The sequence below is a fragment of the Carassius carassius genome, chromosome 42 (genome assembly GCF_963082965.1).
Source record: "Carassius carassius chromosome 42, fCarCar2.1, whole genome shotgun sequence".
Lineage (NCBI taxonomy): Eukaryota > Metazoa > Chordata > Actinopteri > Cypriniformes > Cyprinidae > Carassius > Carassius carassius.
This window is the reverse complement of record NC_081796.1, coordinates 16,315,013-16,459,191: the sequence shown is the minus strand read 5'-3', so window position 1 is coordinate 16,459,191 and position 144,179 is coordinate 16,315,013. Positions and strand designations below refer to the sequence as shown.

General features: G+C 37.7%; 2 protein-coding genes and 2 long non-coding RNA genes across 6 annotated transcripts; 2 read left to right on the top strand and 2 right to left on the bottom strand.

The window, feature by feature from the left end:
• Positions 1 to 39,252: 39,252 nt before the first annotated feature.
• On the top strand, positions 39,253 to 52,799 carry LOC132123831 (cysteine/serine-rich nuclear protein 1-like). 2 transcript variants are annotated; one of them, XM_059534517.1, is made up of 5 exons: positions 39,253 to 39,512; positions 45,485 to 45,687; positions 48,336 to 48,595; positions 48,685 to 48,981; positions 49,629 to 52,799. In XM_059534517.1, the coding sequence occupies exons 2-5, from the start codon at positions 45,504 to 45,506 to the stop codon at positions 50,586 to 50,588; spliced, it is 1,701 nt and encodes a 566-aa protein (XP_059390500.1). In that variant the 5' UTR covers positions 39,253 to 39,512; positions 45,485 to 45,503; the 3' UTR covers positions 50,589 to 52,799. The 2 variants fall into 2 exon arrangements, with proteins under 2 accessions (XP_059390500.1, XP_059390501.1); XM_059534518.1 differs by lacking the exon at positions 39,253 to 39,512 and adding an exon at positions 40,211 to 40,334.
• Positions 52,800 to 55,489: 2,690 nt separating this feature from the next.
• LOC132124176 (solute carrier organic anion transporter family member 5A1-like) lies at positions 55,490 to 142,348 on the bottom strand. 2 transcript variants are annotated; one of them, XM_059535061.1, is made up of 11 exons: positions 142,279 to 142,348; positions 141,687 to 141,822; positions 140,535 to 141,519; positions 77,665 to 77,797; positions 75,534 to 75,736; positions 72,942 to 73,106; positions 63,081 to 63,279; positions 58,488 to 58,647; positions 57,797 to 58,038; positions 57,116 to 57,180; positions 55,490 to 56,807 (listed from the first exon to the last, which is right to left on the bottom strand). In XM_059535061.1, the coding sequence occupies exons 3-11, from the start codon at positions 141,487 to 141,489 to the stop codon at positions 56,365 to 56,367; spliced, it is 2,565 nt and encodes an 854-aa protein (XP_059391044.1). In that variant the 5' UTR covers positions 141,490 to 141,519; positions 141,687 to 141,822; positions 142,279 to 142,348; the 3' UTR covers positions 55,490 to 56,364. The 2 variants fall into 2 exon arrangements, with proteins under 2 accessions (XP_059391044.1, XP_059391045.1); XM_059535062.1 differs by having other exon boundaries at positions 140,535 to 141,494.
• LOC132124151 (uncharacterized) lies at positions 97,475 to 99,032 on the top strand. The gene is made up of 3 exons (XR_009426722.1): positions 97,475 to 97,582; positions 98,788 to 98,820; positions 98,903 to 99,032. It is a non-coding gene; the product is annotated as an uncharacterized LOC132124151 (long non-coding RNA).
• On the bottom strand, positions 110,388 to 111,823 carry LOC132124270 (uncharacterized). The gene is made up of 4 exons (XR_009426740.1): positions 111,485 to 111,823; positions 110,962 to 111,042; positions 110,695 to 110,843; positions 110,388 to 110,430 (listed from the first exon to the last, which is right to left on the bottom strand). It is a non-coding gene; the product is annotated as an uncharacterized LOC132124270 (long non-coding RNA).
• Positions 142,349 to 144,179: the final 1,831 nt, after the last annotated feature.

Genomic DNA, 144,179 nt, shown 5'->3' with positions numbered 1-144,179 from the left:
TAGAATCAGATTTGATCATGTTAATTTTAAGTCGTTCTGCTTATTTCCTGTTCCACATCTCTTCTGTGTCAGTACAAAAGAGTCAAAACCAAAAAAAGGTCAGCCTCAACCTGTGTTCAAATATTTAATATGAAAGAGCAAAGGATTACATGGAGAGAAAATATTGCACATCACTATAGATAAATGGGAAATACATGCACAACAAGATGCTCAATTACAGAACTTTCCCACAAATTACAATATTCTAAATACATAATGCTAATTATCAGTTTGTGAAGAAAGACTTTTTTCCCCCTTCCTTCTTAAATGACTGACAAATGACTGACATGTTCCTGTCATGTTCTCTCCTGGCTGAAGAATGTGTCTGCTTCTTGCTGTTTATTATATCTCTGAAATTCATTTCATTAATCTCTCTGGCAATGTGTGCGGAGGGTTGAATCCCTGAGCTTGTCATCCTCCCTCCCCCATACGGAGAAAAGGACTTTAGGGTTGGGGCTTAACGCTGACCCCATGCCGGGAGTGTGTTGAGTATTAATTGAATGTGTAGCTTGTTTATCCCTATGGAACATCCCTTAGAGTAGTAAAGCACTTGATTAATCCATTAAAGCTTTCATATTATAACAAAGATAGCAGCATAGTTGCCTTTTTTTCCTGCTACTGTAAGTCTGCATGTTGAATAGTTCTCAGCATGTATCCTGGGAGCATCTTTTTCTTGAAGTCTCCCAGCTCTCGTATAATCAAATGCAGTGCAACATTCCTTTGTTTGAAAGCATCTAATTCTGATTGGAGGTTTGCAGCAGCATCTCTTCATTGGTTGCGCCGAGGCCAATCGTGCACTGCAGCCGAACTCTGTTGCTACATCTCTTTGCACAGATTTGAAAAGACTTGCTTGTTACACCGCCTTGCCATTGTTCCAGGAGCACCGCTTTTCTCTTTCTTGAGATGATGCTAAACCTTGTAAATAAGTTTGAATGACTGGGAAGGCAGGACATGGGTGGTCTTGTCATTTGCATAAGCAACACACACTTCTGCCATTTTATCAGCCGTCATGTTTGTCTGTTGTGCCGCGATTCTCACAAAATAGAGCGTGATTTCTTGAATTACTCCAAAGGAATTCTCCTTACACATCATCTTGGAGAAGCTTATCAGGACCAGATCAGTGGTAATTGAGGTGCGACCCAAATAAAAGAATTTAACATGCTCTTGAGTGTGTCTGGAGCTTTGCTGACCTACATATTAAGGGAACATTGGCAAAGCAGCCCATCAATCAATATGCAGACTCAATGCTTTGACCTCTCTCTCTCTCTCTTCCTCCCTTCAGCTAATGGGAAGGCTGAGAAATAAGGCACATGTTCTGTATTTTCAGTAAACCAGCAAGCCAAACATACCACAGTAAATGGCCTTGACCATAAGAGGTTCTGGAAAATGAAATATTTGAGTGCACTTGTTTGCTTACATTTCCAGTGCAAGTGCAGCTGTGCATGCTCTGAAATTTTGTCAGGAATGAAAGAGAGCCTATGAAACACTATTGTATCATTTAAGGATAGATATGTGACTTATGACATACACTTTTCCTTATAAGATTCCAAATATGTGGGGGAAAAATTAGAGATTTCTTGAGTCAAAGCTAAATAAATGGATGTTTTAAAGAGCATGTCATATGGGTTTTTGAAAAAATACATATTTATTTGTAGTTTGTGACGTAGCTATTATTCAGTGTAAACAGTCTGCAAAGTTGTTAATTAAAAAAAGTGCATGATAAATAAAAATATTGTCTTTTAAAGGAAAGAGTTGACTCTTAACCGCCATTTTTGAATCTTCTGCCTGTTACCTATAAACGTCACAAAGTAACACATTTACATAATCCCCGCCTGCCCGCGAAATATGAACACTCTGACCTGCCCACAAACACTTCCGCTAGTTAGTGCATCATGCCGAGAAGATTCTGTGTTTTTAGCTTCACTGGGCATTCTAATACAGTTCCCACACAAATTTTTTTATTATATTTATATTTATAGATTTTACCACAAAATGAAAATGATATTTTTTTATGATATTTTTAAGAATATTTCCTTTTACAAAGAAAAGTATTCTTTTTTTTATTAATTTTTTTATTTTTGCATTGTGAAATAATTTTTACAAGTCAGTTAAGCTAATTTTAACCAACAATTCTCATTATTGTTATATATAGTGTTTACTTTACTTGTCATTTTCTGACCAGTTCAATAAGATTCATAAGACCCAAATATATGACAGCCTGTAGTGGTCGGGTCTCTTTTAGTGTTCTTTCTCTGGCCTGGCAATCTGCCGAGTCAACTGATGAACTGATTTGTCCCTGCATGTGAAGACTGGTGAAGCAAAAAGCGTCCTCACTCAGGGGGAGCTCTGAGAGTTGAACTGAATAACTCTTCTCAGCCACTCTTTGCTTTAAAGCAGCACTCAAGTTGCTCGGGATGGACAGATAACGGCTGTTTATGTGCTTGTCAGTTCATGTGAGGTAATTATTAACACCCCACCATCATCTCCACCACCACCCTAATCACAGGTCCACTGGTGACCAATGTAGGTAACAGTCAGTGATTTGAATCTGATTGAATAGGTCTTTAATGCTGTCGCTGAGGTTCAAACATTGAGTCTTGGAGGAGAAAGAATCCTATTCTATTCTATTCTATTCTATTCTATTCTATTCTATTCTATTCTATTCTATTCTATTCTATAATCTATCCAGTGGCCAAACAAGATACACAAAACAGACACCACTTAACCACCAGGAAAAGTTCATAGCCTGTATCTAATTGATCATGACAGACTCACTTCCTCTTGCTGGCAGATCCGGTTCCTCTTCTAAAAAACCTCTGAACTGGATTGATTTAGAGCTTCCTCCTCCCTGATAATAACAATAAAAAAGCCGACAGACTCCAGCAAGGCCTCATCACTTACTCCTCACTTCCACAGGGAGGGACCCAGCCTCCATGTGAGCTGAGTGTCCTGCAGAGCCTCTGAAGTTTGGGATGGATACTAGGTAATCATGGAATCAATGGAAACCACCAGACTATGTGAGCAGAGTGGAGCAGCTACAATTTCCCCTACACGCTCCAAGCATTCAATAATCACTCCGCTCCGGGTTCACCATTTCCTGCACCTCGCTCCACTGATCAGAAACACCGCTCCGAGGCTAAATTATTTCACTATGCTTAAAAAAATCTAAGTTCTGTTCAGAAATTATATTAAATGAAAATAAATGCATAACACTAGAAGAATAGTTTTAACATGGTTTATTGGAACACTACAATTAGCTCAAGTCCATAATAAATGACTGCTTAACTCGTTTTGCTTACTTGTCTGTGCAACGTCTCTCTCTACTATGGTGAAGCTGAGGGTAGTTACATCAGGAACAGAAAGAATATGCTGTAACTTTTTTGTTTTTCTTCATTACTTAATGTATGCGTGCGATCTGTACGTTATGTGTAAGCTTGTGTGCTCTGTTCGTGTGCAGCAAAGTGGAGATTAACAAATTGTACAACTTGCTTTATCCTCCCGCACTTTTCCATTGCCATTTTAACCTTCGTATGACATCCACATAGGCCTATCTGTCAAGCTAACTAATTATGTTTAATGCGTGAGTGGGCATAATTTGTGCTTATGATGAAGCGGTAGGGGAGCGTTCTCGGATCGAGTGAAAACCTCAATGCTCCGTCTTTTAAAAAATCCGCTCCTCGCTCAAGGCAATATCTTGCCTCACCACTCCTTGCTCCGCTCTCACTCCGCTCACATACTCTGGAGACCACTATCAACAGCATACAAGGGTCATTGTATGCTGGGGATAGGGTGAAAGAAACAGAAAATCTCAAAATAATGTTAATAATTTAATGTCATGATATAATGTGAAATAACAATATTTTATTGTGCATTATTGTTCAAAAGTTTGGTTTCAGTAAATTTCTTTTAAAGAAAATAATACTTTTGTTCAGGAAGGATGTATTAAATTGATCAAAAGTGACAGTAAAGACATTTATAATGTTACAAACAAATAAATGTTATTCTTTGGAACTTTCTATACATCATATATATATATATATATATATATATATATATATATATATATAATATAATATAAGATTAATTTCCAATTGTAAGTTTTAGTGTTTTTGTAATCAAATAATGCAGTCTTGGTGAGCATATGAATGGCAATCAATCAATCAATCAATCAATCTATCAATCAATCCATCAATCCATCAACCAGTCAATAAATATTCCAGTTCAATTCCAATTCTTCTGCTTGTACAGTAAGGAAAAGTTGGAAAACTTGACACTCACTCTGTTTTCGCCACAAGCACTATATTTTAAGTATTCAAACATTTACTTAATAATTATGTAAATATTTAGCGAATGTAATGAAATTTTTAAATTGCTTTCAATATTCCTCCAGGGATAAAGCACAAGTAGCGCTGTTGGGGACACACCACAACTGTCTTAATGAAGCTGTGAAACACCAACAGACTGCTTGGGTGCATTTTTTGGCAGCTCTGTGATCCTGTAAACCTGCAGCAAACACTTTCTTTAATCTATGTTCCCAGTCCCGTTTCAGATTAGCATTTTAGAGCAACATTAGAGAATGGATGCTTTTGTTCTCAAGTCCCTTTTAACACCTGATAAGATCTGTGGTTTGAAAGCATTTGATGGAGTGCTTGAACCTCTTCTAAGTGTGTGCTAGGAACGACGGCAGTTCCACTCATTTGCACAACACTTACTTCATTGTCCTTGTTCACTAAGGTTCATTATATAGCCTTTTCTAAGACTGTTAAGCAGCTTTTTTTAGTCTTAGATTGTTTCGCTGTGGATCATCAACTCTTTTGATAGCATTAAAGGAAAAGATGTCACCCAGCACGCAGATTGCTGGATGTTCACAGCAAATAATGTTACTGATAGTGTTTGCAATGTTGCATAATGCTTTTTCTGTTCAGATGAAGATCACACAGACAGTTACACAAATTTGCCATTGTGTCTATACGAACTGTGTCGCATAGTTTGAGAGTTTGTTTTCTCCGGAGCCATGCAGGAAATAATTATTAGTGTTTTTCTGAATGTGAGGAAATGACCAAACCTCTGACCTGCCGGTTGGGATCAAAGACAGGAAGTGCAGAATAGTGACATAAAGGGCTGGAAGACCGAAAGGAAAAGTATTGAGTTATATGAATATGTTTTATATATGTTTAGATACAGAAAAAGAGAGAGGAAAGATCATGGTTGGTAAGATGTGACAGGAAGAGCTGTCTGAATGAAATGTAAAGCATCTATCCATGCTGTTTAAAGGAGAGTTAGAGAGATAAAATGACAAGAAAGAATAAATCATTTAAAACTCACTAACTAAATAAATAAAAATGAGTTCTGGTTTGTGTGCTTTAATGGGCTCATCCTGCAAACCCGCTTTGTTGCCATTCTTTGTTTTAATATGCTTTATTTCTCTGGCTTAAACTCATAACAAAAGCTCAACCTATTGCTTTGCTAGTGAGATAGGGACTTAAATAGTCCTATTCCAAATGTGATATTACAACCCCACTGAGAGAGAGACCATTTAGAAATTGGCTGTCGCTGCAAACTCAGAAAAAAAGGTTAAAGACTGCAATGACTGTTTCTCATACAATCAGGTAGTTACAATCCAGGTTTATTTTGGATTAAACACACTTTAAATCCAAACTGGATTTAGACAGTATAGGCATCTCTCTCTCTTTTAACTCTGAAGAACAATGTTGGAAGTCTTCTTTGGGTTGTGCTGGTGAGGGATGATGGGGGCTGGGCAGATGTGAAGGAGAGAGCTCTTTTTATCAGAGGAGGCAGACAGCCACACTCAATCAGAGAAGATTTGGCTTGGTGAAGTTTGCTCACAATTTCCAAAATCTGTTTCAAAGGGATGCAACAGATCAGCAGTATGTATCCGACAGCTGCATCGTTGGCATGAACGTCGGAATTTTTAATGGACATAAGGAATTTTGCGGGGCAATTTATTACCAGTCACATGATGTTACGGTGCTTGAACCTTAAGTATTAAAAATCATCTGTGAACTCTTTATTTTAAAATAAAAAATGTAGATGAAATAAAAATATATAGTTAACACTTTGAATGTTTTAAATTGTTCATTTGTGTTGTTGTTATTATAAATAAATATATATAAAGTGTAGTATAAATAGTATATTTATTCATTATGTTGATATTTATTATTTAATACATTGTTTAATTAAATATTACATTAATTATTAATTATAATTAATTATGTACTTGGGATTAAAAAAACATGAAGATGGTACTTGAATCATAAGATTAAATTGCTCTGATGGTAGAAATATTTTTTATTTCATAATTTATGTACAGGTCTGTGCTATGATTATTTGTGTTAAAGTTAAAAATTATTATAAAAGTATCATTAAAAAATATATTTTATAATTTATTATAATTAACCACATTAAATTAAGTAACATATAGTAACATTTTCTTCCAATTCAAACATTTCTGTGTTGACTTTTGTCTTGCAGCAATATTTTATGGATGATTGGCTACTGCGCCAAATGACACATTCACGTTTGCTTTAGCTCCAGGATCAGTGCATTACAGAGAGATTGAAAAAAATCTCCATCGCTCAGATCTAAAGACCCCACAGCGTAAGAGACCAAAGGCAAATCTGTGTGTCATGTTCTCGACTTTCTGTAGCAAGTCTTCCCATCTGCCTGCTGCCTAATGTCCAAATGAACACCACGTACTCAGACTCAAAACCACTGATCAAAGCTGAGGGAAAAGATCAAAAAGGGACACATGCCTTATCTGACAGGAGTACATAACTGTCTTAAACAGCTCCGTGCTCCTCAACACCGATCTAAAGTCTGGGCTGAGGAATGGCCCCTTTCTGACCTGATTACAGCCCTTTTCCTGGCTCTTTGAACATTTGAAGAACTGCTCTAAAATATTGCATCTATTTGAGGCGTGCAATAGGGACAGAAGTTTCACCTATGGCCATAGATGATGGAAAAGGAGCTCCCTTTTTGCATTCTTAACACAGAGAGTTTCTATGTCCTGCTAAGAGATCCTTGTGACGAGTGGGGCGGGGCCGAGGGACATGGGAGCGAGGCCGGGGGAGTGATTGGAGATGAACTACACCTGTTCGTCCCACCGGTCTCGAGGCCCATGGAGGAGATGGAAGGATATAAAACTGGAGCGACGACAGTGAAGGACGAGAGAGGACCAGGCCTGGGCTTTTAGTTGTGTTTTGGTTTTTATTTTATGCGCACCAGTCGTCCGTGAGGGGCTGGTGCGCTGTTTTGTGTTTATTTTGTTATTAAAATGGTTTTGATTGTCCGCCGGTTCCCGCCTCCTTCTTCCGGATGAATATGAAGGTTGATATCGTTACAATCCTCCTACATGACCTTATCTTTATTTTGTTGCAAAGGGAAGATTTTATGAAAACTTCCTTTGAATTTAGATGATCATCTAGTTTCTCTTTAAACAGTGTTGTCATGCTAGATTTCAGTGCATTATCTCTGACATTGTAAATTAAGATTTAATAGATAATAAATATATAATTCAACCTAAAAATAAACGAAAACACTTTGTCATCATTTATTAAAAAAAAAGAAAGAATGTAATGTAATTTTTTAAAGATAGCTTTATGGTTTTTGCAATTTGTGCAAACAGCTAAAACTTACAGCTAAAGCACAACACACTAATTGACCCTTTGCAAAGACACGCCTCCCCTTAGTTACTGTTGCTTTGTCCACTCTCACGCCACACATCATGTTCTCATGCAGTGAAAAATACATCGCGGAGCAAAGAGGACACTGACAATGTGCCATAGACAGAGCAGTTACTTTTGGTATGACACAAAGTCTCAGCTTTCAAATTTATTTTAACAGGAGCGAGGCCGGTGGAGTGATTGGAAATGAGCGACACCTGCTCGACCCACCGGTCTCGAGTCCCACGGAGGAGATGGAAGGATATAACACAGGAGCGACGACAGTGACGGAGGAGAGAGGACCAGGCCTGGGTTTTAGTTTGTGTTTGCTTTTTATTTGTGTGCGTCAGTCGTCCGTGAGGGGCTGACTAGCTGTTTTGTCTTTATTTTGTAATTAAAGTTTATATTTGATTGTCCGCCGGTTCCCGCCTCCTTCTTCCCGTGATCATGGAGTTTTATTGCTACAATACCTTTGCTTAGCTATTTCAAACATCTTTATAGAAGGAAAAAAATAACTTTGCCGTAAATATATTGGTACCTTTAGTGTAAATAGACACTGCATGTTAAAAGATAGTCTAACTTAAAAAGTTTTGTACGTAGTCTAAAATGCCACTCCTCTTAAAATGTTCCAATTTGTTCCATTATGCAGCATTTATTTCTTTTTCCAAGTGTGTCATCCAAGTGTCATCCACATTCCCATAATGCATTGTGCTGGCGAACTTTCACTCTGGCGCTCAACTGTCCTTACATGACTGTTTATGTATATTTCTCTTGGCTCACTGTTGAAGGAAAATATTAGTAATATTTATCTTAGGATCAATGTATGTGAGACATATGGAGCGAAGTGAGCAAATTCCCCATGAGGTAATAAACACCACTATTGGTTTGTGGTCAAAGCAAAATCAAGCAAAGTTTCTCCGGCACATGTAACCAGACCAGCTCCTGGAGAAATCATCTGTGCAGAGGTTTTATGGCATGTGTATTGGTGTAAGCGCAGCAGTGAAGCCATCTGATGCATTGCATTGGGAAAGCTTTGGAGTGCATGAGCGCTCTTCGGATTCCTTATCCTCATCAATGTTGTGTAAAGAAAGGGAGTCTAATACTATCAGGCCCTCAAATCCTTCGCTGGGGCCTTTCTTGCAGGAGCACAGGGCCATGTTTCGCCATATCCTCCGCTACGTATGCACCTGGCAGCTGGCCAGGCACAATCTGTTTCCAGGTGAGAACGGCGGTTCACGGCAAACAAAGGCCACATTTGTCTTTGATGCTAAAAGTTCTTGTGACATCAACACGATACATCATAATAAAGCTTTCCTTTGGGAGCCGTTTGCAACAGATAAGAAACAAAGCTTGATTTTGAATGCATTTATGCAACTAACATTACTGTGAACCAGACTGTAAATGTCACCAATCCCATATGTTGCATGGTGAGGAAGTTCTGCATGTTAAAGCAACTTCAGAGCCGATTGTATGGAAGCCCATTTCCGCCATGGAATATAAAAATACTATTTATTAAATAGTAAACTATTTATGAAGAAGAAGAAGGTTGGAAGGTTGCGATATATAAACTCCGTTATAAGGTAAAAACTCTGAATTCTGGCTTTTTTTTCAATTCTGAGCTTAAATCTCACAATTCTGTTTATTGTTTCTGCCATAAAAAAGAATTAAAATTCTGTAATTTTTCTTATAATTGTGAGTTTATATTTCCCACTTCTGAGTTCATATCTTGCAAATCCAAAATGTGACGGAAAAAGTTAGAATTGTGTGAAAGAAAATCAGAGTTGGGACAATTTGTAAGTCGCAATTAATTACCTTTTGTACTGCCTCTTTAAAACAATTTTATTACCTTTTTTATATTCTTATTCCATGGCGGAAATGGGTTTGCAATAGATTGTCCTTATTTAAACTCTTGCTGTTTAACTCACAAAACACTAATGCTAAAATAACACTGAAGCCAAGTAAATGTGGTGAAATGAAATGGAATGCAGCTTATTCCAGCTCCCTTTCCAAAGAGAAAACCGATGGGGTTGAATGGACCAGAGCATTCATTGTGTGTTTTCGAGCTGGATTCTATCATATACAAACACTGTCCTTAAATTACAGGCTGTGTCTGTGTTATTTTAAGTGATACTGTACTGACTCAGTCAGACTGACTCTAAATAAATAGAACTTGGGCAGACAGTTTGGATCACAAATCATGTTCTAGGAATATTCATGGTGGCAATAAGTGAGTTATGTGGTTATGTGCCGAGACTAATGATCCAGCCTGCTTTATTTCTGGAATACTAAGTGTGAGTATGTGTGTGCAATGCATTCTGCCCCATACCGATGAATCCTCTGCCATCTTAATTCTTAACTTGTACAATTTCAGATGTCTATGTTGTCTGTGAAGGATCACCTTTGGCTGCTGGTAATGGGAGAATGTTTCTATTGAATTCCACAGGTTGTAACATGGGCCAAGTGTGACAAGTTGGTGGAAAGTGAAGGAAATTTTAGCACATTTAATTCTGATCATAGTTTTCTGCTGTTAGGCTGTGTGAGGAATTTATATTTAATATATATTTTCATGATTTTTTTCTAATTTATTTCACTTAAACAGGCATATAAAAGTGTCACCCATTTATGGGTCAATAATGAAAGAAGAAAAAAAAGTCTTATTAAAACGCTGTAGGCTAATGCTTTTAAAAATATTAGTTTGGAATATTGTTTTTATATAAAAAAAGTTCAATTAAGCAAATAAAATATTATTAAAATATGTTTAGAAAATATTAAAATATTATTTGAAAACTTTGAAAACTGAGTGTATTAGATCTTTTTATGAAAAAAAAAACACTTTCATTCAGGTCACATGGTGTAACCCTACAGAAATGCCTTGGTATTCATGATATTCATGAATGTACAAAAAATATATATATATATTATTACAGATTACTTACATATTATTATTTTACCTTAAAAATATGTTTTAAACACTTTCTATGATTACTTTTTACTTAGAATTTTGTCAATAAATCTAAATCATAGAAAATTGTATAAAAGTTTGTATTTTTATTTTTACTGTATAAAACAAACATGAATAAAAAATATTATATTTAATATCTGGTGCATGTATTTTAAAATATAAAGCAGAAAAACGCCATTGGAAATTTTTTTGGGCCCCTCATTTGGAGTATTTGGGGCATTTTTGTCAATTTCAGTGGCATTTCTGCCCATAGCTTTGCTTGGTTTCTGATTCTGCTAGTAGATGTTCTGCTGACTTCTGCCTTTCACCCAGAATTGGAGTTATAAGTCAGTCAAGTTATGATGAAACAGAAAGCAGTTTCACAACACACAAAAAAAAATATTCTCAAGGTGCTCCAATAAATCACAACGTAAAAACAATCAGCTGCTTACAACACACTTGCTGACCTAATTCCCCAGTGAGCATGTATTAAGTAAATGCTTTAATATTTACTTTGTCCTGCTTGTTCTCTGCCTCGGGGCATTCATATAGAAATCATTTCAATATGTTGCAAAATATTCTGGTCTTCATGCCCTTAGAACCTGTTGACTACATCTTGTGGAAGTAGCTGAAAATATCCTGGTATCAAGAATGTTCCATGGTTGACAACTTGTTATTGAATCACCCTAAATGTGTAGTAAGCATGGCCTTCCAGATTTCAATCACATCTCTTTCAATTATTCCCATGTCAGCCTCTCCCTTTGCCTGAGGTATTCAAATTAACAATATGTTTGGGATGAGTGTAACTGCTTGGCACAAACCACCCACACAGGCTGACAAAACTGGATCCATATTTATGATCACTGTGTTTTTCTTTTTAATAGAGTCGAGGGCAAACATGCCATGAATCCTCTTCACTGGAAGCCATTGCATTGTATTTCTATGAATTAGCATTTTTATTAATCCATAATCACTCACTTGTAGTGTTGGGGAGTAACTAGTTACATGTAACGGCGTTACGTAATTTAATTACAAAATTATAGTAACTGTAATTAGTTACAGTTACTAAGAAAAAATGAGTAATTAAATTACAGTTACTTATGAATTTTTTTACGATTACAAAGGGGATTACATTTGAATATTTACACACATCCACATACAGATTTAACTGATTTCTTTCCCAAATTGCACTGACTATTCTGAGACATACCGCCCTAATAATTTCCGGGATGCGGAAATACAGTCTGGTTCGTAAAATCCAGTCATAAAAACATTTTGGATGACTAAATCAAAAGTAGGTCAGTACACTTGAATCAAAACATGACATGGACTAGTGTCTGTGAATATAAAGCCCCAGAAATGCAATATATGACTTGCACATTCTGCGTGTCTGTGGAAATCAGGCGCGGACTGGACACCGGGAGAACCGGGACAATTTCGGTGGCCTGGCAGCCGATTTTGCCCCACTATTTAATATCATTATTGTATAATTGCCTGCCGAATGTACTAAAGCGATCATTTGTGAATCCGCCATTTGATAATTAAATCTCTAATAAGTCATAAGTCATGACTCGCGCGCTCTCCGCGCCTCCGCCAAACGGTTTGGATCAGACTCAGAGTAATCAATGCGAGAGAGAGAGAGAGAGAGAGAGAGAGAGAGAGAGAGAGAGAGAATAGAGTGAATTGCTGGAGCAGAGAAGCAGAACTACTGTTCAGGGTTTCAGGTCAGTTTCATCTGTAAAGATGCTTTTTTATCTTTGTTTTTTTATTTATTTAATCAAGCAGCAGCACGTTGCTCATCAGTCATCACTCAAAAAACTATATAAAGGACATCATTATTATCAGTTGTAATGTTACAGTAGGAATTTATCTGAAAAAAAAATCCGATTTTTTTAATAGGTTTAGGGGGAGCTTGACAGACAACAACACAACCCTTACGAAAATTAACATTTTAATATTTAACTATAAATCCAGAGAAAATGGTTACTATTGTTTAACTGTGATCACCAAAAATGTAAAATTATTTTACAAATGTATTTATTTAAAAATAAATACAAATCCATTTGAAAAAACAAAAAAACAAAACAAGGTTATTTTACTTTTATATAGGCTAATAAAAGCATGGTACTTTTTTGTAAGGGAAAAACATGACTCGTGTACAGTATTAGGATTTTTCTATAAAGATATTGTAGTATTGTAGAGTATTGTATTGTAAAGTATAGTTTTGTTCAATCTTGAGTATTAAAGTCATGAGAGAGATGGATAACAGGGCAAAATAAAGAGACTGAAGAGAAAAATGGAAGTGAAGGTACAGTTCAGGAGAGAACTTATAATTATTTTGCATGTCCCCAAATTAAAGATTTAGACCTTTTTTATGTCAGGTCCATACAAAAAATAGTATTGTCCATGAATTTGTTTGTATGAGTTTGAATTTTCCAGTCTGAATTTTTTTCCCAGTCCGTCCCTCCTGTAAATTAATGGCAAAGACATGGTTTCATTTACTACACATATATAGGCCTACTGAAGCTCGCACTGTTTTCAACCTCTGCTGCCTCAGTATAGGAGTACACGAGCACATAAACACAATTTCTAGAACTGCTCTGTGTCTCTTCTTGTGCATTTTACTTATTTTGAGAAAACTATCATCATATACAAAGAGACAGCAGTTTAAAAAAAACACCAGTGTTTCAGGAGTTTATTACACAGAATACGTCACATGCTTATTAGATAAATGTATTTAAGTTGATGTATATGCTTTTATTTATTATTCTTTAAATTTCACAAATTTAGAAAAGTAATCAAAAAGTACTCAAAAGTAATTAGTTACATTACTTTAATAAAGTAATTGAAAAAGTTACACTACTATTACATTTTAAACATGGTAACTTGTAATCTGTAACCTATTACATTTCCAAAGTAACCTTCCCAACACTGCTCACTTGAATGGGAATAATCACTTGCAGATTAGTGGTGTTTTCTCAGTGGCTTTTTTTTTTGTGGCAGTCTATCTTTACACCACAGAACCCATAAATTCTCACTAAAGAGGGAACACAAACACATGCAAGAGGGGAATATGGCAAGGGAGTCAGGCATTTAATCCTCCATCATTATCTAGCTGCCCTGTGAACAGCCATCTGCCAGAGCGCGTAGCTTCTAGGGAGTGCGCGGGACAACGGTTATCAGGGGCGAGGACGCACCCTGACCACATTGCCTAAATTAGCACATCTTCTATATGCAGTAGAAAACTGCCTGTTGTTCTAATTTACCACCCAACTCTCATATCTCATCATCTCGCGGTCAGGAAAGAGAAAGAGCGGGAGAGAACTAGCAAGAGAGGTCAGCAGAAAAATAAAACTCCCCTCTGTACAGCTGCGAGGTGCCAGTAAAAACACAGAGTCAGGGTTGGGGAAACGACAGTTAAAACGATGAGTCATCTTTGATATCAAACATGTGGTTAAGGGAGATGGAAGATAGCAGGTTCTCGTCTATTGTGGAATGCAGCCAATGTTGGGTTAATCAGTGGGTCTAATTACTGAAATGAAAATACAGAGTTGGCAACCATACTAGGACACCTGTGTTTATGGGGAATGGCACCTAAAGAAATCTATTGTCATGTGAAGTGGCTTGAGGGAATTCTGGGAAGTGTGATACTCTCAGTTCTGTTCGAAAAGAAGGGAATGCCTTTGTAAAACACACCTACTCTCTTAAAAATAAAGTTTGTTTATTGGTTGTTGTGGTTCCATAAAGAACCTTTAACATCCATGGAATAAAGGTTCCTTAGATTTTTAAACTGAGGCAAGGACTTTGCAGGCAGTGTTTTTGCATGAAGGCACCTCATGAAACTGATTTCGGACAGTCTTCTGAGGCAGAGTAACTTTTTAATGATCTACAGCTAAATATAGAGAGCTTTGTGACAACTAAGTGAATATTTAATTACTGCAATATTATATTTAAATTTACATTTAATCATTTAGCAGACGCTTTTATCCAAAGCGACTTACAAATGAGAACAATTAAAGCAGTCAGGTCAACAAGAGAACAACAACACTATACAAGTGCCATGACAAGTCTCAGTCTAGTATAGAACGCATAGCCATATGAAAGACAAGAAAAGGAAAAGTGCTAGTATTAGTTGGTTAAGTGTTGGCGAAAAAGATGAGTCTTTAGATGTTTCTTGAAAATAAGTAAAGACTCAGCTGTACGAATTGAGATTGGGAGGTCATTCCACCAGCTGGGCACAGTCCAGGAAAAGGTCCGTGAGAGGGATTTAGAACTTTTTTGGGATGGCACCACAAGGCGTTGTTCACTTGCTGAGCGCAAACTTTTGGAGGGCACATAAGATTTAACCAATGTGTTTAGGTATGTTGGTGCCGTGCCAGTGGGTGTCTTGTAGGCAAGCATTAGTACCTTGAATTTGATGTGAGCAGCTACTGGTAGCCAGTGTAATCTGATGAGGAGAGGAGTAACGTAAACTTTTTTTTGACTCATTGAAGACAACCCTCGCTGCTGCATTCTGGATCAATTGCAGAGGCTTAATACTATATGCAGGAAGGCCCGCCAGGAGAGCATTACAATAGTCTAGTCTGGAGAGAACAAGAGCTTGGACAAGAAGTTGGTGGCTTGCTCTGACAGGAAGGGTCTAATCTTCCTAATGTTGGATAGAGCAAATCTGCAGGACCAGGTCATTGTAGCAATGTGGTCTGTGAAGCTTAACTGATGATCCATTGCAACTCCTAGGTTTCTGGCTGTCCTGGAAGGAGTTATGGTTGACGAACCCAGCTGTATAGAGAAGTTGTGAAGAAACAATGGGTTAGCTGGAATCACCAGGAGTTCTGTCTTCGTAAGTTTGAGCTGAGAGTGATGGTCATTCATTCAGCAAGAAATGTCACTCAGACAGGCTGAAATGCGAGCAGCTACCGTCGGGTCATCTGGTTGGAATGAGAAGTAGAGTTGGCTGTCATCAACATAGCAGTGATAAGAAAAGCCATGCTTCTGAATGACAGATCCTAATGACGTCATGTAGATGGTGAAGAGAAGTGGTCCAAGTACTGAGCCTTGAGGAACCCCAGTAACAAGTTGTTGTGACTTAGAAACATCACCCCTCCAAGACACGCTGAAGGATCTATCGGAGAGGTAGGACTTCAACCACAGGAGTGTGGTTCCAGAGATGCCCATCTTTCTGAGGGTGGACAGGAGAATCTGGTGATTAACAGTGTCAAAAGCAGCGGACAGGTCCAGTAAGATGAGTACTGAGGATTTTGAAGCTGCTCTTGCCAGTCGCAGGGCTTCAGTAACCGAGAGCAGGGCAGTCTCAGTTGAGTGGCCACTTTTGAAGCCAAATTGGTTGCTGTCCAGGAGTTTATTCTGTACAATGAACATAGAAAGCTTGTTGAACACAGCTCGCTCAAGTGTCTTTGCAATGAATGGCAGTCTGTAGTTTTCTAGAAGCGCTGGATTTAGAGATGGTTTATTAAGCAGTGGGCTTACCCGAGCCTGCTTAAATGCTGAGGGAAATGTTCCAGAGTGAAGAGAGGAGTTAATAATGTGAGTGAAGGTGAAGGTGAATGAAGTGAAGGTATGACTAAAGAAGAGATCGCTTGAAGGAGGTGAGTGGGGATCGGATCAAGTGGAAAAGTAGTAGGATGATTGGAGAGGATAAGTGTGGAAATGTCCCTCTCTGAGAGTGGGGAGAAGGAGGAGAAAGAGTGTGCATCGGTCATTGTGAAGTTATCCTCAGTCTGCGGTGTGGAGAATTGGTTACTGATGGATCTTGTCTTATTTGTGAAGAAAACTGCAAAGTCATCCACTGTAAGAGTCGATGGAGGAGGTGGTGGAGGCGGGTTTAGAAGAGAAGAGAAAGTTTTGAAGAGTGTGCGAGCATCACAACAGCTGTTAATTTTGTTGTGGTAGTAGGATGTTTTAGTAGTGAAGACATTTGCAGAGAACGAAGTAGTGCTGGGCAGTAAACCGGTTCATACCGAAAACCGGTGTATATTTTGGTTACAATGTAAATTTGGAATATAGCGCCATACTGATGTATTTAATTACTCAGCGTTCGGAACGAATGTTATGCTGCGCCGCGGCCGCGAGACACTGTTTCTGACGGACCCTTTACAATGTTGCACTTCTAAGCAGCGACTGCGAGGCGTGGTGAGGGCACACACAGCAGTGCTCTGGTGTTACGTTGTAATGCCTGTTTCACACAATCCGTCTGCTGTATTAACGGATTCCAGCTGCACGAGGTGTCGAGGAGCGGTGCTCTGCAGCAGTACAGCGATTGTTAACGTACTGAGTCTATTTTTGCTGTGCTGCAGGTGCTGAATTAAAGTGAAAGCGCATTGTTCGCTGGAAAAATTAACATGGATTGACATGGAAACGCAGTCACATGGGTTTTTGGCTAGGTTTAAAACAAGAAAAAGAGCACTTAGATAAACAAGGAAAACAATATATATGTTCACTTTTATGGAAGCAGAACTTTTATGAAAGTTCATTAAGACCTGTGGGATTGCTTGTGATAAAGATTTAAATGCAAAATGCACGAGACTGTTTCTGTCTGTGGTGTTTTAATTTTAAATATTTTAACAAGAAAAGTAGGCTAATTATTGTGTTTAAATGTTTTGCCGCTTGCTTGAGCAGCTTATTATACAAACCTAGAAGTAAAATGCATGAATAATGCGTTGTTTATATTTATTGAGTTTAAACTAATGTCTATATGAAAGATTATTACTGTTCTGTGATAAAAGACTTACGATGCTGAAAAAAAAAGTTTTGTTTTTTTTACATGATATGAAATCAAAACAATGAACAAATGTTGTGTTTGTGGACTTAACAGACGCGGATCAGTAGCGGACTGCAAACACGTCCTGTGTGAAAGCACAATGAGTCCGTGCTGCGGACTGCATATGCACTGTAGGCAGATTATGCATGTATAATATCCATTTTATGCAAGTGCTGTCGGGCTAAAATTGTCTCCAAAGGCACAACACGAGCAATTTGCTCCAGCACCTTAACCGCAAGCACGTCTTGGAATATCAACCAGCAGAAAATGCATTGTACACCTGATTATGCACGAAAAAAAAACCGTCATAAACCAGAAAACCGGTATAATTTTGAAAAAAAAAATGGTATTTACATTTTTGGTCAAACCGCCCAGCACTAGAAGGAAGAGAGGAGAGACTGATACACACTGAGGTCAGCAGAGTTTCTTGATTTATGCCATTTCCTCTCTGCAGCCCTGAGTTTAGAGCATTGTTCACGGAGAACCTCGGACAGCCAGGGGGCAGATGGGGTGGTGCGTGCTGGTCTAGACGAAAGTGGTCAAAAGTTGTCCAAGCAAGAGGTTAAAGTGGAGCAAAGAGTGTCAGTAGCACTGTTCGTGTCCAGAGCTGAAAACTTAGAGAGTGCAGGAAGCGAGGATGAAACCAAAGAAGATAGGCGAGATGGAGAGAGTGAGCGCAGGTTCCGTCGAAAGGTGACCTGTGTTGAAACGTGTGCTGCTTCAGAAGTAAGTGCTAGGTTAGTACTAATGAGGAAGTGGTCTGAGGTGTGCAGTGGAGCAACTGAAGAGTTGTCTACGGAGCAACAGTGCGTGTAGATGAGGTCCAGTTGGTTGCCTGATTTGTGAGTCGCTGTAGTAGACACTCGCTTGAGATCAAATGAGGTGAGCTGTCACAGTGTCTGGTTTGTGTTCCCTGGGTATCCAATAGATGTCCTCCTTCCCCACGGTGTCTGTCACTTCATGAACCACATTCCCCACGTTCTCTTTCTAATCATTGCACTCAGCTGTCACTGGTCATTAATCATTGCACTCAGTCAATTCCCCATTAGCGTTTGTTTCTCCCTGTGTATTTATATCCGGTCTGTCTTGGTATGTGGCACGGAGTCCTTGTTTAATTATCACGTCCGTCTCAAGTCTTGCTCTCGCCTTGTGTCCTTGTCTGTTTATGTTTTCTGGATTGGTGTTTGGTTTTGACCCCTGCATGGACTGTTTACTCTTTGGATTACCCTTAATAAATGACATACTCGCACTTGGATCTCTCTCTGTGTTTTCCTGTATCCCGATCGTGACACGAGCAGAGTTTTGTCAGCAGCCTGGGGTTTATCTAGGTGGATGTTGAAGTCACCAAGCAGTACCAGAGGAGTACCATCTTCAGGAACATTTGATAGCAGCAAATTCAACTGCTCCAAGAAGTTTTCCAATTGACCTGGGGGTCGATAAATAACCACAAAGTGGATTTTAACAGGGTGGGTTACAGTAATAGCATGCGATTCAAATGAACCATTACCTGTAGGTGATGGCTGAAGATCAAATTTCCATTCTTTTGATATAAGGAGACCAGTACCTCCACCCCTCCCAGTGGTACAAGGAGTGTGTGACTACAAGTGACCGAAATAGGTATTTGAAAACAAGCTATACAAAAAGTGAAGAAAGGGGAAAAAAGCAATACTCAAGTGCCCTGTCGGTGTCCATGCTCGGTGGAGTCGTGCAGGTAGAGTCGATGGTCTTTACACTTGTCGGTCTTCACACGAGGGCTGCCATGACCGCTGCGGCGGTGAAAACTACCACTTTTATATTTGCCTGATTACCTGTGATTGAAGTCAATTTCTCACTGGAAATGACATCAAAAGTGGAAAATGTTGATCAAAAACATACATTTACACAAATAAAGACTTTCAGACGCCATCGTTATTTTTTTGCTTAAAGGTCCCCTGAAGTGCCTTGAAACATGCATTGTTGTTCTATCGGTTCACGTATTTTCAGTAGAAACAGGCAGACCCCTGCCCCCTTGTTAAATTAGCCAATAGCATTTTGTTTATATCTTCATGGGTCAGAGCCGTTGAAATCCTTTAAGCCGCATTTGACAACCACATTCTAATAGATTACCCCATAGATTCAATATAAAACTCTAAGTAAAACAAAATATTGATCATAATCATGCTAAGTCTGTGTAGTTTTAAAAGTGTTTAATATATGCCTACTCGCCCATATGATCCGCTCCATGCAATCGCGTCTCTGGACCAGAGCCAAAGTCTGGAGCAGACTGTGTGCAATGCTGTAGTTCGCGTGACATTACGTGAAACCAGACCTCATTTGCCCCAATCAAAAGCATATTTACTGAATCGTTCCCTATCTCCTATTAGAGAATATAATCTCCTATACAGAATAATAATAAGTTATTTGCAACTTTTATCTCACAACTAAAAACTTGCGTTGCGAGAAAAAAGTTAGAATTGAATTTTTTTCTTGCAATTCAGGTTATATCAATTACCATTGCGCAATGATCTTTTGCGCAATTCTGTTAAATATCATTGCCTATTTTTATTTCACAATTCTGATTTTTTTTCTCACAGTTGTGAGTTTATATCTCACAATTTGTGCTTTTCTTGTGAGAGATAATAAGTGTGAGATAAAAAGTCGCAGTTAACTTTTCTTTTTTCTTTTCTTTTAATCCAATGTCAGAAACAAGCTTCCACAGAAACCCCCCTTTTGGAACTTCTATTTTTAAGAGTTTAAGGAAACCTTTTGAGTTTTGTTCAGGAAGTTTAAAGAGATAGATTTAGATGCAAACAGCAAAACAGGGCCAGATGAAAGGACTAATCAAGATAATCTGCTCCGCATCTGTTGGGGATACATAAATAAAATGAAAATATTTTTTTTTTATTTGCTTAAGGCTTAAGAGTAGGGATGTAATGATTAACCGCGAGCCAGTCGAAAATTGATTAAAATATGTGACAATTCAGATCGGTTGAGATGCCAAACGAATCGCGATACAATTGGAGTAGGAGTTTATGTGAATGTATCATTGAGGGGAACTGACTATCTTTAGAAAAGTTGAACAATGCATATTAAGGTAGTGTAGTGTTCATAAGCGCAGATCTGCCTTGTTTACTGCGGTAACCCAGGAAACAATGTATCACTGCTGTTTATAAGCACCACCTGCTGTCAGAGAGTTAATCGGCGTTTCATTTAGCTCGTCTGCTGTTTCGTTCAGATAGGTTTTATCTAGTATAGTTTCACAAAACAAAACTCCATTCATAAAGACCATTCTGTTTTTTAAATTATACAGTCTACTTTAGATTAAAAGCTACTCATGCTGCATATATGCTGCATGTTTGTTTAGATTATGATTAAAATCCAGTGGTTGCCTCTAATTTTAAATTCAAAAAGCACAGACAAAGCTTTAGTTTGTTCATATTAAGAGATTTATTTTATTTGTGTAACTTACTTTGTTTTGGGGTTTGTTTTAAAATTTTGTTTGTTATATTTCAATTTCACAAAGAAATGTGCAGCAATAGCCTAATAAAACAATACCTATTTCAATTTACTGTATAATTTCTTCAATCTTATTTTGTTAAAAAAGGTGAGAAAATCAAATTGTGAAATCAAAATTAAGAATCGAATTGTGAGTTGAGTGAATCATTACATCCCTACTTAAAGTGCCCCTATTATGCCTTTTAGAATATTACCTTTCATGCAGTGTGTCATGTAGCTGTATGTGAACATAAATTATCTGCAGTTGTGAAGTTGTGAAAGTTGTGTAGCCGACAGTGCACCATAAATAAAGTTGTTGTCCATCAAAAAAAAAAATAGCCTAAGCGAGTCATCAGGAATTCGAATTGTATTCTGTTAAAGCTGTACGTCACGAAGTAACACATTTGCAGTTTAATTTGATTAATGTCTGCCCACAAACACAATAAAATATCCATGTGGTTAACATCATGTTGAGAAGACGGTGTATCCTATGCTGTTAGAGTAAATTTGTTTTATCACATCTTATAATTAACACAGACTTGTTAAAACACTTAACATTTACGACTGAGAAACGTCCTGCTCCAGTCATGCTTGCGAATCAGTCTCTTGTCGATCATCAGACTCTGGCTTGTCATCTTTTCTATGTATTGACAAGTCTCCAGGGCTGTCATGGCAATGGGAGTTTCATTTCTGACATGTGCTGTATGTGGTAGACCAATCACAAAGGACTGTGCCTTCTGACCAATCACAGCAGTGAGGGGTCACGGAAAGGAGGGGCTTCGCACGAGTCGTTTACGAATCATTTAGAAATTATGTAAAATGTAATTTTTTTTTTTTTTTTGAGAAAACCAACATGATTTTTGACCTTGCATGCATGTTAACCTGTTTCAGGATACTCAAAACAATTTTAGCATAATAGGGGCACTTTAAGAGACATTCGTCACGACTTCTAAGGAGCACAAAGCTTTCTTTTTGTCGAATTCATCTTACATTGCATATGTAGGCATGAAAGCAATCGTTTGGACAACATTTACATGCAAATTACTGTTTGAAATCCATCAGGAGTGAGGTAGTTGTCCTTTTCCATTAAGGAATGAGTGGCTTTTTGTTATAAATGAAGGATTTACACCTCTCAGGTGTCAGATGGTTTCTTAACAGCATTAAAATTCATCTAAGATTGCTAATTTACTGGCAAATGAATACACTTTTTAATCTATTTAAAACAGTGTTATTCTTTAAAACAACAAAAAATGTTTTCCAATTACTAATGTTTGCTAAGTTTTTTCAGAATACTTAAAAGATAGAATTACATTTTGTAAATGTATATTGTCTTAAAGGGGTGGTTGACTGTTTTGTTTTTCTAGGCTTGATTGTGTTTATGGGGTGCAGTCCAACATGTTAATGCGTTGTTTTAAAAAAAAAAACAAAAAAAACTTTATTTACCTTTATTCTACACCGCTCTGTCCCTTCTCTTTGATAAATGCCCCGATGAGTTCCTGGTTTCATGAAGCCCCTCCCTCAGAAATACGCGATGGGCTTAGGAGCCGTTTACCAAAAAAGTTTCAGCAAAAACAGAAAACTTTTTATGCATTTTGCCAGTTCGTTTACATAACAGCATTTTGGGGACTGAAAATGCATATTTTTCAAGTTTTGGAAGACATCACCGTTATCGTTTTCTTGGAAACACCCAATACAGGAATCTTTGAAAACAGTTAAGTCATGCACATGCGTAGTATGTGTTGAGTATGTAGACATGCCCAGTACGTGTTGATTTTAATCGCAAGCACGAACAAACATACATAATAATGGCGGAGTACATGATACTGTTGTAGCTGCTCAGGAGTTTGCTAATGCTTTTTCAGCAAATTGTGTATTTACTTCACCAATATATCTACCAACCTCAGAGATGCATCATATACATCATATAATCGTCACTTCCATACAGATACTGTTTATTAACAAGGTGACAGTGCCAACTACTGGCCATACGTAAAACGGCATTTTTGGCCGTTTTTCACAGATATGTGTAAATGCGAATCGTTTTGAAAATGTAGTTGTGTATACGTGAAATTTTTTAAAAACGTAAGGGAAAAACTTTCTATTTTTGACTATATCGTTTTCGTGTAAACATAGCCTCAGATTGGTTAGCTGATCCAGTGTGTTGTGATTCGTTAAACCGTCAGCCTCAGTAGCATGTGCTCCGGTTGTATGTAAACAATGGCGTTGTCAATATTGCAGATGCAGAGGACATTAGTGAAGAGGATCGTGCATAATCTGTGCAAGCACACAGTTCTTATTGGTATGTTTTTTGTTTTTTTTTGTTGTCTCATACAGCTTTAATACAGCACGGCAAACACATGCGCGTCCATGTTTAACTCTTCTCAAAAATATCTGTCTTTCTATACGCATGAAGTGTATAATTGGAACAGAGCAGGGGATGCGAGGAACAGGAACACTGATTGTGAAACTTGTGAATCCATTGGATTCGTTAGAAGACAGAATCACGATTCATATATGAATATATATTTTTCATGCACACACCCCTAGTTGTAGTTACGGCATGGCAATAACTGTTGAGCCGTTTTTGTAGACATTAAACTGCCATAATATTAAAAGGAGATATCTCTTTTTGCACTGAACATTCAGTGTCATAACTTTGCAAATATTGTTTATGCTCAAACAGCAACATTACACACCAACTAACATTAAAAAAGTGAAATCGCAATCAACCACCTCTTTAGTGAAGTGTAGGTATCTGGAAATTTGGCATAGATATTTGGAATTAGACTGTTTTTACACATTTACAGTATATAAATCTACTTTTCTGTAAAGTGTATTACAAAACAAACATGCAAATTGCCAATCAAGTGTGTTTGATGATTTATTATTGTAAATGAAATACAATCACTGCCTGCCGTCTGATCTCACTGCGTGTGTATGAGCTATTTAGGATGCATGTGTGTGTCTATAATCTGTGTATTGTTTCCATGATTAACAGCCTCTGATGGGTTGATTAATCACCGCAGATGGATGGGAAGCTTCCAGTGCTTCATCAAGCTGACACAGCAATACATCTTCACAACCATTAGTGACCTCACATAGACACCCAGAATGCACACACACAACCCACAGGCCTGCTTACAATGTTATTTTGCCATTCACTCAGTCTCTGCCAATCAAAAGGCCCATTTGTCCTTGTTGAGTGTGTTTTGATCAGACTAAATTATGATCTGTCCACATATTTTAGAATGGTACTTTAAGAAACGGTGTGAAATGTTGATGTTTTTCCAGCATTTAATTTGAAAATATACTGTTCCTGTTCATAATATGATTCCAGTGTTGGGCATGGGAGTGTGGATGGATTATAATCACATAATCTGGGTTCAGTGATAAACATGTTTATCATGCACAGGAACAATAGAAAGACATTGGACTCTTTGTCTTGTTTATGTCTCTGATGGGTTTTATCTGTTGTTTATCTAATGGATTTATCCTAAAGTTACGATACTGCTATCAAATACTGCATAATTTCTATTTTTTATACCAAATGCTGTCACTGCAATGACTGTAATGATATGAAGTTATTGATCACAGCTAATCTATGAATGCTTGATGTGACAACATTTTCTTCCTTAACATTATATTTCATTCATGAATATTATATAAATATATATTTGAAAGAATATGCTATTAATTAGATTATAATTAGAAGTATTAGTATTCTAAATTAATATATAAATAAACATATATGAATATGTATGTATGTGTGTGTGTGTGTGTAATAATAATAATAATAATAATAGTGATTCAATTAATAATAGCTTTCCTTCACATTATATTTCAATGGTTTGATTAATAATATAATATTTATAATTACTGTATTTCAATTTGTTTTATGTCTAATAATATGAATATTGTTTGTACTATTGAATATATATATATATGTTTGTACTATTGAATATATATATATATATATATATATATATATATATATATATATATATATATATATATATATATATATATATATATATATATATATATATTTATATATATATATATATATATATATATATTTTTTTTTTTTTTTTTTTTTTGGATTTTAATAATATTACAAGAAATAAGAAAGTGTGACATTAACTTTTTCTGAATCACAACCCATCAGTTGAGAACCACTGATCGGAAATATTGCCAGTATAAAAGAGTAACATCATCATATGTTTGGCCAGAAGTATTAATTTCCATCCATGGTACCTGACTGCCACACGGAGAGCTTGTGTGCTGTATGGACATGTGACTCAAGACTCTAGAGGCTCTGTCACCTTGCTGCTTCACAAATATTGCTCATTACAGGAGGGTTTATGTGCTGAAGAAGCCATTGACCTGCTGCACCATCCGCCTCTCTCTTTCTCTGCTCTCCACTGCTCTATAAATTAGCATTAGAGAGCTGGGGGAGATGAGAGAGTGAGGGTGTGAGTGACAGGAAGTTCAGGTGAAATGTGTTTCAGTTCCCATCTGCATGGTTCTGGAAATGAAAATTGTGACAAATATATCATATAATATCATATCATATCATGCGTCCTTAGCCATCTTCAAGAATCAGCTTAAAACCCATCTCTTCCATCTTTATTTGACTCTCTAATCTTTTTGTATTCTATTTTCTTTTCATTTATTATGCAATGCAATTATGTGTGTGTGTGTGTTTATGTATATATTAGTGGTGGGCCGATATCGGCGTTAACGTGCTGCGTTAACGTGAGACTCTCATCGGCCAATAAAAAAAATATCGCCGTTAATCTATTCTCAAAGTTGGATTGAGAGCTGGGTCTATACTAGGCGAGCTATGATGACTTTCACCTTGATATTTTAGTGCGGATGTACACCTAGCCGAATCACTAGGGGGCGAGAACGAGTCTTTAAACCTTTGTGTATGCCTACTGTGAAATTGCCACATCAAACGTGACGTGCTAACATGGATGCAGCTGAAGCCGCCGGGTTTGCTTCAGGGAATTATTATTATTTTTTTTTTAAAGAAGCTTCCCAATGGAAACCTCGACAAGACGCACGCCTGTTTCACACATACTCCGTCTGCAGTGCGTATGCAGTGCGTGTGCATTTCGTATGTGGTGCAGAAGCAGTTGTCTTGCCCACCATATTCCAATAATAAGTTTTATTTAAAGATTAAGCTAAACAATTAATAAGCTGTGAGTTCTGTTTTCATCTTAAAGGATATTGCAAGATTCCATGAGATATAATAGATATGTAGGAGTAAGGTTTATATGATATAGAAGGTATGTAAATTGGTGAGCATTTGCTAAAATTCAGAGCAGCGCTGACAGGGTGTGTTCAACTTGAGCAGTTTAGGTAAACAATCCTCATGAGAATAAGCCAACAATTCCAGTGCTCTCATCAGGTTGGATTGCCAGCTATTTGACATTCTCCACCTCAGTGCAAGATGATTAAAAGAACTTTGCAGCTTTTCCAAATAGTGGTATTTACAGAACGTTTGGGTTATATTGCATTCAAGAAATGCTTCTACATGCAGTTCACCCACAAGAGTTCAGTAGATAAATTATTGTGGGGGGGAGGGGGGGGGTTGTTCAGAGAATCTAGGGCCCGATTGGAATGTGTGTGTTTGTGCGTGTGTGTGTGACTGAATGATATTCTCTTTATATTCTTGTGCTTTTGTGTGTTTAAGTAGAGTATGTGTGTATGCACAGTGTTGGGAAGGTTACTTTGGAAATGTAATAGGTTACAGATTACAAGTTACCCTGTTTAAAATGTAATAGTAGTGTAACTTTTTCAATTACTTTATTAAAGTAATGTAACTTATTACTTTTGAGTACTTTTTGATTACTTTTCTAAATTTGTGAAATTAAAGAATAATAAATAAAAGCATATACATCAACTTAAATACAGTTATCTAATAAGCATGTGACGTATTCTGTGTAATAAACTCCTGAAACACTGGTGTTTTTTTGAAACTGCTGTCTCGATATATGATGATAGTTTTCTCAAAATAAGTAAAATGCACATGAAGCTCGTGTACTCCTATATTGAGGCAGCAGAGGTTAAAAACACTGCGAGCTTCAGTAGGCCTATGTGTAGTAAATGAAACAATGTCTTTGCCATTAATTTACAGGAGGGGCGGACTGGGAAAAAAATTCAGACTGGAAACTTCAAACTCATACAAACAAATTCATGGACAAAACTATTTTTTGTATGGACCTGACATAAAAAAGGTTTAAATCTTTAATTTGGGGACATGCAAAATAATTATAAGTTCTCTCCTGAACAGCACCTTCACTTCCATTTTTCTCTTCAGTCTCTTTATTTTGCCCTGTTATGCATCTCTCTCATGACTTTAATACTCAAGATTGAACAAAACTATACTTTACAATACAATACTCTACAATACTACAATATCTTTATAGAAAAATCCTAATACTGTACACGAGTCATGTTTTTCCCTTACAAAAAATTACCATGCTTTTATTAGCCTATATAAAAGTAAAATAACCTTGTTTTTTTTGCAAATGGATTTGTATTTATTTTTAAATAAATACATTTATAAAATAATTTTACATTTTGGGTTATCACATTTAAACAATAGTAACCAGTAACCTGGATTTATAGTTAAATATTAAAATGTTAATTTTCGTAAGGGTTGTGTTGTTGTCTGTAGCTCCCCCTAAACCTATAAAAAAAATCTGAATTTTTTTTCAGCTAAATTACTACTGTAACATTACAACAGATAATAATGATGTCCTTTATATAGTATTTTGAGTGATGACTGATAAGCAAAGTGCTGCTGCTTGATTAAATAAATAAAAAAACAAAGACAAAAAAGCATCTTTACAGATGAAACTGACCTGAAACCCTGAACAGTAGTTCTGCTTCTCTGCTCCAGCAATTCACTCTATTCTCTCTCTCTCTCTCGCATTGATTACTCTGAGTCTGATCCAAACCGTTTGGCGGAGGCGCGGAGAGCGCGCGAGTCATGACTAACAATTCATGACTTATTAGAGATTTAATTATCAAATGGCGGATTCGCAAATGATCGCTTTAGTACATTCGGCAGGCAATTATACAATAATGATATTAAATAGTGGGGCAAAATCGGCTGCCAGGCCACCGGGAATTGTCCTGGTTCTCCCGGTGTCCAGTCCGCGCCTGATTTCCACAGACACGCAGAATGTGCAAGTCATATATTGCATTTTTGGGGCTTTATATTCACAGACACTAGTCCATGTCATGTTTTGATTCAAGTGTACTGACCTACTTTTGATTTAGTCATCCAAAATGTGGCATATTCCGTCCGCGTTTCCGTTTTTATGACTGGATTTTACGAACCAGACTGTGTTTCCGCATCCCGGAAACTATTAGGGCGGTATGTCTTAGAATAGTCAGTGCAATTTGGGAGAGAAATCAGTTAAATCTGTATGTGGATGTGTGTAAATATTCAAATGTAATCCCCTTTGTAATCGTTAAAAATTTCATAAGTAACTGTAATTTAATTACTCATTTTTTCTTAGTAACTGTAACTGATTACAGTTACAATAATTTTGTAATTAAATTACGTAACGCCGTTACATGTAACTAGTTACTCCCCAACACTGCTGTATGCATGAGAGGTGGTACTTTCTATAAATACAACAAAGTCTTATGACTTTGACCCTTTCTTTCTTTTTCTTTGTTTCTCTTTTTCTTTCTTTCTTTCTTTCTTTCTTTCTTTCTTTCTTTTATAAAGCATGTTCTTGTTGTGAGACCCATTAGTCGTGTTACATAAATTATTATCTAACATATAACTAAGTTGGCATGAAAAGTGACTAACTAGAGGAAGTCTCTCCCATCGTTCAAATGATGATTTTGGCCTGTTCAACCTCAGAAGTCTTGACCTTCTAAACTGTATTTAACAGTTAAATTTACATATATTTGACATGATATTATGAGCTGACATTCAATTCATTGTATTGCATTACATTCAAAAATGATTTTAAATTAATTATTAAACTGAATCATTAAATACTCAATATTTAGTAGTTTACTATTTAACTGTTTTAAAAGTCTATTTAAATTGATTATAATAAATTAAATTATACTGGTTGCATTATAATATAAGATGTATTAATAAAATAATTCATTGTGAATATTTTGCAATGGCAACTAACAACATATGGCTAAAATAACACTTCCAAAATGCAGACATGCAGAATAAAAATAAATAAATAAATAATGACAACTTTTTTTTCTTTTTCTTTTTTTTTGTGTACTTCCCTTTGAAGAACATGACCATTTGTTGAAATAGAAAAAAGTCATCTTTTAAGACTTTGGAGCCTTATTTCTTAGCCTATTTGTGGAAGGTGCAGTGTAGCCTATTCGGCATGTATGCATTTTAGAAGTGCTAAATGTGTGCACACATGCCTCTTCTGTGTGTGGGGTCCTGGATGTAGGTGGTGCTTTGCATAAAAGGGCAGAAAAAGAGAAAGAGCGAGAAACCTGCTCCAGTGATTAATGGGGGTCTTCTGTGAGACGCAGCCAGGCGCCGAACACAATCACGGCCCCAGACTGACGCTTCAACAGACTAGTCCTTCACATGGGAAAGAGAGGGGCCCACTCCTCCCTCCCGCTCACCACCCAGCCTGGCTACTTCCTCTCCTGCTCCTCCCTTCATATTGTTCACCAGGAAGGGAGAGGGAGACAGAAAAAGTAAGTGTCAGCACAACAGCCAGTATGTGTGTTAAGGCGGGCAGTAAAGAAGGCAGTGTGAGTCCTGCTGGTTCTGCTCTCAGTCAGGGTTGTGCCTCCTTTTCTGTGCTGTTAAACATGGTTTTCAAACGCACTTTAACCTGGGCGCACTTTCAATGGAGCCTTTGTGGAAGTGGATGTGTGGACACTAGCCCTCAGCAAACAGGACGATTCGGTTCCTTTCTCAGGCTCTGAGGGCAAAGCTGGTCTGAGTGTGTGTGAGCATTTCTGTGTGAGCTTTGGCTGCGAGAATGGGATTAGTTGTTTAAGTTTCTTCACTTCTGTACTTTTGTCGCTTACATTTTTATGGGATCTGAAATAAAGCACATCCTTCACCATGCAATATAAATGAGAGCGGGACACAGAGAAGGGGGTGGGCATTCAAATGCCTCCCGAGTCAGCCTTTTGTTAACTTTAAACGACTGTGGATCCATTTAGTTAACCCAGCGCAGCCTGGGGGTACATTTCAGGATCGGGCCTCTCTCAGGGTCCTAATTGGGAAACGCTGTTGTTGCAGCGGCACCTGCGGTCGGCCCGCATGTTGTTGTAGCCTTGGTAACAACATAGTGCTGAGGTCCTGCCAGACTCACCCCTTCCTCTCTCTTTTACACACACACTTGTGTGTCATAAACATTCCCCAAAGTCTCATGTAAAGAGAGATTTTAAGGCACACCGAAACCAGCATGTGGTTGAGTCGCTGAGCTGGGTGTTTTTGGTCAAGTATGTAAGTTCAGTTAAAAACGCTAGTAGAATGAGAAACTGGGGCAACATGTCACACTGGTACTCTAGTGAATATTTCAAAATCTAGGTTTATTTTTCAAGGTCAGTTTCTGCATAGGCAAATGCCTTGGTTTTTAAAACGATGGTCGTTCCCGTTATTACATGTATTCTTCTGCCAAGTTGTGCCAATGCAAACGTGATACTGTACTGTTTTACTCAGCCTAAAAACAAATGATGCAACTAGTGTAGATTACAGCATGACTTTTATGAGTCCACTCTTTTTAGTGAAACACGGCATTACCAATGTTTTCCTATTCCAAAGTGAATGACTCTTATGAACTGAATTGTTTTAGTGAATCAAACACATGCAGCACAACCAGTGTTGTTTGATACCCAGATGAATGACTCTTATAAACTAAATCATCTGAATCAAATACATATAGTACAATAAGTGTAGTCTGATTCCCAACTCAATTACTCTTATGAACCAGTTCTAGTGAACCAAAATATACAGTGTGACCAGTGTTGTCTGATTGCTGAAACAAATGACTCTTATGAACCAGTTTGCATTACTGAATCAAATACATACCGGCACAGTAATTGTTGTCTAAGTCCTAAACAATGAAGCAGTTCTAGTGAATCAAAAACATACAGCACAGCCGGTGTGGCATGATAGCTAAACAAATTAATTAATAAGAGGAAATCTTCATCAACATGTTACGTATTAATAATAATAATAATAAAAAAAAACCCTGCCTTAGCTCATTTCTGTTATGGGTGTGATTCATGTCATTTGTGTTGTTAGTCACACCAGTAGTACTAAATATACTTCTCAGTACACATGAAAGGAAATCCAACTAATATTCCTGTTGAACAACTTCTGTGTGTGGATAGATTGGAGGCAGCGTTTCCCAGCTATAGTATGGGTCGTTCAATCATAGCTTGTTATTTCAGAGTCTATTTAAATGGAGCAAGCAAACTTTGCAAGCGTGTCAGATCAGTAATAAGGAAGTACCCTGCTTTAACGGGAAACTTCACAGTGTGTTTGGTTTCCCTTTCTCAGAGGCAGTGTGTGACGTCTTATAGGGGTTTCCGTCACTGTCTGTTATCTCCGCCTATTTAGGTGGAAACTGATATTTAGCTTCGGGAAAGTTATTTGGAAAAAAAACCTTATGTGTGTTGTGAGGAACACAAAGACTTGCTTATGAGAAAGAGGAAAAGAAAAGCTAATAAACAGAACTTGAAAGCAAAGTTACATAAACTTTCCATACAGTGTATACAGGTGAGAAAAATACATGACTGTTTCATCTAATAGATCATAAACAATATTTGGTTTAAGAAGCTTCAAAATGCCCCACTATGTTTCTGCTGGTGAAATCTGAGTACATGCAAAACAATCTCTCATCAACATTCTCCCTTTGTTATTTTGGGAGTTTTCATGCACAAATATGCACACGGAGGGGTAGTCGTACTGTTATCAGCCTTGTAAAAACTCGCTGTTCAACTGACAACTGACTTCTTTGCATTGAAGCCGCAGCAGCGCTCAAGGAAAGCGAGTCTGAAAGCATGTGTGCTGCATGTAAACACTTCAGTAAGGAAGTGCTGCAGTCCCGCTGACATGACCTGACATACACTCAACGCTGTATTGACTTCTGCTGGCTTATCTGTATTGCTCTAAAAGATATGCCCATTGCACAGGAGCATCAGCAAGGTGTTTTGGAAATGCTACAGTATATCTACACAGTAAATATGCAATATGTCAATATATATATATATTCTGTTTTATGAAAATAGTAACACGCTCATATTATTATTTGAAATAAATATAAAAATTTCTACACACACTACTCTAGAAAAGGTTCGTCGGTTAGATTTCTTAAAGTCTGTCCGTGTGTTACAAGAACAGAGATCACCTGACAACACACTAAGAGTATAGGCCTCTGTTCTATTGTTTCTACTGAGATGTTGAGCATAGATGAATGATCAGCGAGGAGATCAGACTCCCATCGTGAAACTACAAAGATCTTTAACGCTGGTAGGGGGTTGGTCAGAGTCAGCCACTGTCTGGGATCTACAGCCATTTTAATCCTCTTGTCACTCATCATTAACCTTTGCAGCTCTAAATTCATGACCCTTCGTTCACTTTCTACTGTGTAGAGACGGGGGCTGTGGCGTAAAAGCATTTGTTTAAAGCATTAAGCTTTGAGAAATTAACTTGTTATTTGGGCCCCTAATCATTAAAATGAACTTGCTCTCTGTTGTTTGCATGCTCAAATCCACAACTTGTTACATCAAGTAGCCTGGATTCTTTCACAAGTAAAGTCACTACTAAATATTACAAATAATTACAAAGAAACAGTAAGTAAAACAGTGAATTTAACATGAAATTTATCCCAGCTTCCGTATTTTTTTATAGTGTAATAGTTTCTTAATATAAACTCCTGACATATTTCAAGCTCCAATAAGCAAAACAGTATTGATATATACTTAGTCTATAACTGTGAATCAATGTGAGCAATGTTAAATAAAAGACTCATGAAGGCATTACTTTACAGCCTTGCAATGTTGCTAAGTAAACAAAACCAGTTGAGTCTTTTCTCTTTCTCTCTCTATCTGCCCCCCCCCCTTTAGCTGCAAAAGTCATGCACAGAGAGTCTGTGCAGGAGAAAAACACACATTCACATTGAGGGCAGGGGCAGTATAATGAGTGGTTGTTGAAACTGAAAGGAACTATTGGAAACAGTGAGTGTCTAGTCATGGTGCAGATGCAACCAAGAAAGTACGAGCTCAAGTACTGTTAAACACCTATATACTGTTAAACACCTATAAGTGTTCAATATTTAATATTTAAAAGCTTTACACATATACAAAGTTTAAAGTTCTCACATTTTAATAACCCAATTTAATATAATAATCCAATTATTTAACTCTTTCCATACCTGAGTTTTAAAGGAATTTCTGATTTAAACAAACAGTTCTTTGTCTTTGCACCCTGTGGCAGAGTTCTGGAGGGAGAATAGGCTTCACGTTTCTGAGCTCATCTTTAAAGAGAGACAGAGCAAGAGAGAGGGGGTGAAAACAAGTAAACTCTCCTTTAATGGGCATCTGATGATGTCATGTCACTGGCTACATCCGTCTGTCTCTGAGTGAACCAGAAGCTCGTGTAGTAATTGGTTGGCGGTGAGTTGGGGGAAGGGTGTCTCTGCTCTCTTCCTCCTGCACATTAAAGGAGTAATTCACTTCCAGAGCAAAAATTTACAGATAATGTACTCACCCACTTGTCATCCAAGATGTTCATGTCTTTCTTTCTTCAGTCGTAAAGAAATTATGAAAACATTTCCTCAAAAGTGATCGTTTAGAGTCCTTTGAAGCTGCATTGAAACTGCATTTTGGAAGTTCAAACTAATGGGCTCCATAGAAGTCCATTATGTGGAGATAATTCCTGAAATGTTTTCCTCAAAAAACATAATTTATTTACAACTTAAGATAGAAAGACGTGAACATCCTGGATGACAAGGGGGCGAGTACATTAGGGCCTTTTGGAACGCGGGAACCTTTTCATAGTACGAGAACTAATTGTGGAACTACCCATTTTTCATGGTGGTGCGTTTTCGCACCCCCGGAACTGGGTGCGATTTTAATACCAGACTGCTTTTTTCGAGAACCAAATTAGCTCCTACTCCAGAGCAGGTTCTAACTAGCACAACCGGTACTAACCGTGACGTAAGTAGACATTGATTGGCCAGACGTGTTTGAAAACTCCTTGTAACATACTGTAAACATTGTTTCAAATTATTTCTGTTGCTCAACTCAGTGCACAAATGACGTCGCTGTCGACTAGCTTATGTCACTTCCTAGTACACATAGTTCATGTAAAATCGAAAATTTTGTTCTGGAACTAAAGCGGTGCGAAAGACCCTACTCTCTGTACATTTTTGTTCTGGAAGTGAAGTACTCCTTTAACCCCTCTGTCTAACTCAGCTTTGACTTCTCTGTCTTTTTAATCTCCAGTTTGTATTCTTAATTACTCAAAAGGGGTACATGTTAGTCTGCACTGTTCTGTAAAGCTTATTTAATGTGCTTTGTGTTCTTTAGATCAAACATCAATGTATGTGCTATTGTGATCCATCCAATGGTGTGCAATGTTCAGATTCCAGAAGTAAAAACAATTAATTTTCTCCATGGTGAAATAGATTTTTAACAATAACTTGTAAACCTTTAAAAACAGACCTATTGTGAGCTCTGAGATTGTCAGTTGATGGTAAATACTTGTGCTGGAACTGTCTGTTTGGATTATTATAAACTGATGAATTTATAATTGTGTTTAACAGTGGAATGTGTGGTGAAAAAATAAAATAAAAACTACATTCTGTCTCCCTGTGCTCTCTAAATACTTAAATCATTGTGTGCATATATGCATATTTAGAATTATACGGTACCTAAAATGTATGGTTTCTATAGATATAAACATCTTTAAATGAATAGCTTTATATTTCTTCATCATTCTGAATTCAGTTATCTCATTTACTTGGAATTGTAATTCATTCCCTCACTAAAGCCATTGTACCTTTGCCTTTTTGTTTGATTTTTAAATACTTTTTTGCTTCAAATAAAAGTTGTAATTCACATCGTAGCTGGTTGGCTTGGTTCATACAATGCTTTAACAAATATTTTTTAATAATCACTATGGGAGAAATTAATGGAAAGGGAGAGAGAGAGAGAAACAACTTCTGTAACCAAAGCAGCTGAAAATGTGGGCAGGCATTAATGCACTCTATTGCCAGTCAGAATTGGAATTTTCTGAACATTCTGCAAAAGTTACCTTAAACTTTCTGTGTGTATATATATATATATATATATATATATATATATATATATATATATATATATATATATATATATATAGTTTTTTAAACTGCTGTCAGCACAAATCATTCTGTATTACTCAAAAGTTGTTGCTACTTTATAATCAGGAGCAGTGAGAATGTAGGAAGACTGTAAGGCAATAATTGAGCTCCTGAATAGCAGATCCAGAAGTGCAGTATTAGGTGACCAGCTGCCCAGCTTTGTCTCGCCTCCCTCCTTAGGGACAGCTGGGGCCATCAATCTGTTCCCAAAAAACCTGCACTTCACCCTGACTCCTGTAAGCCCCCCTCTCTTTCTCAACACTCACTGGAAGGCTTTGTCCTGAGGACCTATCACTGTTTCTCCCTTTAATTTTCAAACTCATGTGAGGTTGTTTATTCTTCATCTTTACTAAAGGCATTTTTTTCTGAGATATTAAACAAACTAAAATTAATAGTTCACCCCAAAAAAATTTGAGAAAAGGTATCTTTCTTTATTTTATAAACACCGAAGGTGATTTTTAAGGCATATCCCGGCCACCTTCGTCAATAAAAACAACTGAAATACAGGGTTGTCAAGTTTTTAAATAGACAAAAAAGACAAAAAAAGTTATCCATATGTGTCATGTGACTAGATACAGTATTGTGTGGTTTTATTTTATATTTAGAGTTTTCAGAAAAAAAAAAAACTAGTTTAATATAAAATTTGATTATAATTTTTTATTTTATTCTTTTTCATTTTGGGCCTGGATATATTTTTTTTTAATCTACTTGTGAGATTTGGAATAACATCAGAATGACTATGTATTTCCAGAATTGTAATTTTTGGGTGATTTTTCCCTTCTAAACCTGAATGTGAAACTTCAGTGTGCACTTGTTTTCTAATGTATTCAGTGAGGTATTTGAGCACTCAGTAATGTGAGTCATTTCATGTGAGGTGCTGCTAAGAACACGTGCAGCAATGGCTTTTTTTCTCTCTGCAGATGGTAAGCATTGAGGGCCATTATTGTTCTCGATGTGGGACGTCCTCTGCGGTAAAGTCTCTGGCACACTTTTAAAGACATAGTGGGTAATATATGCAGGCCTGAGCCAGTGGCTCTGGCAAAATCATTCCCCTCCCCCTCCCGGGGCTTCTTTTCTTGGAAGAGAAGACAAACATTTGTGAGTATCAGTGTTCATCCCTTGAACTTTTTCCACTTTAGGAATTTGTGATGAGTTCTTTCATGTCCTGAGCAATCTTTTATTAATATTATTGCGTGTAACAGTAGTACCTTCACTTTGTAAGCACACTGCATTTGTGTTTCTCTCTTTAACAAGTTGTTCAACTGAAGACCACAGTGACACAGCAAGAGTCAACCAATCTCTTTAATGTTAACAGATATTAGTTGCTTTGCTGGCAGGAGTTGAGTATAGAGAAGTGACAAAGTATCAAAAGGCAGACTATCTAGATATGCTTGAAAGGTGTCTAAAAGCATGTAGGCAACAGACAAATTTATCAAGAAGAGAGACTACAGTACATTCCAGTTTTGTTGTCTCAACACATGCACTAATAGGTAAACCAACACTGATGAATCATGGCAAAAATTAGAAGTAAACACCTATTAGCATGAACACCAAAGTACTCATGTAAACAGCAACATTAACTATAAAAGTGCTTAAGAGTAGTGATTTGAGCTCAGCTTAGTCTAACAGTTTGATTTGTGTATTGCAACAACAGCAGACGTGTGATTCTCAGCATGCCATCAGACCTGCCTATTTGTTTTGTGCTGGTGAATGATAATGCTCTTTACGGGACCCTGAGGTCCGAAGCCCTCTAAAATGAGGTCTGTGATCCTATGTTCGATTAATACACTCTGTACACAAACACTAGCTCTATTATGATGGCTCCACCTAAAAGTTTTACACCTGTGTTGATACTGGCAGTGCTCCCTTTTTCTCTAGAAATTAAAAGTTTGCTCCTCATAAACATGTCTGTGCTGCACAAAATTCTGAGAAATACCGCATTAGTGGAATTCTGTCTCATGCAGATGTGCTCAGTTAATAATGACACAACTGTAACCAGGGTTCGAAATGAGGGGGGTCTGGGGGGTCCCGGACCCTCCATAAGTCATTAGGGACCCCCCATAAGAATTCATTTTTGGATTTTGGGGGGTCCCCAACAAATATATTTTAACATTCAAAATTATTGTGAAAATTATAGGTTTTAGTGACGTTTTATATTTATAACAGTAATTAATTTATTTCCTAGCGCGAGGCAGCAATCAGGGCAGCTATTAGCTAAATGTGAGTTCAGCATCACAGATTGTTGTTGTGGTGCTCCCAGACACGTACTAGATGAACACGGCAAAACGAAACATCACAAAGAGTGAAATCCTGAATGAAAATCCTGTAAGTGCTTCGATTTGTGTTTATATCTCCATAATTGCTTATAGTAAAATATTAGGAGTTCGAGTTCCTATATCAAAAGTTGCATTAACTATATACCCAGTGTAATGATTAGAAGAGTACGTTTGTCAACGTTTCTTGCTAGCTGTGTAACTTATGTGTCTGAAGCCAAATGATCTGCCAGCTAACATGGCTGTTGTTGGGGGAAATTATAGATATCAGGGATGCAAAAAAAGCGCGTTTTTTGGCGCCTCACGCCTATTCTTTTACTCTATATGGTATCTGCAACTGCATAAACTATATTAATTGTATGAACCATATTTAATCTATACAGTGAAGGCAGTGTTATTTTACAATTGATTATTCAATGTCTGTAACTTATACAGTTAATTTACCTGAGAAACCAATAGCACTGCTTTATTTCACATGTATTTTTGTTCTATTGCATTTATATATGCTTGTACTTTGTTTATTATTTTCTATGCAGAGGCACTAGGCCTACCCTACGAATTTACCCAATCATCCTAGAACTTTACAAAAAGAGCTACTCAACTCATTAGGTCAAATTGTTTTCAGGAAGAAGAGGAAGGAGTAGTAAAGCAAGAAGAAGTGATAGTTTTTCAGAATTTCATATGTGCCTGTAGGGGTGGGATGGCAGGTGTTGTTGGCAATGTATGTATCTAGATATTTGCAGCGGGGCAAGGGTAAACATCCCAAGACCATTATCCCACCTTCAACACTGGTCCATATAATTTTGCCTACAGTATATCGTGTAGCAAGGTAGTCTTCAGAACCTTTAATAATTAAATTTTAGGGGACCCCCCAAGAGTCCTAAGTCATTTCGAACCCTGACTGTAACACTGCAGAGATGCTTTAGATAGGAGGGGACGTAATGTTCAGTCGTACCTGAAATCACTGTGACTCACCTTAAACTCGCCTTCAGCTCCAGTCTAGCTTTTTTAATAAATGCATGAAATGTAATCAAATGACTTATTCAGTGTGTCTGGGAAATAGCACCAACTGTTGCAACCAACATTTGCAACAATCTGACCAATAAATGAGGCAATGGTTTAACAAGTTTTACTACTGAATGATGCAAAAGTATAACAGGATTTACTACTAAATGATGCAAAAGATTTTTGACTCATTAATTCAGTGGAGGTTGACTCAGGAAATGATGAATAATAACCAGCCAGACAACATCAAACTGCGTGTACTGTAGGCCTATTTAATTAATTCAGTCACAAAATTACACGATAAAGAGTGATGATTAAATATTAAAAAACCTTAAGAGTAGCTATAGAATAAATCATACATTTAAATTGTATGAATATTGGCTATTATATAAAACATTTATAGATAATTTACCATAGTTAAGATTTATTAGGCACCACTGTTATACAACAAAATAGCAGAAAGGTGTTGCAATGTTTTTAGGAAATGTTATTTACTACGATTGCTACAGTATTTACATGAAATATGATTACAGTAAAAAAGAAAATTCAGGGTCATGAACCCTTTACTGTTTCCCATAACCCGCGCTTATTGTGTTCCGGCCCTTTCTCAATCATGTTACTATAGTGATTTTCTGTCAGGATGCGAGCGCGCCAGGAGGAGTGTCGCTCCGCGCGGAAGGCAGGAAGCGGCGCGTGGGCAGTGTCACCGCCTGCGTCACACGCCAGGAGGGAGTTTTCCACTGACGAAAAGACTGCGCTGCTCAGCCGTCTGCTTCAGACAAGAGAAACAGCTTCAGCGGCTGCTTCAGTACGCCGAGAGCACAATAGCCACACGGACAGAGCGTGATCTCTATACGGATAAACGCTCCATTGTATCACTTGGATTATTACAGCTTCTTCTTTTTCTCTACTGTGATTTACTAATGCTGATCGGACACGTTATCGGTGAGTAGCGGAGGTCCGCGCTGGTTAACGCTGCACTTGTAATGTGTCTAATAGGCAAACCTAGGGGCTGGAGTCCAGCCAGATAGTTTCAGTGTTCTTTCGTCGGCCAGTGTAAACAGATATAATGTGTTGTGTAACTATTTTAAATAGCGAAGGTAAAGCGAATTATATTGTTGTAAAATGCTAAAACAACCACAACAACAACTAACTAAAGTTTACATTATTTACCATTATTGCATTTGTAATGTATACGCTCGTGAATACATTTTGTTTCACTAATAAACTCTTAAACGATTTATTATTTTAACATGGATGCTAAATATAAGCTTCTTCCCTGTCAAACAGTCGCTGGGATTGATTAAAAGATCATTCTCATTAGCAGCTGTTGGCGGTTCTGATCGGATCCGTTGGCAGGATTCCAGCATATTGGACACTATGTGTTGTGTGTGTGTGTGTATCCGATAAGCCGTAATTGCTGGGTTGGAAGTGTGTATGTGCTGAGTGCATTCCTCGTTCACGTTCATATTGCTTGTGTGTCTTCTGAAGCGCGAGCGACTCCTTAAGGTGCCACACCGCATAATTTCAATAGTGTGTGTGTGCCTGTAGATCTGCGCTCAGCTTCACGAGCGCTTCCAGTCCTCGGTGACGTCACCGCGGGTGCCTGCGAGGCTGAATGCGGGTCTGAGGCTCATCACGAGAGGCAAATAAACAATTGACACGTTGGGCACGGCGTGACTGGAAATGTAACCTAATGTGCTCATTCACACTCGTTTGTTAGTTGCTGTTGAGTTCGGCTGCATATTAGCTGGATTCTTTCTTGAGGTAATTCCCAGTTCATGTCTGTAAGCAGATTTAATGTGGAAGTTATTACATTCACTTATGAGCTTATATGTAAACTTTTAGTTCAAGCGACTCGGTATATTGTTAAAATACCAGCTCGGAGCGCCTCTTATTATGATGATGTTCGCGTAGGCTACGCTTTGAAAGTTTATGTTGTGGTTTATGACCTCACTTGAATTGTTTGTGGGAATAATTAATATTGCCTGTCGAATTTTGTTTACTTACTCCACCTACATGCTCAACCTTAGTAAGTCTTTTATTGTGTTTCATGTCTTAAAATGTCTCTCAAGGTGCACTGGTCACAGGTGGCTGTCCTTTCTATAAAAAGACATGTTTTAAATGGGAGTGCATGTTAAACTTATCAAATAGGACCCATAAAAGATACACATTATTTTGTTTATTTTGTTCGTAGTTGTGGGTTAATGAGGTGTGAATTTGTGTGTACGTGTGTCATGGTCATTGAAATCACTGTGAACTTACTAGAGAGTCAGTATAGTGACATGTCTGGGTAGTTTTCTTTCCTTATTTTCTTAAGAGTCGTCATGTGTCTCATTTAGACCAGCCATACCTTTTAACTGAGATGATGTCAACATCATTAGTGTACATCACAACATGTCATCTTTTTGTAAAGCTCCCACCCTCAGATTGGGTGTTCCTATTTGGGATAGTTCGGTGTTTGGCAGTTTTATTGGGGGAGGTGGAGGTCCTGATGTCTCTAAAACTGAGAAGCAGAGGGATCCCATCTGTTTTGTCACTCTCTAGCATTCCTCCCAGCTTGTGAGGTACCAGTGAGTGCCCCATACATGAGCTGCTGACCCCTGAGCTCCCCCCACATACTCTCTCCCTTGGGAGTCTTAAGAGAATAATAAAGATGGCTAGTATTTATTTTTGTCAACATTAAGTTAGTCAGAACAAACTCCTGCTGATGACTTCTCGAGAAAGCAACACTGTTGGAAGTTTGCATTTCAGATATTGATGCAAATTGTTCCATTTGTGATGGAAATATGTGCTTTCAGTATAGGCAGTTTCCTGAGTGATCATATTTTCCACTCGTTGACTTAAAATGTGAGGAACAATTCATTCAAAATTGTGAAATGACTTTCAGAGGGTGTTTTAAGATGTCTTATTTTTTTTATACCTCTGAAAGTGTAAGTAAGGGTTTTCGATCTTTGTTGCCCCAGATCCCCAAATATGATCATCCTAATATGATTGCTCCTAAAATTAAGGCTATAATTCATTCTGTAAAGGTATTTTACTTACTATATTACTCTTTTGTTAGATGTATTAATTGAATAATAAAAAAATAATAATAATTTCAATCATTTTATATATTTATTTGAGTTTCATTTATTCTTATTTTCATTATTTATTTGTTTTCCCCAGACCCCAGTTTGAAAACCACTTAAAAAAAAAAATTAAGTTAGAATTGTCTTTTTTTCTGGTTAGTTTTTCACTAAATTTCACTTTGGATATCAGTAAAGTAAATTTTTGTATTCTTATAAATCTTTGTCTGTGTATTTCAATTTTGGAAATGCACACTATGATGAGTCCATACAGCTTAGTCTTCATCTCCACGATAATAGTGTAATCTTTGATGACTCTCGATGCCCCATCAGGTGTTTTTATAGATGTTTCAGTCTGATGTAGTTCCTTTTGGGCAATAGTGGTCTGGACTACAGACACATCTGGGATAGCGAGACTATTACAGAATGTGTCGCCGTTGCCAGGGGAGAATTCCTGTGGGCTGGAGACATTGCATTATTTATTTGTTTAAAGTTCTCGCCGGCTACCCTCTTCCCACATCACTATGTGCTCCTATTTAGGATGAATGTGTACTCGTCATGGGTTGAGGTTGAGGAACAGAATGTCTCTGGTATAGTTGAATATCTAGAGTGATGAGGGGCACAACACACGACTCCCTCCTCCCCCTGACTGCAGTTCTTGAGTGTTGTGGAATCTGGATTTTTATTCCATTTATCTCGCAAGGGTTTTTGCACCATATTTTGCAGCCTGTTAGCATAGTCCCACTTTTTAGAGGTACATGCTGCTGATTATTAGTGAGTTGGAGGGGCAAAGTCAACTCTTGCATAAGATCAGGACAAGATTCCACTGTTTGCAGACAGGCTGCTCAATGTTTTTTATGCTTTTTGGAAGCAGGACAGCAACAACGGGGGAGTTAAAGAAGTTTATTCTACACTAAACTGCAATGAGCCTGCCGACAACAGCTAAAGATCCGGTTTCAGCAGTCTGCTTCTTTTGTGGCCATTTACGCTTTCTGCTTGAGATTTATTTCCACCTTTCTTAGTGACAACAGCATTGAGAATACCTCCTCAGTGCACTGCCTTTATTGGAATGGCAGCCCATCATTATTTATGTTCCTGTGCGAACGTTTCACCTGCTCTGAGCTTCTGGGATACTTTGTCGGTGACAGCTCCTGTCTGGATGTGAAATCCAGACGTGCTCTATAGTGAATTTATGTGTGAAAAATGACTGCTCATTTTTATTTGTGAGATTCTCGCTTGTATATCTAGTCACCGCTGATGTTGGAGTGCAACATGACAAGCTCCATGTTGACCTCCAGCTGAGCCCCCTGCATCCCCCCTCTCTTGTTCCTGGGATTAGCTTGTTGTCATTGTTTCTGCCCGTTGAGCAAGATGAACAAATCAGTGTCAGGTAGGCTGCAGTCAAGTGACAATGACCCGCTCTCTCTTCCCCCTCTCCTCACTGTCCAGAGTCCTTAATTAAAACTCCTCTGCTTGGTAGGCATGCATACCGTCCTCAGGGATCGTCCCTGTTTCTCTTTTAAATGAGTATTTGTGATGTTTGTTGAATGTGAAAGTAAACTCCGTCAACAACGAGCACCAGATACCATTTTCAGGTGGTTTCTTGAACAAAGAGTGAATGGATTGTGTATAGAAACGTGACGGTGAGAGAAGGCAAAAGGCAATTTACTAGTCAAATGAGCAGATGAGGGTGAATACTTCTTTGGCTTGCAGTCTTCTCCCCATGTTGTGGTGAAAATCAAGTGTCAAGACTCTCTCTAGTCATCTTGCCGTTTGCATAAAAAGATGTTCCTGCTGAAGTCTATGGGCTTGTCTGTGCAAAAAGCTACTCGTTTTCAATCAAGACATAGCATGTAAGGGTTCACGCTCATACTCTGGCTCTGTCCGCATGCAAATGAGGACAGATCTGGACACATACTGTTTGCAATAAAAATAGATCGCCCTTCGCCTCTACTGCTGTTTTCAGGCAAGTCAAAACATTGCGGTGTCATTTGTCCATTTAAAACCCATATCTGATTTTGACAAACTTTTGCATAACTTTCCAACTATATTTCCTCTTGTCAGGCTTAGAGGATTATTTGCTTTCGGCTGGTGTTGCACAAGCAGATAAGTTTGACTCATGGAAGATATTCTCAGGTTTAAATGAAGATAAAGACTCACTTTGTGCTTTTTGGCAGTGATATTTGGCAGCCGGGGAGACACGGCTGAATGTGCAGACAGCACAGACATCCCCTCGATGTCTGGCACATTTGTGACTGCAGAGCTAATGTGTGAAATACACATGCACAGAGATAGAAGTTCAGCTTGTAAACAAAGCAACCTGTGGGAATAGGAAGTCTACACACTCATGTCTTAAGATCAGGGAACATAGATTAAGTCCCTGTTATGTCCAATAACGAAAAATCACCAGTATTAAAATTCTACACTATTTTGCTTTGTGAAAATTTTTAACTCAAACATTTAAAACTAAAAGTATTATTTAAAAATGCTACAAGGGATTTCCGACATCACAAAATTATAATGTGTAAAAAAAAAATTATATTTTGTATTATTCCAGGTATAGCATTTTTTTTAAACAACATTGTGCTGTATAGTTAAGCAGGATGCATTATTGACTAACACTGATGATTATTAGAAAAATAGCAGACTACTATTGAGTCATATTGTGTTAGTCACACTCTGTATGGCAGGGATGATTCAGTGCCATTTTGCTCTTTTTTTTTTTTTTTTGTCGATGACACAGCATAGACCAAATTCATGAGCTATATAATCTGCCAGTCACGACTGTCTGTCACTTTTTCTTAGAAGTGGCTGTCTTGCTGGGATCAATCCTTGTTCTAAAACACTTATTTATTACTCATTATCACTTTTAGTCTTCTAGGGAAAAAAATGCCTTTTCTTAGTCCAGTTAGCAAAGGATACAATTCTACTACTGACTAATGACTAGCTGTCACATCTTAAGTTTAATTTTTGTCCGTTCACTTGAAAACTCATCTTGCAAACCCTTTCCTTCCTTCTATTCTGCCTGTTTCAACATGAACGTATCTGAGCTGTGGAGTGCAGTGAGAGGCCAAGCCTGAGGTGAACTAGCTGACTGGGGTTTATCTCCGGGCAGAGAAACAAACGACTCCACAGCTGCCTGTATCAAATGATGGTTTTGTGTAAACGCCACTGTGCTGCACCGGCTCTGACCCTTAAAAGCTGTTGGGCACCGACTAGACCCTTCCTGCAAAGGATTGATTGCTTTTATTGCCTAATAAGCAACCTCTCCACAGGAGCAGCAGCAAATGCAGTCTGGGCTTACATAAACCTGTTTACTGTGCCAAGCTGTACACACATTTACTACAGAGTCTCATAAAATGCATTTAGTAGCTGTGTAAAGCGTAATTGCTGCTACCGGCTTTAGGATGTGTGTTTTTTTTTTTTAGAGGGGTAACCTAAATTTACCCTCCACACTAATGTGGCTATGTAATCAACCCCCATCCTAATCAATGTATTTGTCTAAGCGATTGGATTTAGAAGTGGGTGAAGGGTCTGGTAATTGTTGATTTATTGCTTACTGTTTTCCTCACCGCTCAGAGGCGGCATAAAGCGTGATCAGCAGCTTGTTTGGGGAGTAATAGTCATAGCCTGTATTTAAAAACCTCACTGGACATTTAGCTGTTATTGGGACAACAAAAGTTCTACATAGGCCAATAACATCTAAGCACTGCTTGCAATATCGATGCCATTTCCATTGCAAAACAAATTAGCTGGTGGTCAAAGGCAGATTGCATGAAAGTGCAACTTAAATTTTTGCCCCTTTAACACTCTTGTAATGCTTTTCTGTCTTTTGCTTGTTTCTTACAGATCACCAAACGATAGCGCCATGAGCGGGGTTCTCAAAAGGAAGTATAAGGAGGTGGAGGAGGATCCGTGTTACTCTTCCTCCTCCCCTTCCTCTCTCTCCTCCTCTGCCTTCTCTGAGTGGGACTCGGATGGGGAGAGCTGCTTCTCTGACACCCTGGATTCGACCCCCAGCAACCCAAGCTCCCCAGCAACATCCTTTAACAGTAAGTTTCCTCCCTTGAACTACTCATTTATTCTCTGATTATGGTTGAGAAGTGGTTCTTATATAACAGAATAGTTCACCCCAAAAAACATTTGCTCACCCTTAGCCCATCAAAGATGCAGAGGAGTTTGTTTATTCATCATAATAGATTTGGAGAAATTTAGCATTACATCAGTTGCTCACCAATGGATTCTCTGCAGTGGATGGGTGCCGTCAGAATGAGGGTCCAAACAGCTGACAAAAACATCACAATAATCCACAAGCGATCAACACAACTCCCGTCAATAAGTCTTGTGAAGCGAAAAGCTGTGTGTTTGTAAGAAAGTGTTAGGACTCTCATTTTGACCTCACCCATTCTTAGTGGCTGCAATGTGTCATGTGACAAGCATGTGTCGCCATGGAAACAATCAGGCAATACATTCTAAAATAGCGATTACCTAAAAAAAAAAAAAAAAAAAAAAAAAAAAAAGACGGTCAGTTAGAATATTTAAAATTCACGTGTGACAGTCTCCTATTCCCATTGTTATTTCTAATGCATAAGGTCTGCAAGGCTTATCTCAACCTTGTGTTCTACCTGATAAGGTGTTATTGAGATGCAGGAGGGTGCAAGATTAATTGCATGGATGCAACTAATTACACAGGTTGTTTTGATGCATGACCCATTCACAAGGTCACCTCCTCCAGACCCTTCATCCAGGTTGTTGCGGTGAGTCAGGGAATGGATAGGAAAGAGTTGTGAGTTTCTCAGGATGGCAGGGCAGGGAGCCAGCGAGTGTGCCATGTGACGGAGACAGAATGAACGCAGAGCTTTGTCTGAGCACCGGGCATGAACCCAGCACAGGTGCTGAGAAATGCAGAGGGGCGCGGAGCAGGAAGGCAGGGATGAAGAGAAGAGGAAGGGAAACGATACCGCTGTCTGCTTGTGTTTATGAAACAAAGTCAGAGAATGGAGCTTTGTCAGGGTAGACGGCTTATAAAATTGGATGAGAATGGGGGGAAAAGCTGAGTGACAGACATACTACCAATCAAAAGTGGTCAGTAAGTGATTTTTTATGCTTAATATTTTTGTGGAAACATAATACTTTTTATTTTTATGAGGATTCTTTGATATTTGAAAATAATAATGGAAAGTTCAAAAGAACAATATTTTTTTAAAATACAAGTCTTTGTAACATGAATGTCTTTCATGTCGCTTTAGTTAAATTGAGTGCATCCTTGCTGAATAAAATTAATAATTTCTTAAATCTTACTGACCCAAACTTTTGAACAGTAGTTAGTGCACAGTCTTTTCAGTAGCTTGCACATGTCTAATATTCACAAACCATGTTTTCTGGAGTCTTTTGGATGTCTTTTCAGTGTTGCATAATGGTTGGCACCATCACACTCAAACGTACAAACCTCTGAGCATGCTGTTTGTCTGTCACTCAATACCTTATTTTCACCCGGACTTACATCCACAGAGAATTATTGCATAACTGAGATGTCAATAAGAAGTCAGTGCTTGTTTACTCTAATTTTTAAAATCACCAATAATGCATAAAGCTGCTCTGTTCCTCAAACAATAACATGGTTTTGTATTTCTGATATGGTCCATCCCGTATATGAATATGAGAACAATTGTGGTGTCCATCTGATATACCTTTTTTATTAGATGAGCAAAACATATTTGCACAAGCTTCTATATAAGAAAATGTGCGAGGATGAGTTCCCACCATTGCAAGTCTAATATAAACCAGCTGTAGGTACAGTGAGAGCCATCTCCTTCATTCCCTTCAGATAACAATCGGTGAGCTGGTGGCACTGAGGGAGAGTGTGCTTCTCTCTCACAGAGGCTAGCAATTCAACACCCATGTATTCCTGCACAGAGGACAAGGAATTAACGAGTAAAAAAAAAAAAATCAGTTTTTTTTAAAAGAAGAAAATTCAAAATTTTTGGTTAGTTGTAGGAATCATTTTCAAGGAAAGTGCGGACAGATGTCCCATTTCATATAAAGATGGGCTTAATTTTATTAAATAGCAACTGTCTTGAGTGCCCGCACCACTTCCAAAAACCTCAAACTTCAGATCATCCAGCTGCTGGGTTGTGATTTTGGATGCTTTACTCACCAAGGGGAAATTCCTGTGTGGAGTGTTTGTCAGACACTAGCAAAGAGGAATGCAGTTGTCTTCGCATATGACTGGATCAGACCGATAACTAGAAGCTGAACTATTTGCACATCTGTTCTGATGTTGAGTGGTGGAATATTGTGTTTGCAGTATGACTGAATGGTCGTAGCACTGAGATGATTTGCTGTGTGTAGCCTGCCATCTAGTGGTGATTTAGTGCACAAGCGACAATAATGTTAAAATGATCTTGATGTTTACACAAGAGACTCACTCACTCCAAGTCTTCCCAATAGGCTTGGCACACTTCCTACTCAAATACTCCCCAATGAGACACTAGGAACAGGACTTTTTTTCCACCACTCTCTTTTCTCTCTCTCTCTCTCTCTCTCTCTCCAGACATGTGCTATTAATTTTCCTTTAAAAAATTCCAAGCATGAATTTCTGTGAATGTATTTGCACACTGTTTTCCATTTAATGTTTTCGAGTCTACCACAAGCCTGAACGTCTTATATTTATCCTCTCATTATTTCTCTCTTTTACCAGCCACATCTATCCTGAAGAAGGCCAAGCGCACACGGCGAGGAAATGTGCAGTTTGACCAGGTTACGGTCTTCTTCTTTCCTCGCTGTCAGGGCTTCACCAGCGTGCCAAGCCGGGGAGGTTGCACCCTTGGCATGGTGCAGAGACACAGCGCCAAGAGCTGCTACACATTAGCGGAGTTTGCCATAGCACAGCGCCACCTACGGCGAGAGAAAATCAAAAACCGATTGAAGGAGGAGAAACTGGAAGCTCTGAAGCTGAAGGTATTCTTGAGTTTAATTTTCTAAAAATTGTTGTCAGACATGAGAGGTTTTAAAGTTGTAGTCACGTAAATATCTTTTTCCTGTGGTAGCTTACCCAAAATGGTACCCAAGTGTCCGAAGAGGCAGACAGGTTGACCATCGATGACATTCCAGAGGATGAAATTGACCTCAGTGGAGTAAACTTGGATGACGGCTCTTTCCTGCATCCCTACCCCTCCAAGAGAAGATACGCCATCCTCAAAGCCGCTGGCGTGAAGAAAATCGATAAAGATGAGAAGCATCAGCTGCATGAGTTGCGTGCATCAAGAGAAGACTGCGGATGCGACTGCCAGGGCTTCTGCGAGCCGGAGAGCTGCAGCTGTAGTTTGGCTGGGATCAAATGTCAGGTGAGTGATTCAGTCATGACAGATGTCTTTTAGAACAAACCATCCCAAGGTTATGGGGAATATTTCCTGATTTTATTCCTGTTGCTCGAACTGTAGAAAATGGTGTCAGCAACATTACTTTTAATCAGTAAGGATGCATTTACTTGATCAAAAGTGACCGTGAAGACATATCTGAAGAATCATGTGACAGTGAAGACTGGAGTAATGACTGCTGAAAATTCACAGGAAAAAATTACATTTTAATATATATTGAAACACAAAACAATTATTATAAACTTAAATAATATTTCATAATATTACTGTATTTTTTTATCAAATAAATGCAGCCTTAGTGAGCATAAGATGTCTTTCACAAAAACAAACAAACAAAAAACATTACTAACCCCAAACTTAAAAAAAGTAGTGTGTATTATATATTAATGCAGAAGAAATGTAAAAAAAAAAATCTAATTTATCAAATATTCCTCCAATTTAAATCTTAAAGTATTATTTAAATCAATTTAAGCACTTCATTACGTAGTTCTTTTAAAAGTCTATTTATAAAGGTAGTTTGAAATGCTATATATAATTGTATTTTGATATAGATTCTATATTGTATTTTATATTCACTTTCTTCATTCACAATGTACTGTGTATTGACTTCACAGATGGACCATTCATCCTTCCCATGTGGCTGCACTAAAGATGGCTGTGGAAACACAGAAGGCCGCATAGAGTTCAACTCCAGCCGAGTTCAGACGCACTACATCCACACTATCATGAAGCTAGAGTTAGAGAAGCGTTTGCAAGAGCACACGGCAGAGAATGAGACGCCCTCTGAAGATCAGCCAAACTGCAGTTCCCCAAGCCACCCAGCAGAGAGCAGCACCACACCAGACAGACCCACGTTTCACTTCAACTCGGAGCTAATAGCTGCGGGAGAGAACAGCTGTAGCAGTGACATGACCGATTCGTCTAGTTCTTCAAGCCAGAGCGAGGACTCAGAATCCACGGAAAATGCTCAGAGTGAGCAGTCGCCGCTAGGTGTCGATGAAAATGGACTTACGAGAATCTTAACCTTTAGCGACACAGACAATGAGGACTGTTTTGTCAGGGAGCACAACAACAACTACAATAACAACTGCGACTTCCAGCTAAAAAAGAGCGAGTTAATGGGCTACGGCATTTTCAGCACGACAGACAACACGACGGATAATGGCCGTACGAACATGTCTGGGCTCTTAGACGAGAACGCTAATCAAGGTAACGCCCTATTCCACAGCACCTCCGTCCCCCACACACCCTCGCCCTCCATCGATCACTCGGCCAGCTACATGGACCTGAGCCTGTCATCCGAATCAGACCTGGAGTTCTTTGACAGCTTTCCTTGTCTTGGACCGAGCTCGTTGTACAACTCCTTAAAGGAGTACGAACACATGGACACCTTCTTTCAGTTCCAGCTGCCTACTTACCCCAGCCTTCCACAGGCCTCCGACCCAGGCACATGTCTCCTGGAGTCTCTGATCGGCCTGTCGGATTCTGTCCCAGAACCCCCGGCAACCTTCACGGACAATCAAATGCTAGAAGATGCCATGAAGCTGTCGGTGATGGAGTCTGTAAAAGTCTAACAGGGGCTCCTGTAGGATCACTGTACAAATAAACTAGGGGATTGTAAATGAATGCTATATCTTTTAGTTTATCTTTACTTTATGAATGGAGACCCTCCATCCCAGGGTATCAATATTTGCATTATCTGCCTTTAAGATGTTAGCAAAATATTAAGTTATTATAACAATCTTTATTATCATTATTGCCATTGCTGTGGCAGCTAACATTTCAAGTCTGGCCGACGGATTTTGAATGTTTTTACATATGGCCAGGAAGGTGAAGAACTTCTCACCCATATTGTATTATCAACATTTACCATTATTATTATTACTATTATTATTATTATTATAAGGTTATTTATATAAATTCAGAAGGGGCACCAGTGGGAGTCATAATGCTGATTATGTATCTCAGGGACTTTTTCTAGCTTTCAGAAGCAATGGATTTTGACCATCGCTGTTATTTGGCGTTTTTTTTTCAGAGAATTTTCACCAAAACGAACAGCATTTAAACGAGCCCTTTTGAAGGGGTCTCTTTTTGGACTTGAGATGGTGGTCTGTACTTTTTTTAATTTTTTTGGCAAAGCTAGAGGAAGACTCCTGTTCCACAAAACGGCTCCTTGGGATTTTCTAACGGTACACAAATCCCCCAGAGACTCCTCAGTTAGCACTTTATCTGTGATAAAAATGAACCAGTCAGAGCTCAGATAGGTCCGCGTCATGTCGTCCCTTCGCCTCTGAATCGAAGTTTGTTTTCATGCCATTTTATGGTGTTGGATCATCAGCACAAGGTGGAGAAAAGTGAACGCTTTCCTTTTAATTTATTCTACACGCCGCAGATATCTCATAATGTAACTGTGATATCCGTTGACCATTATTTCGAATTGCTTTTATTTATTCCTAGCAAGTTATTTGTTTTTTCTCCGAATGCCAGCTGAATATTATCTGAGCCACACTGTGCTCGGGAGAAGTTTTGTTCACGTTTCTCACCTACGTTAACCTGTGCGAAGCACATCTTTATGTTTGAGCTGTGGAGGAAAGGGCACCAACTGCAAAGTATTTAATAATCTATTCTATTACTATGAAGTAACACTTTAAGCTATTTCACGTTTAGAATTTCAGCATTAGAACTTAATTTATTCATGGTTTGGGCAATAAAGAGAAAGGTGCGTTTAACGAAAGAAAAGTTTAGTCTTTGTGCCTGTTAACACGAGGAGCCGCTGTTTCCTGTCTAATGAATGAGATGATGCTGTATAACCTACCTATTGATTAAAAATCAGCTTCTGATGACGTTGCCTATGATCTAGAGAATTAACATTTTGTAACTATGTAGATTTGAGAGAATTCTAATCTGTTTATTGACAAATTATTTTATTAAGAAATGAAATCCACATTGTTCTTCAAGTATCGAAACATTTGTAATATATTAATAGAGCTAAATCTATGCTTGAAAAATGTATTCTGGACAGGCATAAAGTGGGGGTTTACTTACAATGTAACTACCTAAACGAACTTACCAAACTCAAATTGATTGTACTCTCTTACTGGTTGGGTAAACACAACTGATAACATGAATTGTGGATATAAATTTAGTAGTTTCAAAAACGTTTTGTTGATAAAAACCTGCATATATTATGCAACGTGTATCATATTATGCAAATTTGTGTTGCCCAATAGTTTCCACTTCACAGTGAAGAAGTTTAAGTTTGTATGTCTCTGAATGAGCTTTGAGGAAATGAATTTGTGTACATATCTGACCATCCAGACTTTAGCTGTCGGCGGAGAACTATTTGATCCGATAGGAGCATTTGCATGCAAGACCCGTTCATTTTGTCTCAGTACTACATGCATTTAGAGCAAAAATGCTCAATCAGAAATGTATTTGCTTTATTTTTGCCTTCACGTGCTGTTCTTGAAGCTAATAGCTTCATTATTTGGAGTCCATCTTATTATTCCCTTGTAAAGATGTATCACCTCATCGCGATGAAATGGAAATGATAGGTATTTATTAGTCACAATTGATGTATGTTTTGATCTCTGATGCTTTAAAAAGTGTTTCTTACTTCTGCCTTTTTTGTTGTATATATTTTCTGCTTCTGTGAAACTAAAGACAAAACCAAGCAGTTATTTTATATTATATATTTTCACGCTTAACCGTTTAAAGCTTTTCATTTCATTCAAGTCATTTGACAGTAGTTTGTCCCTTCAAAATAAAAGTCAAGCTTTTTCTTATATCTGCCTTTGTTCGTGTTGTTCTTTTGTGTATGTGCTTACGTGGGTTATGTTATTTGTTTTTGCAGTTTGTAAATCAAAAATACAACCATGAATATTCTAATATTAATATTTGAATTTTTTTTAATGATAGAATGTTGTTTTAAAGGCCAGTCTTTGTCTTTCTCTTGGAAAAAAAATCTTTGTAATTAAATTCAGTCAATCAATTAGCTTTAAATACATAAAATAAAACTTTGTAATTCTGATATTTCGAATCATAAAGAAATTAATGTTTGAGGTATCGCTGTTGGTGGCACTACTGTAAACTAAAAGAAAAAAAAAGTAATTCCTTATAATACAATTTATATGAAAATTTTACAAATGCAAAATATAAAAATGTGATGTCACTGGAGTCCAAAGAATGAAACCGTTTTGTTGTTTTTTATTAAAGGAACTCAAGGTATTAAACAACACACATTGAGACATTGATGTCTCCTTCACAGCTTCTTTCTAAATTCTTTTATTTCAGTAAATACGCCAATAAAATTTTGAAGAACCAAGACAGAATTAAATGTCTAGATGAATAGTTCACATGTGGGAGTTCAGGACATCCAAAGTGCACACACACACAGCAATGAACACACACAAACAGTGGGCAGCCATTTATGCTGCGGTGCCCAGGGAGCAGTTGGGGGTTCGGTGCCTTGTTCAATGGCACCTAAGTCGTGGTGTTGCCAGCCCGAGACTCAAACCCACAACCTTAGGGTTAGGAGTCATACTCTCTAACCACTAGGCCACGACTTCCCCCAAATAACAACAGGATACTGAGGGATTAATATACAATAAAAAGCAGCTCTTCAGGTTTCTGTATTTTTTGCATTTGTTTGTTCTCATTTACATGTTCATGTTGAAATTCATTTTTACTTTGTCTATTTCAAGATCCTTTATTGATATTTTAGACCGTCTTGCAGCCACTACATGAACTATTTCATCAGATTGATTTTGAGCAGCTCACACTGTAGGTCAAACTAATGTGGAGCTCCTGATTATTGTAAAGAAGTCAGACTTTCACCACTGTACACCTTATAGTTCACAAACATAAAAAAAAAACAATTTCAAATTCACAGAGGGGCTTGATTTCACATCTTACACCCCAATTTTTAAATGTCACATTCTAATACTTGAAGTCATCATCTGAGTACCTTTTCAACACAATATTTTATGAAAAACACTGACAATAAGAGGTCTGGAAAAAGTATGTACTCATTTCGTAGGTCTGAAATTGTGTTCATAATACAGCAAAGCTTGCAAAATCATTTTAAAGTGAAGATATATTTAAAAGGATGGAATTAATACAGCATGGAGTTTTTTTCATTGATTAAGATGGGTTTTGTTGTTCGCATGCTAAGCACTAACTATCATGTTAGTCCCTCATTAATCATAACTAAACCAAATAATACCTATGCAAATGATTAAACATGGCTAAAAACTTCTCAATGACTTCTGTACTGTGTACTGATCAAAAACAACTGCACTTCATCTAATGATCTGCCAAACTAGCTTCATAAACCCATCACAGACTACTGAAAATCTGAGGTTTGCATAATATTAGGCAGAAGTTAATTATATATAGTTGGTGCATAAGAATAGAGCCAGTGCTTGAGGATCCGAAGCACATGCTCATGTACGTCAACAGCTCCCAAACCAAATTGGAGAATCCATTCACATTCTTCTATGGCTTTACCAATGCTATTGCTAAAGCTGCTCAGATATGCTCAGGTATTTGGACACGGCAGCAGCATGAGCAGTTGCCTGATTTGAATCTGGGTTTGAATCGCTGTTCACACTACAGACAAATATGATTTGGTTTTCAAATCTGACTTTTGTGATCAAACCAGTGATGACATTTATATTGGGTCTTTCTACATTGGGTACTTTAGTGATGATGTCAGCATGATGCCAAGAAACTGTATCATTCATAGCTGTTTACACAAAGGATGATAACTTTGTGTAAGTTTTAATGAATTCTACTTCTATGAAAATAGGAAAGTCACACCAAAACTTTAACTACACAGAGAAACAATAGCATTGAAGCATTTTTTTTTTACATGATATAAACATTGACAGCCAATCAAAATCCATTTGACTATAAATAGCTTGAATGTTTAAAGTGGCACGTGAAAACACTGCAGTGTGCACATAATGAACGGAACATTTTCGTTCGTTGGTGTGTACACCAATATTGGTATATCTTTGAAGTTATCGTATTTGGTGTGAATGTGCCTTAAAAGTGGAAAGGGAGGATGAAAAATTTAAAGTTTAGCCTCGGCTCATATCTATCATAATATCTCTTAAGCTTTTGACCAAATGAGACATTTAGGAATTCACACTGTGTCCAAAATCACTGACTTGATCACTAATTCACTACAGAGTCACATACTTCACTATACACTCTTAAAAGTAAAGGTTCTGAAAGGGGAGTTTCGCAGTGATGCCATGGAAGATTGATTTTGGGTTCCCAAAAGAACCTTTCATTGAACAGTTCTTTAAAGAACCATTTATTTTCCTTTTGTGAAGGACATTGTAATAATCTAAAGAACCTTTTTCCACTTTGAAAAAAACCTGTGTAATGGAAAGGTCTATGGATGTTAAAGGTTCTCCTTGAAACCATATGCCAATGGATATGAAAACCAGATATGAAAGTGGTTTGGATTAGGTTTTTAAACTTCAGGTTTCATGTGTTTTTGTTCACACTTACAAAAAACTAAACCAGTTTGAATATGGATTCGCCAAAAAAAATCCATCAAATTGATCTGACCAAAGCCTGACTTCTTTGAGACCTGATACTATACCACTGAACATCTGACCCCGCAGTATGCAACAAAACACATATGGTCATTTGAGAGTCAATCATTGAACAGACAGAATGTTTATGAAGATGAAGACTGAGAAGACAAGGCTTCAAAGTCCTTCTCCAAATGCATTTTAGCAGTCCACTCAGTGCTCAGCATGTTATCCAGCAGACCTCACTGCTGATGGCGCAATCTGAGGCACTGAATTTACATGCAACACTATGTGATCCATCTGGAGGAGGCTGAAAGTTCTAGTAAAGCTCCTTAAATACTACCCAAATCACACTCACGATAACCAAACCCTCCAACTAACAGGAAGCGAATTGATAACACCATTTTGAGGTGATTTTTTTTTGACAGACCTGTTCATAAAAACCATGTGAGATGTTCTGCTGTTGTTAATGATAATAGAGTATAAAGCATCTGCCTGGAGGCTGTAATGCGGTACGGTGTTGCATAGTACTGATATACTTTTGTGCTTGTGGACCTTTGTCTTTGATATAATAGGAAACCAAGATTGGATACAGAGAAATGTCCTCTCTATTCCTCATTTAGCACCATGAGATGTCTTCCATACACTTCGACAGCAAATACTCCATGATTTTTCACAACCTGTATTTGCTGTGAGTTTGTACTGGTGACACTGAGATCAGGGAGCGCAGCAAGCCCCTGAAAGCCACACGGAGGCACCCGACAGGAAGGCACGTGGAGGCAGATGTCGGGGCGCACGTTCCTTAGATGTGCATTTCCTTTAGCGAGTGGGCAGGTGGGGTTATTGCTTTGAGGGCATTTCCGGGGCAGCTCTGGCTGCAGAGTCCGCGGTTGAGCGGTGGCTGGTCAGGGGGCTCGGGACGGGGTGTGAAAACGGGGCAGGAGCAGGTACGAGCGTGGCTCTTGTGGCCTCCCACGTGACAGATGAGATCACTGACGGTGCCCAGAGGAGGCAGATGCCGCTGCCAGCGCTCTAGACGGTCCTCTTTGTATTTAATTGAGTACCAGGTGAGGAATATGAACACAAAGCCCACAAACTTGAGGCTGGCGGCCAGGCCAAAGTACACGAAGCGGAAGGAAGTGACATCATACTCCCAGCAAGAGCCGTGAACACCGCAGTCCTGCTGCCAGAGCATGCAGGTGGTGTCAATCACCGCACCAAAGTAGATTGGTGTGGGAATGTAGGCTGCAGACATGGAAGAAGAAGAAGAGAATTTTGGCAAAGGGAAGTTTGATTTATTAATTTGCAGTGGATTGTCCCTGGTGGAGACACTTTATGGCTCTGCAAGCTTTACATTTTACACTGCATTTGTTCCTTCTTATCTAATTTAAATGTCTAATGCTTTGTACAGAGCTGTACTTTAGGTTTAAGAACACAAGGTGGTACAATATTAAAAGCTCTGCAGCAGTGATAAACAAGAGCGATGGATTTTATACCAAAGTTAGTTTTTAAAGGTTTGCATTCCTCAAGTAAATAAAGCATTTATAACTTACCCAGAGTTCTTAGCAACACAAACTGCATTCCTAAAGCAAACGGTCGTTCTTGCTCTTCTACTGACCTGCAAAAGAAAATGACTTTATTCTATTGTTTAATACCTTCTACTACTAAATTAAATATATTGAAATAATATTAACATTAAATAAATTATGATACAATACAATTTAAAAGCCTGGAGTAAGTTTGATATTTCTTTTAAAGAAATTAATAATTTTTAGTTAGAAAGATTGCACTTAACTGATCAAACATGACATGAAAGACAAGGTCACAGCAGTGTTCTATTTCAAATAAATGTTTTTTTAATAATTATTATTATTATTTCTATTCATCAAATAATCTTGAAGAAAATTATCATGGTTTCCACAAAACAAAACAAAAAAAAAGAAAAAGAAAAAAAAGAGAGGTTGGTGTTTTCAAGATCGGAAATTAGAAATGTTAATTTTAAATTTTAAAATATTTTAAAATAGAAGAGTTATTTTGAATAATATTTCAAGATATTCAAAATGATCAAATAAATGCAGCCTTACTGAGAATAACAGACTTCTTTCAAAAACATTAATACATTTTACTGATTCCAAATGTTTAAAGTGCCCTAATGATGTCCGACTTTAATGAAGAAAAAAATGCACCTTTAAAGTCATCATGAAAGATCAGAAATATTAGTTACTGTTTCCTACCTGAGAGTGACAATAATGGCGGAGGGCTGTGCACAAGCTGTGATGAGTGTAACGATGAAGAGGAAGATGAGGAAGGGGATGAGTGTGTTGCAAGTGCGATCACACTTCCCTGACACAGCAAATCCATTCTCGTTCAGGTAGGTCTTCACGATGACCAGCTGCAGCTGGTTGCCTTGGCCGCTGGTGGGTGGTGTGATGACCTGCCTGCTCTGCACACATGCGCAGTCTGTGTAGTTTCTGATCTGCATTAAAAAATGCACATGAACATTACCATAGATATGCAAAAATTCTAAAGACACTGTTGCAATGCAATTCTGTGATTATGCAAAATATTCCCATCAAAAAAAAAATATTAATAATAATACATTTATAATTAAAAATAATCAAGGATCCAAAGTTTATGCAGTAAATTTATGCTCTGACTCAAAAAGACCTGCTTTTTTGCATTGATTGATTTTTTCAACGATAAAAAGGACACTGTGTCAGTGACCCAGATCAATAGGTAAAGATAGTGAGATGAGATGTTTACATGTGAATAGATGTAGCTGGAATGAAAGACCTGTACAGAACATCTGACTAGATGATTAAGATTTAATATCAGTGTTCGGTGTTGGGTATGCCTTGACCTGAAATGATCTGTGCTGTGCTAAAAATCTGGAGCATCTCCAGAAAGACATGCAGTGTGGCTCACCCCGGTGCTGTCATTTCCAACAGTGCTGCATCCCGCCAGGCAGGGGTTGAAATATGTGATGCCATCTGAGCCACAAACAGGAGCGTACTCGTTGATCCTGCAGCCACAATTCACATTACAGCCTCCCGTCAGGTTTCTGTGGGTCAGAGTGAGTGTCGGCCTGAAGAAAAACAGAAACAGAGGGGGAAGAGGGTGTTTTAGTTTAAGAATAAAAGGCATTACATCAGCTGCTGTAGGCAATGTTTGCAATATTCTAAAATGCATTAAACATGTCCGGCCATATATGGGAAATCACACTTGTCTATGTGGCAACCCTAGACTATACAGTCGTGGCCAAAAGTTTTGAGAATTACATAAATATTAGTTTTCAAAAAGTTTGCTGCTAAACTGCTTTTAGATCTTTGTTTCATTTGTTTCTGTGATGTACTGAAATATAATTACAAGCACTTCATACGTTTCAAAGGCTTTTATCGACAATTACATGCCATTTATGCAAAGAGTCAGTGTTTGCAGAGTTGGCCCTTCTTTTTCAGGACCTCTGCAATTCGACTGGGCATGCTCTCAATCAACTTCTGGGCCAAATCCTGACTGATAGCAACCCATTCTTTCATAATCACTTCTTGGAGTTTGTCAGAATTAGTGGGTTTTTGTTTGTCCACCCACCTCTTGAGGATTGACCACAAGTTCTCAATGGGATTAAGATCTGGGGAGTTTCCAGTCCATGGACCCAAAATTTCAACATTCTGGTCCCCGAGCCACTTAGTTATCACTTTTGCCTTATGGCACGGTGCTCCATCGTGCTGGAAAATGCATTGTTCTTCACCAAACTGTTGTTGGATTGTTGGAAGAAGTTGCTGTTGGAGGGTGTTTTGGTACCATTCTTTATTCATGGCTGTGTTTTTGGGCAGAACTGTGAGTGAGCCCACTCCCTTGGATGAGAAGCAACCCCACACATGAATGGTGTCAGGATGCTTTACTGTTGGCATGACACAGGACTGATGGTAGCGCTCACCTTTTCTTCTCCGGACAAGCCTTTTTCCAGATGCCCCAAACAATCGGAAAGGGGCTTCATCTGAGAATATGACTGTGCCCCAGTCCTCAGCAGTCCATTCACTATACTTTCTGCAGAAGATCAATCTGTCCCTGATGTTTTTTTTGGAGAGAAGTGGCTTCTTTGCTGCCATTCTTGACACCAGGCCATCTTCCAAAAGTCTTGGCCTCACTGTGCGTGCAGATGCGCTCACACCTGCCTGCTGCCATTCCTGAGCAAGATCTGCACTGGTGGCACTCCGATCCCGCAGCTGAATCCTCTAGGAGACGATCCTGGCGCTTGCTGGACTTTCTTGGACGCCCTGAAGCCTTCTTTACAAGAATTGAACCTCTTTCCTTGAAGTTCTTGATGATCCTATAAATTGTTGATTTAGGTGCAATCTTAGTAGCCACAATATCCTTGCCTGTGAAGCCATTTTTATGCAATGCAATGATGGCTGCACGCGTTTCTTTGCAGGTCACCATGGTTAACAATGGAAGAACAATGATTTCAAGCATCACCCTCCTTTTAACATGTCAAGTCTGCCATTCTAACCCAATCAGCCTGACATAATGATCTCCAGCCTTGTGCTCATCAACATTCTCACCTGAGTTAACAAGACGATTACTGAAATGATCTCAGCAGGTCCTTTAATGACAGCATTGAAATGCAGTGGAAAGGTTTTTTTGGGATTAAGTTAATTTTCATGGCAAAGAAGGACTATGCAATTCATCTGATCACTCTTCATAACATTCTGGAGTATATGCAAATTGCTATTATAAAAAATTAAGCAGCAACTTTTCCAATTTCCAATATTTATGTAATTCTCAAAACTTTTGGCCACGACTGTACACTCTGTATTCATGCATTAACTAAAGAGAGAACTCATCAGCCAATAAGAAAATTTACAGATTGCAATATTAATCATATATTGTAACACACATCACATTTGCAATTAATGAATTAATACATTATAAAATATATTATTTATTTACCTTATATATATATTTCATGACAAACATGTAATGTTACGGAGTCAAATGGATTTGCAAATATACATACATATACTTTTGATTCTAAATAAGTAAATATAAATATATTTCAGGATAGTGATTATTATATGGTGAACATGTTAATGTGTCAAATGAAAGTACATACATGTATAAATAAACAAAATATGTGATCTCAGACCTTGAACCGTTATCTTTGGACTACACACTGGGTATAGAAGAGAATCACCTCCCTTTAAAATAATCACTGCTGTGGAATGGCAGGCAAATTCAAACAGAGCTCTTTCCCACATAAAACACAGATCAATCAGCAACAGCTCTGGTTGACTTTACATTATCCTCTCAGATCTACAGCAGAATGAGAGGATGAATCACGGCATTACACAGCCAGCAAGATGGAAGGAATCCATGTGTTAAACACTGAATGAGACAGACCCCTCTCCCTCTGCTATAAAACTACACACCATAATAGTCATCTCTCATTCTTATAGGACATAAAGGGATAACATGGTGCTTTGGTTTGTCTTTTTTTAAGTTTGGCAGCTCACATCCTAGTTCCCTTTTATAGCCTTTTGTTGTTTCAGGCTGCAAAGCAGCAAAATGTGATTATTTTAAAGGGGATTGATTATTTTCTGTACCCACTGAATGCAGACAAAGCAGGCTTTAAGCTTCAGTTAACAGAAGTTGTTTTCTCGTCAAGGTCACCTGAGCTGAAACAGCTGTGGTTAGTAAATTAGTAAATAAGAGCTTCTGAATGTGCATGTGTGTCTCCTTTAACTATAATGAATACTGTTATAGAACAAAGGATGACAAAGGCAAACCTTGAAAAATGCAGTGGAAAGAATTTGCTTGGATGAATGTGAAATGTAAGCATTTACTCGTTACTTTGAGCACAAATTCATTGTATTTCCACATCTGTGTCTCACAGGGCAGCTCTATCTGTTGAAAAGGCCTCACACTTTTGTGCTATGCCTTCCACAAACATGCTGTCTCACTGGTCAGGGCCCTGCAAACTCCCCTACTGCAGACTTCAGCACAAGAAACTTGTTATATCACTCAATGGTGCCTTGTAAGGTGGATGACAGGAAATAGACAATGGACCTCACAGAGCAGGAATGTCATGCACACGGCTCATGGGTCACAGACTGTGAAAGGGCCCAAACAAGGAAAAAATAAGAAATACAAATGAGAATTATTACAGTCCACTTATTAAATTTATACCATTGTAATGTTCTCCTGGCGGGCCTTCCTGCATGTACTGTCAAGCCTCTGCAATTGATCCAGAATGCAGCAGCGAGGGTTGTCTTCAATGAGCCAAAAAAAGCTCACATTACTCCGCTCCTCATCAGATTACACTGGCTACCAGTAGCTGCTCGCATCAAATTCAAGGTACTGATGCTAGCCTACAAGACGACCACTGGCACGGCACCAACTTACCTAAACTCATTGGTTAAATCTTATGTGCCCTCCAGAAGTTTGCGCTCTGCAAGTGATCGACGCCTTGTGGTACCATCCCAAAGAAGTTCAAAATCACTCTCACGGACCTTTTCCTGGACTGTGCCCAGCTGGTGGAATGACCTCCCAATCTCAATTCGTACAGCTGAGTCTTTACTCATTTTCAAGAAGCAGCTAAAGACTCATCTTTTTCGCCAACACTTAACCAACTAATACTAGCACTTTTCCTTTTCTTGTCTTTTTATTAAAAAAAAAAAAAAAAAACCTACCTATGCGTTCTATACTAGACTAACTGAGACTTGTCATGGCACTTGTACACTGTTGTTGTTCTCTTGTTGACCTGACTGCTTCTATTGTTCTCATTTGTAAGTCGCTTTGGATAAAAGCGTCTGCTAAATGATTAAATGTAAATGTAAATACCACATATAATATTGTACAAACTGTACACTATATTTGTATATTGTATGTTTGTATATTACTGTAAAGTTGGACAATTACATAAACTAATGGACCCAAAATGTTTTTCATTTTATTTTTATATTTATTTTTAATATTTATAGAAACTTGTTGTAGTTTCTTATATATATATATATATATATATATATATATATATATATATATATATATATATATATATATGTGTGTGTGTGTGTGTGTGTGTGTGTTTGTGTGTGTATATGAATGTATACATGTTACATACGTTTTTAATAGTCCCAGTTTTTATTATTTTTTAATTTAGTTAGTTTTCAGCATCAGATAAAGTTTAAAAAGAAGTCTGTATGTGTCTGTCTGTCTGTCTGTCCGTCCGTCCGTCCGTCCGTCCGTCCGTCCATCCATCCATCGATTACACAAGATCGATTACATACGGACTCATCAAAAGACATAAGTAAGGTTATTGAAATGCACCATGATGCAAGAAAAAGCCATTGTAACTACTGTCCAACATATGCTTCTAACATCATTTGTACTTGTAATATGTAAGTGTTTATACAACTCTAGTACAACTGAAACTACAAAACGTAAATAGGATACCTAAATCTGTGCAGCATACATCAAATCTTACACTGAAAGGTTTTCATGCCTGCATATTTCACTTACCCTGTAGTATAAGGGATGTTGATCCCACCCAGGTTTATGCTCTCACAGCCCACAATGAAGAGCGTGGAGAAGCACAGAAGAGACACCCCACTGCAGATCATGGCCAGCTTGGCGGACTCGCGAGCTCCAAGCTTAAGTTTCTTTATGATGTAGCCACCCAGTACAATGCCAACCCCTGCACTGGGCACGATAATGACCCCTAAAAAAAAAGGAATGAGATACAATAGTTACAATACTTATCCTGAAAGCCACTTATTACACTATACTTCAGACTTAAATGAATATAGTCAACAAATGTGTAAGGGAAACAGGTCAATTTAGCTCAAAGGGAATCATTTAAGATTTTAAAGGGAATTTGAACAGAATCACTGTTTCACGGCTGATCACTGAGACGCCCTGCGATTCACTGAATGAGCCGTTTAACATCAAATCTGCGCTGGATATTAATATCCAAAGTATAGTGAAAACACTATCAATTAGCACAGTAACAAGATCTGCAGTTTAAGACATTAACTTGTAAGCACAAAACACAAGATACTTCTCTTTTCAATATGAAAAAGGTTTATTATATAAATTTAAGACATATAAACTAATCTAACACATGAACGCACGCACTCACACATTCACACAAGTTGCAGGAAGATCGAAAGTTTTTCCCGATGTCGCTGATTGGCTGGAAGTTCAGTAGTCACTGAAGTGACGTCTTGGGAAGCCCGTGGTTGGGCGTTGGCTGAAGACACGTAGTTGTGTGGCTGGTTGAAGTTGAACGGGCAGTCGAGGTCAGACACGGCGTTACAAAACTTAACTCAGAACACGAAACTCTCAAACGGAAAAGAAAAGAAGTAAAGTTTGACGAGACTAGGTGGTGTTTCTTCTCATTGTGGCTAAGTAGCAGCAGGTGTGCAGGCCGAAGCACGCTGGAACTGCGCTCAAGGAACAGTGATGACTAACAGCATGACTAAAAGCTAAAGCTAAGAGGAAAAGCTAAAAGCTAAGAGCTGGCATGAGCTAAAACTAGCTAAATCTAAAAGCATATACATGACTAATAGCAGAGCAAAGCTAGAAGCTAAAAGCAGAATTTTATGGTGTCCTAAGTATTTAAACTGGCCTGTTGGCCACATCTCAAATGTTGTCTTGACCAATCAGATATTGTCTTGGCTCGGGGGTATCATAAATCATATGTTATCATATCAATCACATGGTCCGAATTTTCCCACTCTTGCAGGGTCTAATTTTGGACATGATACCTATAACAAGAATATGATACATTTGACAAATAACTGATGGTCATGACTGTTTCAAGCAAGCAGATTCAAGCACATACATATGAAACATGAATATGAATCCTTAAGCTATCCAATAGTTATTAAAAGACATACACAATAAGGGATTATAAACATGATAGTCAAATGTGTGGGTTACATATAAATGAATATGGAGTGAAGCGATGGACTGATATTCATTTATAAGTCTTTTTGAGTTCATTTTCGTCCATATATATGTAGAAAAGACAGTTTTCTGTGCCATTATCTGACATAGATTTCTGTGGAGACCAGAGGTTTAAAGGCCCCCCCTTAGGAATTTCAGTCTGGTTCTGCTAGGTGGGGGAAGTCAAAGGATCTTGTGTATAACTCTCATGGGTTTACATGTGATGTCCGGCGTTGCCTATCAATTACGAACAACAAATTTGACAATCTCTTCTCTGAATTGAAATTGTCAATAATTGTTCTAGTGGTGTTAATGTTGAAAGCTGTTCTGTGAAAGCGTTGGTTGGTTGGTTATCTTGCTTGGGACATGTGGCACAGAATGTTTTATACCTTCCTGTTGCCTTACTGAGGAATTCGGCTCGTGTTTCAACCACAGTCCTGATCGACTCTTTAATTTGTCTGATTCGAGTCAGATCCGCTACAAATGTGTAGCCAAGAGCACATCAGCATGTCCTTGATTGACCCTCAGCCATATATGTATATGGTTGAGGGTCACACACACACACACACACACACACACACACACACACACACACACACACACACACACACACGTATATATATTAGGGCTGTAAGCACTTGTGTGTGCATTATTAATTAATATGTGTATGAGTGCTCTTGACGCAATGATCACACATTTCCGTACATACACGTTATTTCCACACAGATTTGCGATAATGTTTTGATTTGTCATGTTTATGTTGGTGTATATATATTGCATTTGCATATTTATATTTTTTTCTTTCATATGTGCATATATGGGCTCCTTGTATCATTTGGTTCTTTTTTGTCCTTCTGGAGTATCCTTTTGGAGTTAGAGTCCTTTTTTGGAAACACATCTACATTTATCTTGAAAAAAGTTAGCAGAAAAAACAGATTTTTGACAATCACCCATAAAAAGTACACAGCATAAATAAGTACACCTCCTCTGAATAAATATAAAGTATGTATTTTCTTAATGACCACTAATATAATTCATAGAAAGATGGCAAAACTGAAACATTTGCTTAATAAAAACAACAAAATATATCCCAATATTTTCTGCAAGATAAGTTTAGATGAAGGATTTCAGAAATGAGTACACCCTAGATTTAATTCAGATAATATTCTAGTACTTAGTATGTCCTCCAGAACTTAAAGCATACTGCTCTGACCCCTCTTGGCACTGAGTGTACAAGTTCATGAAAGATTTTCACATCTGTCCTGTTTATCTCCTGGACGACCTCCTTAAATGCTCTGGTCTTTAATGGGGAGTTTTACTCCGCTCGTCTCTATAGAATCCCCCACTGCTGCTCAAGAGCGCTAAGATTGAGTGAAATACATGTCCAATGAAGGATTTTCAACTTGGGAGAACGAATATATTCACTGTCATGCTGAAAAAATGAGGGGAGTGTAGCTTCTTCTATTTCAAGTTTTTGTATTACATCACACAGTAGTGTGTGAATTCATGGCAGTGTTGATAAAGCACAACTCCCTCACACCTTCAGCACACATTAATCCCTACATAAAAGCTTTACTACCACTGAACCTCACTGTGTGTACCAAGCACTTCTCACTGTACTCCTCCTCTAGCAATACCAGAACATGTTGGATGCTTTTGGATCCGAAATGACTGACTTGGTCTCTTGAGACCAGAGTATGGATTACCAAAAGTTTCTATTTTGTAAATATAGGCCTTGGAAGAGGTCCATCCATCCATCCATCTTCTACCGCTTATCCGGGGCCGGGTCGCGGGGGCAGCAGTCTAAGCAGAGAACCCCAGACTTCCCTCTCCCTAGACACTTCCTCCCTTCTGGGGGGACACCGAGGCATTCCCAGGCCAGCCGGGAGACCTAGTCTCTCCAGCGTGTCCTAGGTCTCCTCCGGGGTCTCCTCCCAGTGGGACGCGCCCGGAACACCTTCCCGGGAAGGCGTCCAGGAGGCATCCGGAACAGATGCCCGAGCCACCTCAGCTGACCCCTCTCGATGTGGAGGAGCAGCGGCTCTACTCTGAGCTCCTCCCGGGTGACTGAGCTTCTCACCCTATCTCTAAGGGATCGCCCAGCCACCCTGCGGAGAAAGCACATTTCGGCCGCCTGTATCCGGGATCTTGTCCTTTCGGTCATGACCCAAAGCTCATGACCATAGGTGAGAGTAGGAACGTAGATTGACCGGTAAATCGAGAGCTTCGCCTTGCGGCTCAGCTCTTTCTTCACCACGACAGACCGGTACATCGACCGCATTACTGCAGAAGCTGCACCGATCCGTCTGTCAATCTCCCGTTCCATCCTTCGCTTACTCGTGAACAAGACCCCAAGATACTTAAACTCCTCCACTTGAGGCAGGAACTCTCCACCAACCTGAAGTGGGCAAGCCACCCTTTTCCGACTGAGGACCATGGCCTTGGATTTGGAGGTGCTGATTCTCATCTCATGGAAGAGGTCAAATGAGTTTATTTTGCTTTGCTACAGTAGTATAATTCTAGTGGTGACAACAACCATGCATGTCACTTCTGCAGGCTGCGTCATACTCTGTGAGATGAAGTGTCACTCTTTTCATAGCTTTTGCCGGCACTGAGACACTTGCATGCTATTTCTCCCAAGTGGTTCCACTGCTGCCAGCATTAAGTCTGAGTATGATTCAGTGGGCAATATAACACTTTTAACTGTCAGACTTAAACCTATACACTATATATATATAATTATTATTTTTTTTTTTTCTTAGTAACTTTCAGGAGGGTGTACTCCTATTTGCAACACAAAATGTTATCACTTTGATAAGAAAATCTTATTTTGCTGAATATTTTTGGCATTCTTCCTTGGTAATTGATCAAGCAGGCTTGGTACATTAAATCTGGAATCTGAGGGTGCAAAGAATTGCCTTTGAAGTTGTCCAAATGAATTCTTAGCAATGCATACTACTAATCCATAATTAGGTTTTGATATATTTATGGTAGGAAATTTACAAAATATCTTCATGAAATATCTTCAATATCTTCATCTTCAAAATATCTTCATGATATTTGAACATGATCTTTACTTAAGACAGACCTTAGTTTCAGTAGTCATGTCAAAGCAGTAACTAAATCAGCATACTATAATCTAAAAAACATTGCAAGAATTAGATATTTTGTTTCCAGTCAAGACTTGGAGAAACTTGTTCAAGCCTTTATCACCAGCAGGGTGGACTATTGTAATGGTCTCCTCTACGGCCTTCACAAGAAGACCATTAGACAGCTGCAGCTCATCCAAAACACTGCTGCCAGGATTCTGACTAGAACCAGAAAATCTGAGCATATCACACCAGTCCTCAGGTCCTTACACTGGCTTCCAGTTACATTTAGGATTGATTTTAAAGTACTTTTACTCATTTATAAATCATTCAATGACCTAGGACCGAAATATATTGCAGATATGCTCACTGAATATAAACATTACAGACCACTCAGATCATTAGGATCGAGTCTCACACAAAACAAGGGGAGTACGCCTTTAGTTACTACGCCGCCCGCAGTTGGAATCAGCTTCCAGAAGAGATCAGATGTGCTAAAACATTAGTCACATTTAAATCTAGACTTAAAACTCATCTGTTTAGCTATGCATTTATTGAATGAGCACTGTGCTATGTCCGAACTGATTGCACTGTATTTTACATATTCACTGTATTTTATGTAAAATCATTTTCTATTTTTAACTGTTTTAAATTCATTTTAAATGTCAATTTTAAAATCCTTTCCAAAGTTTTAAAATTGCTTGTTTTTATTTTTGTTTTATTATTTCTTCATGACTATTTTACTTTCTTTTATGTTAAGTACATTGAATTACCATTGTGTACCGAAATGTGCTATATAAATAAACTTGCCTTGCCTAATATCCTAATGTTTTTTGACATAAAAGAAAAATCTGTAATTTTGATCCATTCAATATTTTTTTTCTATGGCTATTGCCAACTTAAGACTTGGTTTTGTGGTCCAGGGTCACATACATATATAGAATTCTAGAAGTAAAACGTGACAGTGCAGCTCAAGGAAATGAATGTCCACATATTTCTATGGGTGGAAGTTAACACAAAGACCTGCAGGAATGTAAGCATCCTGAACATGGTTCACAGAAACACCATGAAAAAAAAAAACATCTGTTCACATCACAGCCATTTGGCTGTGGATTTTAGAGTCTAAAGACTGAAGCAAAAAAAAAAAATGATCAAGGACAAATGCTAATGTAGCGATTGAGTGACTAAGAACCAAAGACAGACATCACAGGCTGACAGAATAGCAGTGAGCAGGGACAGAAATGTGTGTGAGGCAGAGCAGTGTGGCACACGTGCTGGCATCATAGCTTGGGATTTGAAAGTCAAAGCCGACTGTTGGCAGTCCAAGGTCACTGTGTAAATCCACTGGGTGGGCAAGCCAAGCACATGCTTGCTTTCAGCACTGACAAGGCTTCATAAAAGCAAATAATGAGTAAGAAAAGCAGGAAACTCAAGCTCACTCTTTCTCATAAATGCATTGTAACACAATCTAAACACAGAAATCAAATTCAACATCAGTATGTTTTTGATTCATTCAAGGTAACCCCTTTAGGTATTTTTCTAGCTAAACCATGGAAGTCTATATATCCATTAGCATTCTTATTTAGCTCAATGGCAGTCATGTGGTTGGTGCAATACCCTATTCCATCGGATAATTTCTCTCTTTCTTGCCAAAAGCATTTTTTTGTAAGTACTTGTGTTGTACAAGTACTTGTGTTGAAATGAGAGAAAACCACTTCATGATATATTTAACAATCATTTACAAGATGGAAAAACATCTTAACAAACAAGGCATTAAAGAGTTACCATAGTTTAAAAACCTGCAATAATAAGTTAATACATACAAAAACACAAACCAACACATTCTCACCTGTGAAAGGTTATCCCATTTCTACGGGAATTTAAATCTCAGTTGTTTTTACAACCAGAAGCTGGGCAATGTGCATCTTGGAAGACTGATTTTTACTGTGAGTGACAATAGGTTAACTGTTCTAAGATAGCTGATGTGTCGATGCTCCTGGAGCGGTCAAATGTGGCACCTACGTATACTGTACATAGCTATGCTTGCTATTTATATGTTCCTTAGCTACCGGTTTGACCTATTAACTTAGCATTGTGTTAACTGAAAAAAATAAGGAACTGGTAAAAATCTACTATGAAAAAATGCTCTATGCTATATTTTTCTTATTAACAAGTCAGAACTCACTCAAATTTTGAATGACCATCAATGGATAAAGATTCTTAGTGTGTAGTTGCAAAATCTACTACCAGGGGCTAACTGGACCATGCTAACCAGATGAAAACTTTGACCTCTTGAGCTAAACAAGCAAGCATTCCTTAGTTAGCCAACTTTACTAGTAAGTTCACCATCTAGACTAGCACTAAACTAGCATAAACTAGCCAGGAAATCCACAGCAGTCAGCTTCAAGCTGATAACACCTAACTTCATTAGACTCCATCAAATGTTCGTACACCCACATGAGCCAGGATAAACACACATACCCTTCCAACCTGACAAGGTGGTAAGAACGCCTGTTCATGAGACAACCACGGCTGTGTGAAGCCAATACAGTGTTCCTCTGGGCTATATTTAGCCAGAAGTGCGTCAGGAACACCTTCCTGTCATGAAAGTAGAAGGAAAAACAAGCACTATTCACACAAACCCTCAGTGTATCTAGAAGGAGAGCATGGATAGTATTCTTTAGAGGATGTCTTAGGAGATTCGGGCCCGACTGCATACACAGCTGGCATAGAGCTGTGTGTGTGTGTGTGCTGTGGATGAGGGGAGGGTGGGACATGTAAAGGCAAAGTACAACTATTCCTGTAGGCAACAAGCTGGAGCAAAGCAGGGTGTTAATGACCACAACCCACTGACAGATCTCGCGCACACACACACACCCACCCACACACACCCACACACACACACCCACACACCCACACCCACACACACACACACACCCACACACACACACCCACACACACACACACACACACACACACACACACACACACACACACACACACACACACACACACACACACACACACATTACTGTCATTATCATGCGGACTTGAAGACACAGTGAGATGCATGATCGTAAAATGCGTTCTCTGTTTGATGTTAGACAAGTTTAAAATTATTATTATTAAAACAGACAGTTCTAACTCTTAATTTTGGATGAGTCACATTTGATAGCACTAAAAATACAGACAAGCAAATGTAATGCACATTCCACAATAATGTGTCAAGTTACTATGTTACTAATCAAATTTAAATGACCTACAGTTAGACTAGTGTTATTTGGCCAAATAATTGTTTTTCTTATGATTAATATTAATTAATTAAACATATTTTCATTAATAATATCAATGCACATATCCATAATAAAAACAAATATTTATAACATCAATAATATTAATAATTACTGCAATTATTATTGTTATTATTAAATATAATTATTTGATATAAACAAATTATAAAAATATGCATACATGTTTATATTAAAATCTTGATTTACACACTTCTGTGATTGCACATTAACTGCATAACCATAATATATTTTGATTAACATTTGTGTTGTACACAAGTTTGAATGCTTTTATAGGAACAACTCATATATTTATATAGGTGATCTATGAGCATTGTTGAATCTGGAGTCAAGCTGTGATTTACAACTGAATTAATCTGTAGGGAAGCTGGAGCATAAATGTAGATTTGATGCTCCCTGGCCTCAGTTTTCAGTTTTATGGTACACCATCTGTCTTCTGTCGGTCTCTAGTTTATTGCAGCTGCAGTCATAGGCTGAAGGGAAACTTGGCAGCCATAACTGAGGAAACAGCACAAAAACGTCAAACTGCTTACATCTATTGATATGTAAAACATCCAGGCCTGTGTGAATGCTCTGACTTCAGCAGGCACATCAATCTGCTGTCAATACAGCATGGGTTTAAATCGGAGAATGTTTTGCTTGCTTCAGTTTGAAAGAGAGACGAGGGCTATGTCCTGACAGCTCTAGCCAACAAGTTGTTTTTCTGTTATAATCTAAGAGCACAGCATAGCTAAGAGTCCAAATAGCAACCATACCATTAGTTTGTATCTCTCCCTGTATCCTGGCAACAAGCTTAGGGGCCAAAAAACCAGAACCCCGCTGGTTTATATACAGACACGAATCACTGAGACTCCACTTAGGAAGCACCTTTATTATTATTGCTCATATTTGGAAAAGCCATCATTATTATTACGCATATTTGAACAAAGCCTACTTATGAAGTATTCACTTTAATTAAATATTTAAATTAAGCATTTATTAATAATTCATTCTCACCCCCCCCACCCCAACTCTTCTTAACTCACATTTACTTCTCCTACAGAGCCCTTAAATCACCTGCACAACAAAGATTGACAATATCAATATAAAAGCTGCATACCGATGGATTATTTTCAAATGTTACATTAACATTTTATTTTATTGGGTTTATAATAATTTTATAACACACACGCACACACACACACAGTATATATATTGCATTATCCTATAAAATGTCAATACTATATGACGTATTGCTTAAATATGCTATTACAATCTAATGTTACTTTCTCTTTTTATTTTTATATCAACATGGTTCAATATTATTCTAAATCAAAGCAAAAAAAATTATTATGCAATCATAAACTAATCAAAAAGTAGTCCAATTATATTAGCTAAAATGGGTAATTTGATGGATTATGTTACCAACTACAATTTTTTTCATGTAATTCGGAATCAGTAATGGACTACAATTTGTAAGTAACCTACCCAGTAATGTCTTATTTATAAATGAATAAATTAATGTCTTATATTCATTTATTTATATAGTTAACAATCTGGACACAAGTGGCAGAGACCCGTGCTGACAGAAGCGGATCACACTCTCTACTCAGTCCTGGTGGGCTCTGATTAGGGATCCTGGCCAGTCTCCCGTTACCTTATGAGAGAGCATCTGTGCTGAGATATTTTGACATATGCACGGCTTAATAATGATGTAGATTCTTAGGTAGAGGCAATATGTTTTTGAGGATCAATGTAGATGAGTAACAATGACATTTTTATGATATCTTGAGACCCAGTGATACTCACTCAAACAAGCATATTTGGTTATACAGCTTTATATAGTTACTATCAAAATTCACAGCTGTGAAAAGAAATATCACACGTGACGTCTTCACACTTCATTTTTAACACACATTCTGTAATGTGAAGAACAGAGTGTGAATCATATGCAATGTGTGATATGACTAGGAAAGAGAACATATGTAAAAGTGTTAAGGAGAAATAATGGAATATCGATCGAGAGGTCTAATTACGGTTATGGTGAAAACATGTACCTGTGTATATGCTGGCATTGGAGGCTGGGATTCCAAACTGAGACTCGATGAACTTGGGAATGAAGGTGATGAAGGCAGTGACGATGGCGCTCTCAGCTGTGTAGGACAGACTCACAAACAGGAACGTCATGTTGCTGAGGATCCTTATGGCAGCCTTGGGGAGGTCTGTACAATGAGATTAAAAAAAAACAGCATTTAAACTACACATCAATAACCATGAAATGGCCAAAATTAAAATTCTGTAATATTTTATCTAAATAGAAAAATAAATAAATAAAACACCAAAAACCAAAATAAATCAGTTTATTAGCAGTTTATTTTATTTGCCATTTGCTAAAAATGAACTGTTTAAAAAAAAAACAAAAAAAAAAAAACATCTATAATATAGGCCAATAACCATTATAGCAACAATATACCGTACTATGTATTAATAAAAATTCAATAAAAATGAAAACAAATAAATACAATTTATTTCCATGCTAATTTGTCTTCAAGAAATGCTCGTGGTCAGACGTGACCTGCTTTCTTCTCCGCATCAGCTCTCAAACAAGTTATAATCCGTACTATCATATGTTTGCTGTTCTAATAGGGTAGACAGCTAAACCTAAACATGGTGTCTCTACATCTCTTCTAGATTCATCGGCTAATCCATTTAAATCCCATAAGTTTTAGCCAACTGCTTCATTATGGCCAACAAAGCCACCTCTTTTAATTAGCAGGTTAGCGCCATAGTACTGTTTCCATTGTAACAGATTATAATCGAATTTTTAAAATGGTAAAATGGTATATGGACTGCATTTATATAGCGCTTTCAACAGACCACATGGCCATCCAAAGCGCTTTACAATTTGCCTCACATTCACACACCGACTGCGGTGTCAGCCATTCAAGGCGCCATCCAGCTCGTCGGGAGCAGCTGGGGTTAGGTGTTTTGCTCAAGGACACCTCGACACTTGGTCAGGTGGAGCCGGGGATCGAACCACCAACCTTCCGGTTTGTAGACAACCTACATGAACCACTGAGCCACTGCCGCCCCATTCCTTTTAATTGCTCCCGAAGGTTGAACTCTCATACTATCTATGGGATCTATGGGTCTGAAAGAAGAGACAGAAGCCGGTACAAAGCAGCCAGATTAGAACCTTCACCTACTAATGAACAAAACATCTTTTCTGCCTCTGCATCAAAGTCCCAGAAACTGCTCTAGCCTAGGCACAGTAGAAAAAGTTGAAATGCGGAAAGCCTACTGATTCAAACACATACAAGCCAGGAGGAATGGAAGTAGGTTACAGTTGTTTTATAGAACAAAGCTTGTCTTGCTTGTAGTCACTTGTGTGTATTTGTCAAAGCAGGGCAAAAGTCTCTCCAGGCAAATAATAATTGGCACAGTGTGACAATAATAGCAATGAGATTTTTAACTTAATGTACACTGTTCTAATTTGAATTTGTAATATATATTTTATTATATATTTTAATTTAAAAAGTAATTTATTCCTTTGATGTTAGTTTTCAGCAGTCTTTACTCCAGTATTCAGAGTCACATGATCATTCAGAAATAATTCTAATATGTTGTTTTGGTGCTCAAAAAACATTTGTTATTATAATTAATATTAAAAACAGTTGTGCTGCTAAACATTTTTGTGAAAACTGTGATAAACTTATAATTATTATAATAAAATTATTTTAAAATATAGTGTCACTAATTGCTTGAATCAATGCAAATTCAATTATAGTGTATTTTTCAATTATACCAGTGCTGTATAAAATTGAAAGGAAGCAAAAAAAATGTATCTTTAAATCTCACAATTACAACTTTATTTATCTTAATTTACTTTGTGACTTTAATCTATGTACATTTATATTTTACTCCTTGTACGTTTGTCTTTTCATCTTACAATTCTGACTTTTTGTTCCTCTCACATTGACTTTGTATTCACAGTGTGAGTTTAAATCTTATTTTAAAATTATTTGCTTTATTTTTTGTTTTAAAGCAGAAACTGGTTTCTGTCATCTCTTAGATAAAGTTTCAGCAGTAATTCCTAAAATTCCCAACAGCAGTGCAATTGCAGATTGGTTATGAACTGGACCGTATTAGTGATGATGGTGGCAGGATTGTCATTAATGCTCTTCCCAGATGAATAATGAAAAGCAACTTCTGCAAGCTTACGCAGTCTTCATTTATAACATTTTAAGCTGGATCATCATTCTACAGTTTCTATATCAGCATTTGAAAATCTCCTGACAGTGGTGGTCAGCAGCCCTGTGTAATTAAAAGAGGGAGAGACAAACCCTCTTGGTCAAAGATCTAGGCTGATAACAGAATGATTTCAGGTTCATATCCTGCTCCGTACAAGACACTAAACTTCAGAGGACTGTATTTATAATGACTGTACTGTAAGATGTTAAAAGCATCAGCTAAATGACAAATCAATGCTTTGTATCACATAATCATATTATGATATTATGAACCTCTGCTAATCTGATGTTTTCTCAGAATGCGTTGAGGACAAAAATAACCACATTTTCAAGGTAACACTCCAATATGTACATGCACACTTCGTGTAGTGTGCATCATCACATGACTGAGATACACACCTTTGATGTCCTTCCCAAAGCCCATGGAGGATGCCACAGTTTGGTCTTTGTTGTTGGATTTTTCTTTCAGGACATCATCATCATTGGAGGTGCTGTCTGCCCCATTCTTTTTCTTGTGTCGAGGGGGAAGTTTTTTGGGGAATGTGAACATGGGGAAGATGACCAACAGCATGGCGAAAGCACAGAGTAGGAAACCACTCCACCTAGAAACAAAGCGATTTGTTTCTAATGACAATAAGGCTGGAGATTTCCAGTGTTTTTAACAAAATGTGCTCAAAAAGTGGTAAAATTTTTATTTATGTTATCCTTTCAAAGGCTGAAGTGAAATAAATGAATAGAAATGGGGATTTAAAGCATTATTTGTAGTAAAATGTGCTCAAAAAGTGGCAAACATTTAGTTTACGCTACTCTTTCAAAGGCTGGAATTAAATAAATGAATTGAAATGGGTATCTTCAATGTTATTTGTAGTCTTCTTCTTATTCTTCTTTTTCTTTCGGCTGCTCCCAATTAGGGGTCGCCACAGCGGATCATCCGTCTCCATACCACCTTGTCCTCTACATCTGCCTCTTTTACACCAACTACCTGCATGTCTTCCCTCACCACATCCATGAACCTCCTCCTTGGTCTTCCTCTTTTCCTCCTTCCTGGTGGCTCCATCCTCAGCATTCTCCTACCAATATAATTCATGTCCCTCCTCTGCACATGTCCAAACCATCTCAATCTCGCCTCCCTCACCTTGTCACCAAAACGTCCAACATGCGCTGTCCCTCTAATAAACTCATTTCTAATCTTGTCCATCCTCGTCACTCCCAACGAAAACCTTAACATCTTCAGCTCTGCTACCTCCAGCTCCGCCTCCTGCCTTTTACTCAATGCCACTGTCTCTAACCCATACAACATCGCAGGTCTCACCACAGTCCTATAAACTTTTCCTTTCATTCTTGCAGATACTTTACTATCACAAATCACTCCTGTCACTCTTCTCCACCCACTCCACCCTGCCTGCACTCTTTTCTTCACTTCCCTAACATACTCTCCATTACTTTGCACTGTTGACCCCAGGTACCTGAACTCCTCCACCTTCTTCACCTCTTCACCCTGTAACCGCACCACTCCACTGCCCTCCCTCTCATTTACGCACATGTACTCTGTCTTACTCCTACTGACTTTCATTCCCCTCCTCTCCAGCACGTACCTCCACCTCTCCAGGCTCTTCTCAACCCGCTCACTACTCTCACCACAAATCACAATATCATCCGCAAACATCATAGTCCAGGGAGACTCTTGTCTGACCTCGTCCGTCAACCTGTCCATCACCACTGCAAACAGGAAAGGGCTCAGGGCCGATCCTTGATGCAGTCCAACCTTCACCTTGAACCAGTCTGTCGTTCCTACTGCACACTTCACTGCAGTCACACTGTCCTCATACATGTCCTGCACCACCCTCACATACTTCTCTGACACACCTGACTTCCTCATACAATACCACAGCTCCTCTCTTGGCACTCTGTCGTACGCTTTCTCTAGATCCACAAATACACAATGCAGCTCCTTCTGTCCTTCTCTATACTTCTCCATCAACGTTCTCAAAGCAAATATGGCATCTGTGGTGCTCTTCCTCGGCATGAAACCATACTGTTGCTCACAGATGGTCACCTCTTCTCTCAGCCTGGCTTCCACTACTCTTTCCCATAACTTCATGGTGTGACTGATCAACTTAATTCCCCTGTAGTTACTGCAGTTCTGCACATCTCCCTTATGCTTAAAGATCGGTACCAGCACACTCCTTCTCCATTCCTCAGGCATCCTCTCACCTTCCAAAATCTTGTTAAACAATCTGGTTAAAAACTCCACTGCCATCTCTCCTAAACATCTCCATGCTTCTACCGGTATGTCATCTGGTCCAACTGACTTTCCACTCTTCATCCTCTTAATTGCTGCTCTCACTTCCTCCTTACTAATCCTATCCACTTCCTGCTTTACTAACACCACATCATCCAACCTTCTCTCTCTCTCATTTTCCTCGTTCATCAGCTGCTCAAAATACTCCCTCCAAATACTTCAATGTTATTTGTAGTAAATATCCAAAAAAAATTGTCTGGAATGAAGCTACCAAAAAGCAGATCTTACCAGTTGCCAACAAAGCGTGGATCATTTTGCTCAATGTTGATGACTGTTTTTGGATCCACGTAGAAGCCGATCAGAACACCTCCAAGCAGGTACCCCGCAGCTGGCCCCAGGGCCCCCATCAAATACATAATAGCTGAAAGACACAAACAACCACATGTTACAAACCACGCTCTGTACACCCACATAATTACTTTTTTTTTTTTCATTTCACAGGATGTCTGATTGAGGCTGTTAATGTTCTTTTCACTTTCATTGCCACTCTTGACTCACTGGGCGACTGAGTCAGCCACACTGAGATGACGAAGAGTATGAAGGACTAATCATTAATAGTGCGTCATGCTTCCACGTAGTTGAAGAACATCATGTATTAGTAGCAGTTTTCTAAATGCTGTACAGCTCTGTTTATACACCAGATATGATAGTATATGGAGGAGACAGAACATTTGATATAAAAACGAATAAGAGCAATTTAGTCAATTCTTATTAGTTAATCAAAAACCTGCAGCACGACCAGTGTAGTCTGATTCCTGGAAAAATGACTCAAATGAGATTTTTTTTTTTTTGTGACTCTTTGGATGCTGGTTCTTGTTATTAACCTGCACCCCCCAATTTGGGTCTCACAGATGAAAATGACCTACCTAACTTAAAATTGCAACATGGGTGTTGAAAATTGCAAATTCCTGACTCCAGTGTGCTACACTCGCTTTACTTTTCATCATCCAGAGTTGATAATGCTCAAAAAAATTAAAGGTTATAGACACTGAAGTGCCTCAAAAAAAATTGTACCACACTGATTTTTATTTTATTTATTATTTCATATAAAAATACATATAATAATTTGTGACACAATCCAGAAAAGTAATGGGTTGAAAGTCACATGTCTCATGAGTTTCTTGAGACTGCTAGGAATATAGCATTCACATTGATAGATGCTCAATTAGTCAATAATCATTCTAATGGTCAGTTACACAGATGGTAATCATACAGATGCAACATATAGTCAATAATCACACTCTATTCATGTAGACGCATCTACACTGATAGCTGTCATGCACAGTAATCACACGATGATGTGCGCTCATATAGATGGTAATCATGCAGATACAGCCACATTCCCCACAAAAAAAGAAAAAAAAAGAAAAAGGAAATAATTAATTGTGTAAAAAGCTGATCGCTAAGTTACGCCCCCCCCATCAGATGACAGTTGCGTCAAAGCGCACATCACAAGCCATCACGAGAGAGCGCCATAATTCAAATAAACAATATTCCAGGTATCTTTGACTTTTTTTTTTTGTGGATGCTCTCATTCTGTTTTTGACACTCTATGCTACAAAACCATGCTGTTTTTTTACTACCAGGACACAGTTTTTTGAATGCAAGTTATTCCATAACGCATACAAACAATAATGTACCCAAAGAAATGAGACGTAAATTACTATCTATATTACTATATATGGCGCATCTCTCAATGTGAATCCAATCATCTCGATGGTGCCGCACATGGCTGTTTCTGTGCTTGGCTCTCCAGTGTTTGTACTGTTTTTGTTCGTTTTTCCTGTTTTTTGTTTAACAAACACGATCAGTTTCACCAGGGATGAACTGCTGAACATTCGGCAGAACACACCACAAGATCTTTTACCGGATTTAAATTATTCAGACGTTTTACAGAAAGTTGTTATCGGAGGAGCAGCGGCGCTGATCAAGCGCTTCAGGACGCACAGACGGGGGAAGCGAGCGGGAGCGCTCGTCAGACTCAGGAAGCGCGGACTTTGAACGCCGTTGCCTAGCATCCATCTGGCAAATCTACGCTCTCTACCCAACAAAACAGACGAACTCCTTCTGCTCTCTCAGACAAATAAGGATTTCTCACACTCTGCTGCTCTGTGTTTCACGGAAACCTGGCTGAATGACGCCATACCGGACAGCGCGCTCCATCTGCCAGGCTTTCAGCCGTTTAGAGCAGATCGCAAATCAGAATCAACGGTGAAATCGCGCGGCGGCGGGACATGCTTTTACATCAATGAACGGTGGTGTACAGATGTAACTGTATTAAAGAAGATGTGCTGTCCTGATCTAGAAATGCAGTTTGTCAGCTGCAAGCCGTTCTATTCGCCGCGGGAGATTCACTCGTTCATTCTGGTGAGTGTTTACATTCCTCCACAAGCGCACATGAGCTCAGCTTCACAGAAACTCGCTGATCAGATCACAGAGACAGAACAGCAACACCCGGATTTGTTTTAATCATTCTTGGGGACTTTAATAAAGCCAATCTCTCCCATGAACTGCCAAAATACAGACAGCATGTTACATGTCCCACCAGAGACAGTAATATACTGGATCACTGTTACAACACAATAAAGGATGCATATCACTCTGTTCAAGGAGCAGCTTTTGGGACGTTCTGATCACTGTCTGGTTCATCTTATACCATCCTACAAGCAGAAAACTTAAATCTGCTAAACCTGTAGTAAGGACTGTGAAGAGATGGACCAGCGAAACAGAGCAGGATTTACAATCTTGTTTTGACCTCACTGATTGGAGTGTTTTTAAAGCTGCTACCACCGATCTGGACGAATTCACAGAGACTGTAACATCCTATATTAGTTTCTGTGAGGATGTATGCATTCCTACCAGGACTTATTTAACATTCAACAATGATAAGCCATGGTTTACAGTAAAACTCAGACATCTTCGTCATGCCAAAGAGGATGCCTACACAAATGTGGACAGAGTCTTGTACAATCAGGCCAGGAACACACCGAACAAAGAGATTAGAGCGGCTAAAAAGACCTACGCTAAAAAGTTGGAAGACCAGTTTACTTCCAACGACTCAACTTCAGTTTGGAGAGGACTGAGAGCCATCACAAACTACAAGACACCATCCCCTTGCACTGAGGCTAATCAACGACTTGCTAACGACCTGAATGAGTTTTATTGTAGGTTTGAAACACCCATTCTGACCATCTCCCTGCACAACCATTAACACCTCCTGCAATCCCCCTCTCCACACCTACTGCTCTTCAAATCTGTGATGATGATGTGCGCCAGGTCTTCAAGAAGGACAAAAGAAGAAAAGCACCAGGCCCAGATGCTGTTTACATTTACATTTATTGATTTAGCTGACGCTTTTATCCAAAGCGACTTACAATTGCTATATATGTCAGAGGTTGCACGCCTCTGGAACAATTAGGTGTTAAGTGTCTTGCTCAGGAACAAATTGGTGTCTCACAGTGGATTCAAACCCGGGTCTCTCACACCAAAGGTATGTGACTTATCCACTGCGCCAACACCAACCCTGTTACACCAGCCTGTCTGAAAATCTGTGCTGACCAGATGGCCTCCATCTTTTCACAGATCTTCAACAGATCCCTGGAGTTGTGTGAAGTGCCTTCCCGCTTCAAACGCTCCACCATAATCCCCATTCCAAAGAAACCCAAGATAACAGGACTTAACGACTACAGACCTGTGGCTCTAACGTCTGTCGTCATGAAGTCGTTTGAAAAACTGGTTCTGGCTTATCTGAAGGACATCACTGGACCCTTACTGGACCCCCTGCAGTTTGCTTACCGAGCAAACAGGTCCATGGATGATGCAATCAACATGGGATTGCACTTCATCCTGCAACATCTGGACAAAACAGGGACTTATGTGAGGATCCTGTTTGTGGACTTTAGTTCGACTTTCAACACCATCATCCCAACAACCCTCCAGACCAAACTGACCCAGCTCTCTGTTCCTAGCTCTATCTGTCAGTGGATCACCAGCTTTCTGACAGATAGGCAACAGTTAGTGAGACTGGGGAAATTCATATCAAACAGCTGCTCCACCAACACTGGTGCCCCTCAGGGATGTGTTCTCTCCCCTCTGCTCTTCTCCCTGTACACCAACGACTGCACCTCTATAGACCCCTCTGTTAAGCTCCTGAAGTTTGCAGACGACACTACAGTCATCAGCCTCATCCAGGAGGGTGATGAGTCTGCTTACAGACAAGAGGTTGAGCAGCTGCCTGTCTGGTGCAGTCTTAACAACCTGGAGCTGAACACGCTCAAAACAGTGGAGATGATCGTGTACTTTAGGAGAAACCCCCCCCGCACTTTCCCCACTCACCATCATGAACAGCACTGTGGCTGCATTGGAGTCATTCAGATTCCTGGGAACCACCATCTCCCAGGACCTGAAGTGGGACAATCACATTGACTCCATTGTGAAAAAGGCCCAACAAAGGTTGTACTTCCTAGCCAGCTGAGGAAGTTTAACCTGCCACAGGAGCTGCTGAAACAGTTCTACTCAGCCGTCATTGAGTCTGTACTGTGTACTTCAATAACTGTCTGGTTTGGTTCAGCAACAAAATCAGACGACTACAAAGAACTGTTCGGACTCCCGAAAGGATTATTGGTGCTCCCCTGCCCACCCTTCAAGAACTGTATACATCCAGAGTGAGGAAAAGGGCTCAGAAAATCACTCTGGATCCCTCACATCCAAGTCACCCCATCTTTGAACTTTTGCCATCTGGCCGGCGCCTCAGAGCCGCAAATACCAGAACAGTAAGGCAGAAGAACAGTTTCTTCCCCCAGGAAATCTACCTCATGAACAGTTGAATGTTCCCCACTTATACTTATGCTTATTCCAAAAAAATGTGCAATATCCTTATATTTATTTGTTACCCCTCCATCCTAGTACATCCCTGCATCTTATTCAATTCTATTCCATTATCATTTATAGCACAATTGTTTATACACTTATTTATTTGCCTATTTTTATTTTATTTTTGTCTGTGTGTTGTTGTCTCTGTGTACTGGAAGCTTATGTCACTAAAACAAATTCCTTGTATGCGCAAGCATACTTGGCAATAAAGCTCTTTCTGATTCTGATATTACAATGTAATTGCTTCGTTGGACTAAAAGTGCTCTTTGGGATGTCGTTCAGTTGACATTTACCTTTATAGCTAAACCATGATATACTACCTTGGATGTGTTTATGACTCGTTATTACAATGAATCTGGTATGTACTGAGTTTTGATTATGCATGTTTTGATGTGTATTGCTTACACAAATTTAGGAAATACATTCTTCATAAGCTTTTCATTGAAAAACAGTGATCTATCGTTGATTCTCGAGGCTTAGATCTTTAGAATGATATATAGTTTGTAAAGATTAATTTTGTCCCATTTCATTGAATCTATTTGTAAACATTGACACGTGCAAACAGATAGTGTTAAGTGAGCTGGCGTCCAAGTGCAGTAGAGCTTAGATTCTCTGCGGGCCGGGTCGGGCCGATATTTCCCGCCACCGACCTCGGGCAAACAGACGAACAAAACAGACGAACTCCTTCTGCTCTCTCGGACAAATAAGGATTTCTCACACTCTGCTGCTCTGTGTTTCACGGAAACCTGGCTGAATGACGCCATACCGGACAGCGCGCTCCATCTGCCGGGCTTTCAGCTGTTTAGAGCAGATCGCAAATCAGAATCAATGGGGAAATCGCGCGGCGGCGGGACATGCTTTTACATCAATGAACGCTGGTGTACAGATGTAACTGTGTTTAAGAAGATGTGATGTCCTGATCTAGAAATGCAGTTTGTCAACTGCAAGCTGTTCTATTCGCCGCGGGAGTTCCACTCGTTCATTCTGGTGAGTGTTTACATTCCTCCACAAGCGCACATGAGCTCAGCTTTACAGAAACTCGCTGATCAGATCACAGAGACAGAACAGCAACACCCGGATTCGTTTTAATCATTCTTGGGGACTTTAATAAAGCCAATCTCTCCCGTGAACTGCCAAAATACAGACAGCATGTTACATATCCCACCAGAGACAGTAATATACTGGATCACTGTTACAACACAATAAAGGATGCATATCACTCTGTTCAAGGAGCAGCTTTTGGGACGTTCTGATCACTGTCTGGTTCATCTTATACCATCCTACAAGCAGAAAACTTAACCTGCTAAACCTGTAGTAAGGACTGTGAAGAGATGGACCAGCGAAACAGAGCAGGATTTACAATCTTGTTTTGACCTCACTGATTGGAGTGTTTTTAAAGCTGCTACCACCGATTTTGACGAACTCACAGAGACTGTAACATCCTATATTAGTTTCTGTGAGGATGTATGCATTCCTACCAGGACTTATTTAACATTCAACAATGATAAGCCATGGTTTACAGTAAAACTCAGACATCTTCGTCAGGCCAAAGAGGATGCCTACACAAATGTGGACAGAGTCTTGTACAATCAGGCCAGGAACACACCGAACAAAGAGATTAGAGCGGCTAAAAAGACCTACGCTAAAAAGTTCGGGCCTCAGGCCGGGTCGGTATGGAAACATTTTAAACTAGTCATATATATATATATATATATATATATATATATATATATATATACATATATATATATATATATATATATATATATATATATATACATATATATATATATATATATATATATATATACATATATATATACATATATATATATATATATATATATATATATACATATATATATATATATATATATATATATATATATATATATATATACATATATATATATATATATATATATATATATATATATATATATATATACATATATATATATATATATATATATATATATATATATATATATATATATATAACTGCGCAGCTCCCCCGTAGCCTAAATGATCTAGCACAGCAGCACCTGCGGTAAAAAAATAAAAAATAATCTGGCGCCGCCCCTGGTTATAACGGCCCACATATTAAAATGGTAAATCAGGCTCGGGCTCATAATTACAGTGAACGTGTCGGGCCGGGCCGGGCTCGGACACAACGTGCTCGGGCTCGGGTAGGGTCGGGCTTGATTTGTTGGCCCAATCTATACTCTAAAGTGCAGGTGGTTTAAAAGGATCTTTAGAGATATTTGCTATTCCTTGACATGGAGAGTTGCATATGCAATGCTCGATTACTTTGTGGTGTTGTTTTCGACACCATGTACTGTCGGGAGAGCATTATCCCTACAGTCATCTGTTAGCGTTTGATCACATATAGCAGTAGTGGACTCTTTCCCCTTCCATATGACCTACGCGGCTGCCAAGCTGGTTCTGATCCAGCCAGAAGCTCACACAAAACTGAGGCAGGTGCAGCAACACAACTAGGCCTAATCTCTAATCTACTTCTGTATGGGAGAAGGTATGGCCAAAGGCCTGCCAGGTTATATAAAACAAGTACAAACATGTTGAGGGACACTGATAAGTCACATTTTATTTGATGTAAACAGGACTACACTGGCTTAGACCCCTGTCTCTTGTTCCTTACGCGAGAGAAGCCAGTGACGAAAGAATGAGCCAAATATAACACACACACACACACACACACACACACACACACACACACACTCGCACATTACAGGGAGAGCGGCATGACATTTGGGCACAGATATTTTTTACACTCTGTACCAGATTCAGCAATGGGTGCTGAAAACACCATGAAATAGGACAGGTTGACTTTTGTCTGTTTGATTTTACATTATGATGCTTTCAAGTCTTCTGGGGAAATTCATACTTATTTGCAGACGATTACAATGTGAGGTGTTTTAAAGTGGATCTGGTTGGAATAAAACATAAAATGGATGTATTGGGCAATGTCTTTTCATTCTTTTTTGGATGCACTGATACCAAAACTCTGGCCATTAAGTTATAAGTCAATTATTTTGATGTTATGGCTGGTATATGATTAATTCCTGATATTCTAAATCTATACTACACTAAAAAATAGAAAATCAAAACACACCAAAACTAAATAAATAAGGTGAATAAGTACATTTAAGCATCACAATTGGGCTGCACAATCTAATGGCGATTTTACATGATATTGGAATGAATTAAATTCCAAATAAATGTTCCAGGTTTGCTGTGCATGTTTTGACTGTATAATAATTTTATTTTACACTGCAACTAATTGCAATATTAATATCAGTCTTCATTCATATTGCAATTTATAATTTTTAATAATTTTCAAACAATTTATATATAATTTTCAAACATTAAACCATGACACCAACACCTCCAACACTTCTTCATTAGTATGTCCTTGTTTAACAGTTCTATCTGATACTTGAAATCTGATCATTGAAATGCAATTATTAATATACTGTAACCATTCAGAAAATATGCATTTATATCAATGAAGTTTGCATCAATTCGTATTTCAGAAGATCTAGCAGCTGGATTTGCTGTTAGTGGAGTCATTGTATGGTACACTGGTAAAATTATCGCTCTCAGTCACAAACCCTTTCAATTTGTATTTTGCCTGCAACAAATACACAATAAATCAGTTTAAAAAGAAAGTGGTGTCAGTGTGAAGTCACTTACAAGCCACAATGTGCCACAGCTGAGAAAAAACATGGCAGAGAGTCTGAATCATGTCTGCCATAATTCTTTTGTGCACTTCAAAGAGTGTGCAGAGAAAATAATGCTGCAACCTTTTCCCATAATGATATTCATTTATTCACTTAGGTGGCTTTCTTTGCAAACTATGGATCACCAGGGTCTCTTCTAGTCTTGACTTCTCAAATATTCAAATCAGCTTTATCTACAGCCTAATTAAATAACAGGTTCCTCTGAAATACACTTGGAGACTATGTGAGCAGGGAGAAATTATTCTTAAAAGCAGAAAAGCTGCAGATAAATGCTCTTATCAGCCAAAAGCAGAAATGCCCAGCACACTGAACCAAACATCTGGCCAACATCGAACAAATAAAGAGAGGAAACAGCCTACACCAGACAGTCTGATACAGAATAATAAACTTTGCTTGTCTGAAGCATTAAAATAATCAATTAATTCACTATGAATTCATCAATTACTAAAGCCATTTTATTAGAGCTTTCGTGGAACCAGGCTTCCCATTTTTACTGCGCAGCATATATAAGCACATAGAAATTTACTATAAAGGATGTGAAATCAGAGTGGCATTTCATTACATTAATGATTCAGTACTAATCCACTTTAACAATAACAAGTGCTCACACTGAGCACATATGAGTATTGGAAAAGACAAGCATGAGTCCTCTAAAGTCTCACTTAATGAAGTGAAATCTTGATTTTAATGTAAAGTAATTGCGAAACTAGAAATTATGTGCAGTTTCCTCACCTTATTGAATAGAAAAAAAAATCAGGAAACAGCCCTGAATGAACAGAGGTTGATTAATTTTAGTTGGGTAAAATGTGGCAATGAAGTGCCAGATATAGCCTTGATATAAAGATGGAAATATGTGGTGCATTTTTATTGTGGAAATAAATAACCAGCATGCCAGCTTATCAGTAAGTGTTGAGTCAAGAGCTTTGAAGTGAGCCAGATTTTAATTCTTTGGCATGGCAAACATCACAGAAATAGATTATGCTTGCCATGAATGTATGAAAGTCTGTTTTAGCCTCAGTGTAAAAAATGTAATTGTAATAGGTAATTGTGAGATAAAGTAAAGTTACACTGTGAGATATAAAGTCCAATTATGAGGTAAAGTACTATTGTGAGTAAATTTGTATTTACATAAATAAAGTTTTGATAAGCTAATAAAAAGTGTGAGAAGTAGTTCCAATGTGAGATATAGTTGTAATTATGTGAAAGTCACAAGACATTATAAGATGCAAAATATAAAGTCACACTGTAAAATATGAAGTCACATTTACAAGAAATAAAAGCAAAATTGTGAAATACAGTCACACTTTGTGATAAAGTCCCACTGTGAGATATAGTTGCAAATCCCTGTAAAAGTCGCAATAAGATAAAAGACACAAGATATAAAATTACATTGTAAAGTTTGATGTTATATTTACAAGAAATAAAAGCAAAATGGTAAAGTATAGTCACACTGTGAGATATTAAGTCCCACTGTGACATATAGTATAGCAATTATGTGAAAAAAAGCCTACAACAACGAGATCTTAAGGCAAATTGTGAGATATAAAACTTGGTTTAACTGAAATAAATTATAAGTAACCATTTTTGGTGAATGATTAATAATAATGTCAATAATAATGTTTCCTATTAAATAAATGCATTTCTAACCCTATGCATAAGCTTAAACTTAACTTTGACTTTTCCCTAGCCTTAAAATTTGATCAGTTATTATAATATTGTTCCTATTAGAACCAGGTTGATACAGCCAATCACTTTCATAATGCTATTCCAAGTTGTTCATTCATTAACCCACAATCGTTATGTCAGATACACAAATTGATAATCATAAATGTATGAGTAACAGAAATTGATTACCTTAGTAGACAACAATTATATACTGGAAGTCAGTATATTATTGATCATTACCCATCACTAAAATGAAAATATTTCATTTCAGATTGTGTAACGGCTTTATTCGGCTGAAGTGATCATGTTAATAGCGTTATGCTTTAGCAGAGGGTGAAGGAGGGACATTTAATTGGACATCCTTCAAGGTTGCCTGTTGCCTGGCAGAAACCCAGCATAGATTTTACCACTGGCCAATGTGATGTTTCTCCTTCCTGGGAAGGACAGAGGAGGTGCTTGCTGAGGAAAAAACATGCTGTCTATGCAATATCGTACAATATCGCAATCAACTTCAAAAACTGACGTCAAAACAGCATGCTCCACGAATTTCAAATGAACCTTTGCGATGAAACTTACACAACAGACCTGCTCAGTAGATATGATGCAGAGTCAGTCACTTGACACTAGGAGTGGGCGATATTGACACTTGACTTTTTCAGTACAATATATGTACGTAATAAATTAACTTTGCTTTGCAAACAGTACTCTATTAGTAATAGACTAACAACAATGTGACTACCTCTTTAAAAAAAGTCGTGTTTTGCCAAATGTAAACATTAGAACACAACACTATAACATTTTTGACACTGCTCTGCAGTACGACTCCGAGGTTCTGCTGGACCACAGATCGGAGGTTGTGGCATAATAGGTGACCTTCTGCAATTTATGGGACAGCGATTGTCTTGAACGGTTTTGGTAGAGCTGTTTTCACTGAAATATCTCCTTGAAGGCAGATTATATCTGGGATCTAAAGTCTGTAACATTTCTTGAAACCCATCCTTCTCGACTGATTGAATTGGCAACACAGACCTTGCAATAAAACTTGTTACAGAGTTTGTAATTGTTTTCCACTTTTTTTGTCATATGGTGTTTTTTTTGTGAATGTTTCTGCCAAGGTCTGTTGTGTCTGTTCTTTTTTTTGTACTGTGTTTGTAGCAGCAGTGCTGTGCTGTTTTGTTCAGCATGAAGCCATTTCGTACTTATGCTGCAGGTGTGCATCAGTAGAACCACACATACAACACCACGCAACCAAATCACTCAAGGACATCGCCTTCTCCTGGGAGGCATTGGGTTTTCCTCAAAATGAATTAGATGGGGAAATGCATTTCTAAATATGAGATCAAATTATGTATATAAATAATGAAATACAGGTGAAAAGACATTTTGAGAGGAGTGCCTCACATTACTGAACCTAGAAGGCGTATTACAAAGTAAACAACTCACTCACTCCCTTTTGGTCACATCACAATCAAAATGAACCTGAATGTGACCTTGAGCTGATTTTTGATGCATTTATTTTATAATTAAAGGTGCATCTTCTATCTCTATTAATACACTAGTAGTTTAAGAGAGGATTTACTAAATAAAAATCCCAAAATATGGTGCCCATTAATATAGATAAAAATACAATTATATTAAATATAAGATAATTTGTTATGATAAAAATTAGAGCTGAATCAACGAATCGATTTAATCGATTAAAATCGATTATTAAAATAGTTGTCAACTAATTTAGTCATCGATTCGTTGCTAAATAACTTTTATTTGCCGTAAGCGGCTCATTTCGTGCATATTTCAAATCTGCGGTGACCAAAGTGTGGCAGTAATGAGCCACCGGAGGTTTTACTCAGCCAGTACAACAGGAGAAGTAGCGAATAGCCAATAGCTGGCCTTGTTTTATGTCACGTGCTTCCCGAACAGCGTCTCTGCAGCCATAGACATCATATGATGTCTATGTCTGCAGCATTCAGCGTGATGTGGGAGTACTTACATTGAGCCTTTAAAAAAGAAGAGTAACCTGTAAACTCTGCACTACTGCACTGTTTAAGGGGACGTTCACATATTGCGTCTTTTGCGCGCTCAAGTTCGTTATTCCAACACCGCACCGCATCGAGTTAAAAACATTTCAACTTTTCAGAATGCAGCAACCACACCGCGGGTCATGTGACAAGAACTAACCAATCAGCTTCATCCTTTCCCGTAACAACGTTAAAAGCTCAGTCAAGATGAAAGGAACAGCTGATCATAGTTGTATATGGATTTCCATTTTGAAATAAATTTAGTAGCAGAGCTACTGCAAGCGATTTTTTGAGCTGCAAATCCATTTATCCTTTGCTGAAATTTCCGCGTCTTCAAGGAGAGAGCACGTCATGGTTGCTTAGCAAAGGCAGACGCCTCAGGGGCGCTTCTGCGCGAGCGCTTTGGAAAGAAGGAGAAAGCGGTGCGCCTAGCGTTTTCCACGCGTTTTTAGCGCGATTTGTGAACGGCCCCTAAGACTTTCATTTGTGCAGATTCTCCAGTACAATGTTGTTTGCAAATGTTTAGTCGTAAAAGCTGATAACATTGCTTTTTAACAGTTAACATTTAAAGCTTTACAAACATGTTCTGTGATCAGTTTGTCGTTTACCAGTTCAAAATTCAGTCGTGCAGCCTAATTATGACTGAATGAGAGAGGTAAATGCAGATATTTGAAATGCACTTTTTTTTCTAAGTATTATTCACTGCTCTTTTTCACACAGCAGGTTTTTTGTGTGTGTCCTATTTTTTTTTCTGGACAACCTTCTGATGGATTTTACTTTAAATTGTGAGTTCCATTCAGGTTTCATGCCATTGGCACTTTTTTTGAAGGATTGTTTACAATTTCACAGCATAAGCTATAAAGCTGTTTCCCAGTAAATAATAAAATACAATGCACTGCAATTTTTTTCTGTTTTATGCTTATTCTTCGTGAAAATATGTTCTGAAAGATTCCTTAATAAGCTTTGTTCGGGATGTTAAACTACTTTAGGAGCTCTAAGGACTGCCATGGTGAAAACATTATTTGAAATCTCCTTGTGAAATTTGCTAGAGTATGGGTCAGTGTTCTGATTGCAGAAGAGTTCGACAAAGGATTACTAACACAATAAAACAACTCCAGGTATATTTTTGATGAGGATATGACAGTGCAAAATGGTTAAAATCTCTTAAATCTATGCTGAATGATAAAGACCATTTATTAATAATTTACTTGGGGAAAAAATGGAAAAAACTAAAATATAAGTACATAAACCGATTAATCGATTAATCGTAAAAATAATCGACAGATTATTCGATTATCAAAATAATCGTTAGTTGCAGCCCTAATAAAAATGGAATTTATTATGAAATAATCAAAAACAAAAGTATTTAAAATAAAGGAAATTATGTTGTTCATGGGTATTATTATGAAAGTAAAAAAATTACATGATAAAAATTTTATATCAACTAATTTGTATAATAATTCATATAAATAATGTTTTATTATTATTATTATTATTATTCATAATAATAATAATAATAATAACACCACAAATAAATTTATATAAATATTGTAAACGTATGTAAACATACTCAGAAAAAGGTAAAGCTGTGACTGGGGTGCTAACTTAAGGTACAAAAGCTAAAAGGTACATCTTATTGCTTTATTTACCCTTTTCTTATAGTGTAATATATAAATAAACAATAAAAAAACTGCATTTTAGTGTGATAGTGTTAGATTAATTGTATCCCCGATAGAACTGGTACATTTATATTAGAAATTTAGATACATTTAATAGATTAGTCATTTCTATTAGATTAATTGATTCGATTAAAAACACCATCGATCCCTTTGGAGGAGTGCAGCTGTGTGTGTTCCCCTCTCCCCCTGTGTGATGGATTTAGATATGGTTTGTTTCATGGGGCGAGGAACTGCTGTTTTCTCTCTCTACCCCCGTTGTCAGGCAGAGCTCACAAAGGTTGACTGAAACGCTCCCAACCCTGACTGACTCCTTGAGGATTTGTTATCTCAGCAGAAGAAGATGAAGACTGAAGTGAGCATCTTTCATGTTAAATGAGCTGCATCCCGAGTGGCAAAAATAATTAGGGAAGATTAATAAATTGATTTCATTACATACGAAAAAAAAAAAGGTCATCATGCGCACACCGGTGTTGTCGTGAAAGAGGGCAAAAAGGTTGCACAAGGTGAATGGCCCATAACAGCCTTAAACCAACTGAGCATGAAGCATATGATGAAATAAAATATTGCAACGTCCACTAATGTCACTGAATGTGCCCTGTGGGGGATTTATTGCAGGACATCTGTGTTTTTCTTGTCCTGTTAAGAGCATGAAGCTGATTAAATATGGGCTTGAGTTGTATAATCTCACACTGGGCTCTAATGAAGCCTTGTATCCCTAGAGAATTGTATTGGAGTACAACAACAGCATAATATGCAGCAGTTCATCAAACTACATTCAGTGGGGTGAAGCATGAAATATAACAGTATATAAATTCTGAGAAAGCCACTAAAGCCACTGAGCCTCCGAGTATACAGTACTGAATCTCTGTGTTGGTCGACCTTGTAGCTTTGCTAGGAGACCGGGGTAAAAGACAATGAAATTGGGAATGACATTGTCATGGCAACTTGCTGATGCAGCTGTGTCTTCTTACAAGTTCTAACCTTATACATCTCTCCCAGAGAGCCCCATCAGAATGGCCTGACACAGCTGTGCTGCCAGTACAATTCCGTCAGAGCATTAGACATGGCTTTAGTGATATTCCCACAACATCACTTACAAACACCCAGAGAAAAAGGATTCCAAGGACAGATATGGGATAATAAGTTCTACTACATCACTGAATAAAATCTGAAATCGGGCTGGGAGATATGATGATATAAACCAGGGGTCTCCAAACTTGGTCCTGGAGGTCCTGCAGAGTTTACCTGAGCTCCAACCCTATTTAAACACACCTGGACCAGTTAATTAAGGTCCTAATAGGCTACTACAAACTTCCAGGTAGGTGTGTTGAGGCAAGTTGGAGTTAAACTCTGCAGGACACTGGCTCTCCAGGACCAAGTTTGGAGACCCCTGGTATAAAATGTGCAATATGCTATACAACTAAAACCACATGGTGGATAAATCCATGCGTCACACGTGAGAGAAATGAAAAACATGAAAATCTTTTTGTTAAACACTATAACACAAATTATTTTCCACCCTCAATACCACCCTCAATAGAGGTGAGACCCTTGTGTAAGGCACCGAACCCCCAACTGCTCTCTGGGTGCCTCAGCAATGTGGCTGCCCACTGCTCTCTGTGTGTGTGTGTGTGTGTGTGTGTGTGTTCACTACTGTAAGTGTGTTCACTTTGATGGGTTAAATGCAGAGCACAAATTTCGAGTATGTGTCAACATACTTGGCCACTCACCACTTCAGTCAATTCACTTCATAAAGCTCAAGTGTTTAATATGACCTAATCTACATTAATAAATAATTTATCTTATTTACAATATATAATAATATTGTTACAAAAAATCATTAAAAGTACATTTGCAGTGTACACAGGTCTATAAAAATCCATTAATTGTAGGACAGGAAAAAACAGTGGTCATACTGGGTTGCACTGACATCACCTTTTGTGAAAAAAATGGTAAGAATGGGAATAACCTGACTACGTAGCCTTGAGGCACTCCTAAAATTATGGTCAGAAACTTCACAAAGCAGCAACAATAACTCACTAAGTTGCACCTGAAGCACAAATCTGTGAGGGAACCACAGTCCTCTCTAAGGGCATTTGTGTCCCTGGGGAAGGTATGACTTTGAGGCTAATGAGGTGCAAAGAGGACACAGAGGCCTCAAAGGCCACAGAGTAGCAGTGATCCATCAGACAAAAAGAGCAATGTAGCTGACACAGAAGAGACAGAGAGAGAAAAATGGGGGGGGGGGGGGGGCACTATGTGCTTCATTCAACAAACTCACCATACGCAACTAGTCGACAGGATTCAAATGATTAAATCACACAGCTTTTCATTGACATTGAACAACAATATCATAAACACTCTGGCAGAACAGCGATGCTCATGTACTGTTATTGTTTTTGACTCTGGGCCTTGACTCTAGACAAAGACAAATACACTTCACAGGATAATTAACAGGAAGGTTATTGGATTCAACGGTTGGAAATGGGTGACCAAACCTTAATTTTCTGTCAATTAGGCATGGTTTAATTCTATGGTGATTTCCTGTTTATGTTGGAGCTTGACAGCGTCCATCCCTATTCACTTCCACTGCATGACATGAATTGAAATTTTATGAATTCAGCTGCACACCTCCTTGAGTAAATGATGACAGAATTTTGCCAAAGCCGGATCTGTGTTACTTGGGTCATGTGTCACTAATATAATTTGTCAGGTATCCTCACAAGACTAGATCTTATTCCAGAAGCTGTCAATCTCAGCAGGCTCAAAATTCAGCTTTCCATACATAGAATACATTAAATTTATAAATGTATAACAATAGAATATATGTATATATTTTAAATTGTACAGATATTTCATAACATTAATATTTTTTACTCTATTTTGTTGAATAACTACTGCCTAGGTAAGCATAAGAGACTTCTTTCAAACAGATTAATTAAATTATTATTATCTATTAGTATCTAAATAATAGTGTAGAGATTTCTTATGCTCAAACTCAGCTAATGCTTAATTCAGCAAACACCATGATGAGTTTTTATAAGCAAATGAGTAAAGAAAAAACAGACTGTTGTTGTTTATCCAATGGGACCAATAATGAAATCTTGTTTAAACATTATGAAATGAGATGAAACACATTAGATAAGCTGCTTGATTAGTGAATTTAATTAGCATGAGAAGCAATTTTAAGGAAGTCAAGCTATGAAAACGATTAAAAATTTACAGCAATTGGCATTCTTTATGCATTCCAGTTGCACAGCTACAAATTAAACAAAGTGGAGTTCAAAATTCGAAAACAACCTACAATTTCCTAAATTTCAAGGTAATTGATAAGCCCTATTTGAAGTTATTTTAACCAAAGTAGAAGGGCAGTTTTATTTTTCCAAGCATACTCTATTTTAAAAATTGATTGTATTCTGGTACACAGTATATATATATAATAGGGCGTTGGTTCTATTTCTAGCATGCACGCGTTTTCCGCGTGGCTCGAGCCGCGCCTGAGATGCGCGTCTCACGCAGGCAGACTGCAAGCTTAACCTGTTAAAATGGGAGCCGAATTAAAAACGGACACGCCACGCAGCTGAGACGCTTGCGCCACGCATACAGTGTGTCGCCGGCCTAAGAATCAGCTGCCTTCACTTTAATGGTTTGAGTCTTACCTATCAAATAGGTCCTTCAAAGTATCTTGGAGAGGTGAGGTGTCCAAGTCACAACATGTAACTACTGGAGTGCCTCAGGGCTCAGTTCTTGGACCACTTCTCTTCTCTGTCTACATGGCATCATTAGGTTTTGTCATTCAGAAACATGGCTTTTCATACCACTGCTATGCTGATGACACTCAACTCTACCTCTCATTCCATCCTGATGATCCCACGGTAGCTATTCGCATCTCAGCTTGTCTAACAGACATTTCTTCCTGGATGATGGACCATCACCTTCAACTCAACCTTGCCAAGACAGAACTGCTTGTGATTCCAGCAAACCCATCGTTTCATCACAATTTCACCATCAAGTTAGGCACATCAACCATAACTCCTTCAAAAACAGCTAGAAGCCTTGGAGTTATGATTGATGATTAGCTGACTTTCTCAGACCACATTGCTAAAACTGTCCGATCCTGCTGATTTGCTTTATTCAACATCAAGAAGATCAAGCCCTTTCTTTTGAAACATGCTGCACAACTCCTTGTTCAAGCTCTTGTTCTGTCCAGGCTGGACTATTGCAATGCCCTCTTGGCAGGTCTTCCAGCCAATTCTATCAAACCTTTACAATTAATTCAGAACGCGGCAGCAAGATTAATTTTTAATGAGCCAAAAAGAATACACGTCACACCTCTGTTTATCAATTTGCACTGGCTTCCAATAGCTGCTCGCATACAATTCAAGGCATTAATGTTTGCCCACAAAACTACCACTGGCTCTGCACCCATTTACCTTAATTTGTTACTTCAGACTTATGTGCCCTCTAGAAGCTTGTGTTCTGCAAATGAACGTCTCTTGATTGTGCCATCCTAAAAAAGCACAAAGTCACTTTTACGAACTTTTAAATTAAATGTTCACTCCTGGTGGAATGACCTCCTCAACTCAATCTGAGCAGCTGAGTCCTTAGCCATCTTCAAGAATCGGCTTAAAACACATCTCTTCCATCTTTATTTGACCCTCTAACTTTAACACTCACTATTCTAATTCTATTCTTTAAAAAAATCTAACTACCTTTCTAATCTTTTTGTATTCTATTTTCTTTTCATTTATTATGCAATTGTATGTGTGTGTGTGTGTGTGTGTGTGTATGTCGGAGGTGTCAAGTAACGAAGTACAAATACTTCGTTACTGTACTTAAGTAGAAATTTGGGGTATCTATACTTTACTTCAGTAATTATTTTTCAGCCGACTTTTTACTTCTAGTCTTACATTTTCACGCAAGTATCTGTACTTCCTACTCCTTCCATTTTAAAAATAGCTTCGTTACTGCTATTTTCTTTCGGCTTGTTTTCATTCCGGCTTGTCATCATTCAAAATAGTAAAAAAAAAAAAAAAAAAAAAACAACCTATCGAGATAAATCGCGCCATCTGGATGGAGTGAATTTGATTGTGGTTGGATAAGAAGTATAAACATATACCATTCCGACACCCTATTGGTTTGTACGCAATCCATCGCACCTGCACAGGACACAGATCACATCACACTCCAGCAAGGACATAGACAGTGTTGGGTTCGTTTATCAAAAAATATATTTCTTAAAAGTAGGGTTGGGTATGGAACCGGTATCCGATCGCCTCAGAGTCAGTTCCCTTAAATTTCAAATGATAGCGGTGTCAGACCGGTCTCCTCCCGTCTTTCAGCGCGCTCTTCAATCATCAGGCCGCGGCGGAGCAGCACGAGCTCAAACAGAGACAGAGGACACGATGTGTGTGTTTATCGATAGATTGTTAGAATCCGTATCTGTGCAGTTCTTTGTCATAAATACAGTTTACAAAAGGTCACGAGGGAGCAGTCGGTTTCTCATCTGCTGTAAAGTTTTCGCTGCGCTCACCGCTCATCACTAAACAGCTGTTTCCTCCAGCGAAAATCTAGCCCTTAACACATATGAACGAACACATACTTTAATTATACTTATTTAAATATACTTAATTTAATCATACGTACTTTATACATACACTAGCTACTGTGCTTAGGCACGTTAGTATTTTCAGTTAAAAGAATGGTGTTTGGCCAGTTATTTATATATTTTGCTGTAGTGTGTCAGTATAAAATATCAGTTTACATTTCCAAACATTCATTTTGCCGTTGTCAAACTGCTTGTGCATTCAAAATCGCACTAGATTATTATTAATGGCACACTGATATTTCCTACTGACACACTACAGCAAAAGTTATAAATAACTGGCTTAAAACCCTTTTTTGGGATGAAAATACTAATTTTTCTTTTCCATAAGACTTTTGCACACACTGTAAAAAATTTCTGTAAATTTACAGCGTATTAACAGCGTAAATATACAGTACTGAACTGTTTTCTAAAATTACGGTGTCTTACCTTAAATGCACAAGTGATCGGTGGGAGAGGGGGAACCAAACGGTAGCTGACGCATAGAGGAGCATGGTTTCAGTCAAAGTTTTATGGATTTCATCTCAAGTTGACGCTCATTTACAGGTAAGCAGATCAAAGTCTGAATAAATGTTTATCTTAAATTGTAGCGTTTTTTTAATGTGGGCACAATATTTTAATTTACCTTTGACAAATCTTGCCAAGACGGTGAACTAGCATAATTTACAAATTTCTCCTGAAAGTTAAGTGTGTGTATGTGTGTGTTTGTGAAGGAGAGATTCTTTATAGCTAATTGCATCGTTTTTTTTTCTTTCCTGGTGTAAAATCCTGTAAATGTTAAACTTGTAAAGAGTTAAATATAAAATACTTGCGTTCGCTGATTATTTAATTTAAAATGAGTTTAAAATATTTGGCATTAGTAGAAGATGAGCACGTGATCGGTGGGGGAGGGAGCACCGGTTAGTGTCTGATACCAGAGAAAAGCATCATCAGTCTCAATGAATATAACATAGTAAACAGATTTTATCTCAAATTTAATCTTGATTACAGATAGCAGATAACGAGAATCTGAAGTAAGTGTGTTTGCTTGATTTTCTGAAACACTTATTTGCACAATTATATTTACATTTTGCATTGGCGCCAACCCAGTGTGGTTTAAAATGGAGGATTTGCTTTATTTGCATTCTTGTTGCTAAGTTAGGTGTGTTTAAAGTTGGTAACTTATATATTAACCTTATATACGTTATAGGGAAATCGAAAATAGGCCTGTAAACTTAATTTTACTTAGGAAGCATAAACTCACCGCCTTTTGCATGAGCACTTGACTTGATCGCTGGATGGAGTAACGTTATGGTGAGAGACGTTTGTTTTTTGGGAGTGACAGATTAGTCTTAGTGGAATATTTGCGCGAATTTCAATTTAAGTCGTATCTAAATCAATTTTGAGTGTAATCTAAATATATTCGAACTTATTGTTTATTAAGTGGGCTTTGTATGTGAGCACATTTTAATCACAGATTTTGCACTGGATTTATTGGCACAAATCTCTATATCACAGAGGAAACGTTACTTCATTCACTTAACTTACATTCTTACTTGTTCCTCAGCCTCAAATACAGTTTTGTGTGTGTGTGTGTGTGTGTGAGAGAGAGAGAGTGTGTGTGTGTGTGAGAGAGAGAGAGGAAGAGGAGAGAGCAGTAGACAGAATATTTTTTAGTGTTTTGAAGTAAAAGTTGAAGGATGTCCCAGGCTGAGAACATATATATGGTACACCTGCTTGTCAAGATTCTAACGTTAATGTCCCACTTCCAGGAACATGAAGACGGACTGGTTTCACATGCAGATGTAAGTATTTAATTTTCTTCTTTCCACTTCACCACATTATATTATGTAAAATTCTTATTTGTGTATTGTGTGTACTCTACAGGTTGCAGCATCTGCATCTGATATTGAGAAGACACTCAATCTACCTGCCAATCCTCATCTGATTTTGCTGGGTTAGTGTGTCATTACACATGATGAAGAGACATTTACTGATGTTTTAGATATAAAATTGTAACATTGCTGTTGTGCAACACTTTTGACTGCAGTTGCAACAGTGTTTGCTGTGTACTACATCTTCAACCTGCAGTATCAAGAGGCGGCTTGTTGCACGTAAGAAAGGTAAGTGTTTTCCTTTTTGCGTATGTTTTTAACACTCTCTTAGAATCTGTTGTAACACTTTATAATAAGTATACAGTAGTAAAGTAATAAATTATTTGCAAACTAGTTACCTCAACCTTTCTCCTGTGTTCTCCTTGTGTTCTTCCATTTCAGTTTTTTCAGTTCATCATCTGAAACACTGTCAAATGTGGTTTTATTCGCATGCCAAGCATGGAGAAAATAGGAGAAAGGCATGTAGATCCACATTAAATCCAAACAAATCAGAATATATATATAGATAGTTTGCAAATGATTTTTAAGTGCTTTATTACTTACTTATTATAAAGTTTTACCAAATTAATCTAAATTCTAAACCAAATTAATTAATCAGATTTTTGAAAAATGGTTATTATACACTTCGGTAATGTGTAATGCAACTTTCCTTAGATGTTTCTATGGAATAAACCCAGAAAGAGGCTCAAAGACCTGCAGAGGCAAGGTAGTCTCCAAGAAGACGGGGAAGGTGGTGAATAAGAAGTCTACTACAGTCAATCCAAAGGTTGCCTCTCTACTAAGAAATCTAATGGACTTCAAATGGGATTTCATCTAGGCAAGTGAAATTACACATACATTTTCATTAAATACAGTTCTTAATACAACTTATTTCACACATAAAATATTTCTTACATTTAAACTTGTTTAACAAAAAAAAATCAACATTTAAAAGTAGTCAGTCGAAAAAGACTGATGTGAATCATTTTGGTTACTAACGTCGCGTCCCTTTAGTTTGCATTGCATACAATAAAATAATTTACAGCAAAGAAACGGTTTTATAGATAAAATATCCACAAACCTATATTTGCCCAAAAATAAAAAGCAAGTCGTCAGCGGCACTGAGAACTACTCTGAAGAGGAAACAGTCCGCACTCATTACAACCCCTATGTTGTTGCGACTGTCACGTCCCGGGTGCTGGGTTGCACAAAAACTTTATTTTTTTTTTTTTTTAGAGTACATGCACACTATTAAAGCAACTGATGCAAGCTGTTAATCAGTTAAGTTGGTCCACTAATGTTGCTCAAATGCACCGTTACCTCTCCGTCCTCTAACACCCCACCTTATTCCGGGACCTAGCAATTTACAAATTAAGTACTTGTCATACTAGTAGTGTGGAAACAATGGTTGTTATTTTAGTCTTAGAGTAAAAATGAAATTTAAAAGGTAAAAATAACGATGTCGACTAATTATCAGCGTTGCCACAGTTGATTACATCGACCAATTGTGACAGGCCTATTTACAATAAATCTTGAACTGATAAGAAGAAATTATACAATTAGCAATTAAAAGAAGCATTTTCCACTTATATGAATAATAAAAAATTGTATGCGAGTGCTCTACACAGAAAAAAATTTAATAAGATTTACTTTGCGAAAAAGTAAAGAATTTGCACAAATATATTTAAAGTAAATTTGACTGCTCTAATATAAAGTACAACTCACCTATCATTCTCAGGTTAAATCTACTTAATATTTAACTTAACACTCATGAAGAAAATAAGTAAATATGTTTTTTTTTTTGTTTTGTTTTGTTTTATTTTTTTCAAATTACATCTTAATGGTTAAAATACATTTTAGAAATCAAATAGCATGTCCAATTAACTGAAATCCTGAAACTGATTCAGTTTAACAATTTATCAGTAATTTATTTTTAGGAAATACGTTTTTTTCTCAAATTCCATTTTTATTCAAACATGGAAGAACAATTGTGTAATTATTCCTTAAACATAATTTTTAATGATTAGTATTATTATTTTTATTACTACAATTCTTATTTGTATTATTATATTACTTTGAAAATGACACATTCTACTGTACAAAAGTGATATATTTCCGTCACAATCACATCACATTAGACCGAACCTTTATTTTGAAGGGTTGATGTGAAGACGCTTGATTTTTATTTATTTATTTATTTTTTGTGTGTAATTGGGATAGAGCTGCAACTAATGATTATCTTTTCTGTAGACTAATCTAGTGATTATTTTTTTGATTAGTCGACTACTTTAACGATTATTATTGATTTATTCTTTTTTTCTAGTGTTCCTTTTTTTAATTAGTTAATCCTTTGGATAACTTTACAAAAAATTATAAGTACAACTTCTAACATAATATTTCAACTTTTATTAATTAATACACTAATCCACATCGCCATTTCAGTTAGTGTACAACACTGTTTTATTGTATTCATCAAAAATGTGACAAATTCTGTGACAATCCACATTATTTGCCTAATTCTATTTTCATGACCGGATTCCGTGATTGCCTCCATGTTTTTCACATCGTGGAAATCGTAGGGTCCTAAGTTTCTGAAATCTTTGTGTAGTATTATATATGTTTTTTGTCATTTTCTTTTGGAATTCTGCTGATGTTATTTTAACTTAAAAAGGATTTTTCTCAATGTTTGTTTCAGACTATACCCCTCCCTGGCTACACTTGCATCAGAGTTGGTGACAGTTTTATGTTTCTGAAACGTTCTTGGACTGTTCTACAAATCCTTTGCCAGGTTTTGACTTTTATTACACCAAAATAAGATTCTTGTTCAGAAGTTGTTTGCCATTTCTTAAAGGCTGTTTTTAGGGAAACGTACACTCCGAGCCCATGCCCATGCATTGTCATACTCATAGCACACAGCTACACCTTAAATGGCTGCTTGTTTTGTGTTTTATATGGTGAACTTAAATTAGTTTAAATATGTCTACAGACTTTAGCAGGGTTCATTTTGCACATTGTCTGTTTTGTAATGCTATGGTTAATCTTCTTTTCTCTTCATCTCATCTTTCTCTAACACATACAAAGACTGATTCTTCCATTTTAGATTGCTTTTTTTTTTTTGAGAAAGCATTTGAATTATTGGTTGGGCACTTAAATAAATAGTGTGCTATAAGAAATACCCCCTTTGGTCTTCTCTTTTCTGTGTATTTGCTGCCACTTTTCTGTATAAAAAAAGTTTGTGAATTTGTTAAAATACAGATATTTTTAATAAAGTTAATGATTGGCAAAAATGCCATTTCTACGGTTTAAAAAAAACAAACTAGAATACAGTAATGATACTGTAAAATTACGGTACACTGCTGGAAACCCTGCTGGCAGTATATTACTGTTAATTTACAAAAAATGCTGTAATTCAGAAAACTGTAAAATTACGGTACACTGCTGGAAACCCTGCTGCCAGTATATTACCGTTAATTTACAGAAAGGCTGAAATTCAGAAAACTGTAAAATTACAGTACACTGCTGGAAACCCTGCTGCCAGTATATTACCGTTAATTTACAAAAAAGCCGTAATTCAGAAAACGGTAATAAAACTGTAAAATTACGGTACACTGCTGGAAACCCTGCTGCCAGTATATTACCGTTAATTTACAGGACAATTTTTTACAGTGCAGTACTGTATTTTAAAAACATTGTTGCTACTTTATAAAGAATGATGATACAGTCATTCACAGAAGTGATTAAAGACAGTTACAGACAGCACTCATCTTAACTAAATATCAGAGTGACTGAGATACAGTAGAAACATTATGTGTGGTTTTGTATTAAATAATGACCCAGATTGTGAAATACGTGAAATACATTTATTAGCCTTAGATTAAGGGAAGCACAACTTGGGAAATGAGAGCATCCAAGCTGGAAACTATGGATTTATTTTAAATATTTGTAATGTTCTTTAAAGTTATCCATAGTTTTTTTTTAGGTTCTTTTTTTTAAAGTATCGGTTCAGGCACCGTTTAGGCACCGGTACCGTTTTAAAAGTATCTAAAAGGCACTGGACCCTACTTAAAAGTAATTATTTCTCACTGGCTCATTTACCAAATGGGTGCTTTCTCTTCGTCCTCCACAAATTAAGCTACTGTAGGTAGTTCGGTAGCGAGACGTTTTAATAAATTATCGTTTGCGATTGACGACACGATTGACAATGTTGTGATAACTGGGCTATACCAACTTTGTAACTCGTTACCCCCCCCCCCCCCCCCACACTCCACACTGGACATAGCAGACATATGTACCGAATACAGGAAGCTATCAATCAAGAAGCATCCCAAATTTTTCAACATGAACATTTTGATATAACATTATAGTCATTATGGCCTATGGCCTTTAGAAAAATGTTTTTTTGAGGAGGTGAGGTAGTGCACAATAGGCCCCTATGGCGCGGCCTAAGCTTTTGTTCTTAATGGGATTTTTTTCCCTTACATTACTTTTACTTTTATACTTTAAGTAGTTTTTTAAACCAGTACTTTTACACTTTTACTTGAGTAAAAAGCTTAAGTTGATACTTCAACTTCTACAAAAGTCTTTTTAAACCCTAGTATCTATACTTCTACTTGAGTAATGAATGCCAATACTTTTGACACCACTGGTGTATCTGAAAAGATCTCTAACACTAGCTTGCTCTATTCTTTTTTTATTCTATCTGTTTTCTTTTTTTTATTGTATTATTTAAAATCCCATGCTACGTGTACTGTGTTAACCTAACTGAGACTTGTTATAGCACTTATATATCATTGCTCTTTTTGTTGTTTTTGATTGCTTCCACTGTCCTCATCTGTAAGTTGCTTTGGATAAAACCGTCTGCTAAATGAATAAATGTAAATGTAAATGTTTTATTGTAGATATGCAGAGAGGAAAATTGCAGTAGCCAAGGCGAGCTGACTGAAGTTATCAAGTACACTGCTGTTTGCAGAATTAACGGATTTGTGTCGTTGCGGACATCAGACTCCCGAGGTGAATGCACAAAGTCTGAACTACCGAGGATGCACATCCAAAATCAGCGTACTTTGTATTGAGAGACACGCGCAGACTTATGTCACCGGTCTATTTGACTAATCTTCCCGGTACTTTACACCGAGGTTGGAAACGCAGAAAGCAACAGGTCTGGGGGGAAAAAAAGTTCCTGGTACAAATGTTCCGGGTAATTTCGGTGGAAACGTGGCATTATACAGCTACATGGAAGGGTGAATGCAAATGTTTATCAGAACCTCTTTCATTTGGTTCCTTCCCTACAAGCATCTCCCAAACAGCCTGAAACTGCAAGACAATGCCACACTTCAAAATTGGTAAAGCCGTTCCTTGATGCTAAGAACATTGAAATAATGAAAAATCCTTGGCAACGAAGGTATGGCCAAGAAAATCACTACAGTTACTGAACTACGGAAGAGAGTGGACCAAGATCACACCAGAGCAGTGAAACTATTGATGTCCTGCGGCTGCAGATGTGCTAAAGTCACTCAAAGCAAGGGCCTTTACAATTCCTACAAATTTTTGTCAGCTGTAACCCTCCAAAATTCTAGTTGTAATCTTATTTCGTTCTACAGAGGTAACTGTTCTCTAAATTTGATCACAAGGTTTTCCACAAAATAAAGGTTTTTATTGAAATTCCTTTATTTTGTAAAACATAACAGTGGTATACCTAGAGCTAAAATTCCTTCAATTTTTGAGTGATAAAGACGAACAATATTTCAGTAGAAATCAAGTATTTATAGATTGTTCTCTAATTTTGATCTCCACTGTATATACTGTAGGGTATGACATAAAGGACTTTATAATATTTATGTCAAACTAGAACCACAATTAAAGAACCACAAAGAACACTTAAATATTGAATAGCTATTAGAAATAATTGATGCTTTTTTCTGCTATGCATTATATAAACTTGCACAGGGCATTCTCAAAATGAGACCTCAAAGACTGCACTGGGTTCAAGTCCTTCACAAAAAAGTCAAAAGTAAAATAAACAGGACAGGGCATTAAGCCATAAACTGTTCACTCACAATGAGCAACTGAGCACTTTATTTGCTGAACCGGTGGGTCTTTCCAGGGTTTCTGCTGCACATTGCTGACTCCCTTCACGGTTTCTGCTGATTCTGATGCAAACGCGTGGATCTCCGACTGATGCTGACAGCAACATTCACTACAAATCTGAAACACTACTGCTGATGTTTAAAGTTCAACTCTAAACTGAAGACCGTGGCAGGAATTAAAAATGCTTTGGTCGCTGACAGGAATTCCACAACTGTAACTTTATTAAAGGTGCCCTAGAATTTGAAATTGAATTAATCTTGCCATAGTTAAATAACAAGATTTCAGTACATGGACATGACATAGATACAGACGGTTGGTCTGGGAACGCCCCCGGGAACGCCCCGTCACGTGATGTGAATTTAGCCCGTGGGGGAAAACATTGCCTTGGCGCCAATTGAAATACATGGGACAATCATGTCGAAAAGTTGCTGTGTAGTTTTCTGTACCCCCAATAAACTAACAAATTATGAATTGAAGTTCTACATCCTTCCTAATAAACATACAGAGCCGGAAAGGATGACAAAATGGCAACAAGCAATAAGTTGTGAGGATGATCAAGAGGAAGTTGTGGAATCCCAAGACTAAGCATGTGTATGTGTGCAGTCGGCATTTCATCACAGGCAGGCTATATTAACATCGTGTTCATTATTAACGTTATCAAAACTGTGTAAGGTTGTTTCAGAAAGTGGCATGCATATATAATTAGCCTTATCATTCTACCTGAAGCAAAACTATGTAACGTTAGCCTAGTGTCGAACATAAACCCACTTAAAAAAGCGTGTGGACACGTAACAACTTAGTTTTGTGTCAGAACTTTTACACTTTCATTCATAAATTCACCCCGTCTGTGTTTGCGAAACGATTCAATCGCGGAATCCAATCAAAAATAGAACTTGCTGTATAAAGCAGAACGTCACGGAATTTGGCTATTTTTGAATGAATACATCTACATTAGGGCTGTAAAATTAATCAAATATTGATATGGACTAGTGTATATGAATATTAAAGTTAAAAGAGACTACAGGTCCTTCTCAAAAAATTTGCATATTGTGAAGAAGTTCATTATTTTCCATAATGTAATGATAAAAATTAAACTTTCATATATTTTAGATTCATTGCACACCAACTGAAATATTTCAGGTCTTTTATTGTTTTAATACTGATGATTTTGGCATACAGCTCATGAAAACCCCAAATTCCTATCTCAAAAAATTAGCATATCATGAAAAGGTTCTCTAAACGAGCTATTAACCTAATCATCTGAATCAACTAATTAACTCTAAACACCTGCAAAAGATTCCTGAGGCTTTTAAAAACTCCCAGCCTGGTTCATTACTCAAAACCGCAATCATGGGTAAGACTGCCGACCTGCGAGAGGGTAAGACACAGAAAGAAATTTCTGAACGAATAGGCTGTTCCCAGAGTGCTGTATCAAGGCACCTCAGTGGGAAGTCTGTGGGAAGGAAAAAGTGTGGCAAAAAATGCTGCACAACGAGAAGAGGTGACCGGACCCTGAGGAAAATTGTGGAGAAGGACCGATTCCAGACCTTGGGGGAACTGCGGAAGCAGTGGACTGAGTCTGGAGTAGAAACATCCAGAGCCACCGTGCACAGGAAATGGGCTACAGAGAAGCAGCACTGGACTGTTGCTCAGTGGTCCAAGGTACTTTTTTCGGATGAAAAAATTTTGCATGTCATTCGGAAATCAAGGTGCCAGAGTCTGGAGGAAGACTGGGGACAAGGAAATGCCAAAATGCCTGAAGTCCAGTGTCAAGTACCCACAGTCAGTGATGGTCTGGGGTGCCATTTCAGCTGCTGGTGTTGGTCCACTGTGTTTTATCAAGGGAAGGGTCAATGCAGCTAGCTATCAGGAGATTTTGGAGCACTTCATGCTTCCATCTGCTGAAAAGCTTTATGGAGATGAAGATTTCATTTTTCAGCACGACCTGGCACCTGCTCACAGTGCCAAAACCACTGGTAAATGGTTTACTGACCATGGTATTACTGTGCTCAATTGGCCTGCCAACTCTCCTGACCTGAACCCCATAGAGAATCTGTGGGATATTGTGAAGAGAAAGTTGAGAGACGCAAGACCCAACACTCTGGATGAGCTTAAGGCCGCTATCGAAGCATCCTGGGCCTCCATAACACCTCAGCAGTGCCACAGGCTGATTGCCTCCATGCCACGCTGCATTGAAGCAGTCATTTCTGCAAAAGGATTCCCGCCCAATTATTGAGTGCATAACTGAACATAATTATTTGAAGGTTGACTTTTTTTGTATTAAAAACACTTTTCTTTTATTGGTCGGATGAAATATGCTAATTTTTTGAGATAGGAATATTGGGTTTTCATGAGCTGTATGCCAAAATAATCAGTATTAAAACAATAAAAGACCTGAAATATTTCAGTTGGTGTGCAATGAATCTAAAATATATTAAAGTTAAATTTTTATCATTACATTATGGAAAATAATGAACTTTATCACAATATGCAAAGTTTTTGAGAAGGACCTGTACAATTGTTCTACGTGTCTCTGGGAATGAGCGCTCAATATGTGCATTTTTGTCATTCAGATACACACGATGTTCACAGTGTTTTCCCTCACGCCGACTCCGCCCTCGTCACGCCCCCAGCTATGACTAGATGCCGACTGTATGTATACAGCGAGTCTCAAACACCATTGTTTTCTCCTTCTTATTTAAATCTCGTTTTTGAAAAACACCCCTGAAAAACAGGCGAATCTCCACATAACACCGACTGTGACGTAACAGTCGGGATCATTAATATGCACGCCTCCAAAAATTTGCATATGCCAGCCCATGTTCGAGGCCAGACGGAACTGCGCAGCCGAATCATCGGAAGTTTCTGCAGGTAAAGAAACAAGCTAGGATCATCTTGTTAGGTTCCAGGCTGTGCAGGGGATGTTTCATACCCTTCCCACAGAAAAGAAATGTCAACAGGCCTGGTTGATGTTTATCTATAATCGGACACCGCAACAGTTTAAATCGAAGGTGTTAGTTTGCTCTGCCCATTTCACCACGAACTGTTTTTCTAACCTGGGACAATATCAAGCAGGCTTCTCTCAGCGTCTCATACTGAAGAAGGGTGCAATTCCAACTATATTCCCGCAAGCGGTAAGTAGTGATTTTATTAACGATAATTTACACTGTGTTCGGTAGATTCAGCGCAAGATCCTAGTACAGTAACAAATAGCAAACTCCGAGTAACTAGCATACATAACTAAATAGTATGACAAAGTATTTACGCTGAGGTTAATAATTCTTGCCTGTGTTGTCCTATAAATCTACGAAATACTACTGTAGATACATATGTATATTCCCTTTTGTCAAATAATTTTACTTTCGTCTATTTCATGCAAGCATACTCACTAGTTGCACATTTTTATTTGAGTCTCTCTTTCTATGCAAACAACTATGCATTGTACAAGTACTTGTAAATATTAAGATTGTGTGTTTCTGTCTTATAAATACCTCTGCATTATTTAAAAATGATTAGTGACTATTTTTGTAATTGCAGGACATTCTGCAAAATATGGGAGCTACATTATGAACTTGCAGACCAACAACATAATAGACATACAGCTGGTGCAGGTACTTCAATTGCAGACTACGGATAACATACTCTTGTTATGTATAACTATGTAAAACTTGCAATTATACTGTTTTTAAATGTCATGTAAGCAGTTGACACCTTTGTCTTTAGTATGTTTGTAACAAATCTGTGCAAATTTTAGAGATAAAATACAGCATACATAACATACTCAGCAATTTTTACGTAGAGAAGAAAAGACTTATATTTTTCATGCACACTTCTTACTATATATGTAATTTATGGAGATATTACATATACATTTTATGCTTGTGTGCTTCTACTAAGAGCAACGAGGTAGGGGGAAGCTACCACGTGGAGAAGGAGGGCCTTAGAAGTAACTTGGACCTCCTAGAGGAAAGCGGTATAAAGTTGGACTGTGTTGTTACGGACCGTCACCCCCAGATAAAAAAGTTTTTAAAGGGTCGTAAAATTAACCACTATTATGACGTCTGGCACATGGCGAAAGTTAATGCTTGCGTCTTTGAAAGAAAATAAATTTCAAATATTCATGGTATTAGTATCCATATTTCTGAAAAAGCTTACTGCATCAAATAAAAAAAAAACTGATATGTTTTGCCTGTAAATTTTACTTCATCAGGATTGTCAAAGAAGGTGTAGAAAATTTCCAGAGAGAAGGACTGTAGGTTGGTGAAGAAGTGGCATAAGAGCATCACCAAGCACCTGTACTGGTCTGCCAGCAGCTCTGATTCAGGACCTGAGAAGGTAGCCAAATGGACCTCTATCATGAACCACATTCAAGACATTCACACACATTCTGACCCAGCATTCCCTCGGTGTCAACATGAACAAAGGGTGTCTCAGGAACATAGCAAGGGGCTTCATCCAGGTTTGTAACCTCAATGTGTTATTTGCCAAGTAAACAGTAAAAAGCATGTTATGTTAAACCTACGATATTTATGTGTTTTATAAATAACATCACACTGATTTTACCCAAGGTTCAACAGCACTGAATAGGCTTCATAGGGTCCTGATAAACAAGAGAGTCCTTTCAGATGTAGAGAAACTGAGCCCACATTACCAGACATCAACTTTGGAGTCATTTCACAAAGTCATCTTGCAATTACAACTTGAACATAGGTCAGAACACAACACATAAACAGTTATGTTTGAAAGGGGGCATACTATTGTTTTCTGTCTAGGCAAACTGGTTTTCACAACCAAAATGCAGTGTAGTGCCTTTCAGTTAGAGGTTACAGTTTACAGAATGGTATAGATTTATTGTATTAGTATAAGTATATAAGTGCTATTTTTAATATTTTCATAATTTTAATGATAAATAAAAAGTTGATTTATTCACTATGACAATATAACAATTGTTGTGTTTGTTTTTCTTATCCTTTAGGTTGTACCTTGTAAAGATGCACTTCAATGAGAATGCTGTCTGGCCACAATTGACAACATCTAAAGGGAAACTTGTGTACAAGCTTCTCTTTCCAAAGGGAGGACACACCGTCAAACCAGTAAAAACAGAGCCAACATTTTGTAAGCTTTTCCAAAAAATATTTATTTAAAACAATACTTACAAATGTGCAAATAAAATGAATATTTAAATAAATAAATAAATAACTTATTATACTTTACAGGCTGTGTCATCAACTTGATGAATACTGTTTTTGAAGAAGTTTGAAGTCAGGGATCCCCTTCTATATCTGGATGGCATACAGCAGATTCCTGTGCCTCCAGACCTGTCTTCTCAGCATGACAGACCTTCCAAGGAAGAAACGATTGCTCTGCATGTGTCACGTTTCAGTCAAGGCGAGGTCTGAATCCAACATATTGTCCAGCAGCATCAGGAAACTCCCTTCTTATGCACAGCACTGCCTGCAGAGAGAAGGAGAGAGAAAAACATATAGTGTGTTTTAGTATTTATTTTGTTCACAGGTCATTATGGGTCAAATATGTATGCTGCTGAGACATAATAAAAGTGTCACATCAATAAGTATCTGTCATTATCACATGCTTCTTCGTTTCTAACATATATCATATGGTATAGCTGTGCAATGCATTAAACTCATGATGTAATATGGATGCAACAGAGCCCAATTATTTACACAAAATGTAACAAGTGTGTGAAACTGGCCTTACCTTTCCATCCCTCTAACTCTAACACGCCCATGGTCAGCTCTATATACATTCATTGCATTTTGCAAAGAATACAGTATATATTGAGTCACACAGGTTCAAGGCCAGGATGGTCTGTCATGCGTGATATTTTATTAGGCACTTTTATCATTCTTGTGACCTGCAAAAGAAAAAAAATCATAAATGGCACTGTTATTTACAGTAATCTTCCATACTTTGGAAGTAGCAGAAAGCACACACATAGGTTGAATACATTTCTATCCAGTGTACTTGTGAAATACCTGTGATATTTCCCTGCAACATATATTTTCTCTCTCGAGGGCCATGCATGCACAATTTCCACAAGTACACCTGTAAAAAAAAGATAGACCTTGATGTAAGTTTTTGTTATTATTAGGCTAAGTTCTATTCACAATAAAGCAGCGTAGTAAACATGACATTGACTATATTGAGTGGCTTCTATACTGTACTTTATTGACTAAATAAATCGACTTTAATAAGCTAACTTCAATAAGCTAACTTACTGTAAATACTTTCAAACACATTCACGCGCTAACGTTACACAGTTCGCCGTTTTTTGTTCTTGATTCAACGTGAAAAACCTATCATTGTAAAATTATACGTTGACATTATAATAATTTACATATTTTTATCATGCTAAAAATAAAATTGTGACTGCTGACGTTATAACTTAACGTGTAACGTTAAAACTATATGCTAGTTAACGTTTAGGTTGAAGTTCTAGAATTGACGTGACAGTTAAGTTCTTACTGAAAATAAAAAATAAACTTACCACTCAGAATCGTCCAGTTCCAATCTTAAAACAACTGGTTGTTCCTCAAAATCAGCATCTTCATCTGAAACAGGCTCAAACATGTACGGTTGAACGCCTAATCTCTCCATTGTCACGCTGGACCTGTTTGTTGTCACTCTGAGCTACTGTTATGAGCCTGCAGTGAAACAGCCAATCAGAGCAGAACTCCTCATTACTATTCATGACCCTTCCAAATAAGGTAAAAACAGACCATTTCATTCTAGGGCCAATTTCTAGGGTTGAAAATGGACCTGTAAAACTATCTGGACATTTTAAATGCCCTTAAATAAGCCACATACCCTCTTTGTAGATATCAGAGACAAATTTAAAATATTATTTCAACACATTCTAAGCCACCTTTAACTAACATTTTTACTGTGTAAAAAAATAAAATAAAATAATAATAATAATTATATTCTATAATCTTATCTAGGTTCTTTTATTCTGCACAGTTAACTAATCCATAAAACCTTTATATTTTAGATTATCAGTATGATTTCAAGCTTCAAAATGTAAAATCACCATAAAGGTTTCAAAAAAGTGGTCCATATCTGAACAATGAAATGTAGCAAATTACGGCAATTCTACTAAAGTAAAAAGAGCAAATTTAGTCTCTTCTCTAAGAAAACAGTGTGTCTTCCCAATGTAAAGAGATTCTCCATGTGCTCTTCTCCAGCTGGAGATTTCCCCAAGTAAGCTTTCAGGAGGCTCCTGTCTCCCTCCTACACCCTGAGGTGGAGCTAAAACAGCTGACCTGCTCCTCATGGACCTGACTTACTGTTCCACAGACTAATTGCCACCTTAATGTTATCTTCTGTCTTGGTTTTACTGGCTGCCAAGAAGTGCACTTGGGACCAATTTCATGTAAGATAAGATAGTACTTCAAAGTAAGAGAAAAACTTTGAATTGATTTTTTTTAAAAGGGCATTCAGTAAATACCACTTCTTGAAACTGTGAAATTGAAATCTGCACACAGTAATGTCCTTTTCTCAAACATCTATCATTAATGGTGACAAGAAAAAAAAAATAGCTCAACCTCACAATGATATAAACTGGTTTTGCATTTTAATAGTTTTTATTCAGTTTCACAAAAAATAAGACACATTTAGGCACAAATTATTCAATAAATAATAGGGCTGTGAATCTTTGGGTAGGCAGCGATTCGTTTTGATTCACGATTCATAGGTTTTTGATTCGATTTCTTCATCGACAAATTCATGTTTTTGTTGATTACATGGAGATGATACAAGCATTGTGTTCAAAAGCTTATGTTTTCAAGCCCCCAAAACAGAGTTATTGAAGACACCTGATGTTAACAACAGAATCACTGTAGGTGAATAATCTAAATTTTGGTTACCATTACGGTGGTCAGTGTTTGCTTTAGTTGGGCTCTTGACCCTTATACAAATTTTTGGTTGCCGTAATTATGATACAGCAGTTAGACAAGCCAATAAAAATTAGTTCAGGTGGTGTTGTTTGTTTTGACATCATTTGATCTGAACAGGCATCCTGTGGTTGTACAGTATAAGGTCTGGTATTTTCAGCATAATCAGAGAGATTCTTAGAAGCATTTCTGATCAAAACATTTAATAAAATGTCTTTCATTTAGGCACAAAGAGATAAAGAATCAGGCTGAGAACCTAAGCAATGGCGACCATCAAAAAGCATATTGCACTGCATTCTGGGCGACACCAATAAAAACTAATTTATGGCTCCTATCATGCTTTGCGGCATAAATAAATTATGAGATGAATTGTCTCATATTTATTCTTAATATTTAATTTTTACTTTTTAATGGAATTTTTTGTAGCTTGTTTTGTGATGCTTACAGTTCATCTGTTTATCTGAATATGCTGTTTGTCACCATTCTTGAGATTCATATGCTGGTTCTTGATCTCACTGTGTGCCTAAAAGAAGGTTCCCCTTCCCCACTACAATTTTTTCTTAATCAGAATTCTTAAACTCTTGATTTGACAAACAATTCTGGGTCTTCTATTGTTGAATTACAGGGGCTGCTATATTGAATGTTAATTTAACTCAGAGAACAGGCTCTATTTATAACACTCAAGCTAAACGATGATTATGTAAAATCATAACCAACACCACCTGAACATCTTTACTCTTAGCATGTCTAGCTGTTATAATTCAGTTACAACAGCCATACAAAATGTAATATTAAAAAGTCAAGGGTCAAGAGCTCAGCTAAAGCAAACACATACCACTATAATGGTAACCCTATAAATTGACCCTTTTCTCCTTCAGCGATTCTGTTTGTGAACTTTAGGTGTTTTTTTTTTTCAATGAAATCAAAATTTTTGTGTAAATTTTACTTAATTTTTTTTCATGTTGATCTACTCATTTTGAATAGTTGCTTGTAAGCATCTAATTTGATGATCTCCAATTAATTATAATGTGTTAAATTTAGTTAATAATATTGGATGTAAAATTGAAAATAATTTTATTGAGTAAATATAGTGAATAATTTTTTACAGTGTAGACACTTACATTTCTGCTCCATCCGTGCAATAAATACGCAGCTTTCGACTGCTCAGGTAACGGCGTCGGTAAGATGCAGAGAGCCATTGAAAAATACAGAAAAGTAAAGCTACTTCACTTTAGTATTACTGGCCACAAGTCCTAAGGAGAGAACACACATCAGCTGTGTCAGAGACGAACGGAGCTCGAGCGCAATCCTGTGACAGTCTCAGGCGGTGATATAATGGAGCGTGTTAAGGAAAGAAGTGAGGCACGTACACTGTTCAAGGTCTCCATTAATTCTAGCTTGTAGTAATTTAATGTGTATATAATTTGAAAGCATTGAATCGCATTAGAAATCGTGATTCATTTGATTCCTAGCGTTTTAAATCGATTACTGTCCGAGATTATTGTAAAGAAATTGTGTTTCAGATCGATGCATATGCATCGTCAGGGTTTGTAATCGATGCATCGAGAAAACAAGTGAATCACTATACCCCTAATAAATAAGCACAGGGGTGAGGATGCACACCAGTGGAATTATGTGAGTGTAACTAAAAACAAAATTAAACTTTCTGAAAAGCTGATGTTTAATCACATCCTCTGCCAGCATCTGAGAAGGGGGACAGTTGATGCTCTAGACAGTCCCAGCCTAAAATGGCTTGACACACATTCTGGCAATAACCACCTCCATGTGACCCACTGATCGAAGTTACACTCCACACATTAAAGGGCTTTGGTGCAGGAATGTTATTACGAGGAACCGCTCCCCAAAAAATTTGGTAATCCCTTTGTTCCTTTTTCTTTGCCAGCCACAGGGTCATTCACTGTGAGGTCAAATGCTCATTTTGGCCTCTAAATCTGTAATCTCATGCATTCTGTGCGATCTATCTTGCTTTTTCTTTTCCTTTCTCATGCTTTCGCTCACTCTTTCTCTGTCAACTGACCATGAAATAAGAGAAAGCATAAAGACAGAACGTAAAGAAACAGCTGCTACCCCATTTAAAGATTAAAAAATAAAATTAGATAAAATACAATAATAACAAACAACAAAGTACAAAGTATATATATATAAATATATACAGAGGTGGGTAGTAACGAGTTACATTTACTTCGTTACATTTACTTGAGTAATTTTTTGGGGTAACTAATACTTTTCAGAGTATATTTAAAGATGGGTACGTTATACTCTTACTTGAGTAAATTTTTGGGCAAAAATCTGTACTTTTACTTCGTTACTGTGGGCGATGCTCCTCTCGTTACTTTATCTTAATGCAATAAATGTTATAAATGCTTCAGTTTATTCCAAACGCGCCGTCTACTTTTCTCTGGGCAATGAGCGATGCCCATTCGCGAATGATTCATTCTTTTGAGTCAATTCTGTTCAAAGGCTTGATCAAACCAATTGGCAAACGAGTGAATTGGTTCATGAATCAGTTTGAATGAGTCGTTCAGTTCCCTGCCGCACGCGCTGAGCGTCTGAAGCGGTTCACTCAGAGTTGTAACGTTTAACATTAGCAGCGTTGAAAACGTGGCGATGGAACTCCACTGAAATGAAAGCAAATCTGCAAAGGCTATTATTTTCTTGCGATGGAGATCCTTACTAGATGAACGCCGCGTGTGCTGTCTACTGTTTAACAGGTAATAACTTGGGCTACATTCGATTACAGTACACGATACCACTGTTTGTTGCACGTGTGTGGCTTATAACAGAGGGGAGTCAAGTTGAATGCAGCTTCCAAAAGACAAAAAATAGCCGATTAAGATTTTATTTATTTTAATACCATCACACCGGTGCGAGTACGTTCAGCAAGTCATATCATCAGCTGCTAAATTCAGATCTGTGATCGCTGGCTGGCGCTGAGCCAGAGATAGATGTGTTTTTACAGCACTGCGCATTATAACAAATCACACATGATTCTTTTGAGCTTATTAAAGCATTGGCCAATCAGAGGCGTTCAGATGAGTCATCGCTAAAATGCTGGTGCTTCCTTCACTCGCAAATCTCTCTTCAGAAACAACAAAGTGCAGATGTGTGTACGAATCTTTAATTAAGATATTGATTTCACAGTGTTAACAGTTTCAGTGATTTAATGGGAGTTTCTGAGAGTGATTGAAATCTAGACTGTCAGTGAAAATGATCTTTAATAATGTAAATGTTATTTGCTCTCTTTCTGAACAATGAAAGATTAGTAGCAATATTTATATCACATTAACTTTCAATGTTAAATTCACATTTAATATAAAGTCAGTCGTATTAAAAATATGTTATGGCATGACACCTATATCTGTTACTTAAGTAAACAGACAGGGTTTTATAATAAATTACATAAATTGGAGTAAAGGCTGATGAAATATATACATTTATACACACACACATAACATACATTTTATCTATATATCTAAATAAAAATAGGCTCAGTATATATGACCAAAAGTAACTAGTAACTAATTACTAGAGTAGATTTTTTATCCGATACTCTTTTACTCTTACTCAAGTAACTATTCAAGACTAGTACTTTTTATTTTACTTGAGTAAATATTTCTAGAAGTACTTTTACTTTTACTTGAGTACAGTTTTTGGCTACTCTACCCACCTCTGTATATATATATATATATATATATATATATATATATATACACACACACACACACACACACACACACACAGACTACAGGGTAGCTTGAATCTGATAGGCTGACAAACGTTCTGAGGTGTGCAATTATTTTCAAGGAAATGCACATCGAATGTAGTTCCAGGCAGCTCTTTTGACCGCAATTCAGTTCAATATCACTTTGCATAGTTAACTGTAATAACGGAAATTAGCATACAGTACCTATACAGCACACAGGACTTTCAAAAACAACAACATGACACGATTTTCTGAAAGCAAATACAAATTACATTTCTCATTAGCGAGATAATAACCGCGCTGTTTAGTGACACTGCTGCAGAACACTGTTGAGGAACGCACAGAGGTAGCCTAATTCACACGATGTCTCTCTCTCTCTCTCTTTCTTTCTCTGTGTGTCTAGGTCTCCCTTGCTCACTTTCTAATAACTTCATTAATAATTGCATTAGAATGCTATCAATAAGAATGCTCAAGCCTCCATAACCAGCTTTAAAATTACGTTTTGGGGACTAGCAAAAGAGGCGCTGGATGAGATGCGGAAGAAATAATCCTACCCACAATAGCGATTTAAGTACAAAAACTGCACGAATCCCTTTAAATGTATCATCTGATCGATGTCTTGAGTTGTGGTAACTGTAGTATAAGCTAAATAATTGACTCTGGGCCGTTGAATTATTAGAAAAAAAATGCACACCCGAGGTGGTGATGCAGCCACTAAGCGAAGTGGAGTCATCCCTATAATAGTCTAATAGCTAAAAAGCATTTCCTTACCGTTTTATTAAACTCAGTGTCACAATCACAGGTAGGTGGAGCGAAGACATGCACCGGCCATCAGAGTGCATGTCTGTGTTTTCTTCCTCACGCTGGATTACTGACTTTGCACTGGATTGCATGAGCTTTAGAAATGTCTTTGCCATGACCAAATATTCTGGGTGTGATAAATGATCCCTCGGCACATTCTTTCTAAAAGAGCCATCTGGGCCAACAGGCTCGTACACACTGTATTTATCTGCATAGTGGTCATGGACAATGATGGCCCAATGGGGGAAGGGGCAGAGAGATGGGTACCCACTCTTTTGTGTGTTTGTCTGGTGTCAAAGGATGAACTAACATGCACCTGGAGACTTTCTATCTCAAAGTCAGTGGCAGGTTGGTGTAGTAGGGGTCAGTGGATATTCAGGGTTTAGCTCAGACATCTGTGGATGCATCTGGGGCCATGATTTAGATACATTTTAAAATAGAATTTAATATAAGCCAATTTACTCAATAAATTCAGCAGCAGAGGATGTAAAATTAAAAATGTTCAACTAATCCTAAACCCAACCTCTGACACAAACAGTAGTAAAAAGTGCTGCAATTATATTGCTGTATGTATGATAAACCATTATTGACCCTTCTAGCATTCTGTAGCTGATTTAAATTGTACACAGATTTAAAAAAAAATGTCTGATTGTAATAATAATAATGATAATAATCTACGAAAGTTTATGAAGATTAAGTCACGATGCCTTCAAAATAAAAAACTTTTTACTTTTCAAAGGTTTGGATTTTTTGAAAGATTTTCTGATATTGTCAATGCTAACAACGGTTGTGCTGCTTATTAAAACTGCGGAGGATTCAAAAGTATTTATTTATAATAAATCAGTCTGTATTGTCACTATAAAATATAACTCTGAACACAAATTATAGAAGTAGCTTGAGTTTTGATTATAACTGATTTATAGAACAGACCTGTAGCTCTGAATGTTTTTTTAATAGTAACATACATCACAACTATGAAAGACAAGGTCATAAAAGGTAATTCTAGGTTTTACAGAAAGGTTAATTCCTGAAATCCCATCTGTACGAGATGTTTCTGGGTGCACATTACAAACCAGAGATCTACAGGAACACAACCCAGAAGAATTCATCAAGGGCTCGGTTTTGGACAATTCACAGTCAGATCAACCAACATCCATCCATGCAAAAGATTATAAAGCAAGTCCTATAATAAATCACCAGACCAATAAATATGAACACTTACCTATTCTATTTTTTCGTTTTCTTTTTCTTTTTTCAAATTTATTTAATTAAAAAATATAGAGGTTGGTTCTATTGTTCTCCTCATTTGTAAGTTGCTCTGGATAAAAGCATCTGCTAAATGATTAAACATAAATGTAAATCAATACTTCAGGCATTCTACAAAAATCCAAACCTACTGAGCAGCAGATGTTACATCTACATTCAAATGCAGCTCTGCACTGGGGCAATGTCTTCAAAATGAGATTAGCATAGAATTGAGGATTTGGGCTAATTAAGACCAATGAAGATGCACTGCAATACCAGTGACCAGCAAGTCAAAAGCTTGTGTCATTGCATGGGAAACTGGCACATGGAAAATGTGACTCGACACACATGGAATGGACAAATGACCATTCATGCTACATTTCTGAAATTGTTTCTAAATACCAAATACTTGGATTTAGAATTTCAACCTATGAATCTCAGTACAGGCATATCTTACAGATAAATAACTTGCTAAGTACCTCAGAGAAGATATTTTTCCACAGCTTCTGGGCTGGGAAAGAGACGTGGCAAACATGCAGTTCAGAAAGCCTTATATCCTGAGGGAAGGTCATTAGATAAGACAAAGTCACATCTAAAATCCCATACAGGCCAAAGTGTGAGGCTGCAAATCATCACCTTACCATGTATTTATAGCAAAACAACAGGGTTCTGTGAAAAAATGGACATGATGAGGTTTCGCACAAGTCTTTCTCCTCGTGTTTAGGTGTAATATGGTTCCAACTGCATATCATTGCTGTTTCAACAAGAAGCAACAAGAGGTCTTTTAAGAACACAGTTAGCAAAGAAAATAGGTGAGGTGTCTTTCAGACCAATGTTGTAATAAATATGTCCACAGTACACACAATGCTGGGGGCAAATGCACTAGACATAGATCACCCAAAATATGAAACTGCAATAATTTCTTTCTACAGTGGAACACGAAAGGAGATGGTCCAAAGACTGTGCTGGTTGCTCTTTTCAAAAACTACAATGAATGTATTTTCCAGGATTTGTGATATCACAAATATCGATGAATGGGATGAGACCTGGTTGAGCTGCACTAAAGAAGGCAACGAGTGCTATCACTATGTCATAGACACACTAGCTTTCCCAAGGCAGACAAACCTAGAGTGGTTACAATATTTACACTGAAGCTCGCAGGCGGCTATGGTAAGGGGCATGACATTTCCTGACCAGGCACCGAGTGGTGCCAATCACAACACACACTGGCCCAGCTAACCAATCACAGCGCATTTCATATTTCAGATGGCTGGCCTTCATTTTTATACAGGAACTATTCGAGCCATTCGTGCCAGACTGGGGAGAGAGGTGATGTAATAATGTAAAATATGTGAAAAATAATGTGTTTTTCAAACAACCTAGTATGAGAGCCTGTTCTAGTACACCCCCCAAAACAAAAGACTTTGTAAAGAGCATAACAGGACCACTTTAACAGAAATAAAGCTGAAATAAAATATTAATAATAGACTTGAAAATATTAAAGGAAAATTTGAAATGTTGCATTGGAAACTAAATGAAATAAGTTTAAGCTGAAGTACTAAAATGAATAATTAAAACTAAAATAAAAATAAATAAATAAAAGCTAAATAGAAATACAAAAACAACAAATTATTGAAATAAAAAAGCACATAAATGTAAAACTAAAAATATAAAAGATCATTCAAAATATTATTAAATGCTATAATAGTCAAATCTTTTCAGTAAATCATTGATATGGTCAGATTTGTTCCAGTCTAGATGATTTGTTCATTCAATTTTGCATTTAATTCAATTAATTTCAATTCATTGCATTCACTGTAATTGCTTTGAAAAGAACAACCAACATGGGCTTCAGAATTTCTACTTTTATGTTCCACAGTCATACAGGTTTAGAACTACATAAGAATGACAGAATTGTAATTTTTGGGTTAAGTTTCCTTTTAAAAATTCAACAGCTAGAAAGCATTGGAAAGCATCCTTTTAAAAGAGGTTCTTTTAGTGTTTGGCGGTAAACCGGTTCATACCGAAAACCGGTGTATATTTTCGTTACTATGTTAATTTAGAATATACCGCCATACCGGTGTATTTAATTACTAAGCGTTCGGAACGAACGTTATACTGCGCCGTGGCTGCGCAACACTGTTTCAGATGGACCCTTTACAATGTTGCACTTCTAAGCAGCGACTGCGAGGCATGGTGAGAGTAAACACAGCAGTGCTCTGGTGTTACGTTATAACGCCTGTTTTCACAGTTCGTCTGCTGTGTGTATTAATGGATTCCAGCTGCACGAGGTGTGAGAGGAGCAGTGCTCTGCAGCAGTACAGCGATTGTTAACGTACTGAGTCTATTTTTGCTGTGCTGCAGGTGCTGAATTAAAGTGAAAGCGCATTGTTCGCGGCAAAAATTAACATGGATTGACATGGAAACGCAGTCACATGGGTTTTTGGCTAGGTTTAAAACAAGAAAAAGAGCACTTAGATAAACAAGGAAAACAATATATATGTTCACTTTTATGGAAGCAGAAAAACAAAGTTCATTAAGACCCGTGGGATTGCTTGTGATAAAGATTTAAATGCAAAATGCACGAGACTGTTTCTGTTTGTGGTGTTTTAATTTTAAATATTTTAACAAGAAAAGTAGGCTAATTATTGTGTTTAAATGTTTTGCCGCTCGCTTGAGCAGCTTATTATACAAACCTAGAAGTAAAATGCATGAATAATGCGTTGTTTATATTTATTGAGTTTAAACTAATGTCTATATGAAAGACTGTTACTGTTCTGTGATAAAACGACTTATGTGATATGATATGAAATAAAAAATAAAAACAATGAACAAATGTTGTGTTTGTGGACTAAACCGACGCGGATCAGTAGCGGACTGCAAACACGTCCTGTGTGAAAGCACAATGAGTCCGTGCTGCAGACTGCATATGCACTGCAGGCAGATTATGGATGTATAATATCCATTTTATGCAAGTGCTGTCGGGCTAAAATTGTCTCCAAAGGCACAACACGAGCAATTTGCTCCAGCACCTTAACCGCAAGCACGTCTTGGAATATCAACCAGCAGAAAATGCATTGTACACCTGATTATGCATGAAAAAAAAACGTCATAAACCAGAAAACCAGTATAATTTTGAAAAAAAACAGTATATACATTTTTGGTCGAACCGCCCAGCACTAGGTTCTTTATTCTTTCAGAGGAGTGGACCGCCCTTAAGTGTGTATGGACTGAAAATTGGCTCAATCTCCCATTCAACAACAGTACTTGAATTAAACACACACACACTTTGTGTGTGACGGTGAGGAAATTTTCCCACTGGTTAACTGACGTGTGACAACACCGGTAATACCGGTATCACCGTGGGGGTGTTCCCTCTTCTCGCATTTCTTCGCTTTTAAATAGCTTGTAAAAGCAGCGTGAGCATTTTACTTTCACTTTCAAATAGCGGCAATTTGGCGGAAAGCAATTGTTCGTTTTTTATTTCATTTGAATTTTCCCTATTTTCCTCGCTTTCCTTTGCTCTTGAATAGCTTAAAAGCGCTGTGCGCATTTTACTTTCACTTTCAATTTAGCGGCAGTTCGGCATCAATTGCTTGAATGCAACAAAAAAATACAACGTCAAGCTCACTTTAGCCTATATATGTACATTTAGTCATTTGGCAGACGCTTTTATCCAAAGCGACTTACAAATGAGGACAATGGAAGCAATCAAAAACAACAAAAGAGCAATGATATTTAAGTGCTATAAAGTCTCAGTTATCTTAAGTTCTTAATTTAATCTTGCTGCCGCATTTTGGATTAATTGTAAAGGTTTGACAGAACTGGCTGGAAGACCTGCCAAGAGAGCATCGCAATAGTCCAGCCTGGACAGAACAAGAGCTTGAACAAGGAGTTGTGCAGCATGTTCCGGAAGAAAGGGCCTGATCTTCTTGATGTTGAATAAAGCAAATCTGCAGGACCGGACAGTTTTAGCAATGTGGTCTGAGAAAATCAGCTAATCATCAATCATAACTCCAAGGTTTTTGAAGGAGTTTTGGTTGATGTGCCTAACTTGATGTTGAAATTGGGATGAAACGATGGGTTTGCTGGAACCACAAGCAGTTCTGTCTTGGCAAGGTTGAGTTGAAGGTGATGGCCCTTCATCCAGCAAGAAATGTCTGTTAGACAAGCTGAGATTCGAGCAGCTACCGTTGGATCATCAGGATGGAATGAGATGTAGAGTTGAGAGTTATCAGCATAGAAGTGGTATGAAAAGCCATGTTTCTGAATGACAGAACCTAATGATGCCATGTAGACAGAGAAGAGAAGTGGTCCAAGAACTGAACAAGATACTTTGAAGGACCTATCTGATAGGTAAGACTCAAACCATTGGAGTGCAGTTCCTGAGATGCCCTTTGCAAGTAGGTTTCATAGGAGGTTTCTGGTGGTTAACAGTGTCAAAAGCAGCGGACAGATCAATCAATTTATCTATATAGAAAACAGATAACTTTTATTAACAAAACAAATAAAAATACACCATGCTATAGGGCAGGCTATGCTTAATGTAAAATATTTTTTTTTTAACAAAATGAGACTGAAGATATTCAGTAAATGAGAAGGTGTCCTTTAATTAGGCTACTGCTGCATGTTTCTTTGTGAAATTGAAATATAACAAAACTAAACTCGAAATTAAACAAGTTACACAAATACAAGAAGTCTCTTAATATGAACAAACTAAGGCTTTGTCTGTGCTCTTTCCATTTAAAATTAGAGGCAACCACTGGATTTTAATCATGATCCAAATAAAGATGAAGCATACAAGCATGAGTAATTTTTAATCTAAATTAGATTATAAAATTTCGAAATTTGAAGCAAAAACAGAATGGTCTGGACTTTAGTTTTGTGAAACTATACTACATAAAACATATCTAAAAAAAAAACAGCAGATGAGTTGAATGAGACGCAGATTCAATCCCTGACAGCAGGTAGCGCCTATGAACAGCAATGATACAGTGTTTCAAAGGGAGAAATCTGTAACCCTCCCAAGGTCAAAGCAATTAATAAAGTGATCTGTAATAATTTAGCTCAACCCACTGTCATTTAGTGACAGTCCCGGGTCTGCAATTAGGGTTGTTTAATTTGAGTTGTTCAAATTAACATGCATTGTTCGCAACCCCTGCAGACAGGCACTAATTTCAATTAACACCATAACAAGTGCTCTGATCCCATTTCAAACTCTATGTGACATCTGTCAGAGCCAATTACATTTAAACTAGGCTATTTGGAGTTTGTGAGCAGCAACACTACAATATAATGCACCCCAAAAAATGGGTATTCAGTTTTCATATGACCTTTAACAATCACAAAACCAAAAGCTGCAATTTACTCACTTGGAAACAGCCTGTATTAGAATCTATTGCTGCAGAACATCAATTTTGTGTATATACTGAAACTGAATTTGAACTGAGATTTTCTAATAATACAGTTCATTCCCAGTGACGTGATACATACAAAAGGACGATGACGTGTTTAAATGTTGAGGGGAGTATGAGACAGTGACGGAGGCTGGTAAAAAGCTCATTGGTTACTTGCACAATCTGCTGAAAAACTCTAACATGTAACCGAAGCCTGTGGCTGAGTTTGGAAGTGGCTGTTCTGTAAGTCAGTAGCGTGACATGGGTGCCAATGTTCTGTGAGGCCACGTAACAGCAAAAGCACAGCCCTGGGAACATGATCGCACTTAACGGATGGAGTGTGTGGAGGAAAATATAAAACTCCTGAGCAAGAGAGCATGAATGTATTACCACATGTGTGTGTTGTGTTGTTGGAAACATTTAGCACACAATGAGGTTTCAAACGCGAGTTTTGAGCAGTGTACGTAGAGTAGCACTTGTTGTTTCACTGATCACAAATGCAGACATGTTTTTATGTTTACACGGCACCATAGGGATGTGCACATCGATGCTGCAGTATCGATATATCGATACTCAGAAGCTTCTATTTTGGTATCGATATTTTCTGCAAAGTATCGATACTTAATTATATTTATAATTTCTTTATAACTAAATGTTTTAAGCAGTGTGTGCAGGCCAATCGGGACGGTGTGTGTATGATATAAAAAGAAAAGGTCTCGCGGACGCGGTGGTATGACGTTAACACCGATTGGTCTGCGGCTGCGCGCAGTGCAATGTGCCATTCACCATCACAAAACGACATGTACGGTCGCGACTTGCGCGAAAGATGACAGCAGTACCGGCGCTCCCTATACGCAGAATACACAGTCTGCGTAGGGCACCAAATCCCAGAGGGGGCACCATCCCAGTTGCTCAAAAAAAATAAAAAACCTGCACCATTCTCCCATCCACGCTCGCGACCGCTCGCACCTCATGTTTGCAGCGGAATGTTCATAATTGATGGATGGACATCTATGCCTGGATAAAGGGCTCACATGGGCTCAAACACAAATTTGAAGCTCAATAGCATTTGAGGAGAAAGACTTGCAGTCATAAAACAATTGTAATGTGTTCATTTAGGTGTCAGCTAATGCACACCTTATACATTTTTAATATACTGTATATCAAAATAAATTATAAAACATTTAGGTAAAAATGAGGCCGGTTTATCACTTTCAGGCACATTCCTGTGAATGTTTTTTTTTTAGGTTCCCTTACGAAAATTACCCATGGTTTTAACAATAACACAAATCATCATTCTTGTAGCCATGGTAACTGCAAATTTATATATATATATATATTAATATATATATTAAATTAAGATTATTTTGAAAAATCACATTTTTAAAATGACACACTTTTAAAATTATAAGCAGTATCGGTATTGGTATAGGTATCGTTAAAATTGTAACAAAAAGTATCGGTATCGTATCGCATGGAAAAAATGTGGTACCGCCCATCCCTACGGCACGATATGCAACAATGCATAAAAATACAGTATAAGTCATAATCAGTAATTATGTCCCCAATGAATGTAACAAATTCCTTTGTTTCTATTGGGTTTTATTTGTTTTGTCTCGTCGCGCCGGGACATGGCATCACAGTATGGTATGGGGCATAACATTTCTGTCACACCCTTGAACTATTCGGGCAATCCCAATGGATAGCTGGCCAATTAGAGCACACCTCGCTTTTCAGAACGATGAGCTTTGTAAAAATCTATGCATTTCAGAAAGGTGGGGCATAGAGGAAAAACAATAATGTACAGTATGTGGAAAATAAGTTTTTTTTTTTTTTTTACCTTAAAGGGTTAGTTCACCCAGATAGCAAATTTATGTAATTAATAACTTACCCTCATGTTGTTTCAAACCCGTAAGACCTCCGTTTATCTTTGGAACACAGTTTAAGATATTTTAGATTTAGTCCGAGAGCTCTCAGTCCCTCCATTGAAGCTGTGTGTACGGTAGGGGTGTAACGATTCACTCGTTTTCTCGATGCATCGATTACAAACCCTGTCGATTCATATGCATCGATCTTGAAACATGATTTTTGAATCGTGAATCGCCGATCTTGGACAGCAATCGATTTAAAATGCTAAGAATCGAATGAATCGCGATTTCTATAGCGATTCAATGCTTTCAAAATGTATACACATTAAATTACTACACGCACGAATTAATGGAGACCTTGAAGAGTGTTCGTGAATCGTGCCTCTTATCTGTCCTTCACGTGCTCCACTGTTTACCGCCTGAGACTGTCACAGGATTGTGCTCGCGCTCCGTTCGTCTCTGACGCAGCTGACGTGTGATCTATAGGACTCGTGTCCAGTAATGCTAACGTGAAGTAGTTTTACTTTTCTGTAGTTTGTCAATGGCTCTCTGCATCTTACCGACGGAGTTACCGGAGCCGTCGACAGCTGTATTTATTGCATGGACGGAGCAGAAATGTAAGTGTCTAAATCATACGCACAGATCCATTGAATGATAAATGTTTTTAAACAATGCGGATGAATCGAATATACGAAGGAAACTTTTAAAATTAACCACAGCATTAACAACGACCTTGAAATAAGAGCGAGAGATTTATCTGATAATATGCATGAAAGTAGCGTTTGTTTCATTAGCAAACAGATATCTGGTGCATTTTCTCTCAGAATCATTCGCTGATGGAGAGGAAAAGTTAAACAGAGATGAAGACGTTTTCACACTGAAAGAGAAGCGATCTCGCTCTCATAGACGTGCCAGGCTATATCTGCAGCTAAACTGAATAAAAGCAGAATGAACTGATGAAACAAAAAAAACCCCACAAACAATTTATGAATGATGCAGTGCTAATTGACAATTATTACAGTACAGAAACTATAAAGTATATTTTCTACCTTATTCTGTGCAGAAAATTTAAATAATTGCTAATTAAATGTAGCCTAGTATATAAAACAATCATAAAATTGCCATTAGGAAAAAAATATATATTACAAATGATTGATTATTGTCCAGCAGTGTATTTGATTTATTACAGCTAATTAAAAGTAATTAAAAAAGAAGATAATTCCTTGTAAAAAATAAAAATAAAAAAAAAATAATAATAATAATAATAATAATTATTATTATTATTATTATATAGGCTACATACATAAAATGATTGTATTTGACATTTCTGTCACTTCTGAAATTATGGCTACGCCCCTGGTGTGACAAAATGTTAGCTTATACAAAATACTCTAAGCTCTTTTTTAAAAACTTGGCTTACATACATTTTTACGTATGCCATGTCGCATCATTAAACTATCATTTAACAATGGACAAAAGTTTTTTTTTTCTAACCTATGGTTCTCTAACCATAAATACTACTGTAATTTGCCCCCTGACTAAGCATTTAAAGAATTTAGTAGAAGCATTTAAATAATCCCGTGAATGCACTTAAAGAATGCAGAATCGAATCGTTATAATCGAATCGAATCTAATTTAATTGTGAATCGAATCGAATTGAATCGTTCTAAATTTGCAAAAATCGTTATTGAATCGAATCGAAAACCTATGAATCGTAATCGAATCGAATCGCTGCCTTGCCAAAGATTCACAGCCCTAGTGTACGGTATACTGTCCATGTCCAGAAAGGTAAGAAAAACATCATCAAAGTAGTCCATGTGACATCAGAGGGTCAGTTACAATTTTTTGAAGCATCGAAAATACATTTTGGTCCAAAAATAGCAATAACGACGACTTTATTCAGCATTGTCTTCTCTTCCGTGTCTGTTGTGAGAGAGAGTTCAAATCAAAGCAGTCTGGATATCCGGTTCGCGAACCACTCATTCAGTTCACCAAATCGAACTGAATCGTTTTAAACGGTTCGCATCTCTAATACGCATTAATCCACAAATGACTTAAGCTGTTAACTTTTTTAATGTGGCTGACACTCCCTCTGAGTTCAAACAAACCAATATCCCGGAGTAATTCATGTACTCAAACAGTACACTGAGTGAACTGCTGTGAAGAGAGAACTGAAGATGAACACCGAGCTGAGCCAGATAACGAACAAAACATTGACTCATTCACGAGCTGACAGAAAGAACCGTTTCTGTCAGCCGCGTCCGATTCGTGAACCGAGGAGCTGATGATACTGCGCATGTGTGATTCAGCGTGAAGCAGACCGACACACAGGGCGTCTGAACTGAACTGATTCTGTGCTAGTGTTATGAGCGCGGGTAAACCGAAGGCTTGAATCAAGGGCAATCATCGCAAATGACGCCATTATACGTCGAGCGCAAAAGAACCGGTGAACCGTTTTCTTCAACCGGATTATTGAATCGAACTGTCCGAAAGAACTACTGGTGATCCGAAAACCGATGCAACCAGTTCTTCACTCGTGAACGAGTCAGTCTATTGTTCGCTATCTGGCTTGGCTCGGTGTTCATCTTCAGTTCTCTCTTCACAGCAGTTCAGTCAGTGTACTGTTTGAGTGCATGCATTACTCCGGTATATTGGTTTGTTTGAACTCAGAGGGAGTGTCAGCCACATTAAAAAAAAAGTTAACAGCTGAAGTCATTTGTGGATTAATGCGTATTAGAGATGCGAACCGTTTAAAACGATTCAGTTCGATTTGGTGAACAATGATTCTTTTGCGAACCCGATATCCAGACTGTTTTGTTTTGAACTCTCTCTCACAACAGACACGGAAGAGAAGACAGTGCTGAATAAAGTCGTAGTTTTTGCTATTTTTGGACCAAAATGTATTTTCGATGCTTCATAAAATTCTAACCGACCCTCTGATGTCACATGGACTACTTTGATGATGTTTTTCTTACCTTTCTGGACATGGACAGTATACCGTGCACACAGTTTCAATGGAGGGACTGAGAGCTCTCGGACTAAATCTAAAATATCTTAAACTGTGTTTCAAAGATAAATGGAGGTTTTACGGGTTTGAAACAACATCAGGGTAAGTTATTAATTGCATAAATTTGCTATCTGGGTGAACTAACCCTTTAAACCACATAAACGCATTGTATTACAACAAATACACAAAACAATGTTCTTTTTAACAACGTCACATGACCCCTTTAAAACTAAATACCAAACATTAAGCAATTATGCAAGAAAAAGCAATTACCATGCTGGAACTGATTTGGAACTGAACTGGTTACAATCGATGTGGTTGTTAGCCAATAACAGCAGTGGGCATTTACTTTGGTTTCACCCCTTAAAGTTGAGTGGTTTTAACAGTGAGCGAAAATGAGGATGGCAAATAATAATTTTTTTTTTTTTCAGTATGTTTTAAAATATCACGAAGTCTGTTCAGAACTTTTTTTTAACAAAAAATAAATACAAAGTACTAGAATAATAGTTTTAACGTGATTTATTGAAACACTACAATTAGCCCAAGTCTATGTTAAATGACTGTTTAATTTGCTTGCGTGAGCAGTGTCTCTCCACTATGGTGAATCTAAGGGGTTGTAGTTACTTTAGAAACAGAATATGCTGTAAGCTTTCAGTTTTTAAGCTGATAAATCATAGGTCTGCATTGTAGATAATTTTCAGCACTCCTGAATGTTTCTATCTGCATGCAATCTGTACGTTATGCATGAGCTTGTGTGTTGTGCGCGCGTGCAGCAATGTAGCAGCACATTCGTTTAGAGTGGAGATAAACTACCTGTACAATAAATTGTTTTACAGCGTGAATTAACCCAATTAATATTATCCACATGCTACAAACAAAAACCCTCCTGCACTCGTCCATAGCGTCATTGTAAACTTCAGCTTTTTTCTGATTTTAGTGATCCAATTAACTGTCAAGCTAGTTAATGATGTTTAATGTATGAATTTTTTATAAAATGCAATTATATTATGGTTTGTTGGCATTAACTGTGCTTATGATGGAGCGGTAGTGGAGCGCTCTTGGATCGAGTGAAAACCACGACGCTCCAACGTTCAAAAATTCCACTACTTGCTCACTCAAAAATCAAGCTGCTCTCCTCAATTGACATACTCAGAATTATTTCCTAAAACCCACTGGGACAAAAGTGCTTGTAGTTGAACAAACACCTTGTAAAGTAAGGGTCTCTCTCCTTCTCACATATGCACACACAAAAAGCAGCAGCTGTTACCCGCTTCTAAATTTAACAGAAGCAGGCTGACAGAGTAGGTGTGTTTACACATGGCATCCTGATATTGTGCACACCAATTTAACAGAGCCTCCATCCATCTTGCAGTACTCCTCAATTACTACCGCAAATAAAACTGCTCACCCACCTGGGACCCATCAGTGCATTATGATCAACTATCTCTGAAAAAAGTGCAACAGCCAAAACAGAAATAATGCAGGCCCTTAGTTATTATAGTGTCAGAACTTAAAGTTACAGAGCTGCCAACTGGAGTATTATTATTCATTCTGCATTTGGCAACAAACTAAAATACAGACAAAAACTAAAAACACACAGGAACAATCCAATCAAAACTGACCCCCTTGGCTGACTGCAGTCTATAAGTCACAAGCACCACGCTAAGAAAATTGTTGGCCCATAAATCAGTCAGATAAAAACCTGGGCCCCCATTTCATTAAAGTGCCCCTATTACGCCTTTTTGACTATTACCTTTCATGCAGGGTGTCATGTGGATGCAGAGGTGGAAAGTAACGAATTACATTTACTCGCGTTACTGTAATTGAGTAGCTTTTTTGTGTACTAATACTTTTTAAAGTAATTTTTTTAATCTGTAATTTTACTTGTACTTAAGTATATTTTGTTTGAAGTATTGTACTTCGCTACATTTTAAAACACATTAATTACTGAGTAAAAAAAAAAATAAATAAATAAATAAATAAATCGCTCCCTGGAAACTACGGCAGTAAATAATGGGCAGGAGGGCAAACTGGCGCTAAAAATCACAAGAAAGATGCAGACAGACAAAACAAGCGTTAGTGGTGCAGACACCGCTGAAAACGAAACCCCGTCATATTCTGAAGTTGAACTCGAAGGAAATGAAGTGAACCCCTGGCCATATGTATGCTCTATTATGCAGTGTAAGCTGTACTTGCCTAGGAAGACCAAACTAGCAGCTTATAATGATGTCTCGACAAGACATCAACCCTTCGCAAGAATGTAGAGGTAAGCTAAATAATTGCATCGTTGCATTGGTGGTTAAAAGCTTTGACATTTTAGCAAGAGGTTGTGCACAAATTAGCCAAAAAGACAGTGGTGAGGAGTGTGCTATTTTTGTTTTAATGATGTGCGCGCGCATTTATAGTGCGTTCTTTCACTGTGTGATTCAGTCTCCTAAAATGCATTTAGAATGATCACAAAATTGAAGATATAGGGGCAGAAAATTCACATATTTATATAATTTCATATATTAAATCAAAATCACACAAAGAATGCCATTTCCTCTAAAAATCATCATGAATATATACATACATATATATAACAGTTCAGTAAACAAGTTAATTAAGAGACTTGCGTTTTAGACACCATATTGCCTTTTTTAGCTCTGTTTCTACAACAGAAAATAATTCCAAACACAGCCACCAAAGCACAGTTTTGCGTCTCTGAGCAACGTGACAGTGTTTCGTTCCTGAATGAATCAACCGTTTAAATGATTCGGTTCAATCGCAATGACTCACTTATTAACAGTGACTTGCTGACACATACTGGCCATTTTAATTTCACATTTAAAGTATCTTTTGATTTTTTTAAATAATTAATTTCTTATCATTTCAAATGAGTATTCAACATTTTATGTTTTGTATATCAAAACATTATTCATGCATTTGTAACTGCAGGTTAAATGCATTCTTGTCCTGCACTAAACAATGTAATACATCTAAATGCCACTTCCAATGAATCTTCTGCATTTCCTCTGCATTAAAAGATGAGTTTGTTGATACTGATTTGCCTGGTAACAGCCCAAATGTTTTATTATTCTACATAACTGATTCCTTTAATTAAAAACAACTAGTTTGAGATTAATAGACCTATCCCAGGGGTGTCAAACTCAGTTCCTGGAGGGCCGTAGCCCTGCAGAGTTTAGTTGTAACCCTGCTCCAGCACACATATCATGTAGTTTTCAAATAAACCTAAATGATTAGATTAGCTGGATCAGGTGTGTTTAATTAGGGTTAGATCTAAACTGTGCAGGACTGTGGCCCTCCAGGAACTGAGTTTGACACTCTTGGCCTGTCCCATTTTGACTCCCTCCCACTGTTAAAATGTAACTAAGTAATTTTTACTGAGTAAATTTTAAATGAGCTACTTTTTACTTTTACTTGAGTAGCTTTTTAGACTGGTACTTTTACTTGTACTTAAGTAAAATTTCATTAATGTAATGGTACTTTTACTTGAGTAGAATATTTTTGTACTCTTTCCACCTCTGTGTGGATGTATGTAAACATAAGCTATCTGCAAAGTTGTGTAGCCAACAGTGCACGGCAGATAAAGTTATTGTCTGTCAAAAAAAAAGCAAAAAAAAGAGAAGGCTCACAATTGCCTAAACAAGTCGTCAGGAGTTTGAATCTTATTCTGTTTCACTCTAAATCACGAAATAACACATTTGCATAATGTACACCCACATTTTAGGTCACCAACTTGCCTGCTCACAAACACAATAAAATTTCTGTGTGGTTAACATCTTGACAGTGTAACTTACTTGGCAGTCTATGGGACAGTCACAAGCCTCCCAGTTTTCATTCAAAATATCTTAATTTGTGTTCCGAAGACGAACAAGGCTTTTACAGGTTTGGTACGACATGGGAGTAGGTGATTAATGACAAAATGTTCATTTTGGGGTGGAGTATCCCTTTAATGCTGCAGTCAACACTTTTCATTTCATTTTAATTTTATTTGTGATTACCGTAATGGATTTAGTTTAACTGCAGCAGCATTTTTATTCACCTGTGTTGCCATAGTTTCTACAAGCGGAAACCAATAGCGTGGATATTACACCAATGATAGGCAACAACGAACCGGGATGTGACATTATTTATAATTAGAATTTCTCTGGATTTACAAATCCTTGGGAACTTTTGGGATAACTTAAGTGCACGACTGCATGAAATATATAACAATGTGCAAGTGGTTTTTGAATATTTTATTACGAAGATCTTACATATTGTGCCTTTAAAGGGACAGTTAAACCATAAAGGTTTAAATTCTCTAATTATTTACGCAGCTTCATGTCATTACACCTGTATGCATTATTTCTTATTTGGAGAGAAAAATATGATATTTATGTTTTTTTTTTTGTTTTTTTTTATGATATGAATATTCTGGCAAAAATTACTTTGACTTAGAATATAATGCACAAGTCAGTAATATTAACTACACTATTTTTGAAGTTGTAAACAAAAAGATTAGTTGCAACACATTTACAAGAAAACACTGTTCCAATCTTTCTTCTAAAGAATTTTACATTTAATTTAATGTTTCTGCAATGTCTTTGTAATTAATTGGAAAATTTTGTAAATTCTGACTGAAAATTGTTACTTCCAACACAATTTTTATTTTCAGTGCACTTTTATGGTGCTTTTTTTGTTTTGTTTTTTGACAGCTGTAGTCCTCATTAATTTATATTCCAGTAATATCCACTGACCCTCAATCTGGGACTACATCAATCAGTCTCTTCGGTCTGGCCATGTCCCCACGTCTCTGAAAAAAGCGGTCATCAAGCCACTGCTCAAAAAGCCCAGCCTTGATCCAGAAGTTCCTGCTAACTACCGCCCCATCTCCAACCTCCCTTTCCTGTCAAAGGTGTTGGAAAAGGTAGTTTCCGACCAACTCCACAACCATCTCATAACTAACAGTCTTTATGAGAAGTTCCAGTCTGGTTTTCGCTCTGGCCACAGTACAGAAACTGCCTTGGTCAGAGTCACTAATGACCTACTGATGACGGCTGATGCTGGATCTCCATCACTTCTCATCCTTCTCGACCTCACTGCAGCATTTGACACCGTGGATCACCATATCCTTCTACACCGCCTCCACTCCTCTATTGGACTCTCTGATACTTCCTTGGCTTGGTTTACATCATATCTCACGGACAGAACAGAGTATGTTTCCCTGGGTGGTGCTAAATCGGACACACACTCTGTCACTTGTGGTGTCCCTCAAGGATCAGTCCTTGGCCCCACCCTCTTCACACTGTACATTCTCCCCCTTGGTTATGTCATCAGCCGGCATGGAATATCTTTCCATTGCTACGCTGATGACACTCAACTCTACATTAAAACAAACCCAAGCCCCTCTGCAGCCCTCTCCACAATTTCCACCTGCCTGGAGGAGATAAAGGCGTGGATGACGGCTAACTTTCTGCAACTCAATAGCTCAAAAACGGAAGCCATTCTTGTTGGCACTCCACATCAGACCCGGTCATCCACAATCACCAGCATCACCTTCTCCGGCCATGACATCCATCTTTCATCCTCAGTCACAAACCTTGGTGTTAGAATGGATCCTCACTTGACCTATGAGGCCTACATTAAACAGCTATGCAAAACCTCATTCTTTCACCTCAGGAATATTGCAAAACTTCGTCCCATACTGTCATGTAGAGAAAAGCCGAAAGGCCTGGGAGAAGTTAGGAAGGCTCAGTACACGGGAGTGATTTTCAAAATGCCAGTTGTGATTTATTTTAGAAGCTGCATTTTCAAGAAGCAGTCCATGTGGTGCACAAAAATAAACAAAGAAACAAAACAAAAAAAAACAAAACACTTAATGCAACATACACTGGTGCTAAAAAAATAAAAAACAAAATGCTGCGAGGAGCAAAAACTGGCACTAAACAATGCCTAGTGGTACATCCACATAACAATCAGCATGTCTCACCTCAGACAAGTTCTTACAATGGCACAGAATTCACAGGATGCAACCCCCATTACTCTGATCAGACCATTGTTTAAATACACAAATTTCCCGCCCAAACACTGGTGGATCAAACCATATTCACAGGGAGGAACCTTTCTCAAAACACACAATAGAGACTTTCACAGCAAAGCATTAGTAGCTACATAACTAATATACATTCTCATAAACTCATGTTTTACATGAAGTAACCATAATACAAACATACATAACATGCATAACAAACACTCAAACATTAACACTCCATAGCACTCATGTCTCCCTCCATTTTGTAAAATGGTACGTTCCGGATATGCGCACTACCAGAACCCACCTCCAAACACTGGATTAGACATGCAAGATCTAACATGTGCTGTAAAATGTAAACTTACAAAATAAATAAATAATTCAAAACAAACAATGACTCTTGTATCCTTCATAACCTTAACACATTGAACAAATTATCTTGGTACCATCTATCAACATACACATTGTCAACACACAAAATATAATAAAATTTAGGTTGGCACTCTAGTGATGATGTCATTGACCTGGACCATCATCACACATACTCACTCTCCCTGATGCAGAAAAACTTGTCCACACCTTTGTATCCTCCAGGCTGGACTACTGCAACGCACTCCTCATCGGGATCCCAAGTAAGAACATCCAGCAGTTGCAATACATTCAGAACTGTGCTGCGAGGATCCTGATGGGGGTGCGGAAGTACCACCACATCACACCCATCCTAAAATCCCTCCACTGGCTTCCTGTCCAGTACAGGATTGAATTCAAAGTTTCCCTTCTGACCCACCAGTGCCTCCATGGAACTGCCCCCTTATATCTCAAACAACTCATCACCCCCCTTTCCTCCTCACGCCATCTCCGCTCTGGACAGGCCTACCTCCTCCAGCCTCCGAGGACAAGGCTTCGAACTATGGGCGATCGTGCCTTCTGTTCAGCTTCACCCAGTCTGTGGAATGCTCTCCCTGTCCATCTAAGGGCCCCACAAACTGTTGACTCTTTTAAAAAAAGGACTTAAAACCCATCTTTTTAGAAAAGCCTATGGCTAAAAGTGCTATTTTTATGTCTTTGTTTTCTTTTTACGCTAATTTTAAAGTTTACAGTATATAGTTTGTTGTTTTATGTGCATTGTAGCACTTTGAGGTCATTGAATTGATGTAAAGTGCGTTACAAATAAAATGTATTATTATTTTATTATTATAATTTCAATTACAGGAATGACCATGATATTCTTCAAAATGCATTTTTTTTTGCAAGTACACTAAGTAAATTAAAATGTATTTTTTTTTTTTTTTTTTACTATGCATACTACTTACATTTTATTTGTAATAGTAATACTGTTTATTGTTGTGTCAACTATTCCATTTTATACCTTTGACATTGTTGGCACTCTGGAAAAACTGCTTATGTTGTTCTTAGAGGTTGATTGATATACATCGACTGGTGTTTTTACTTTTTTTTTTGTATATGTTTATATATAGCCATAACTATATGTTTTATGTTTAGCCATTTTTTATGTTTATGCCTTGAAGTAAATAGGTTAGAGGTGTTATTCTCAGTCATTCTACATGTAAGTGTCACTGATAACTGAACAGAGGTCCGTTTTAGCATGCAAAAGTGTGTCAGAAAGAGGAAACGACACAAAAATGGACTTACATCAGCTAATTAAAATGAATCTGCCCGAGGGATTTTGGGGTATGAAAATGTTTTCATAAGGCAGACTCCCTGTCCATTACACACAACTAACTCAGACACCATTGGTATAAGGCGGCAAATAAACAGATGCAGAGAAATGAGAATAAGCATGTTTTTGTTTTGCAATGACAAACTCTGAACCACCTGTGAAGAGCTCAGAGGGAAGTATAACGGCCCAAAGTGGAATGAGTGCGCAGCTCAAACAAGTGAAGATGAAGCAAACATTTCAATCTACTTCCTCTCAACATATAGGAGATTTCAATTTCTCTTCGCTTGCCCCAAGTGCTTTACACAAATTGTAATGGGGTTTGAAATAATTGGAACAGGGAGATGTCAGAAAGAAAGTAGGCAAAATTTGATAAATGGTTCGTTTTATGATTCATATTATTTTTAGCTGCATGTTAGTTGCAGTCAGTAAATCAACTCAATCAAAAGTCAAATTTTATGTAATTTTTTTTCTTTTTAATCTAAAATATACTGAATGAAAAGCACAAGGTAAAGCAAGCAAAGCATTAAACATTTAAAAACAACTGCATTATTATCATCTTACCAACCCATTTAATGCTTCAAACAAGCTAAGAATGTAACTATAAGGGGGAAAAAAAGCTCTTTAAGGGTGTATATTGCATTGTAGGATAAAAAATGTTTTCCTAGCCATGACGTTTCAAGGGAAAAGAAAAACCTCAGGCTGTTAGAATGTGGAGAAGCCAGTTGTTTTGTGTCTCTGGCTCTCAGTCATATCATGCTCAATGAACTGGCTTCAGGTATAAGCAGTGATCAATACATTGATTTTAAAGCTGTAGCACATGTACTTTATAAGGGGGTGCTCTTTATTCCAAGACTGTGTGTGCATGATCACTGAAGCATTATTACCCATCACAAAGACCCCTCCCTGTTTCTGGATCAGTGCTGTGATTCTTTAAAAGACGCTGTCTGGGAGTGTGTACAGCTGGGGGTTAGTCTACTGCCCCACTTACTCACCAAGCTGTAGATAAAGAAGTCTTCCTACAAAACTCAAAATCACTAGTCTGTCCCAATCAATCATACAACTAAAGCAGCTTTGTTTTGTCAAAACCTGTTACTATGCACACTCCCAGCATGCTTCCTATCTTCCTAGTTACCATGGTTATGCCTTAACATGTTGATAATATAGTGATGCTGATTAAAACCAAAACAAGAAGATTATTTAAAGGAGTCATACCCTCGTATTACCTTGGATACCTACTGCTGTATTATAGTCTTTCAGGCCCTTCTAAAAAAGAAAAGTGGAAAAAAAAATAAACACAGAGCTCCTCAGACCCTTATTTCTGTAGGCATTATTGTCTCGCGAGATCTGATGCGATATTTTGGCTGTCGTGGACGGTCATTATAATAATGCAAATGAGGGGCACGTTGATTGGTTGCAGGAAGGAGGGGGGTTGACACCGCAGGTAACGCTTTAGCATATCATTACAAACTGACATCATGGCGCAAGTTGTAAATGAACGCGACCGGCTTCCCGGCCAGTGTATAAGTATGAGGCGCCGTTTAGGGCTTAAATCAAACTTCATTCACGCACACATATGAAACACGCTTGCATATATACTAAGTACTAGTCACACATACATGTATATGAACTATCTACACACATAAAGTTACTCATATGAGACGTGAGCACAGCACACACACACAAATATAAGACATGAGCACACACACACACAAACTAGACGGGGCCTCATGTAAGCGTTAGGCAATAAATAAACAATAACCGAATTCATGATGATCTCAGTCATTTGTTTTTTGCAAAGTACGTTAGCAGCCATTCCCCATACCTCGAAGCTAATACTCCCGCCAGAGTTGTGCCTGGACGCGTTCATTGAACGATAATTCATGAACTCGTTCATGTTTTGGACTGAACTGAACGTACCGCATTACTGCCTGATGAACGTTACTGTGAAGTCATTCATTCTGGTGTCTGTGAACGCCACGCTCTCTCAGTTTAACTTCGTTCAGTAGGATGCCAGATTTCTATAAAGCCTTCCAGGCGAAAACCCACCTAAAACCCACCATAAACCGGCCTTAATATGTAGCGGAAAAAAACACCCAATCTGGCAACGCCAGACTCTCTTGTTCAAACTCGATCATCAAAATGAACAAATCTTTTTTCGAGTCATTTCTTTCATTTAAGGGGCTTTAAATGTTACTATTAACTGGCAAATTCCCCGAACACATCAACCTACGCAATCTTGATCATATTCTGAATTAAGAAATCATTATAATGCAGTCAAAAGTTCGTTTTTGCAGTCCGTTTACAGGGAACATAAATAATTACTTCACCTCCAGTCTTTCGTTTATTTGTCTAGTGACAGACACAATAGCATACAATAGCCGCATTAGCAGTTATGCTGTTTGTTACACACAGTAGAGCAATAAAAACACAGTCTTACCGTTTCAATTGCAGGCAATTTTGTTGGAATGGCGCTTTTCCCGAGCTTCGATGCCAACTTCGCCTGATATTGCCCCAAATTTGTGAAGGATTTCGGCGTACAATGTTTCGCACAAACACGTAACGATAAACCAGTGGAAGGGTTGAAGGAACCGCGTCATTAAAAATGAATTTAATCCACTGGTCTCTGATAGCTAGGTCCGTTCTTGGTAGAGAAAACACATTTACATGTTGATTCTGGCAGTCAACCACAAAGCAACTCACGTGTGCACTAGTTCCAGCGTCTTTCTCGACTGAATATGAGGGGGAGAGGGGAAGGGCGAGCTTCCTGCTGCGGTGTCCATATATGGTATATTCTGCCCCGTCTTGACGTCAAGACGGGGAAGAAATCAAAATCTCTTATTTGAGTGCGCGTGCACGTGGGCTATTTTACAAACCCTGAGGTAAACAAATGCTTCACTTTTAAATATCGGCTTCCCGGCCAGTGTATAATCGTTAGGCAATCATAACATACATTGATTCTCGTGGAAAAGTGAAAATTGTGGGTCATGACTCCTTTAACACTGATGCCTCCTTTTTTCAAGTATGTAACCGTTTCTTCAACAAAAGTCTCTCTAAATACAAGTGCACCCAAAGAGACTTCATACAAATTGAGCATGCTGATCAATCACAGGGTGGAAGGAATGGGATTTGGAAAAGATTAAGGATAAAGGTATTGACAGAGGAAAGAACAAAGGTCATGTAATCTTGTATTATACCCACCTCGATTTGCAATGACCTCTGGTGCTGCGCTAGGATTAGTATTTTTTTTTTGTAAACATATAATATAATATAATATAATATAATATAATATAATATAATATAATATAATATAATATAATATAATATAATATAATATAATAATATTTATCATTATTTATACATTTATTTAAAATATACAATATATAATATACAATTTGTGTGTATACTGTATTATGTATGTTTAATTAATAAAAACAATAGTTGCTATGTTTAATATCGATACACTTTATACACTGTGTATATATTATGCATTTATTACTTTATAACTTATTATTTGTATATTACCATATATGACTACAATTTTATTTGCATATAAAATATTTTGTTTAATACAAATATATCTAATGTGTATATTTAATATACAGTTTGGGTTATATTTAATATTTATACAGTTTTGTTCAGATATTTATATTATATAAAATATTAATATATAATAATTCTGCATAATGTTATATATCATATTTTTGTTTATATATGTATCTACATGTTTAGGGAAATTTAAAATATAAAATGTAATAATTAATATAAAATACATATTTGGGAGGAAAACATTTATGACACTGTTAACTATGATGTTAGAAATTAAAGATCATCCTTTCATCAACAAAAGTCAAAACAGAAGCACAAAACTAAGTAGGTAATGGCACAAAACCACAAAGAAGTTTCTTACCAAGGTAGAGGGAAGCATTCTCCTTCTTCACATTATCATCCAGGTACGTTGGTCCAAGCGTGTAGATAGGAGTGGATCCCATGCCCACCAGGACCTGGGCGCAGATGAACAGGGCAACATATATAGAGTGATCGTTGCCCTCTTGGTCCCTTGGACAGGACGACACATCCAGAGCATCCTTTCTGCTCCCAATCCCATTCGAGCACAGGCCCTCATTCCCCGTGGACGAATTGACATCTTGGATTTGATAAGATGGAGAGATGAAATGCGGAAGGGAGAACAGAGCTGCACCCACGGCGATGAACACCCCTCCTACCGCCAGCCAGCGTGGCCTCTGGCCTCGACCGCCGAAATAACTGATGAAGACCACCACCAAAAGACTTCCAATGTCAAAGCAGCTAACCAACAGTCCCGATTCTGAACTTCTAAGGCTGTATCTCTTCTCTATAGTGGTGATGACACTACTAAGGTAGCCCGAGACCATCAACGACTGGATGAACGTCAGGTAACACATACAGAACAGAAAACACCTAGAGTCTGACAGAATCACCCTCATGTACTTTCTCGCAGGAAAGCGGATGAATCTTGCCAGCGAAAAGCCTATTTTTTTGCCACCTGCTCGGTTGGCTTCAGTTCTCATGGAGCTACTTAAACCCACCATACTGGACATGGAAGGGGAGAAATCTGTCCTGGTGGGTGATTCCAGTTCACACAAGTCTCCTTTCTGTCGCAGCTCGGTGAACGCCAAGCACTGGTTGGTATTTACTAAAGTCTGCGTCGTATTGACCAGCCTTGGTTCCAACGACTCATTAAAGTTAGGACAGTCTCCGTTAAGAACGGGCAGGCTTTTGGATTTGTAGTAACCACCCGGATCTCCATATTGTCTCTGGAATTCGCAGACTTCCAGAGATTCTGACATATCAATCCTGGTCTCATTGTTAGACGATGAAGTCATTTTGGCTTAGTGGAGTCAATGCAAATAGAGCTAAGATTATAAATTAAATTTAAAATTTATTCTACAGATTAGACACACAATAAACAGATTAAAGATGACTAGCTTTCCAAGCATAGCTGTCCAACAGCTATTTTTTTTTATTGCTCATCATAATGTGGTCATATCACATGCATTAGATCTTATATATAATATTTCACCTGTTGTAGCTGCCTACAGTTTCGCCTCAAGTATAGCAGCGAAAAGTTCAATTCATGTCATATGAATATACATAGGATGAAATTATATCTGGTCATGGTGCTGAAATGATTCTATGTAGTTAAGTGATTCAGAATCCTAAAGAAAATGAAAACAACGACAAAGTAGCATTAATATTTGTAAAATAAAAGTACTATTCAAGAAGTAATAGAAACAGCGTAAGTTACTGATTCTGTCATTTGTTTTGTGAAGTAGAGCTGCTGTCTGGTAGATTAGCGGTCGACAGGACAAAGAATAACAGTAAACGTGCGACAGAACACTGATAAAACGCTGTGAGGAAAATTAAAAACGGTGTCAACCTGCCCTAAGTATTTATTTATCTAATAAAACTAATTCCCGAACTAACGTCTGCGAAGTCAAGACTTTATACACGAGATTAATTCGCAGAAATATAATACAATATACTTTCAGTCCAAACATTGATCTTTTCACTGAATTCATTCATAACATAACGCTAATAGCTCGACTCTAAGCTCCGATTAATAATAATAAAGATGAACTGAATGAAGAATGAATTGAATGAGGTGTACTTACCCGGGCAGATAGAAACAGAGGTAGTGAGTTGTTGTCCTCGACACGAACTGTGAGTGTGAGTGAATCAGAGATTGCGGATTTGATGAAGTGACGGAGCCCTCCAAGTGCATGCTGGGAAATGTAGGCCTATTTCTTTTGTAAAAGTTTGAGGATGTATTAAAATTTGAAGAAATAAAAAGTTCAACTGAACAGAATTAGAAACGGCTTTACTGTCACTTTTGATCAACTGTGTTTATTTATTCCAAACTTTTGAACACGTATTATGTGTATATACAGCCTATGTAGACTTTATCTTTTTATGAAAATGTAAAATGGTGTTAAATGTTTGAGACTTCCATATATACAGCCTAAAAATTATTTAACCACAAAAGCTTCTTCATGATGACAAGTATCACATAAAAAGACTCACAACGGTGTAACAAGGCAAAACTAATCTTTATGGTCTTCCTCAGGGGTCACTCTCACCCAGGTGTCCAGCTGACCTTAGGACAGTGTCCCTTTTTTCTTTTAGTGTCAGTCAGCACTATACTCCCTGAAAAATTCTTAGAATGTGTATGTGGAGTGTTTGTCCAGCTTATGGAGTTTCCATTGAAAGTCTGAAAAAAATCATGTTGATTATCTTCATTATCATCCAGCTACAGGTACAAAAATAGCATCTCACATCACCATTGTAATATTCTTCCATGAACGCTTAAAGTTTTTGCTTTGAGTGATGTCTATCCTCTTAAAGGGGTACTCCACCCCAAAATAAAGATTTTGTCATCTATCACTTACCCCCATTTCGTTCCAAACCTGTAAAAGCAAACACGTGTTATAGCCTAAATAGAAACTCTGCATATGCTTGCGCCAGTACAATCTCTAGATTATAAAACACTGCATTTTGTCAGCAATTTAATGTGGCATTAACATTTAGAGACCTCGGCTTTTAACTATACTCTAATTACTATTTGGAAAATACGTTAGATTACTACGTTACTTAAATTGTGTTCCAAAGAAGAACAAAGCTTTTACAGGTTTGGAACGAGGGTAATGCTGGGTACAAACCAAAAGATTTTTAACATTTTAAGATTTTCAAAATGTGATAGACCACAAACATGAGGATAAAAAATCCTTTAACCGTTTGGCTCCTATAGTGTGTGGTGTGCCATGGTGTGACAAAGACAGCACACCACACACAAACAGATTTGGAATGATTTTATACGCGACATGTTGTATAAACATTCATGCTGTTGCCACAAATCAACAAGCTGATCCTCCATCTGCGCTGGTCACATAAATTTCACTTTGTGCTGCGCCATGACTGCTTCCGTCTTCCATCATCTCTCTTTCTGATTGGATATTGTTTCGTTTCACGTGATAATCTCCAGAGAGTGCATGCGTTTGTCCTTGGGGTTCCCCCCACACATCAAGATTTCTGATAAATATTAAACATTTTGAATATTTACGATTCGCGATCGGGGCAGCTCCGACGTTCTTCCGATCAGGTTCGGGCACTCTTAACACACCTCACACCGAGGGAAAATCTGATAAGATAATCTGTATAACCATCAAGATAATCGGGACATAGCTAGGATTGTCGGAAGGGGGGAAATCGGCCCAAAATCGGCCCGATTATCTTTTGGTGTGTACCCAGCATAAGTGATTAATGACTCAATTTTCAGTTTGGGGTGGAGTAACCCTTAAAGTTGTAGTCAAACATACACTAGATTAATGATTACAGTGACGCCACCTGGTGGTTACATTTGTCTATTGTGTCCACATTTTTAAATCACTTCAAATATGAAGCAACCATTGTTCAGTCAATCAAGATGTCATTATATTTCTTCAGTGTAGATTTCTATTTTATATAGTCACAGAACAATAATAATAAAAAAAAATACTTGGTGGTTTCTTTTAATCAT

Excerpts from the sequence above, each read along its gene's own strand:
- LOC132123831 (XM_059534517.1), top strand. The coding sequence starts at position 45,504 with ATGAGCGGGGTTCTCAAAAGGAAGTATAAGGAGGTGGAGGAGGATCCG. Across the intron at positions 45,688-48,335 it reads CCCAGCAACATCCTTTAACA|CCACATCTATCCTGAAGAAG; the intron begins GTAAGTTTCCTC and ends CTCTTTTACCAG. Across the intron at positions 48,982-49,628 it reads TGGCTGGGATCAAATGTCAG|ATGGACCATTCATCCTTCCC; the intron begins GTGAGTGATTCA and ends TTGACTTCACAG.
- LOC132124176 (XM_059535061.1), bottom strand. The coding sequence starts at position 141,489 with ATGACTTCATCGTCTAACAATGAGACCAGGATTGATATGTCAGAATCT. Across the intron at positions 57,181-57,796 it reads GCCATTATTGTCACTCTCAG|GTCAGTAGAAGAGCAAGAAC; the intron begins GTAGGAAACAGT and ends TTTCTTTTGCAG. Across the intron at positions 56,808-57,115 it reads TGTGTTGCTAAGAACTCTGG|CCTACATTCCCACACCAATC; the intron begins GTAAGTTATAAA and ends CCATGTCTGCAG.